Consider the following 121,896-nt stretch of genomic DNA (forward strand, 5'->3'; position numbering starts at 1 on the left):
AGTTGAATAGTTACTTTGATCTTTGTCCAACTTTTCACGTTCAAATGCAACTGGGCTTCCCTTCTGCAATAACACTGCTCCTACAAACAAAATTACTAGCATCCATTTCCAATACAAATGGTCCATTTAGATCCACTATTTGTAAATATTTATAAAATAGGAGCAGTAGCTATTGCTGCTTTCAATTTTTCAAAACTAGTTTGTTGCGATCATGAGTCCAACTAAATTGTTTTCCTTTTCCTTTAAGCTGGTTTGTCATTGGAACAACTAGCATCCATTTCCAATACAAATGGTCCATTTGGATCCACTATTTGTAAATATTTATAAAATAGGAGTAGTAGCTATTGCTACTTTCAATTTTTCAAAACTAGTTTGTTGTGATCATGAGTCCAACTAAATTGTTTTCCTTTTCCTTTAAGCTAGTTTGTCATTGGAACAACTATCTTAGCATAATTCCTTATAAACTTTCCATAGAACCCAGCAAGTCCTAAAAAGGTTTTTGGTTCAGCTATATTGGATGGGGCCTTCCATTTTAATATAGCTTCAACTTTTTCACAATCCATACAAATCCCTTCCCTGGACACTATGTGTCTAAGATATTGCACTTCTTTTAGTATGCACTGATTTTTCTTTAGGTTTATCATTACCATTCCCCCAGTAGGTTCTTGTCCTTGGGACTTAGGACATTCTTTTTATCATGTCCCGGCTAAAGACAAGAGAAATAAAGTTTTTCTTTAACTACTCTCCCAAAATCTTGCTTTTTAAAAACTTACAAGGATTGGATTTTTGCTTGGTTCTTCCTTTTTAAAGAAAAAACCCTTTCTTTTTTGAGAGCCAAAATTTCCTCCATGAGGCTTATATGAAAAATTCTTATCTTTTTCTTTACAATTACCATTATCCATGGTATCGTCAAATTTTTTTTGCAAATCCTATAGCCTCATCTAAGTTTTTTGGCTCTTTGGAGCGAAATTCCGTCTTGTACTCCCTTTTCAGGCCTCTAATGAAGCCTAATTACTTTTTGAAAATTGTCTGTGCCCTTACATTTTAAGACAATTTCTCTATAGCAAGCTGTATATTGAGTGAGATTTAAATTCTTTTGTTCCATTGAATATTTAAAGAACAATTATCCCACTCCTCCCAATTTCAATCTTCTTCATTTTTAGGAAGATATTCCTCTAAAAATAATTCCTTGAATGAATCCCAAGAATTGGGTACTTGCCTAGCTTCTGTAAACTCATCCACCACTTATAAGCTTTGCCTTTGTAAGGCTAGCTTCAAGAGGGACTAGTTTTGGAGCCCTCTTCAATTACGGTTTCATTAAACTCTTTTTCTAGAGTTTTTTCCCTTCCCTCACCAATGTTATTTTTGAATATTTATTTTACTCCCAATCCTTCCGGTCCCATTAAGAAGATCCATCATTTTCTCAAGTTTATTTTCTATATTAGAGTTTTTTTCTTTCGTTTCCTTCATTCCATACCTCATAATCATTAAGGTCTAAATTTTGTATATCTATTTCATTTGGTTTTGTAATATCCTCTTCCACGTGGAAAGAGGACAGTAGGTTTTCCCCCTTCTCACCATTTTCATCCTTCCCACCTTGAGAAGCCATTTACTCTAATACTAAGTAAAATGGAAAATTTCTTACAAAGCAAAAAAAAATGCAACACAATGACCTTACTTGGTTGGGTAATTATGAATTTTTCCCAATGATGTGAAGAACAATTTTGTTGATTCCTCCTTCAATGATCCTTCAAGGTTATCTTGTACTCCACTTGCTACATGTAGTAGAACTCTAAAGTATGCCCAATTTATTAGGCAAGAGATATGCCCAATTTATTAGACAAGAGGTATTTTGTATGAAGAAGATTTTGAGAAGTATAAGGATTAGCTTATGGAAATGAATAGAAAAGACATTAGAGTTAATAATGAGTAACTCAAGGGAAACATGGAAGAGAAAGAACTTGTCTCTAATACCAATGTAATGCTCCTTGCATTATATGCTTGAGGACTTGTAAGACTAGTACTTTGATTCTCCACCCAACCATATCCCAAATAGACACTAAACTCATGGTTATATTGGCATATGGTGCATGACCTTCTAACTTCAGCCCTTTGACCTTCTAACTTCAGCCCTTTGACCTTTTATTGGCTAAACATTGCCTTTTCATTCACCAATGTCTCTTCAACTACCCCTAGAAGGGGGCGCTCTCCTTTGTGTCCCTTGGGCTTCCATTGTGTACCATTTGCTTTCCTTTTTAATTTAACTTTAATGCCTATTAACCATTGCCTAGGTATTTCCTATTTGAAATCCCCTAAACCTTATTTATATACAAACCTTTTATATATAAATAATCTTTCCTCGTCTTACCTGGCATACATCACCCCCAAAGACTCAACTCTCTACTCTTTTTTAATCTTTCCTCGTCTTACATTTTATATATACAAACAGGGCATGCTTCCACTAAGCTCTTTTTTTTGGATCAATAATATTTATTTATATTAACTGTTCAAAATCTTGCATACATCACCCCCAAAGACTCAACTCTCTACACTTTTTTTAACCTCATTCAAGATTTTACAAAAAAATCCCATCTTTTATCCTCACACAAGAAACAAGAATGATCCCATGAGATCTGATACCCCAGCAATAAGTAAGCCTCCATCATGGCCTCAATAGTGTAGCCCCACAGGGGGACTGTTTTTCTAACATACCCCCATGCTTTGACCAAACATTGATAGTAGAAAAGGCCTCCAAGATTTGGTCCTAAAACTCGGAGATGGTACCGCAAGGAAAAACAGACAAATCACACATTTGTTGCCTTTATTGAGAACCCGGTTGGCACTAGACCTCCACTAAGCTCTTCTTTACATTTAAAAAAAGGGTTAAAAGGCATTGCATGTACTAATTTTTGGTTCATAAATAGAGCGGCTTTGGCAAACAGTTCGGAAACTACCTGACCTTTAATAAACAGAACATTAAAGAAGCCTTTTCTTAAGTAGAAAACCCGCAAAAAAGCTTTACCATGGAGGACCTGTTCATGTAACCATTCACCAACATCTGATTTCAACGGGGGCTTACCCAGGCAGAATAGAATAGCACTACAAAGCGAGAATAGACCAACTTGATGCTCCACCAAATCAGAGGAAACCTTTAGGCATACCTTGTTCCCCCTTGTTTGAGTTCTGTGAGGTTATCCACCAACTCTCTCGAGCCTAACCACCCAGGCGCTACCCTCTCTCTCTCTCTCTCTCTCTCTCTCTCTCTCTCTCTTCTTCCTGCTGGTCATGCACTCGCTTCATTTCTTTGGTATTTTCCTCCCCCCAGTCTCCCCATCCTCCTTCTTCTTGTTCTTGCAAATCTGTCGTCCAGGTCACCTCCATGCATGCAAACCGTCAGCATGTTGCCGTACTAAGGCATGCGCCTCACACGCATAAAGTGCACACGTTGAAACCCCTCTCGACTCAATGATAACTCGCTGCTGCCGCCACCTCCCCTCTCAGTAACGCTCTCTCAAACCCACCACCTTAACTAGCATCAACGCGGGATGACCAATTAAAAGAAAAATATTTGATTTAATCCATTAAGAAGTAAAGAATTCATACTATTATCCACGCCGCTGCCATATCGCCCTGATTTATATATGGGTTGTATGATCAAATAAAAGAAAAATAATTGATTTAATCCATTAAAAGTAAAGAATCCATGCTATCATAGACTGCCATGTGTGGCAACTTTATCCACACTAATACGTGATCACTAGGTGGGTTGTATGACCAAATAAAAGAAAAATAAATGATTCAATCCATTAAAAAGTAGAGAATCTATACTATTATCCACACTAATCTGGATTCCCATGTGACAACTCCTCAAGCTAGTCCATCCATCCATACTATTATCCACACTAATCTAGGACTACCACGTGGCCGATCACATGGCAGCTCCCCTACTCGTGCATACTATTATCCATACTAATATGAGACTGCCACATGGCCGAATGAAGGTTCAACCAAGTGGAAGCTCCCTGAGCTCCCTTGCTCAAGCATGATGAGGAGCGTGAGGGGAAATAGAGCACACAGAAGATCACCAAACTAGTTGTGCTTTAAGGAAACAACACAATTAAATTAGTAAAATCTTGATTACCCAATATTTTAAACACTTAAAGCTCCGTCATCCATGTGGCATCCTTCCATTGGTTCAACAAAATACATGTTACTATTTTTTTATCTTTTTATATGGGGTGCATTTTTTGCTACAATACCCGCGTAAGGATACACACCTATATTTAAGTAGGCAATCGCTTCTTAAATGTGTTCAAATTCTAATCACACAAGGCCTCTTATTAGAGAAGAGAAAATCTTCTCTCTCACCCGCTGTGTTGTCTTCTTTTTGAAAGGAGCTTGGTTGTCTCTGTATTAATGCCTCTCTACAAGGGGCATGCACATGCACGTTGCGGTCTCTCTCTCTCTCTCTCTCTCTCTCTCTCTCTCTCTCTCTCTCTCTCTCTCTCTCTCTCTCTCTCTCTCTCTCTCTCTCTCTCTCTGCTTTATTGGAGGGAAGGAAGGGAGGTTGCTTAAGCACCTTCCTAGTAGAAGGGAGGTTTAAAAGGTAAATTTCCCTTTCTTGAAGTTAGAACACTTTGTAAAAGAGGATTACTTCTTAGCTCCTAAATGCTATGCCTTGCAAGTTAAGGAGGGTGACATAGTCTGTCTCATAAAGGGCTAGCCAAGGCCTTGGTTGACCTTTAGTGGTTCCAAGATCAATATTGAATTATTGATCGTGTAGAAACCCACAATTTAATTGTCAACTTTCCACAATTCAAGCAAGTTGGAAGGATCTCAACATTTCCACAAAGAGATGATGTTAAATCTAGGTATTGATCCTTCTTCCAAAATAGAGGATGGGCTATGGGTGGATAATTTACACAAAAATAGTGAACCCATATTTGATGAGAATGGGCTATGGGTGGATAATTTATGCAAAAAGATTATGGAAGAGCCTTCGGGTCAGCCAACAGATGAGTCCTATCGTTTCTATGTATAAGTCTTAGGTCAAAAGGATTGGGCAGAGGTAGGAGCTCGACCGAGAGGAGTGACACTGGACAGAGCATTCAAGCTATGCAAAGGTCAACAACCTCTCCACCCACCCCACAGGCCCCAGCCCATGCTCATGTCACCATAGGAGGATCAGGGCCATCATTTTACACTATCTCACCAGGACTCCCTCATGCTATCTCAACTTTACCACTCTTTGTAGTGCCCCATGCAGGATATCTTAGGATGATATGTGAGCATATGCTCTTTTGTACATGAATTGGCTCTAGCATTTTAGCTTTGTCATTTTCTTTCATTTCATTCTAGTAACCATGCTGATGTATGATGTAATCCTTTTGATCTCATAGGTCATTTTGGCCTTTTGTAAATGTTAGTATAACTTTCTTGCTGTCTTATTTCGCCTTGCTTACTGGACCACAAGATGGGGGAGAAAGGGTGGAAAGCAGAAGTTGCCACCTCTTTCAAATCTAGCGCTAGCTCTCCTAAGTTATAGTACAAAGAGGGAGGAATGGGCATATCCAACACATTGCCATAAGTCTTGCCTAGTCCACCTCCATAAAGTAGTGGCTCACATAGCTACTAGTGACCCCACAAAGCTTGAGGCCCGAGCCGAAATAGCAAAACAAATAAGAAGCATAACATATATAAATAAAGTTGAGAGCTTGACGCACAATCCCAAAATGATGATAAGGAGTATGTTGCTCCTGGTCACCCCTGGTTGGGTTTTCCAACACAAAGTAAGTTTTTCCTAGCCCTGGGTCTTTTAGATTCAGGAGCTGATAAAAACCCTTTGTCCTATATGAAACATGGGAAAGAATGGGAAAACCTAAACTGAAGGAAACAAATCTTGTTCAAAGTTCATTTAATGGTTATGATTCCAAATTCCTTGGCATATTAACAACTTCCTACCATGTTACAAATGATCTTTTGGAAGGTAGTTTTTATGCTATGAACGTAGGTGAGATGTCGAAAGAGATCATGCTGAGAGCCGGAACTGGATGGCCAAGTTCAAATGATGCAACCCTAACTGGAAGGATCATACCATGAGCATGATGCTCCCCTCGGGAGTAAACACTATATATCTAACTAATGATATGCCAATAGTATGGTCCAGCTCAATAAGGAAACCTAAGCACTACATGTTAGATACAGAAGGGAAGATTATAATAAGTATAACAGAACCAGAGCCAGATATGATGGCATTGTTGCCATCATATTTGGCAACAATGCCATCATATCTGGCAACATTGTTAGATACAGAAGGGAAGATTATAATAAGTATAACAGAACCAGAGCTAGATATGATGGCATTGTTGCCCCTTGAAGCTGAAATGTTTCCAGAATCTGACCAAGTTCCCGCTTCTGAAGTCTCAATTCTTCTAAATGCAGACATGCCCAATGCAGTGGTAAATGGATATCGATGGGGGTGGTACAAAAACATTTAGTGAATCCAGCTTCGCCAAAGCATAAAACTTGCTTTTGGGTTCCCAAAAGGCAAGTACATTCACTTGTCATCATCAAAGTATAAATGGAGCCCTATAGCAGTGAAACCTCAAAGAAATCAAAAGAGGTAGCAAAGTAACTCTACTCATCGCTATACTAAAGTTATACATGTCACTAATAATAGCAAGAGCAATTGGGGAACAATGTTAAAGTGGATGCCCACTAGGAAATTAGCTGTAGTTACATGGAAACCCACAAATACATGTTAAAGTGGATGCCCACTAGGAAATTAGCTATAGTTACATGGAAACCCACAAATACAGACTTATATGCAATCAATAAAAGAGGAATCCAAAGTGATAAGGGAAGTGGCTGGTGAAAAGCAGGCTACACTTCAGTTGGGAGAAGACAACTTGATCTCATAAATGGAGATCCACTGGGAGGACGTGTGATCCTACATGGCTTTCACCTGACAAAGACAAAGCTATAGCCACAATTCAAAAAGACAAAGGAAAAGGCGTTGTGGATGCATAACTTTCTCTGGCAAATTTACAAGTCATTAAAGAGCTGATAAAAGCCTTACCCTCAAGCTCTAGACCAGCTTTTGGTATAACCAGCACTTCTTTGAGTCTAACAGGTGTAATACTAGAGGCCTCGGCACCACAAATGCAAGTCCAATGCTTAAAATCATAGAAATCATCAAAAATATACTTGCGGTTAACTAGATATACATACAAAAATGGCATTTTCCTAAATAGTTCTAACTTTTTCTAGAGAACCTAGTTTTGCAAACTAATTGTAGAAATGGAAAGCTTGTTTTTTGCAGATAACTTTTGACTATGAGAACACCCCAATCAGAGTTATGAGTCAAAAGTTATAATCTCGGCAAGTTAGGGCTATCCTGGCCAAGTTTTCTCACACAAATTGCAATTATGGCCAAACTAATGTCCATGCCTGGTAGTTTGAGCAACCAGATGAAGTCAGTATATCAGATGAGCATAAGTATGTGTTATCAATAGTATGTACTTCAATCATACCAAACCCCATGGTCAATGGACATTGGGAACCATATTTTCCAAGCACTCCAAAATCCTCATGTGACAAATGCTGCATACTGAGCTCTCCAAGCACAAATACATGGATAAATTTCCCTGAACATCAATAAATTCTGCAAGAATGCCAAGTTTTGTATCAATGGAAAGCTTGGAATCATTAGATAAATTTACACTACAAGAACACCCCGATTGGAGCTATACAATTGTGTAAAAAAACCGCTCGAGTGGACAAAATTACAAAGTGATCCAAATTAATAAAACCTTTGATGGCAATCACTTGTAATGACTCCGAACGCTTTGAAGAAAATCTAATGGGGCCCGTTGAAGCCATATGCCTAGTTAACCTCCATAAATGGAGTTAACATTGCACATTTAGTGCCTCTGTTGAGTACTTAAACACATTTTTTCCAACATCCAGTTGGAACAAGGATATGAGCTCTGGATTTTCTCTCATGATTCTTTCCTCCTCATCCTCTTCAATCCCTTCTAGCATGTTTAATCCTTCTACAGTGATTTGACAAAGGTATTCACTTTCCTCCTCATCCTCTTCAATCCCTTCTAGCATGTTTAATCCTTCTACAGTGATTTGACAAAGGTATTCACTTTCCTTTTGGGGTTTGTGGAGATCTTTACTTTCTTCTTCCCCTTTCTGATCTGATCCATGTGCTAGTCATGCTTGGTCTTTCCTTGTGTTAGCCAAGGTCTTCCTAGGAGCATTGGATATGATCCCTCGTATGGCATTCATAGAATTAGAAATATAATTGGGAATTCATGCCCAACAATCTGAATGTGTTCCCCCTCGACCAATCCTAGGGGTTGGACTCTATGGGATGACCCACCATCTTCACAGCAAATGGAGCTGGGTCATATTTTGTGAGGCCTAGTTCTATCATTGTAGATTCTAGTAATATATTGACTCCTGAGCCGCCATCCAGTATTGCTTCTTGGATCTGCTTCTCCTTTATCATCATTGTTATCTAGGGTACATCAACATCCATTACCGGTATTTCTATTGTCTCGTCTGACTTGCAATCAGCTTTCAACTCACTGTTGGAGATGAGATGTTGTCCTGTTTCTTGGGACCTAACAGATTGCTCAGCAACTTAATCCTATAACAGATTGCTCAGCAACTTAATCCTATAATTGGTCACTAAGGATAGGAGTTGATCAAGTGATACGTCTAGTTTTAAACCTTTTAGATCCTCCCATATGTTGTATTTTTCTACCTTTTCTTATGGCTTGTTGTTTAGTTGAGGAACATCTTTTGTCTTTTGCTGATGTCTCTTCTCCGCCGAGCATGAGGACTTCGCCTCATTGCTGCATCTTGTTTTGCTGATTCAACTCTTTTTGTGGATTTTTCCATCCACGCACCTTTTTGTTGCTTTTTGGCAAGCTGTACTTGCTTCTTGAGCACACTTTTTGCTGACTTCCTGGGCTCCTCTTGTCCTCGCACTTCGACAGCTGACTCCCCTTATACCTTGCAAGGCTTATCCTCTCACAGCTTTCCTTGTTCTGCCATCATGTGAGGATTATCTTCTCACGTCACTTCTTCATTTGACTCCTTGTGGCGAGGCTTACCTTCTCACATATTTTCTTCTTTTGCCTCCTCTGGGCTTTCCTCTATTCCCCCAAGATGAGGGGTTTTCTTGCCACTTCCCTTCTGTGCTTATTGTGCCCGGACCACCGCTGACATTATATCTGCAATTTGATGCCAGGTGTGTGAAGATTTGGTAGATGGCATGGGTCAGATGCATTTTGCATTCTTCTTTCAGATGTCCCTCGTTCTTGTAGATCGGGTAAAAAACACATGTTTTGTAGTTACAGATGAACTGGAGGTCTTTCTAGGGCCCACAATGAGCTTCTCTGCAACTTTCTTGTCTAGGACATCAACTTCATTTGTCTTGCCCTTGCATTTGTTCTTCTTGCTCGCCTGGTCTCCTTCTTGGCTTCTGGCTCAGATTCTTAGACTGTAACTCACTTCCAGAGTCACTGTCTGAAGAGTCGTACTTCTTGCTTCTCTTTTTCTTGAACTTCTTCTCCGAGCCCATATTCCCTTTTGCTCGCTTTACTGCTTCCATGAGCCTGTTAAATCCTTTGGTGTTGATGTTGGTGGCTGCTACCGTCGCTTCTGTTTCTTGTTTAGACCACCATGGAGGAACCAATCCGCAAACAAGAACTACTTTTGATAGTTTGTCTGCTAGAGATAGCCTTGCACGGAGAGTGTAGAACTTGGCTACATAGTCTTCGACTGACAGCGTCTTCTGTTTTAGACTTCTTAACTTATCTTACAGTTCACAGTTAGTTTTGACGGTCCGAAACCTTCTGAGAAATGCCTCTTCGGCACTTGGAAGATGAGGAATGGTATGGTTCATACTGGGACACCCATTAAGTTAGTACATCTCCGAATGTAGCCTAGAAATAATCCTTCTTTCTTTCATCCAGAACATTTGCATGAGTGTGATTCACCTTCCACACACCCTCAAACTTCGTGACGTATGTCAAAGTCTTTGGCCTTCTTACCCTTTGTTTTTTCCTCCTTGGTTAAGCGATTCGATTCTGATTGATGTTGGGGAGAGGGAAAGCGTTTGCCAAGCCAAGCAGGGCGTGCTACTGCAGTAGTTGATGTTACATTGAGTTGGCAAGAAGTTGCCTTGCTATAGCTTCTACAAAGAAGTGTCTCTCCCCTGTTGGAGTGCTATGCCAAAATGATGCCTTTGTGAGAAAATGGTGAGAGTGAACGCGACAGGATCGCCAAAGTGTTGGTGGTCAATCCAATAGACAAGACAATCATTTACTGATTGAAAATGAATCTATCAATGCATACGCCCAATGGGTTTGGAACTTACAGACTCATAGACTGAGATAAGATAACACACAGAAAACACAGACACACTCTCTCACTCGCTCACTCCAAAAATACACAATGAATAATATTCAAACACTATGTATTACTGTGCTTTTCAAACTTGTACAATTCTACTATGTATGTCCCCTTACTCCTATATGCTTCCTACTTTATGAAGTTAGAAGGACTCTCTTCCTTGTCCTATCGTTAGCCTTTCTGGTACAAGAATATTCTATTACTGTTACAAATACATATGATTACAATGTATGTGCATGTGCGCTCTCGTCTACTGTCAGCCTACGTACGATGGCTAGTTCTTTAGGTCCCACCAGTCCGTAGCTTCTATTGGATGGTCAACACCTACACTAAGACAACAACAACAAGCATATAAAGATCTCAAGTAGCTGATTTTGACTACATACAAAACCACATGGACCATGCAATGCACATAATGAGAAGAATGAGCATATAGATTACATAGAACCCATTCCAACCATACAAACCACACGGGGACAACGAGCATGTACAAAACCACATGTAGAGCACACCTTCAGAAGGCCAAGCATATAGAAATCACATATATGGATTACATGGACCATAAAAGCACACCGAGAAGAGCAGCTCTACATGGGCCATGTAGAGCACACCTTTAGAAGACCAAGCATATAGAAATCACATAGAGCCCATTTCGACCATGTGTGGATCATATATACCATAAAAGCACACCAAGAGAAGATTGAGAGTGTGGAGATCCCATACAATCCATTCCACACATGTATAGACCATTACACTGTGAGAAGATTGTGGAGAGCCCATACAACCCATTCCACACATGTATAGACCATTACACTGTGAGAAGATTGAGCATGTGGAGATCCCATACAATCCATTCCACACATGTATAGACCATTACACTGTGAGAAGATTGAGCATGTGGAGATCCCATACAATCCATTCCACACATGAATAGACCATTATGACCATCCAACCATGATTTATGACATCATAATGGCCATCATGTGTTTGATGTATGTATGTCCATGGTAGCATACATGTATGTATGTATGTCCATGATCTATGACATCATACATGGCCATCATGTGGATGACATATGTATGCACATGATAGCATGCATATTCATGATGCATATATGTCCATGCCATGTCACATGTTGACATGAACAGGTCAAGTGCCACATCATTACAATAGTCCACATAAGCAAAACCCAAGGAATAAAGCTCACCAAAATGAAAAAGCTCGCTGCAAGTTGGGGATGTTTCTGGATCAATTAGGTGTCTAGGACCAAACAGATGTTCATGCTGGTTCAAAAAGGGGTTTAGCAATGTCAGATGCAATCAAGGAGTAACATGTGGCAAGAACAATATCTAAGCTCGATGCATACCAAACCTTAGCTCATTTTGGATATGCTTGCTATATTTTTGAAGCACTCCAAAAGACCACCCGACAAAGATTTGGCATATTGGCATAGAGGGTAAAAACTTGTTTACACCCGGAGAAAAAGAGGACCAAATCATCTCATAATAATGAAACAAGGACTAGTATGGTAGTTTATCTCATCACAAAGCTTAGACATACCAAGTCTCATGATATTTAGACAACTGTAGCCAGGGGCTACCCTTGGTAGGCAGGGCTGACACATCAAAGTACACTGAAATTGTTCTATTTTGGCAGGGTTAACACAACAAAGTACACTGAAATTGTTCTATTTTGACAGTTTTCTATTTTTAGATGGTCCCATGCTCAGATGGAGTTAAGAATATCAGGGGCAAGATAAGCTCAAAACTAATCAAAATCTTGCATACAACCTTCAAATGTTGTGTACTAACCATGGTTCAAATAGTTTCTTGATTGGGTAATGATAGGTCACTTATCTACTCTACAGGCCAATTTTAGCCACTTCAAGGTAAAGGTCCAGTTTGCCAAAAATAGGTCATTTGATGCTCCAAATCTGATCACATATGGTACAATACCTTATCTCAATATAAATTTCAGGCACATAAATTTTCACAACTATTTGGTGCCTACATCATATAGCTACACTAATAGGCAAAAAGTTGTTCATACTTGGAAATTTGATGGGCATTAAGTATTCAATTTTTAGCTAGATTTGTAGAGTCCACAACCTAATCATAATTCATAGGCAGATAAAGTTTTAAACCATTCCAACTCAGGATTTCGACTCAGGTTAGCATGTCAACGGAGGCCAGGACAGCTTTTTGGGCATTGGCTGGACATCAGTAGCCACCAAGCCCCAATAGATGTCCACGCCTGATGAAATTCAGTCTTCCACTCCCCTATTTGATGCACAAGTTGGTAGCTGCCAAATATCTATTCTAGGTGCATACCACACCCTGCTCCAATCCACATAAATTTAGCATGTTTTTAGAGCAGCTGAAGTGAGCACAAGACACCTACCGACCTAAATCTGGAGAAGATGTCAACACCTGGTAAACATATGTCCTTCCCATCATCAGTTTCTACCCTGCTCATAAACATATGTTCATTTGTAGTGGAGCTACATGCATACCAAATTATGGCAGTTTTCGAGCAACCTAGGCAGTCAAGTGAAAATACATGTTCCGGGCAGCAGCATGTATGAAGGAACACCCAAGAGAAACTCTCTATCCATGCCTTGTGAAAAGAGGGGGCAGCTGGTCTTAGTTGGTTTCATGGCTTCACATGTGTGGAAACAAACTCCCAACCTAGGCACATGCCAAATCTTGAATTAATCTAAGCAAGTTATGTTCAAACAAATTGAGAAGCGAGATGCGTTCCCTTGTAAAATGTTATTCACACCTGGCAAAAAGAATGCCTTAACAATATCAGAATAAAATGCAAGTGAGTATGAATTTATATCAACTTGAACTAGCATTGTGCCAAAATATCAACTTCATTGGACACTTTGGAGTATGTGCTGTCCTAATAGGCCATACATTGATGACAGCCAAATCTTGCAGATTGAGTCTAAAATTAGTGAATATGTGGTTCTATTCCTGGTACATGTTAATTTCACACAAGATTTTAAAGTTATGTTCCCCAATGTATGGAGATGACACATATCAGTTTTTGGTCACCTTGGATATGCTTAGATGCTATTTTTGGCCAGTCATCAACAAATAAAAAGATTTTCCCACTGGCAGTTTGCTGCCCTTAATACTAATGAAATTGGGTAATATCTTACACAAGGAATCTACCAAGTATATAGAAGCCAGTAATCAAGGCTTGTCATTTTGATAGGTGTAAGATGTTAAAAATAGAAATATTATTTTTTGAGCCACTAAAAGGGTAGTTTTCCCAAAATTGGGCTATAGGAAGCATCCTGATGACTTGTATTGTTATAAACAACTAAACATCTCCTACAGCATGCATACTATGTGGATATCAAATCTTGTCCAATTTGGATAAGCCTATGTCTGTCAAATTTTCAAAGGCCTAAGCAGATGTCCACGCCTGGTCAAAAGAGGCCCTTCTGCACCTTAGATGCCCACAAGGTTTCATACATTGATTTAGAGTTGTCCAAACTTATAGTAGATCGAATCTATCAAACAAACAAGGGTAAGTATAATTTTTAGCATCTCAAAGTACCCCCTCAACAAAGATTAGAACATTGAGTCATCATAAACCAAAAGTTGTTTACTGCTATTTTTAGCATGATTGAAGCCATAATCAGATAAGGTTTTCCACAAGTTTGAATTACATCCTAAACTTGCATGATATTGAATCTTACTTAAATCTGATGCTTACAAATAGAGATATCAGCCAATGGTAGGTTTATGCGACAGTATTCAAGATTATGCACAAATTAGGCATCAAGGCCAGTGATCTGTCCATGCTTGGTGAAAAAGCAGTCTTTTGGATGCTGGAATCTTGCTAGAGCTTGTACACATATTGTTTGATGTCTAACCTACAAGCATTTCAAATCTAGAACAAATCTGGAATTGTTTGGATACTTTTCAGGCATACCCAATTCTGCCCATAATCGAGTTTTCACATACTGACTTCAAAGCCAAAAAGTTGTTTGTTTACACCCAGCCTGGAAACGGTCGTATGGTACTCAAATGATCAGGATTTTCTTCATAGGTCTCATACAGGTTGGAACCTACAAGCATATCAAATTTGAAGTCTTTCAGAGTGGTTTCAGCTTATCAACCACATCAGTTTTGCATTTTTTGCACTATGTGCATGCAAAAGGCCAAGCCCAGTCATCATGGCCAACTGTCTATCCACACCTAGTAAAAAATAGGCCTGCTGCATATCAATTTGCTATAGGCATCTAACTTGTTGATCTTCATATACCACCAGACTAGTCGCAGATTAGACCTTAGATTAAACAAACATATCTAGCATGTTTAAAAGGTATGTTGATATAGGCTATGGGCATAGATTGGCAAATTACATGTTACTATCTCATCAGATGTCCACGCTTGCTCATTTGAGGATACAGATGGAGTCAGTTTGGTATGTGGTCTAACAATAGTGTGTCAGACATCGTTTAGTTACACTGTGTCAAATCTTCAACTATTTTGACTAGCCGAGACTGCTATAAAAAGTAATTCAATGAAACCAAGTCTGCTTAGAGGATAACAAAGAAAACTGCCCCGAAAGCAAAAACCATGTTAACACTGAGTTGTTAATGGCTTAACATACACCAGATGACTGTAAAAATTTTGTTAACCCATGGCGGACATTGCGACGTACTATATTTTACGTCATTAATTTAAATATTCTGAGTCATGGGCCGGGCTTGTCGGCACCATATGTTAAGGATGAAGGGATTGGGTGATCGCCGATGAGAGGCGCACCTTGGATATCAGTAGGATAAGGGTTAGGGTCGGCCGGCCATGTATGGGCGCCCAAGTGTGAACGGCCAAGTCAACTATAAGAGTCAAATGTAACCCTAAAATCCTCATTCTCATGTGTTGTGAATACAAGAGTGCTCTTGCCTTATCTCTTTGGTTTCCTTCTCCTGCGTGTGTGTGTGTGTGTGAGAGAGAGAGAGAGTGATCGAGCACTGTGTAGTGGCACGGCGGCGGCGGAGAGGCGGTAGAGCGGCGACGGCGGCTCCTCCATCACGGCTGCGACACGGGAATCCTTCAAGGCGGCAGTTAAGCGGTGAGTGACACACCTTTTGCATTCTGTTTTGAGCTTGCCTTCCTGGTTGTATGCTTGCAGCCATTCGTGGCTCGCGTACGGTGTCCGGCAAGTCCCCAGCTACGACCTGTGCGGCAAAAGCGCACATTTTTGGCGTCGCTGCCGGGGAGTTGCCCTACACCAAGCTCCAGTTTGCAGCTCGGCTGCTGCGTGAAGTTTAATCTACACTGTAGGAAAGCGACTGTGTGTTTGTTGTTAAGGTGTTTCTGTGTTTTGCAATCTGTTTCTGTTATTTGTCTGCTGCATTTTCTGTTCCTTTTGTTATATTTTCGCTCCGCGTGTGGGCGTGCATTCTGTTATCTGGTTTCTGCGTGCGAGAGGGATTTCTGAATCCCCAGATCTGTGCTGTGTGTGCGAACTGCGCCGCGGCCAAGGCTGAACCCTAAGGAAACCGTAGAAAACTTATCTCACAAAAAAAAAACAGAAAATAAAAATTTTAAAAAAAATTCAAAGAATAAAAAACAAAAAAATTAAATTTTATTTTTAAAGAAAGAACCAAACGTGTGGAGAGGAAGAGAGGAAAGATTTTCTAATTGGAAAAAAAAAAATTTTGAAAAGAAAGAACCCCAATTGACCCACGGCCCCGGCCTCGGTCTCGGTCTCGGTCTTTTGATATATATATATAGGAGAGTGAGCCTCCATAGCTTTCTCTCAAGTGAGAGCTTATGGGAAGTCGTGCCCTATATGTAGCCCACTCCCTAAGGAGTAAAGTGAGCATGTGGGATAAAGCCCTCACCCTTTCCTCCACAAGCAAATAGGCTTTTGCCCCTTTCCCCCAAAGGAAACGGACTATTTTGAGGACTACAGGAGCTCTAGATAGGCGAACACGGTGCTGTAAAGCACACTAGGACCCTTTAAACGATACGCTCGTTTTGAGCTATCACACGCCCTAGTCCAAGTTCGACCGTAAGTAAGGGGGTCAAAAACGGGTTAAAAACAACACAAAAACAAGTAAAAACGGGGTGCGAAACACCTAAGAAACCACTTGTGTGAGTTTCAAGGGTAGTTATCAACGCACGTAGGGTATCCACGTCACATGTATCTACGTTCTGGTCGGGTGCTAGAGCCTGAACCACTAGAAAGCGTTTCAGTCTACGCAGGCTCACACCATCCCTCCACGTTGGCATCTTGGCCTTCGGCTGGAACCCAAGGGAGTGCAACCCAAGATCCACGAATAGTGGATAGTGACTCATCCTCCGACTCAGAAGCCATGGAAGGGCACCCTACCAAGAACCCTGAGGAGACAAGCCAAAACATGCCAGTGTGGGCCCCACAGCCTGGATCTAGCATGTTTAGTCGTTTAATAGAGACCTTTAGTAGAGCTACACGCTCTGAGCATGCGACAAGCGAAGTAAATGAGGAAGGAGGGGTAGTAGATTCGCCATTCACATCTTATGTGGACCCTACCCTCCCAAAGAGTGTCCATGTGGATATTCTACCCACTTCGTTTAATGAGGGCCCTACTGAGCTACCACATTCCGATGCTCTTCCTAAAGTAGAGGTCCCTAGAAGCCAATCCATAAGAAGTGACATTGCGTCCACTTCAAGAGAACCGTTTGGCACACCAAGTCTAGATGGGATATTTCTCAATGAAAATTGGGAATATGATCTACACACAGAGACTCTAACGGACCTATACACGGGTTACACATACCATGTAGGTTGGTTAGAAGTCCTACGATCTACATCTAGCGCCACTAATCTAGAGGAGCAACAACACATGATATGTGAGGTGATTCATAGAATTATCCAAATTGAGAGGCAAAATAGGGGAGTGGACCTAGTTTCCACTGGCCCTATGAGGTTTTTGGATACGGGCAAGGCCAAACAACCAACCCTATCACAATTGGAGACTCCCTTGGTGAGTCCCATAGGCCCTTCGTATGTTGTTTCGCCTGGAGTCTCAATGCAGGTTGAGCCCACGAGCAGTAACTTTAGTTTTCCAACCTTGGCTCAACTTTCCATTAAGGAATCCGCAATGCCTACCCCAATGATGAGCATAGCTGAAAGTGCACCTGTTACCGCTGTAGTTAGTACGACACCGCTACCTAGTGGAACAGTACCTACAACAGTGCGTGCCAGTGCCTATCGACCCTATGTACCTATCGCTACTCATGCTCAGGTAGCTCCTACGCCTCTTAGTATGCCAATGGCGTATGCTCCACGATCGCCTTATCATAACCATTATCCAAGGGGAGCTAGGCCTAGTCACATATCATATCCTACGTCATTTGCCAACTTACTCAGACCAACGCCAACTCCTATCAGCCAGGCCATTCCAGAAGTGCCTCCACCAACTATGCCTGCTCACTTAGGTGATCTCGCAGCATTTGCTCAGACGATCGGACGATCCATTGCAGAAAACATGCGGGGTATGCCTGAGAGAGAACCTAGAAGCAAGGCAGTACAAGTGGCTAAGCTCACTCAAAACTTCAGTGGTAACGAGGATGTTAGGAAGCACATTGAAGTCTTTGAACACGTGTGTGATTCCTTGGAAGAGCACAATGAGCTGCATAAGTGTAAAGCTTTAGGCTTAACCTTGAGTGGGAAGGCCGGAGATTGGTATCGAACCTTAAGGGTTGAAGAGCGCACTCACTACCCCACTCTCAAGAGATTGTTCTTGAAGGAATACATACGTGAGGGTGTGCTTTGGGGGGTAGCATCTCAACTCCAAAAAGCTGAACGCGAGGAAGGGGAGTCAGTGAGAGACTTTATAAGTCGATTGAAGCATCTAAATTCTCGCTGCACTCCCGATGAACGCTTCAATAACAACCAACTCCTCGATAGATTCATCCGAGAATTGCGCCACGAGGACATTTACAATGGCCTAGTCATTAGAGGTCTTACAACGTGGGAAGCAGTCACTGCCAATGCAATCCAGTTAGAAGACAACTTGATGATTGCAGGTAAAAAGGTGTCTTCAGAAACAAAATCCGTTAGTTCGCAAGTATCTGGGCACGAGCCAATGACGGTAAAACCAATTGCCAAGGAGCCCAAGATATCTGAAATGTCTGTGACCGACCTTACTAAGGCTCTCCAAGAATACTTTAGGGGTAATCGAGCTCCTCAGAATAGCCATATGTACCCAAGGAGAGAGCAACAATGGTGTTCGGTGTGCTTAGGACCACATAGCACGAGTGAATGTCCCACATTCAGAGTCAAATTCAATGGGAATTGCAATGCATGTGGTAAGTATGGCCATCAATCTAAAGATTGCCTAACACTTAAGCGAATGTTGGCAAACCAGGCACCACTAGCTTGGTCAAACACACCTCAAGTACCCGCGCTAATGCCTGCACAACCTATTGAGCAACTGTCACAGCACATAGTTCCAAGGAATCCGAATGTAGTCCAGTCTGTGCCATTACCACCGCCAGTGCTAGGACCACAACCTCCACATCCAAGGATTACCCCTGTAAACCAGATGGGTTGTGAGTCACATAGTGCATGTGGGGATTATGAAGAGGAGATAGACCCCACTGCTCCATACGGGATTGATACGTTTGAAATGATTCCCCAGTACTACATGGAGGATCGTTTCGGGCAAGTCAAGCCTGTATATCAAGCGGCTGCTCTTGCCACAAGAGGGCAAAACCTTAATACCATGGCATAGATCATTTGATCGCTCAATGTCCACATAATCCTAATGCACCCAAGATTACGCCATTGAATTTGGTTGAGGTCACCAACCAAGCACGAAGAACCACACCCGTTGTACCCGCGAATGTAGTTACACGGTCAATGCTTCAAAATCAAAACTACATTCTTGAAGAAAGGGATACTGCATCAATCGCTCAGGCAAAGAAAAAGAAAACACGGCGGAAGAGATCGCTTAATGCCACGAGCTCCAAGCCTAGTTCAAAGACTAACATAGGGACAGGAGACGACCCCGTGTATATGAATGATCCTGAAGATGATTCCGATTCAATAGAAACCATGGGGACCAAAGCCACTACCTTAAAGGAAGAACCCACTCGGGAGCTCAATGAAGGAGAATCAAGCGAGTACATAAATAAGGGAAAACAGAAGGAAACTTCCTCGGTCCCACAACCAAGTCAGTTAATGCCCTCTCGACCACCCAAACTGACTGAGACTCCCCAAGACAAGCCACGTGGGCCAAGAACCCTCAAGAAAAAGATTGGAACTTACCCAAACCCAGTTGAGGAGATTGAACAAGTGCAACACTTAAGGGGTTTGGTGGAAGAAACACAAAGAGAACTGGAGCCAAACCCGAGAAAAATCAAAATTCCAGACACAGTGTTTCCTACGCAAGTTCAGCCTCACCGGAACCATAAACCGTTAGCTATACCTAGTATCATTCGGGAAGAAAGTGAGGATAGGACATCCGGAAGTGGGCAAACACCCTTCTTGCTGGAAAGAATGTTTAGTGAGGGAATGCCTGACCCCATCGAAGAGGAAGTGATTCCATCTTCACCAGTCCCTAGTCAAGGGGCGATGTCTCGAAAAGTACCGTTGAATGTGTCTAAGCTAATGGATTTCATGTCCTCTGAGATCAGAACCACGATCATATCCAAATTATACGGAGATCCTGAGCTATTCTTAGCTCTTCGGGCATTTCTCAATGGAGAACTAAAGGCGGGGTTACCCCAATTTGCAAATATGGATAGACCCGACACGCTTCAAGATGAAGGGGAACATTGGGATCTACAACCCAACTTTGATGAAGATTCGGTCGTGGAAATACCTGTGAACAAGTTGGGACAGTACTTTGAAGGTGACGAATCTAATGCCACGCTCCCCATTACTACCAAGGGATTAACTCTAAAGGGAATCCTTGATGGTGGTGCTGGAGTGAGCATTGTGACTAAAAACTGTTGGGAATCCATGGGGAGACCTCACCTCGAAGTCACAAACATAGTGGTTAAGATGGCAAATGGAACTATTGCTAAACCTATTGGAATGTTAAGGGACCTTAAGATCAAGGTTCTGGGATACAAGGTACGACATACCTTCATTGTAATGGATTTCTCCAAGCATCCTATGTCATATCAAATGATCTTAGGACGTCCTTTCATGAGGGAAGCACAAATGGTGCATGACTGGTCGAAAAACCATGTCTATCTACAATTCCAGGACTCTGTCATTCGAGTTGATCTTGAGAATGGTCGTGCGCATCCCTTAGGAAGCAAGGTTATCATTGATAATCGATCGGATACCACTATTCACTCTGCTCCATTAAGGTATTGCTATACATGCAAAAAAGAGACTGATGATGGAAAAGATTCTCCTTATATGGATGTTCTACCGGGTATGACTGAGTCGGATAACGTGGATTGGGTACACCTAGCGGCAACCATAGACACATGGGGAAATAGAGGCACAAGTTGGGTAACACCTGAGGGGCAAGATATGCCACCGTTAGTGCCAATAAACATGATAGGTGTTATGCACTTGACTCCTGATGGCGAGAACGTGGCAAACTCCACCGACACTGAAAGTAGCGAAGACTCTGACCAATGCAACTCTGAGTATGAATCTCAAGAAGAAACTGACCCTGAGCCTGATGGGGAAAATGAATCAAATATTCACCCAAATGTGGAAGCAAGGTGCTCAAGGCCTAGGACAGTGGCCTCCTGCAGTTCATCCGAAAGTGAAGATCGACCAAGTGAGTCCGAATCGGATAGAAACAAAAATCAAAAACTTGGTAAGAAGAAAACGAGACATAAGCGCCAACGCTATCGAGCTAATGTACGAACTGCAATAAATAAGGAGAGATCCACTGCAGAATGGCTTAGTTATATAGGAGCCATTGACGCTCATCGGAAGATAGCGGATAATTGGGGACAATACCTCCAAAGTGTCATGTGGAGTATTCCGCAACCTCATGACGTCGCCCAATTAGAAATCGAAGAGAAGCCAAAACTAAGTCGTACTGCAAGAAGGCGGCAAAACCAAGAGTTGGCTCAACAACAAAAGGAGGCGGAATTAAAAGAAAAAAACCGGGCACAACAAGAACCAGTAGACTTACACCCCGCACCCGAGCATTTCAAATCATTCACCACAGCAGGGGAACGTAAAGTAGTCTACACAAAAGCCCAACGAACGCCTACCAATGGGAGTAGCGGTGTCTACGATGGCCCTGCAGTAGTTAAGGAGATAGACTTAGCAGATCCGGGTGAGGAGTCTAAACCAGTTTATATTGCTCAAGACCTCACCAAGGCGGAAGAAGCTGCACTTACGAAGCTTCTTAAAGAATTCAAGGACATATTTGCTTGGACATATCATGATATGAAGGGTGTTCCACCCTCGGTGGTGCAACACACAATTCCAATGATTAGCACTGCTAAACCAGTCCAGCAACGTCCCTACCCAATGAATCCTAAGTATGCAAAGATTGTACAAGAGGAAATTGAAAAGCTGGTAAAATGTGGATTCATATACCCAATTGAGCACTCCGAATGGGTTTCTCCGATAGTCATCATACCAAAGAAGAATGGGAAACTCAGAGTGTGCGTTGATCTCAAAAAGATTAATGCAGCCACCAGAAGGGATCATTACCCCTTGCCATATTCTGAACATGTGCTTGAAAGAGTGGCAGGCAAGGAGGCATATAGCTTTTTAGATGGGTACTCGGGTTACAATCAGATCACAATTGCAGTCGAGGACCAAGCTAAAACAGCATTTATCACGGAGTTTGGAGTGTTTGCCTTCCGCGTCATGGCTTTTGGTTTGACCAATGCACCTGCAACATTCCAACGATTGATAAACACGGCCTTTAAGGAATATCTAAGGGACTTCTGTGAAGCTTTCTTAGATGATCTTTGTGTTCATTCCTCTTGGGATGAGCACTTGATGTGTTTACGAAAAATATTTGAAAGGTGTAGATTATATCGCATCTCCTTGAATCCTTTCAAATGCCAATTCTGGGTTAAACACGGAGTTATCTTAGGGTATATAGTGTCCAAAAATGGGATTTCCACTGACGAGAGTAAAATCAAGGTCATTCTGGAATTACCCCCACCCACCAACTACAAGGGAGTCCAACGCTTTATGGGCCACGTTGGTTATTATCGAAGGTTTATTCTCTTCTTCGCCGAGATAGCTCGACCATTGTATAAGCTTCTCATCGAGTTTATTTGGACCGAAGAATGTGACCGTGCCTATGAGCTATTAAAGAAGGCCTTGGCGAGTGCTCCAATCTTGAGAATGCCTAACTGGGATTTACTCTTCCATGTGCATATTGATGCATCAAACTTTGCTATTGGGTGTGTGTTAACTCAACCTGGAGAACACAAGCTAGACTACCCCATTAGCTTTGCTAGTCGCCAGTTGAACGATGCTGAGATGAACTACACCACTACGGAGCGAGAAGGGTTGGCAATGATATATGCAGTAAGGAAATTTCGTTATTACCTCCTTGCCACCAAGTTTGTTTTCTATGTGGATCATCAAGCATTGTTGTATCTGGTAAACAAACCATGCTCCACAGGAAGAATCACACGATGGCTATTGATTCTTCTTGAGTTTGATTTCACGGTTGTTGTGAGACCTGGCAAGAAACATGTTATGGCTGATCATTTGTCTCGCATACCTAATGGTGAGGCTCCTACGGGGGTTGATGATGACTTACCTGACACTTCCCTGTTCATGGTGGAGACAATGCCTGAATGGAGTGAGAAAATTGTTAACTTTTTGGTTAATGGCTTTCCACCCAAGGAGCTTCGTAAAGATCTAGCTCGGAAGCTGATCAAAGAATGCGAACCCTATTGCCTGATAGCCGGGACTCTTTATAAAAGAGGAAAGGATGACGTTCTTAGGCGTTGTGCCCGAGAGGATGAGTATCTATACATTTTGCAAGAGGCACATATGGGCGTAGCCGGTGGTCACTTCTCTGGAGACTTAACTGCGCGAAAGATCTTACAATCAGGGTATTGGTGGCCCACTATGTTCCAAGATGCATCACTCTTTGTGAAGGGTTGCGATGAATGCCAACGATACAAGAAACCCCAGAGGAAAGACCAGATGCCCCTACATCCGATCAAAGTAAACCAACCATTTGAAAAGTGGGGTTTAGACTTTGTAGGTCCAATTAGTCCAGCGGCCCGAAACACACAATCTCGCTATATTATTGTGGCCACTGACTATATGACCAAATGGGCTGAAGCGAAAGCGACACGTAAGGCAGATGCAAGGACAACAGCCAAGTTCCTCTTTGAAAATATAATCACACGATTCGGTTGTCCTTTTGAACTTGTGAGCGACAATGGTACGCATTTTATAAATGAAGTGATTAAGGAGCTCACAACAAATTTCATGATATCCCATCATAAATCTACTCCTTACTATCCGCAAGCGAATGGCCAAGCCGAGAGTACCCAAGAAGACTTTAATCTCTGTTTTGACAAAAACAGTTGAAGCTCATCGCACGGATTGGGATCTAAAGCTTACGACAGCTTTATGGGCCTATCGTACTGCGTACAAAGTGGCTATTAATTGCACACCATTCAAAATGGTATATGGCCAAGAAGCAGTCATGCCGTGGGAATTTGTCATTCCTAGTCTTCGTGTCGCTACTCCAGAGGGTTGGGATGGTAATCCCTTAGCAGAGCGTCTGTATATCCTTGAGCGGCTAAACGAAGAAAGACAATTGGCTGTGTACAATGCCCTTGTGGAGAAGGATAGAAGGAAAAAATGGTTTGATCGCCACCTAAAGGATAAGGACATCAAGGTTGGGGATAAAGTCCTGATGTATGGAGTGCGTAACGAAAAGAAGAAGCTCAAATATGCTGGTAAGGGACCGTATAGAGTATGTGAAATTACCCCGCAAGGTACCATCAGAGTGGAGACTCTCGACGGAGTTGAAACCATTGGATTCCTTAATGGGAGTAAATTCAAAAGGTACTATGGCCCCCTGAGCCAAGAGGAGTTACATGCAATCCATCAAAAGAAGGCAGCTAAAGAACAGGCTGAGCTTAAAAAGATACAAGCGAGAGTCGAAGCCAAAGAACGTCAACAGCGTGCTAGGAGACAACGAGAAGCCAACTTGGGAATTACGCAAGTATTTTTCGAGGAAGCAGAGGAGGATGCACTGGAATCTGACCCACCTCTAAGATACCCAATTGAGTTACAGAGTCCTTACGGGGAGGTGCTGTATAATGCATTATTGGATACAGGAGCTCAACACAATTTGCTATCATATGGCGTGTGGTGTCAATTGGGAAAACCACCTTTATCCAAGAGTTCTATCCAAGTTCAAGGAATCAACAAGAAGAAAACCCCTGTCTCAGGAATTCTGCACACTCCGGTTGCTTATGACAAGGGAACCATAATTCAAAGCTTTTTGGTTATGCCTATCGGTACCATGGAAGGGACTGTAATCTTAGGGTGCAAATGGATGATGGCCACCAAATGCAATATCGATTGGGCAACTAGACAAGTCACAACGCAAGAACCAACACTAGGTCTGACCGCTCAAAATCCCGCACCTAAGTCATCCACTCACATATTAGATAACGAAAAATCACAAAGTCCAGTGGCAAAACCATCTTCGATTGTTGGCCACCCCTCTAACGCTTCAACGCCAAGAGTGGAAACATGCAAGGTGGTCCCTAAAGCTTCGCTTACTATGCCAAAGAGTACATACAAATGGGTCCCCAAAGCTTTGTTAACAGCTACTTCCCCTGCTCAATCTCGTTCAGCCACCAAGAAGCCTCGTAAAAGGAAAGCAGCTACCCACCCGAGAAAGGGCAATGTAACATCGCGATGGATCCCTAAAAAATTATTAGTAGCCCAAGGGTACTACGAGGGAAATGACCAGATTTGGGTCCCTAAACATAAGCTGAATCCCTCTACATCACCTGTAAAACCTTGCAAACCAATTGTTGCCACCCCAATGACAATTCAAGACCGTGGTAAGGGAAAGGTAATAGAGTGCTCCGCACCACTTCTTCCAGAGTTAGTTTGGATTCCCAAACGATATCGATCATTACCACCTAGCTCAGGAAGGGGGGAGCCACATGAAGCTTCTAGCTCCTCATGCCAAGCACACAATCATATAGAAGTTTCTACATGCTCTACACCTACTCTTGTCAACACCCAACAAAAAACCGATGAGTCTACGTCTCCCCTTGTAATAGTATCGTCGGAAACCATTTCCTCCATTCGTCAATGGGAGCGTACACTACCATCTCTACAATTGGATGTGGCCACAAGGGTCATAAAAAGCTATCTGCCCACATCACAACCTATGACCCGCTGGACAAATGGGTTCCAAGAGGCTGCAACATCATTGCAAATAATATGATGTACCCAAGGAAAGGGGGAGCATGTACTCACGCTCGACATTCTAATGCTTCCTCCTTAACCTTCTCCCCTGACCATGTAATTGCCAAATTCAAGGGGATGTATATATATAGCTTCATACATAAAACAAAACAAAGAAAAGAAAATAAAAAAATAGTAAAAAGAGCAAGAGCACGTTAAGAGCAGAGATATCCGTATACAATTAAGAACTAGATTGACCTGTCACAAACCTACTGATGCTATATCTGTGTTTGTAGATATGGCAGATGCAGGATCATCATACACTTCATCCACTCCTACCTTTGGTGAGAGGTATCATCTGTACCTTTCTCAGATATTCCACATGTGCTATCCTGTAATTGAAACTGAATGGGATCGTATAGATGTACTAGCCAATGAGGAAAATGTTGAGGAATTAGAATGGCTAATTTGCCTATTGACCATGACTGACCCCTACTCCGAGGACATATCCCCGATAGCCCAATGCTTTCCTTTTCCACAAGATGACTATCCTCGCATGGTTACATTCTTGATGAGTCTATGTGGATGGGAAAATGAAAAGGAAATATCTGACAATGATGAATGGACGGATGAAACTCATGGCACTACTGAGGTTGATTTTATTTATTTGGATGATGCGGATAGAGGCTTAGCCTTAGGGCTAGAGCCAGGACTCTACAACATCCTCTTACCGTATCCTCAGTAGTAGTGTGGTGACTGGTAGGTAGGTTAGTGTTTTTAAGTTTTTTCTAGTTTAGATTCTTTAAACGAGTCTTGAATTTTCACACTGATGTGCCTCTCGAGGTATAGTGCTTGTTAGTTGATTGTACAGGTTAAAAAGTTTGAGGTGGGTTCGCTTCCAAGTCCAGAGACTGCCGCAACGTTCATCAAAATATATCTACATCAAATTGCAAGCTGTCTCGTCAAATCAAGGAGATCTCCAATTACAGGTGTAATTCTTCCATACCCACTCTCTTTCGTTTTTACTGTTCAATCAATTGCATAAACTATAATGCATGACCACATGGAAATTATCAATGTACTACTTAGTTTTTGAAGTTGCTTGTATGCTAGTGTAAATCATTAATGAGCTTAACTTTATTGGAAATATTCCTAGGCAGCATGACGTCTTTAGTTAACCTTGGAATACGATTTTCTTAGGTCTAGGGTCAAACCATCTTAATGTTTGAACACCTGGCTGTGTGTGTGTTGACCTCTAGGACATAGATTTTACCCCTTGTCGAAAAGATGTAAGAACACATTTTAGTTCAGGAGCGAAGATCAAAACAAACTTTAAAAAAAAAAAAGCCTACAATAAATGGCAATACAAGTCTATGATGTGCTTTAATGTTGGCCTATCGCCTTATTGATACTTGGTAGGCGAGGAGTATTCTACTCCAGACCGATGCCTTGGTTGGTAGGGGGTAGCCTTGCCTAAAATGAGCTAATAGATTCCTGGATTATGCCTTGTGTTAAACATGGTACCAGGATCGATGTTAGTTTTGCCTTAGGAAGGTCGCCATTGTGTATAAAAATTGTCATGTGCAAAAAAAAAAAATAAAGGCAAAAGGCTCCTGTAACTCTGATGTTTCTTGTGTCCCTAGGCTCGTGGTAACTACTTGTTCTTAGAGTAGACATAGTATGGTCATCTGTTTATTTATTAAGCTTGGTTATTTTCCTTGACTTAGGCCAGTTATAAACCTTGATTAACCTTTGACACCTTGCTAACTCTTGAATTCCTTTCAATAATTTTAAACTCCTATTAATTTGCTACACTAGCTCACTTATGTGACCCTTAAACTAAGTTCTCATAGCAACATCCATTGTGGTCTCACATGCTTGAATTTATACACTTTATATCTTTTGAATTCCAGCATACCTTCACTCTATTCCCTGTTTTGCAGACGGTCTACCACAACAACCCTCTCGAGCTTACCATACCATAGCTTCCGAGGACGGAATCTACATCAGGAAGGGGGGCATGTTAACCCATGGCGGACATTGCGACGTACTATATTTTACGTCATTAATTTAAATATTCTGAGTCATGGGCCGGGCTTGTCGGCACCATATGTTAAGGATGAAGGGATTGGGTGATCGCCGATGAGAGGCGCACCTTGGATATCAGTAGGATAAGGGTTAGGGTCGGCCGGCCATGTATGGGCGCCCAAGTGTGAACGGCCAAGTCAACTATAAGAGTCAAATGTAACCCTAAAATCCTCATTCTCATGTGTTGTGAATACAAGAGTGCTCTTGCCTTATCTCTTTGGTTTCCTTCTCCTGCGTGTGTGTGTGTGAGAGAGAGAGAGAGAGAGAGAGAGAGTGATCGAGCACTGTGTAGCGGCACGGCGGCGGAGAGGCGGTAGAGCGGCGACGGCGGCTCCTCCATCACGGCTGCGACACGGGAATCCTTCAAGGCGGCAGTTAAGCGGTGAGTGACACACCTTTTGCATTCTATTTTGAGCTTGCCTTCCTGGTTGTATGCTTGCAGCCATTCGTGGCTCGCGTACGGTGTCCGGCAAGTCCCCAGCTACGACCTGTGCGGCAAAAGCGCACAAATTTGTATGAGGAGTATCCATACAACAACCTACAAATACACAAACTCTCACATGCCACTGGCTAAAATTAAGGCATTCTTGAAGCCGCTCAATTCCTGCCAGGACAAACTGGATATAATTTGCAAATCACAACTTGGCCATATTTACATGTGGTAAATTGAAGCTACTAATGGATTTAGATGGATACAAGATTTTGTACCACACAACAATTCAACATGACCAATGATTCTGCCAAATCTCATCAAATTCTAACCATTAGAGGTAGGACCCGCTTTATAAGGTTGTAAGTTTAATTTGGTATTTAATGGTCTCTTTTTTGGGATTAATGATGGTAATTAATGTTTTTCAAGCTTAATTTATGGCCTTCTTTCACTTCCCACTTTTTTTATTGATTTTGATGATTTTTGGGCTATTTTGACTATTTTTTCAGTAATTCTAGCTATTTTACTAAATTTTTTGGCCATAAAAAGCTATTTTTGCATGAGAGTTGAGTTATTATAAAAATTTACTCAATAAACAGCCATGATTTGATTGCTTCCCTTCATCTTACCTTATCATCCTTGCATACTTTTTACCTTCAAACACTTGAATTCTTCACTCTACTAAGCCCGGAATGCTTGTAGCCCTGTAGGCACAATATGCATGCCTGCATACTGTGATTTTTGAAGATTTTCAACCTTAAGCTTTTATAATGAAAATTTATTTTCTTATTCACTCTCCTCAGCCTCAAATTGCAAAACTACTTGCTAATTAGCATCATACTGCAGCTCAGTAAGCCGGTCAACTGGATTTTAGCTCTCTTTTGCATATTTTACTCATAAAATTAAAAATTTCACTTGATTTCAATCAAAGCTTTCGGTCTGAACCTAAAAATAAATTAATTATCAATTCTCAGCATATTTTTAGCCTTGCTTATGCTTTTTGATTTGCTATTGGCTTTGATTTTCTATTTTCTATAAATTTCTATGGAAAAAAAATATTTTTTTCGACCAAAAATTAAGTTGAATTGCATTAATTATTGCTTTTGATTTCCAATTCATGGCTGGTCATTAAAGAGTAATTCTATGCAATTCATATATCCTACTTTTACATATTTTAATTAAAATTACGATGTATAGCAAATATGGGAAGGTTCTGTCGAAATTTTTCAGATTTTGGCAAAGCCTATAAATTCACTGGAATTTCAAAATTTTTTGTGATGCATTATCGAAATGACTTAAGATTTGGAATGAAAATCCATAATCATGTTCCACACAGGAATGCAAAACCTCTTCCCATCTGAGACCATTCATTGACTATTTTTAGCATTTTAGACTAAATCATGCTATTTTGCATAAATTCAGAATTATCTGCATAACACAAACAATGATGATTGGTCACAAAGTGAAGTAATTTTTACGTAAGTCTTGATACCCTCCAAAGGCCTACCAAATCTCATACCCATTGCTGCTATACCCTACACTAGGTAGCCCCGGGACCCCAAACCACAATTTTTTGGGCCAATATTGGAAATTTGACTATTTTCTTCCAAACTAATTAGTTTTTGCTCCTACTCATGGGCAACTCTTGCATAATTTGGAATGTCATATCAAAAACCAATGAGCTCATGTTTGTGCCAACAAAAATTTTAACCATCTATTTTTAGATAGTACCATTTTTGAACCAAAATTACGTCTCAGACAAGTACCTTTTTGACTACTTCCTGCTCCGGAACTATCCTTGTTCCCATAAGAGTTTCTTTTCAAAACCCAACCTAGTAGGCAAACCTGTAATGACGTCCATAGATATCTCTTCCCAAGTATCATTATTAGGAATTGGTAGAGGAGTAAGAAATCCTTAGGTCTTGTCTTTATAGCTTTTAATTTTCTGACAAACAGAACATTCAGTCACAAATTTTGCTACATCTTGTTTAAGATGAGGCCAAAATAATTCTCTAGAGACTAATTGTAGAGTAGCTGAAACACCTTAATGACCCATATATGGTGGTTAATGCATTTCCTCCAGTACGAATTGTCTAAAAGGTTGTGTAATACACAATTTCTTTTGGAAGAAAAGATAACCATCATGGCATGAATAATCACCAAAAGAGTTCCAATTATTGTCCCTAAGCTTAGCCGAAACTTCAGAAAAATTTGGGTCCGTATCATAGGATTCTCTCTAGGACTCAATGGTTCACTTTTTATAATAGAAATGTTGTGAACGCTAGGACGTCTACTTAAAGCATCTGCTATAATATTTTATTTTCCTGGTTGATATTGAATCATGGGTTGAAAACTTTGAATAAATGAAGCCCATTTGATATGTCGAATAGAGATCAATGGTTGGGTTAACAAATGACGAATGCTTTTCTGGTCTGTCTTGACTAAGAATTCAGATCCCATTAAATAATGTTTCCAAAGTCTTAAATCATGAACAACCGTAGCTAATGCTTTGTCATATGTACTATAATTTCCTTCTGGCTAGTTTAAGCTTACGACTTTCATAAGCAATGGGATGTCCATCTTGCATAAGAACACCACCAAAGTCTTGCCCAGTTGCATTAGTAACTACAACAAAGAATGGTCGTTGAAAATTTGGTAGTGTAAGAACTGGTGCATGGGTCAATGCTTTCTTAAGTTCAACGAAGGAATGATCCTGTCTACTAGTCCAAGCAAAATGTCTAGTTTTCTTAAGAAGTTCAATCAAAGTATGTGCAATGTATGCAAAATTTCTAACGAACTTTCTATAGTAGCTACATAATCCAAGAAAAGATTGAAGTTCATGAATATCACGTGTTCTAGGCCAACTAGCAATGCTTTCGATCTTTTTGGTGTAACATACCCATTGTAAATAACAATGTACTTGCTTTTGAGTTGAAAAATATAACTTAGTTTGTCATTCTTACGATCAGAAAACTTCTATTTTTGGAAAATGAGCCATTTTTGCTTAGAAATTTGTAATTTTGAGTCCAAATTTGGAATCTACGCGTAATTTTACGCTTAAAATAGTTTTTTTTGAACTAAAAACGGGTACTTGGAATGGGTTTAATTAAGCTTTTAAGCCTTTAATCTGCGAACTTCCGACCTAAAATAGTAACTATCCAGGCATCTAATCAACGAACGGAATACGCCCCCATGGTCTCACAGGGCAAGGCCGGACATTTTCGTCAAAAAAAAATTTTAACCCCCCGGGACGACGGCGGCGGCGGGCGGCCGCGGCCGGCGTGGGCCCCACCACCACGGGCGCTGCCCGTGAAACGACCGACAATCCACTGGGACACCCAAGTGAGTACACGACCTAGACGCACCCTCCAACACACCCCTACACGTATCCCCTCCTCCCAGAACCCTCTATCCACAGGTGTCGCGCTCTCTCTCTTGGGGACACCTCCACCCCCATGTGTCACACTTTCTCTCTCTTCGAGACACCTCCACCCCTAGGTGTCTCACGCCCACACTCTCTCCCGAACACCTACACCACCCAGGTGTCGCCATCTCGCACCCGGACGTCCACCCTCCAGCACCTATAAAAGGACCCTCCCAGCCCCCTTCTCCGATAAGCCCCCAGCAAGGCCCTAGGCGCAAGCCCTCCCTCAAGCTTTAGGACATGTCCTACACTCTTCTCCCCCCCGTGTGAATCATGTAAGAACCCCTACCCGTAGGGCGGGGGAATCCTTTTGATAGGCGGTTAAGTCTCATGTTATTTTTCAATTTGACGACACCTCGATCTCGTAGAAATACGAGGTTACGAGCAAACGGAGGGACCTAACTCTATCTCGCAGGGGAAGCATAGTCATCCTAAAGGAAATTCTAATCCCCAGCACGGAATGTGCGCGGAGATGGAACAAGACCCACACTTGGTTCAAGGAAGCCAACGCCTTTTTCCCCCGTAATTCATGAGGCACGGCCGCTCGGTCCCCTAAAACAAATCTTGTTCGGGACTCTATTATTCCCTAAGTATCGTAAGTTACGACTAGTAGAAAGCTACCCGACTGATCGGGTCCACCCATCCTTAGAATGGTACCGTCAGGGCATCCATTCTCCCACTTTCCACACACTCACCCGTTCAATTGTTTTCTAATTACGTCCTACCACACTGTGAAACACTTAAAAACAAATTCCTTTGTTAATTAATTACACTTGATTCCTTAAAAGAAATCTTCCTTAGCACAACATTGAGATCAACAAACATACTTACAGTGAAAAATATTTACAAAGACCCTGGAACTGGGCCGATATTCCAATCCAAACTTCCATGTCCAAACCATAACCATAACCATAACCACAATCCAATCACAACCATAACCACAACCACACCGATGATCTAGAATTCGATCTTCCAGCCTCAACCAGCTGGGTAAACCTCACGGACCGTCTCCCCTCGTCGTCAGCCAGCCGATGAGGGCCACCCCCTCAGGTAAACTGCCGCTTGTACCAAACCCTCTCGCCCTTCGGAGGGGATGTCTCCTCATGAGGTGGGGGTTAAGTCACCGCACTAGCCTGGACCCACAGAACTAGGCAGCATATATACATCACCCTGGTGGTGAAATCCAATTCCCAGTGGCATAGGAGGGGAATTCCCTGGGCCGACTCCCGGCCTCGCTATATCCTCCGCCCGGCTACACAGGTAAGCACGGAGTTAGCTAAGGGGGGGGAGAAGCTGTACCTGCATGTTAGCAATAAAATAAAAAGAGACATAGCCTTTATTCAATGAATTCACACATTAACAAAAACCATCGTTTCGGAAAGACAATGATTCAAAAGCAAGATTATTTTCTTATAACTTTACTTAAGAGTAACCATAAGGTACTTTAGGCCATCTATACTAGGGGTTTAACCTTGGTTCCTTTCCTATTATTTCGAAATCTTTGCATTAAGCTTCATAAGAGAGAATTTTACTTAAACTTGTTAAATGACCAACCTGGTTATCGTTTTCGTGCCTATTCGCTTCAAGAGGGGCGAAGTCGATTGCAGGGACGCGATTCGCTTCATTCCCTCCTTGGGCAGCGCGTGGTTCTTCATTTCGGCGGCGTTTCGACACCATAGGAGCACTAGAGTTTTAAGAGGATAGAGATAGAACGGGGTGAATATAAGAGGTTGGGAACTTGGAGAGAAAAGAGAGAATTCTACTTGTTCAAACGGATTCGAAAACGGAGTCCGTTTGGGGTAGGAAAAGCTTGTTGGGCTTATGGGTAGGAAAGACCTCTTAGCCTAAGTTTAAGTCGCCGCATATGGGGGGGGAATTTGAGAGGTGTCCTTAACTTGGAGAGCTCTTGAGAAGAGTGTATGCCTAGGGAGGCCTAGGGAAGAGTGCACGGTTAGGGAGGCCTAGGGAAGAGACTTAAAGAATTACCCAGAGTTCGTGCCGAGATGCGGACATCTCGAGTTCTTTTAGTAGGGAAGGATGTAACATACCCATTGTAAATAACAATGTACTTGCTTCAGAGTTGAAAAATATAACTTAGTTTGTCATTTTTACGATCAGAAAACTTCTATTTTTGGAAAATGAGCCATTTTTGCTTAGAAATTTGTAATTTTGAATCCAAATTTGGAATCTACACGTAATTTTACGCTTAAAATAGTTTTTTTTGAACTAAAAACGGGTACCCGGAATGGGTTTAATTAAGCTTTTAAGCCTTTAATCTGTGAACTTCCGACCTAAAATAGTAACTATCCAGGCGTCTAATCAACGAACGGAACACGCCCCCATGGTCACGGAGCAAGGCCGGACATTTTTTTATCCGGCCTTGCCCCGTGACCATGGGGGCATGTTCCGTTCGTTGATTAGACGCCTGGATAGTTACTATTTTAGGTCGAAAGTTCGCAGATTAAAGGCTTAAAAGCTTACAAAAAAAATGTCCGGCCTTGCCCCGTGACCATGGGGGCGTGTTCCGTTCGTTGATTAGACGCCTGGATAGTTACTATTTTAGGTCGGAAGTTTGCAGATTAAAGGCTTAAAAGCTTAATTAAACCCATTCCGGGTACCCGTTTTTAGTTCAGAAAAAACTATTTTAAGCATAAAATTACGCGTAGATTCCAAATTTGGATTCAAAATTACAAATTTCTAAGCAAAAATGGCTCATTTTCCAAAAATAGAAGTTTTCTGATCGTAAAAATGACAAACTAAGTTATATTTTTCAACTCTGAAGCAAGTACATTGTTATTTACAATGGGTATGTTACATCCTTCCCTACTAAAAGAACTCGAGATGTCCGCATCTCGGCACGAACTCTGGGTAATTCTTTTGGAGGGTTGACTCTTCCTCCCAAGTGGCATCCTCCTCAGGGTAGTCTTTCCATTCCACTAAATGTTCCCTAAGGATTCTATTGCGAAGCACTCTTTCTCTAGAGTCGATGATTCTATTAGGTCTCATTTCAAGGACTCCCTGAGTTGGCATTACAACTTGTTCATCATCAAGAACATGATCAGGATGAGGCACATATGGCTTAAGTAAGCTTACATGGAATACATCATGGATTTTGAGGTGGGTCGGGAGGCGAAGTTTGTAGGTTATGTATTCCCAAAGATCTTGCACTGTTGAAGAAGATGATCTTGTATGAAGCTCATGATAGCCCCGTAGAGCAGGACACCCAGGTTATGCAAAAACCTTGAATGCCTTAAGGAGAAGTTACTTTTGGCCTGGAATGAAGAGAGATATCCTTCAATACATCAGACAATGCCTTTCATGTCAAAGGATTAAAGCTGAAAGAATCAAAATGCTCGGGAAACTCCAACCTCTGGACATTCCTCAGATGAAGTGGGAATGTATCAGTATGGATTTTGTCACAAGTCTTCCCACAACACAGGGAGGATATGATTCTATTTTAGTAGTTGTGGATATGCTTACCAAAGTGACCCATATTATCCCAGTAAAGAAGACATTTAAATCTTCTGATATTGCTCGCCTTTTCATCAAGGAAATCTTTAGGCTTCATGGACTGCCAAAAAGAATAGTCAGTGAGACCGGGACTCCGACTTCACTTCAAAGTTCTGGACATCATTATTCCAGGCTATTGGAACATAACTTTGTTTCAGTACAGCTTACCACCCAGAAACAGATGGTCAAACTGAGAGAGTTAATCAGGTTATAGAAGACATCCTGAGAGCCTATTGTGGGCGTGAACCAAAGAAGTGGATTCAGTATCTCCCTCTAGTGGAATTCTCTTACAATGCATCCTATCACCAAAGCATAGGGATGTCACCATTCAAAGCTCTTTATGGTCAGGAATGTTTGTCTCCCTTAAATTTCTCTGACCCCACACTAAAGGTTGAAGCCTCTAGGATGATGCTTGAAGAAATGGAAGAACAAACCAAAGCTATTCGTAATTAAGGATATTAAAGCCGCCCAGGATCGACAGAAGCATTATGCTGATACCAAAAGATCTGAAAGAATTTTCCAGCAAGGAGACAAAGTTTTTCTTCAAGTGCGGCCAAAGAGAAGTTCTTTATCTCTTGGAAAATTTAGGAAGCTGAGTCCAAGGTATTGTGGGCCTTATGAAGTCATCAAATGTTTGGGAAAACATGCCTACAAACTTCGCCTCCCGACCCACCTCAAAATCCATGATGTATTCCATGTAAGCTTACTTAAGCCATATGTGCCTCATCCTGATCATGTTCTTGATGATGAACAAGTTGTAATGCCAACTCAGGGAGTCCTTGAAATGAGACCTAATAGAATCATCGACTCTAGAGAAAGAGTGCTTCGCAATAGAATCCTTAGGGAACATTTAGTGGAATGGAAAGATTACCCTGAGGAGGATGCCACTTGGGAGGAAGAGTCAACCCTCCAAAAGAATTACCCAGAGTTCGTGCCGAGATGCGGACATCTCAAGTTCTTTTAGTAGGGAAGGATGTAACATACCCATTGTAAATAACAATGTACTTGCTTCAGAGTTGAAAAATATAACTTAGTTTGTCATTTTTACGATCAGAAAACTTCTATTTTTGGAAAATGAGCCATTTTTGCTTAGAAATTTATAATTTTGAATCCAAATTTGGAATCTACGCGTAATTTTACGCTTAAAATAGTTTTTTTTGAACTAAAAACGGGTACTCGGAATGGGTTTAATTAAGCTTTTAAGCCTTTAATCTGCGAACTTTCGACCTAAAATAGTAACTATCCAGGCGTCTAATCAATGAACGGAACACGCCCCCATGGTCACAGGGCAAGGCCGGACATTTTCGTTTTAAAATTTTTTTTTGACCCCCCTGGGACGACGGCGGGCGACCGGCGTGGGCCCCACCACGGGCGCCGCCCGTGAAACGACCGACAATCCACCCGGGACACCCAAGTGAGTACACGACCTAGACGCACCCAACAGCACACCCATACACGTACCCCCTCCTCCCAGAACCCTCTATCCACAGGTGTCGCGCTCTCTCTCTCTTGGGGACACCACCCCCATGTGTCACACTTTCTCTCTCTTCGAGACACCTCCACCCCTAGGTGTCTCACGCCCACACTCTCTCCCGGACACCTACACCACCCAGGTGTCGCCATCCCGCACCCGAACGTCCACCCTCCAGCACCTATAAAAGGACCCTCCCAGCCCCCTTCTCCGATAAGCCCCCAGCAAGGCCCTAGGCGCAAGCCCTCCCTCAAGATTTAGGACATGTCCTACACTGTTCTCCCCCCCCCCCCCCCCCCCCCCCCCCCCCCCCCGCGGTGTGAATAGACTTAAAGTCTCTTCCCTAGGCCTCCCTAACCGTGCACTCTTCCCTAGGCCAAGAGGTCTTTCCTACCCATAAGCCCAACAAGCTTTTCCTACCCCAAACGGACTCCGTTTTCGAATCCGTTTGAACCAGTAGAATTCTCTCTTTTCTCTCCAAGCTCCCAACCTCTTATATTCACCCCATTCTCTTTCTATCCTCTTAAAACTCTAGTGCTCCTATGGCGCCGAAACGCCGCCGAAATGAAGAACCACGCGCTGTGCCCAAGGAGGGAATGAAGCGAATCGCATCCCTGCAATCGACTTCGCCCCTCTTGAAGCGAATAGGCACGAAAACGATAACCAGGTTGGTCATTTAACAAGTTTAAGTAAAATTCTCTCTTATGAAGCTTAATGCAAAGATTTCGAAATAATAGGAAAGGAACCAAGGTTAAACCCCTAGTGTAGATGGCCTAAAGTACCTTATGGTTACTCTTAAGTAAAGTTATAAGAAAATAATCTTGCTTTTGAATCATTGTCTTTCCGAAAAGATGGTTTTTGTTAATGTGTGAATTCATTAAATAAAGGCTATGTATCTTTTTATTTTATTGCTAACATGCAGTCACAGCTTCTTCCCCCCCTTAGCTAACTTACCTGTGTAGCCGGGCGGAGGATATAGCGAGGCCGGGAGTCGGCCCAGGGCAATCCCCTCCTATGCCACTGGGAATTGGATTTCACCACCAGGGTGATGTATATATGCTGCCTAGTTCTGTGGGTCCAGGCTAGTGCGGTGACTTAACCCCCACCTCATGAGGAGACGTCCCCTCCGAAGGGCGAGAGGGTTTGGTACAAGCGGCAGTACACCTGAGGGGGTAACAGGACGGCTTGGCCCTCATCCGACTGGCTGACGACGAAGGGAGACGGTCCGTGAGGTTTACCCAGCTGGTTGAGGCTGGAAGATCGAATTCTAGATCATCGGTGTGGTTGTGGTTGTGGTTGTGGTTGTGGTTGTGGTTGTGGTTGTGATTGGATTGTGGTTATGGTTTGGACATGGAAGTTTGGATTGGAATATCGGCCCGGTTCCAGGGTCTTTGTAAATATTTTTCACTGTAATATGTTTGTTGATCTCAATGTTGTGCTAAGGAAGATTTCTTTTAAGGAATCAAGTGTAATTAATTAACAAAGGAATTTGTTTTTAAGTGTTTCACAGTGTGGTAGGACGTAATTAGAAAACAATTGAACGGGTGAGTGTGTGGAAAGTGGGAGAATGGATGCCCTGACGGTACCATTCTAAGGATGGGTGGACCCGATCAGTCGGGTAGCTTTCTACTAGTTGTAACTTACGATTCTTAGGGAATAGTAGAGTCCCGAACAAGACTTGTTTTAGGGGACCGAGCCAGCGGCTGTGCCTCATGAAATACGGGGGAAAAAGGCGTTGGCTTCCTTGAACCAAGTGTGGGTCTTGTTCCATCTCCACGCACATTCCGTGCTGGGGATTAGAATTTCCTTTAGGATGACTATGCTTCCCCTGCGAGATAGAGTTAGGTCCCTCCGTTTGCTCGTAACCTCGTATTTCTACGAGATCGAAGTGTCGTCAATCGAAAAATAACACGAGATTTAACCGCCTATCAAAAGGATTCCCCCGCCCTACGGGTAGGGGTCCTTACATTTGGGGTCTACTCGAATACCATCAGCAAACAATGTGTCCTAGATATTCAATTTCTTTCTTGAAAGAATTTGCTCTTTTCAGAATTTACATAGAGCTGATTCTCTTAAAGAGGTGAGAACACTTTTTTTAAATGTTGTTCGTGCTCTTGACGATTCTTACTAAAAACTAAGATATCATCAAAAACTACTACAATAAAATTTTGATATTTCAAGGATATTCTGTTCAGCATTATGTTGAAAGTAGCTGGAGCATTAGTCAAACCAAATGGCATAACTAAAAACTCATAATGACTAGTTTGGGTTCTAAAGGCAGTCTTGAAGATATCCTTAGTCCATTTGAATCTGATGATAACCATACTTTAGGTCAATCTTGCTAAAGACTTGGGCTCCCTTAAGCTTATCTAGCAAGTCATCCACTCGAGGTATCTAATATCGATTCTTGATAGTAATCTCTAGAATTATTGAATTCGTCTCGTGAAATGGTTGGCCTTGATTCCATCCTCTACTGAAAGCCGATAATTCTTTGATGCCAAAAATTTTATAGCAAGAGGCTTCTAATTCTTTGGAAAAAAAAGTTGGAATCTTTTTAGATTTATTTTTTTTTGCAATCTGAAAAAAGAATCTGAATTTTCTATTTGTGCAAACCTTTTTACTCTTTGAGGTCCTTGAAGGTTTTTTTTTTAAGATAAGATTTTATAAAATAAGTTTTTTTAAGCTTACATAAGCTTTTGTAAGCTTATAAAGCTTTAATGTTTAAGATTTAAAGCTTAAAGTTTAAGCTCCTTCAGTAAGAACCCATGGCTGTGCAACTATGAAGGTGGAGGGAAATAGCGTTGTCGCCCGCCGCCATGGGGAAAAAGAGAGAGAGAAAAATGAAAGCATGTGCTGCCACACTGCCATGCCGCCGCCGTGGAGGAGACTTGATGCAAAGATAATCCAAGAGTCCCCGAATTATTTAAGAGAGTAGAATAATATTTTTAAGAGGGATTAAAATATATTCCCTTAATACTAATACCACCAGTGAGATTGTCCTCAGGTCCTCGAGCACTTGGCATGTGTGGGTTGCCTCCACTTGGGTCCCAGAATTGTGTTACCAAGCCTAAGGGGGTAACTCATAGCATAAGAACCTACATGGACACAATTTTAAAAAACATAAACAGCATTGGCTTCATTCATTTCTCATCACATGAGAATACAATCAAGTAGGAAAATCAAACAAACAGCATTGGCTTCATTCATTTCTCATCACATGAGAATACAATCAAGTAGGAAAATCAAACAAACAATGTAAGTATGTTATATTTTGTACATTATACTCATGCAAGGTTCTAACAAGAATTTCCAACTTCATATATGTTGGAAAAGGGAAAGCACTAGACTCATCCGGCCCACACAACCATAGGCCACTATGTCAGCACAGGTAGCAACCACCACCACACTCTCCTTATTCTTGTTTTACTACATAATGCTTAGACTATGGGATTGATAGCCACGAAAGGAGCTTGACACTTTAGGGGGGTCACTTTGCCCTAGAGGACCTCTCACCAGTGAGCCCGATGCACCCCCAAGATGCTTACCCTAACCTTACCAAATCCAAGAGTGGGATTTGGTTAGATGCTAGACTCACTTCTTTTCACAATGACGAGTGCAAACTTCCTTGCTACCCTCGTCAAGCTCATCAGCTGACTCTAGTTCCATTCCTTATTGTTAGACCTAATAAAAGTTCTTTGAGATAAAAATTTTGGAAAGAAATCATTGTAATAATTTGAAACCATAGTAACCTTTTCAATATGAAAAATAAATTCTCATAATGCTTTGGTATATTTATTTTATTTCTCTTTAACTCACCCACTCAACTATTCCACTTTAAAAGAGAAGCCTCTATTATTGAAAAAAATCTTAACATCATAATTTATAGGTTATCTCTAATTAGAAATAACAAGACCTAAGTTTAATAGCAGACAAATCTTTTTTACTCATGCACACTGATCCTTTCACCCAGTAAAGAATAAAAGTGCTCTTTTAATCTTCTTCACTCTCACAAATCCCTTTCTTCTCTCATTATTAATACAATCATAGGGAAACTATAGCTTGCGCTATGCTCGTCTCGCGCGATATAAGGATAAGTTGACCTTGCTCTCTCAATTATAATTCAATTACAAAATTAAAAAACATCCTTTCTCTATTTAAAGAAAATTCAAAAACCCTAATCCTAATTGACGATACTATCTCACAAATTCAACATTATGCAGCAATAAATACTCTACTCTTTCTACAAAGGGGCAAATTGGATTAATCTCTAATCTTCCTACTAATAAAAACCATAAAATAGAAATTTAAAAAGATGTTTAAGATACTTAAGAATTAGGAAATTGTAAGAAAGGGGTAAATCTACGAGGGGGAGAATTCCACTAATAGCCTAGTATTAACAAAAAATAATAATTAGGCCATAGATTTTTTTGCACAATCCTGTTTCTCTTAATACCCTAATCATCATGCATGATTTTAATGTAGTTAGAATTAATTTCACTCGATTCATTTTATAAAAAAATAATCTCTCTAATTTGAAATTAAGAGAGAGAGAGAGAGAGAGAGAGAGAGAGAGAGAGAGAGAGAGAGAGAGAGAGAGAGAGAGAGAGAACAATGAGAAAACTTTAAGAATTAGCTTCCCTGAGAGTACTCTACAACACTAGCTTTTCTTGGGCACTCTACAATAGTCCATGACACATTAAAGGCATAATAAAAAATAAGCTCTCTAATTTTAAATTGAGAGCAAGAGAGAGAACACAATGAGAAAACTCTAAGAACTAGCTTCCTTGGGCACTCTACAAAACTCCACAACATATTAAAGACATAATTAAATCCTAGGGTGTCATGGCTCACCCTAACCCCCCTTGAAACATATCCAGTAAAGATTACCTAATGAACCGCAACTATTGTGAGAATCTTTCCAATGGACAAGCTCTTAATCCTTGAGGTCTCCAAGCTCTACAACTCCTTGAGAAGCAATTCCACCGCGTCTCCCGTGAGCGTTGTCACACCGCCACGTTGCACTACATGTACTCATCCCTCCTCTCACCTCACTTCCTCACACACACTCACTAGCATGCATTAGAGAGAGTGATTAGCAAGAGGATTAGCAATAGCAAGAGTCTATTGCACAATGGGAGAGTCCTTTGTATTATGAGAGATATTCACTTATATACATGGCCATAAGTGTTCACACTCACTTAAACTGTGGCTGCCCGAACACTTTAGGCTCATAAGAGGCCTGATGCTATTACAATGACTCATCTATATCCATGAATTACATCATGCGGGACTACATCCTAACTTACTACCGCACGCTCATTGCCTTTTGGTGTATCTGCCTTGACTCCTTGATATAAGATAATGGTAGTAGCTCTTGTTAACCCTTGGAATGAGTTAACATAGGGAAAGCATGACTAACTTAAAAATTAAGTAAAAAATAAAATTTTGACTTACAGTTGACAAAGCTTCACTTTGGGAGAGAAGGAAGTGGTCCTCTTGCTCCAATAACAAACTCCAAAAGCACCCAAGATTGGACCTGGGGGTTACAAGGAAATAAGCACTAAGAGAGATACTTGGTAATGATCAAAAGCTCATATCAAGAGGAGGGAAGTAGGTGCATTTTTCAGCCATGAGAAAAGAAACAGAAGTATACATACATGCCTAAACAGGCAAGGGAAAGGTGGGTCATGGCCTCCCATGGAATAAGGATGGCAAGAGGTAGGGGCTTCATCTCGATTGAGGTATGGGTTGATAATGGGTAATAAACATGTCCCTTTTTAATAAGGTCTACATGGCTAAGGTTACAAGAGGTGAGGGCTTCATTCTAGAATGAGGTATGGGACACACATGGTTGTGAATGGATAAGCAAGCCCCTTATTAATAAGGTTTGAACGGCTAAGGTTACAAGAGGTGAAGTGAGAGGCATCCTTCCCATTCTAGAATCACCTAGGTATCTAAATGGCCACCTACACTCGGCCAAAATTTCACCCTTCCCAAAAATCTCCAAGAGTAATTTCTTTCTTATTATTTTTCTCTAATAAATTCCTATTGCACCTTGCCCGGTTCAAAATCAAGATTTATCCCCATGACCCTCTAGACATAAATGCTATGCTTATGACTTTTGCTAGCTCATTATCCCCAATAAAAAGTTTCTTGTCTAATATTTAAACTACCATTGCATTGTAAAAATTAGAAACTAACTATTCTGAGTCTTGGAATCAAGAATTATTGTCATATCCCTTATAATGCTTAGCTTAAGAATTTTTCTAGCTTGCTTCCCACTCAAAAAATCTCAAGTCTAGTTTTTACAACATCTCTAAAAAGAAAATGACTAATATTATTTATTTATGAGAGAGAGGGACCTTACAGGCCATTTATCCATATAGACATGTACACCCATGATGTGATTGCATAAGTCTATGGTCATAGTCGGTGCCAATGTTCATGATGTATAGACTTGGTTCATATAGATGTGATAGAAGCCATAAAACATAAACACATTCCCACATGTATTTGGGATATCTTGGGCCCTGTTTAGGTCTCACAATGTGAGGACATGGTGTTAAAGAGTAAATTCTATTTCATTTGTGGACCTTGTGGAATACAATCGAGTGTAGCATCTAGCCTATTTAGCAGTGTATTAAATCTAATCCAAGTTGTCTCTAAACCATATGGCCTCCTTGCTCACCATCCCATGTGAATATGGGGATGTTAGATGCTCGAGCCTCTCAACCATGGCTACTCCTCATACTAGGGGGGCATATACATTGAGCTAGGCTATGGAATATGATATGAGGATGGAGCCTTGATATCCATATTTGTTTTCCTTATACTTTTCTACTTAAAGTGGAGACACTATCACTCACAAGCTCCACCATGATTTGAAACATATGATCCCACATATGTCTCATTTCTTATAATTCTTTAATAATTATCTTATCTTTTATCCATAATTTAATGTATTTTCTTCTCTCCCTCTTCCACATGTCTTTCTATTTGTCCTACATCTATCCTTTATAATATATATATATATATGTGTGTGTGTGTGTGTGTGTGTGTGTGTGCGCGTGCGTGCGTGCGTGCGTGTGTACGTGTGTGTGTGTGTGTGTGTATCTTTGTATTTTAGCATCTTTGGGCATTTATGATAATAGGAAGGAACTAGATGGACAATAAAAGACATTAAAAAATAACGAGTTTCGAATCTACGTCAATGTAAGCACAATGTTCCATATTATGCAACACTAAGAAAGAATATCCATACTAATATACGTTTTCAACATTGAAAGTGATTTTCTATACGAGGAAAGGATACGTTTCCTTACATTTATAAATTTCAAGATAAAATTGTGCCATCTCTCCACAAAACCTTGCATAGGTTAGTAATTTTTTTTAAAAATCACATACATGTATAAAAAAAAGTTGCCGTATTGATTAAGTACTAATATTGATTTTTTTTTTCAAAATCCCCCTTCCAAGGGATGTAGCCAAGCTAGAAGCTACACAACTGACACACAACCCTACAATGTCAAGGCTCGAATCTCGACCTCTTGGTTAAGGTGGGTCATGATAAGCTAAGCCACTCTAGCAAAAGTGGCGGCGGCGGTTGACTATTGATTAACATTTTCAAAGAGTCTTCCATATTCATTAATCGTGGCATTTACGTTGTTCCTTAGAATTAGTCTCAGAAATTAAAATTTTAATAGTATGCTTGTTTTTGTATTGATGAGTAATGGAAATCAATTTCGTTACTGTTGTTCCATTACATTGTCTATATTTTTATTTTGTATTTTGGGACCAATAATATTTATTTATATTAACTGTTCAAAAGATTGTCATACAACCAAAACCAGAATACCACTTACTACTCTTGTTCCACCTCATTCAAAATTTTTGCATAAAAACTCCCATCTTCCATCCTGTAGTAAGAAGCAAGATTGTTCCCAAGAGATGTGATACCCCAGTAGTAGGAAAGCCTTCATCATGGCATCTGTAGTGCAACCACAGGGGGACTGTTTTTCTAGCATTCCCCCTCTCTTTGACCAGACTTTGACCGTGGGTCTGGTACCAACTGGATTCTCAATAAAAGCAACAAATGTATGATTAGTTTGTTTTTGCAGTACCACCTCTGAGTTTTAGGTCCAAATTTAGGAGGCCTTTTCTTCTCAACCCAACATCTCACCTGCAGCAAACAATCCATCATTAGGGGGGATAACCTTAGTATGTTTGAAGCTTACCAAGATTCAAGGCAACATTCAGAGCATATTCCTTTGCAGATTCTGAATCAACAAATCCATCTCAGAGGACCTACACACATTTATGCAGTAGCTCTGACTCTTGCAATCCTATACATGTTGCCTTCAAGAATATAATTGTATTCCTGCTAGACCAGATTTCCCATAGAATGTAGGCTCTGATAATATTAAACACCAGCCTACTGTGTTGATCACTAATTGACCACTTACCAAAAATCCAGCCCCCCCAATATGTTTGCATGCCCAGACCCTTCTCTATCCATTTAGTCATTTTGCACCTGGTGCTTCTTATAGCTGGGCATTCCCAAAACACATGTTTGCCATCTTCAATTGAAGACCTGCACTTGGGGCAAATACCGCTAGCCATATTTCTCTTTTACAGTTTAGAACCAATATGTAATTCCCACATGCAAACCTTCCACATAAGCACTTGGAACTTCTTAGGAATCTGACAATCCCATATCAGATTCCATCTCTTTTTCTAGCTGGCAGAGCTCCATTTTACATTCTGTATTTTATTGCAATACAACAACACATTGGCATCCCCATTTCTCATTAATTCATAGATGTCCGTGGTTTTTTGTCCTCCTTAAGTTTGACACCATTGATCCAAGTCCAATCCTTGATCCAAACTGAGGTGTTAGTTGCTGTGGAGCATAATTCCCTATGAAGCACCTCCACCAACACATGAGCCATCAAGTCTCTTTCCCTCCTAGATAGCTGAAATTCCATAGATAATAGGTTCACATATTTCCACCCCAACCAGATCCCTATCCTACCAGTCAACCAGATACCTAATGCCTTTATTGTTAAGGTTCTTTGCCACAGATGTATAAGTAAAGCTAGAGGGGGATTAAACTTATTAGTCTAAGCATGTTACCCTTCCACCTCCATCCCAAACCATGAAGCCCAAGATGTCCTTAGCAGCAATTGCATAGCAGTTTTTGCAAAGATCTGAACATGCGATCTTAAGAGGGGCACATGAGAAAAGTTTATCCTTCCAGTTTAGGTTCCCCCATCTGCCTTTAACCAAAACATCAACAAACTCCACCAATTCCCTCATCATTAAAGCCCAGGTGATGTTTTGAGATAAAAACCTAGGAAGCATTAGAGTCCTTCTGGTAACACAATGAGTGGGCAAGTGAATAATACCAATGGCCCCTTCCTATTTAGGATCTGACAATTTATCCCAAGCAAGCCAAGCAAAGACTCTTTTTTTACCATTGTCATTTCTGTTGAAATATACAAGTGAATAGGGTGTGTGCGGGAACAAGCCCTTGGTTAGAGGCTGTAAAAGAGAATCTATAAATGTGAAAGAACCTGTGAAAAGGTGAGAAGAATCTACTGGGAGAGAATAAAGGGTAGCATGAGAAGATTAAGGAAGTGTGGAGATATTCTGGGAAAAGTGAAGAGGTGGAGAGAATCAAGCAAAAGAGGTGGAGATATTCTGGGAGAGGTGGAGTGAATAAAGGAGAAATCAGTGGGATTAGATGCTTAGATGTAAACTCTATAAATTGAGACATTGGCCTAATGAGAATTTGCTGGTTTTTGATTATCCATGCCTACATGAAGCTATTTGTTAATCACTAATCACGTCTTAATTATTTACTAAATCACTTTGTTAATGATGTTGATTCTAGTATTTGATCCACCATAGCTCATCACATTGCTCTAATTTCAACATGGTATCAGAGCCATGCCTAGAATCCATCAATTTTATGAGCCCATTATTTAATTAATTAGGATTAGTAGATAAATAAAAATTAATCAAATTTTTAGTTATTTTTCAACTCACCTCTGCACCCCCAGCTAGTGGAGGAGCTCCCTCTCCTTGCACACATCAAATTAGCCCAAACCCTTCTAGCATAACATAGCTATCTCATTCTCTTCAAGCTCATCAAATCAACGCAGCAAACCGCCGACGAGTTGAAATCGCGATTTTCTCAAGTGCCTTTTTCTGGGAGAAAATTTGAGATCTTCACTTCATCAAATCAAATCATCCTAATTCCTCTTAGCCCCGGGGGTTTTTCAAGCATGTTCCGAGTTAATTGGTAAAACCAGCAAACTATCAAGTAAAAGGGAAACTTGGTATAGGGTCCAGGTGTGCTAGGAGTATTCACTTGAGGGGAGGTGTTGAAATATACAAGTGAATAGGGTGTGTGCGGGAACAAGCCCTTGGTTAGAGGCTGTAAAAGAGAATCTGTAAATGTGAAAGAACCTGTGAAAAGGTGGGAAGAATCTACTGGGAGAGAATAAAGGGTAGCATGAGAAGATTTAGGAAGTGTGGAGATATTCTGGGAGATATTTTGGGAAAAGTGAAGAGGTGGAGAGAATTAAGCAAAAGACGTGGAGATATTCTGGGAGAGGTGGAGTGAATCAAGGAGAAATCAGTGGGATTAGATGCTTGGATGTAAACTCTATAAATTGAGGCATTGGCCTAATGAGAATTTGCTGGTTTTTGATTATCCATGCCTACATTAAGCTATTTGTTAATTACTCACTAATCATGTCTTAATTATTTACTAATCACTTTGTTAATGATGTTGATTCTAGTATTTGATCCACCATAGCTCATCACATTGCTCTAATTTCAATAATTTCTCCATAGAAAATCTCTAATAGGGCCAATGATTTTCTTCCAATGGCACTTTCCAAAATTTAGCACAGGGGGCATAAAAACATAATATAAGCATTCAGAACTGAATTGCGAATATCAACCCTATTATTATGGAAGGAGACTCTAAAGCCTTCCCACTTCTTCAATTTGTCCAAGAACCTATTAATTTCCCACATTACCAATTGTTTATTAGTAAGTCCAACACCAAAAGGAACACCAGGCAGTCTGTCAATTTGGCCCTTTTGCACCACCTCACAGCCCCACATTTGAAGATCAAAATCATTATCTTCAGTCAAGCTTATAATTCTAGATTTCAGAATGTTACATTTAGAGCCAGAGGCATTGGCAAACTCCTATACTAGCTCTAGGGCCCATCTCACATTATTGTTCTCAGCCCTTAGAAACAATAAAGAGTCAATCAGCAAAGCATTGTATGACTAACTGTTCACTGTGCTTGAGTTTTAACCCAGTAATCTTTCCTTCAATGTATGCTAATTCTAAAGACATTATTAAGGGGTGGGAAGCAATAGCAAAAAGCAGAGGGGCTAATGGGCAACCTTGTCTAACTGATTTGTTGATCTCAAATCCCCCTACAACTCTTCCATTCAACAACACCTTTGAAAATCCACCCAAAGAAAGAGTATAAATGCATGTAGCCATTTTAATTCCAAAGCCCAATTTTTCCATCACCCTAGCAATGAATGACCACTGAACCCTATCATCATAAGCTTTCTCTAAATCCATGATGCATTTCTACTGGGTTTTAATAGCCACATCCCTTCCCAGTAAAGCAGCAAAAATATTATCATAAATAGACCTGCCTCCTTTAATAAAGCCATGTTGTTTTTTTTAGATAACATTTTGCAGCACATGAGTGATTCTGAGGGCAATCACTTTAGCTAGAATTTTGTACATAATTGATAATATGATAGGCCTCCAATGCCCAAACCTATTACAAGCAATTTGTTTTGGGATGAGCTTTACGAGCCCTTCTTTAAAAGCCTTATCCCACATCCCTGAATTGAAGTCTTTCTTACAGATGTCACCCACCACCTCTTTCAAGGAAGGCCAAAAGGCTATAAAGAACTCAGTTGATAGGCGATCCCAACCTGGTGCTTTCTCCCTCCCCAACTTTAGCAAGGCATACTAGCACTCATCTACCTCAATATCTCTTTCTAGCCATTTAGCTTTATCAGGGTCCACCATTTGTCTTAGAAGACCTAGCAGTCTATCTTCAGTTTATCTTCAGTTTGAAATCTCCTCAAAGAGCAATCCTCTTTTAAACAAAGGGTTGAACCCAAAAATTTTACCCATTTCAAAGCTAGTAAATTAATATCATTCACGGAGTGCCATCCTCATCCAGAATATTTCCCACAATCTCATTACCACACTTTTTCCTTGGGAGTTTAAACAGCCTATAGTGGTTTTCTATTGTTACTGAAAAAATTCCTTCTAGCTCACTTCTCATGTTCTCTATAACATCTATCCTCCTCTTCTTTAATACTGGCCTGACACTTAAAGTACAACTTAGTGTCAGCAGCATCCAAACCTATAGTTTGTCTCTTTAACATAAGATCCAGCCCACTTTCTTCTCTCTCCTTTCCTTTCATCAGCCCTCAATTTACCCACAACTCTAATGATCCCTTGCATTTCATTAGCAAATTGCCTCCAAGAGCCTTCAGCCCCTTTCTCATTTTTAGTTTTTTAATTGCTTCTTCTGTATACTCCCCTCATAAGCAGTTCAATGTTTAGGCACAATCACAACCTTATTCCACATTGGAAATAATCCCTTGGAAGGGAAGCTTTATGTGATGCTTGTAAGAACTATACGTGAGGAAATTCTTCTTGGACAAGGATGGATGGGACACAACCGTTGTTGCAACATTAACTGGACGCAAGGACTGCCACCCTACAACTGGCCTCCGTGGGTGGTAGGTTCCTAATGACAGAAGAAGAACCTATGCCCTCCAATCACTCATTCCAAGATGATAACCCCCTCCTAACTTCCCCACTTTTATTTCGTCCTCTTACCAACACCGATCCATGCCGCTTAAAAAGAGGCATCCTCCCATTCTGAACACCCAATTGCCTCGCATATCCTCACCACCACCCAACTCTACAGAGTAGCCCAACCCAACATCCCCACCAATGCCACCACCACACCTACTACTGACCCCCCTTGCAAGACTAACCTCACTAACAATGCTAACAATACTAACCTTGCAAGACTAACCTCACTAACAACACTAACTATACTAACAAATCTAACCGATGCAAATAGAGAACCCACTCTTGCCAGTGATACCTAAGAAGCTTCTCACTCACGACTCAAGGGTATTATGAAGGTGCCACTACTCTTTGGATCACCCTCTGATCCACTTCCCACACTCATGTATCAACAAAACCAACTCCTCGTCCCTCTCGAAGGCAACCCATTCGACAACCCCAAGCCCATAGGGTACAAGACAATCACCGGCCCAAACGCTCCCCAATGCCAAACCATCCTCACCCACACCCTAAGCCTTGCCTAGCGAGGACAAATCACCAGTGGGTCCCTAAGCCTCTGCTTCAAGCTCAGAGCTGCTATCAAGGCAATCACCAAATTTAGGTCCCAAAATCACCAAGGTATCCCCTTCCTACCCTTGTCATCTTGCAGTTACCAACATTCCAATGGAAGTGGCCTTAGCCACTACTACTGCATTCCAATGGAAGTGGCCTTAGCCACTACTACTGCATGGGAAAAAAGGAAACAAAACCTTCACGAAGCACCCTTGCCCCTCCAACGACAACCCATGGTCCCTAATTATAATATACCCTCAACTTTGGCTACTCCCCCATCACTCATTATCCGGCTACCTCGGTGTACTCCCACTCAACCTATGACCTGTCCACCCTCAGTTGCTCTCTCCTTGGAAGCCCCTAATCTTCCAAAGGATATACCAACAATGCAAACACCAAATTGGAGCCGTCTTCTCACTTTGGCAAATTGGGCACAGTACAAAACCCATGATGGGGTGGTGCTAGCTACATAGCCGAGGGGTACAAAACCTGTTTGCAAGGTGCCAAAAAAAACTCATTCTCTCTATCAAAAGACATGGTCATACCCTTGTTAAGACACATCCATACCCTTGTTAAGACACGGTTGTACCCTTGTGAATCCACGACCGTACCCTTGTTAAGCCACGTCCGTACCAACCTGATATTAGCCCCCCACGACCATACCCTGGAGAAGACATGCTCGTACCAGCCCTCCGATCCACTTCCCACACTCACGTATCGGCAAAACCAACTCCTTGTCCCTCTCGAAGGTAACCCATTTAGCAACCCCAAGCCCATAGGGTATAAGACAATCTCGCCAGCCCAAACGCTCCCCAATGCCAAACCATCCTTGCCCCACACCCTAAGCCTTGCCCAACGACAAATCACCGGTGGGTCCCTAAACCTCTCTTTCAAGCTCAAAACTACTATCAAGGCAAGCCCACAGGGTACAAGACAATCGCTAGCCCAAACGCTCCCCAATGCCAAACCATCCTCACCCCACACCCAAAGCCTTGCCCAGCGACAAATCACTGGTGGGTCCCTAAACCACTATTTCAAGATCAAAACTACTATCAAGGTAATCGCCAAATTTGGGTCCCAAAATCACCAAGGTATCCCCTTCTTACCCTTGTCATCTCGCAGTTACCAACATTCCAATGGAAGCCCAAAGTCGGCTTAGCCACTACTACTGCATAGGAAAAAGGGAAACAAAAACTTCACGAAGCACCCTTGCCCCTCCAACCGCAGCCCATGGTCCCTAATTGTGATATACCCTCGACTTCAGCTACTCCCCCACCACTCATTATCCGGCTACCTCAGTGTACTCCCTCTCAACCCTTGACCTCTCCACCCTCAGTTTCTCCCTCCTTGGAAGCCTCCGATCTTCAAAAGGATATACCAACCATGCAACCACCAAATTGGAGCCGTCTTCTCACTTTGGCAAACTAGGCGACACAAAGTCAGTAGTACAAAACCCACAATGGGGTGGTGCTGGCTACATACCCCATGGGTACAAAACTTGTTTGCAAAGGTGCCAAAAAAAACTCGCTCTCTCTGTCGAAAGACACAATCGTACCCTTGTGAAGCCACAATCGTACCCTTGTTAAGCCATGTCCGGTACCAACCTAATATCAGCCCCCGGTCACACCCTGGAGAAGACACGCCCGTACCATTCTCACCACCTGAAGACACGCACATTCCATCCAGTGTGCCATGGCCGTACCAACTTCAAGCCATGCCCGTACCTTGCTAAAGACATGCCTATACCTTTCTGGTTACCATGCTAATACCATTCTCTCCACGCCCATGTCCTTCCTGCAAAACTATAAAAAGGGGCCCACCACTTCATTTTCCTCACACTTTTCTCTCTCCCTAGCCAAACCCTTGCCAATTTTTTTCTTGAGCGTGCACCTTCTTGCATCCTATCCTCCACACAATGGGCAGAGCATTCAAACTCCTCCCTCGAAGTCCTCACCCATACCCCATAGAAGAAGAAGTGTCTAGTTGGGGGCCGCTTTGAAGAATATGCCAAGCACTCCACACAGTTGTCCCATCTCGAGGAGACCTTGATGTGTTAGGTCAGTGGACACACCATCCACAGCCTTATGAAAAAAAATCATAAGGTGGAGCACAAGCTCCTATATTATACAAGGCCTTGTTATAGAGCTATCTCATGGACCCCGGCCATTGTCACCCGTCGGAGCAGATTGGACTCGACGATCTGCCCACACTGGAACCATGGGGCCCAGATTTGGTCAAGTGCCTCCTTTCTACCGAGACATATGACACCAATGCTACTGGACAAGTGCTAGATGCTTCAAGCCAAGCCCAAACTGTCCATCTCAGTCTCGATGTGGTCCGTGAAGCCCTACACCTCCTCCCAAGGATGGACTAGCGAATGCCACTAGTCTTGCTCGTAGCACTTACCAAGGCACCACCACCACCAAGGATGGGGTGGAGTGGTCCAACATCACCAAGGAGGAGCTCGTGATGCCGGCCCTATCCTTTCTTCTCACCACCAGATGGACAAACCATTTTAGTCAGTGCAGCAGCTTGTCTACTCTTGCCAGGGTCAACCAAGGCACACCTATCAAAATTGGGTGGAATACCTACACAAGGAGGTGCACTCCATATGTGCAAATCCACGAGGAAAGTTCGTGGCCGTATCCCTGGTCACAAGGGTGCTATACCATGTCGCAATGTGGGAAGAACCCCCCAGAGCCATCCACCCCAGCTAGAGGGTCCAAGTGCAGTGTTCCAACCTCTCTCCCTCCCCCTCACTCTCCTCTCCCACCTCTCCACACCCCAGACGCCATCACCCTGACCCTCAGCCACCAACGAGAGTTGGTTCCCCCCACTTTGGTCCTGGCCCAGACACCGAGGCATAAGCTGTTGAAGCCCACTACTACAGGGGGCTGCTGAGGAGGAGGCATAGCACAAAGCATTTTTTGACCAAAACTTGTATGAACCACTACCACCCCCGAGATCCTTTCCATTCCCTCTTCACTTCTTGGAAGCCAGCCCATCTTCCCCTGCCTCCTCCCAGCCCCCAACACATTAGAAACCCTCCATTGGGCACGAACATGGAGTTTTCACTCATATGATGCTTACTCAAAAGGCATCCGTTCATGGGGAAGTTCCAGACTTTGCTCAAGGCTTCTCACACTTGGCCAGAGAGCTTATTCGCCAGATGACGGATTGCATGTACAGGCAGTAGGAACTAGCATAGCAACAAATGTTGCTTGCAAAGGCCCAAGAGCAACAGAGTCAGGAAACTCTTTATGCCACCGTCACCAACATCAACCTCCACAATGAGCACAGGAGGAGCAAACCCTGGCCAATACCCTCTCCTCGTTCTTAGCACTTTAGCAACAGCTCTAGGCGGCACAAGAAGCAAAACAATGGGCATTGCATGCCCTTTCCCTTGCCCAGGCCGAAGCACACCAAAGCTAAAGAGACCCTCACAACCACCAACCTCACCTTCCAGAAATATCATGAAGTCGCAAGGGAAGCCCTACACCACAAAACCTCTCAACTCAAGGCCACGAAAGCTCAGGCCGCCCAACCCCCACCCACCCCCATTTGGCCATGTCCCCAGCACTCGCGCTCGAAAAAAAGGTTAACGCGCTGTGGACACTCACTGAGCTCCTTGTCCTTGCCATCCCTCCCTAGAACCCAAACTAACTCCTTGAACTTCACTTCTGAACCATTCGCATGAATTTACTATAGCATGATATTTTCATCTGACGAACCCCTCTCACAAGCCACCTTCTCCTATATCCTCACCAAACTACCCCTTCACAACATCTCCCTCTTGGTGGCAACCTTTTTCTTTTAGGGCCAACTTTCTTTCACACACCCCACCATCTTTTTTGAACTCCCTCCCATCCCCTCCAAGCCAATCTCATGAACTGGGCACATCTCCTCTGCTTTGGGCAATCAACTAAGCAAACCGATGTAATCGACCTTGCAGTCCCAGATGGGCAACGCCTTACCCATACTCCTCCTCCCAAATAGTTGACGCCCTCTGATACCTCCACCACACCAGATGGGATATTTTATATGCGGCATACAAATCCCTACACCGTTACGAGCTCTCACCATATACAGCTGAGGGTCTCCTCATCCTTTACTAGCGGTGCCATCTTCAAATGGAGGTCATACAAGCCAAGGGGATCATGCAATTCAATGAGTACCAAGTGGCCTTCCCCATGGAGTTCACCCCCCAAGAAGCCACCAAAGCCAAAAACTTCTTCCACTCCAAAATCCTCGAAAACACCTCCTCTGACAAAGATGACACAACGATAATAATGACAGTGGCGAAGGAGCCCCATGCACCCACACCCATCTCCCTCGCACATCAACATCTCCCTCCTGGCAACCTTTTTCTTTCATGTCCAGCTTTCTTTCACACACCCCACCATCTTTTTTGAACTCCCTTCCCATCCCCTCCAAGCCAATCTCATGAACTGGGCACATCTCCTCTGCTTTGGGCAATCAACTGAGCAAACCGATGTAATTGACCTTGCAGTTCCCAGATGGGAAACGCCCTTACCCATACTCCTCCCACCAAATAGTTGACGCCCTCTGATACCTCCACCACACCGGATGGGATATTTTATATGCGGCATACAAATCCCTACAATGTTATGAGCTCTCACCATATACAGCGGAGGGTCTCCTCATCCTTTACTAGCTGTGCCATCTTCAAATGGAAGTCATACAGGCCAAGGGGATCATGCAATTCAATGAGTGGCCTTCCTCATGGAGTTCACCCCCCCAAGAAGCCACCAAAGCCAAAACCTTCTTCCACTCCAAAATCCCCAAAAACACCTCCTCTGACAAAGATGACAACAACAATGATGATAGGGCGAAGGAGCCCCGGGCACCCACCCCCATCTCCCTCGCACATTAACATCTCCCTCCTGGAAACCTTTTTCTTTCAAGGCCAGCTTTCTTTCACACACCCCACCATCTTTTTTGAACTCCCTGACCATCCCCTCCAAGCCAATCTCATGAATTGGGTACATCTGCTCCGCTTTGGGCAACCAACCAAGCAAACCAACCCAATCAACCTCGCAATCTCAAATGGGCTATGCCCTTACCCATACTCCTCCCTCCGAACGAATAGCTGACACCCTCCTTCGATACCTCCACCGCACTCTCGGATGGGATATTTTATATGTGGCATACAAATCCCTACGTTGCTCTACGAGCTCCGGCCATATATAGTCGAGGGTCTCCTTATCCTTTACCAGCAGTGCCATCTTCAAATGAAGGTAATACAGGCCACTGGGATCATGTAGTTCAACGATTCCCATGTGGCCTTCCCCATGGAGTTCACCCCCCAAGAAGCTGCCAAGACAAAACCTTCTTCCACTCCAAAAGCCCCGACAACACCTCTGACAATGAAGACGAGAATGGCAATGACGATAGCGGGAAGAGGAGCCTCGGGCACCCACCACCCCATCACCATCTTGCACCCCCATCTCCCCCACATCATCAACCCCCTCCTCCCAACCCATCTCACCCTAGCACGAGCACCCAACCCCCCCACCACCACCCACCACCACCACACTTCCTCTCTTCCCTTCACAGTCCTTTACACCCCCTCAACTCCCCACTCCGCCTCCATCACCAACTCCTCCCTCACCTACCACTCTGAATCTCCACTTAGGTCTTCCCATACCCCTAAAAGACTTACCCTCTACATTGACAAGGCACACCCCCTTTATTTACTGCAACCCTCACCACCCTTGCCTTGTCATTGGCCACCCCTCCACCTTCATCACAACCGCCATTCGACATCACTTCCCCCACACCCTTGGAGGAAGGGGAAATCCCCCAACCCCCACCCCGAGAGGAGGAGGAGGTAGATCCACCACCGCTGAACCCCCTCAACTGGCGCGATCCATTAGATCACACAGAGTTTGAGCAGGCAATAAACATCTTGCTTGGTCGACAACTCTAGGAGGCCCCCATCGCGCCAGGGTGACTAATTGCATGGACATCCATGTCCTACAGCCATACCTCGACGCCAAACATCATATAGCTAGGACATGCAAGCACTCCCTTCGTCAACGGCGCGATAGCTACCATAGGCCCCTTGCCGTTGCTCGCCCCATCACGTTCAAACTCATGGATAAGCAACCAGCCTAGCAATGTCCTTTCCTCCTCAAGACATTCATTTGGGAATAGTACTACAAGGCACCACGCGAGCTCCGCACATTTGTCCAAAATATCTGTCCATCCACCACCCTGCTAGGCCTGGAACCTTTTTCATCAGTAGCAGGCAAAGAACCCAACGCTACTCTACAACTTCCCTTGGTTCTCTCCTTTGACTCCCCAAAACCCTTGCACTAAGGACACCATGGTCAAATGTATCCGATAGGTACAAGCAGGTGCCAAATCCCATAGTAGTGGCCACCATCAGGTCCTTTAACCTCATCATTACTCTCTTGGAGAGCTTCCCGAATTAGTGCCACTACCAGGAGGGGAGTCAAGGCTTGGCCTTCGACCTCAACAAAGGCCCCACTCTGAAGCAAGTTTTTGGCTACTATGAGCGCATCCAGTGGATGCCTCCCTAGTGAAGATATGATGGAGACCACCTTCTGGACAAGTTACAAAGTCTTCCATCATGCCCCCACATCCCACATCACAAGGAGACTTCATCTGCACTTACTCGATTTACTATCACTAGATCCCTTGCCATCTCCAATGACGGACCTAAATTAGGGAGAGGGGTATGTTAATCACACTTGTTAACATCATTTTTCAAGTGTGGTTACACTTGTTGTAATGTGTGACTGTGGCATGGGTTTCTTTTTTAATGGGGGCCTCCTGAGGGAGAGCCATGTGTTATAGGACATTAAGTTGTGATTATTAGCCCATGTATTGACAAGAGCCAGTTTTTGGGTGAAGCTTGTCGGGCTGGTCATTCCTAACCACAATGGAGCAGGTTTCACCTCCCAATGTTCTTCCTCAAGGTCTACTACTTCGGCCATGTTGACCACGATGTTTTTCCCTCAAAGTTTGTCTTGGCATTCTTTAGCCTCTCGTTGGGTGGTTTCTTTCTTCTCTTCATGCTGTATTTTTCATTGTTTTTTGTCATGGATGGCCCTTAGTGTGGACTCGCGGTGAGTGGGCCATAGTAGCGTTTTGGTTTGCTACCATTGAAATATCTTGCCATCTCAACGTCGTCGAGTGTTTCGATGCGCACTGCGCCTTGTGGGGTTATGTCAATGACTAGGAAAGGTCATAAGCCTCTCAGCTTGAGTTTCTTTTTGTGATTTTTTGTGCTAAAGAGGAGGATCATGTCTCCCTCGTTCATTTGTTTGTCCTGAAGTTGGTCATCAAACCACTGTTTACGCCTCAGTTTTTTGACAATCATACTATAGACAGGGAGGAGGCGTGTTTCATCAAGTGTTTTGAGCTCAAACAGGTGACAACCATCGAGGACATTGCTTGTGAGTTTTTTCTTTACTGCAATTTGCAAGTTGGGGACCAAGAACTCCATAGGCATGACCGCTTCAGTACCATAGGCTAAATTGAAGGTGTTGCATTGGTGGTAGCCCTATAGGATGTTTGATAGGCCCAGAGTGCCGAAGGCAATTTTTGTTCCCAATCATTTTGGCTAGCCTCAACTATTTTGGTTAAAATAGCACAAAGGACTTTATTTGTGCTTTCTGATTGGCAATTGGCTTGGGCATAGTAAGGGGAGGATTTTCTGTGAGTCACTAGGAATTCTTATAAGAGGAATTCTATTACCTCATTAATGAAGTGTGTGCCGTTGTTGTTCACAATCTCAAGAGGGCATCCGACGAGTGATCACTGACTCATATAGGAATTTGGCAGTGGATCGTGCATCAGCCTTGCGGTGGGTAGCCCTTGCCTCGACCCATTACGTGCAATAGTCCGTGGTGGTTGCAATGATGTATTGAGCTTGAGTTTATCAAGTTGCGGGACTAATGGGTCCTATGGAATCAATGCTTGTTGCAAGTCGGTTGTGGCACTTGCGTGTGTTGAGAGTGAGTGAGAGAGAGAGAGATCCAGTACATGAAAAGAACACATTGCATAGAGCTTACCTTGATTTATTGAGGCTTTTTAAACGTGTTTATCTATTTTTAAAAATTATATTTCTCTACTTAACTTTGTAAAACAACATGTGATTTTCTTTTCAAGATCTTGGTAAATGCGAAGCTCATCATTTAAGATCCAATGGTGAGAAGTTAGATAAATATGTTTAGAATGTGGCCATATGGTAAATTTATAATTTTAACGGTTGAATTTATTTTAATCTTATGTAGAAAATTCCCTTATGAAATTCAAAACCAAAAATTCGAAGCGTGAAACACAAGTTGTTCACGGCATGAAATACATTTCATGACGTAAAACACAGTCTGCCATTTCACGACGTGAAACCTTAGTCCGATAGAAATCTAAGAATAACAATTGGAGTAGTGAGTTAGCTAGTTGAATCGTATTCTCATGCACTTGAGATCAGGGTAACTTATTGGGGTGCTTGGTCTTTGTGGAGGAGTGGGTCTACTGGTAGGCCATTGGCGAGGAAGTGTGCAACCTCCTCTCCCCATTCTGAAATTAAGCACAACTGGAACAAGGCAGCATCTAGTAAATCGTCTCATCGACTCCCATTGGCGGCTCGCCATTGGGAATGCATGACATATGGTCCACCAAGACCTTTTACACTGTCATATAGTGAAGTCAAACTCAAGCAAGATTAGCAAACCATTGGGTGATCCTTCCGGGTGTGCAGGGTTTGTTTACCAAATAGAGAAGAGCTTGATGGTCTACAAAGAAGATAAATTTAGTTGCTAGAAGATAATGGTAAAACTTCTTGACCGTGTAAACCATTGCTAATCCCTACCTCTTAGTGGTGGTATAATTTTGTTCTACCTCGTTGAGTTGGTGACGATTGGCAAAGCTAATAGGGAAATCCATCTTATGTTCATTGGGTTGAGCCAGCACACACCCAACTGCAAAGGCGGAGGCGTCAATGTGGACATGAAATATGATGTCCCAGTTGGGAGACCTCAAAACTGGAGCACTTTTGCCAAGGCTTTCTTTAGGGTGTTATATGCCTCTTGGCATTCCTTTTTCCACACGAAGAGGATTAGGAGTCCGTAAAGGGGGCAAGCTATATCGGCATACATGAATGAAACGCCGATAGTACCCATCGTGTCCCATGCGTTGAACTCCCTTAAAGTTGGTTGGTGGTGGTAGCTCAAGGATGAACTGCACCTTGTCATCAGTGGAGATTCCTTGTTTGGAGACAATATGTCCCAAGATGACTCCATGCCAAACCCATAATTGGCATTTGAGAGGTTTTAGGGAAATACGGTAGAGCCGACATATTTCTAGCACCTTCCGTAAACATTCGAGGTGTTCTTTCCACGTGGAATTGACACAGAGGTCATCCTTGAAGACTTCAAGGAATTTTCGAAGATACTCCTTGTAGGCTATGCACATTAGATGCTAGTAGGTGCCGGGGAGAATTGGTTAGCCCAAAGGACATGACACGGTATGCATAAGTTCCCCATTCGGTAGCAAAGGCTATTTTGTGTCGATCTTTTGGATCGATCAATACCTGATTGTATACAGAGAATCCATCTAAGAAGCTATAGGCTTTCTTTCCTACAACGCTTTTTTCAAGCACATGATCTATGAAGAAGGGTAAGGGATAGTGATCCCATAGAGTGGTGGCATTTAACCTTTTTGAGGTCCACGCACACTCACACCTATCCATTCTTCTTGGGCACTATCATTATGGGTGAGAACCATTCCGTGTGCTCAATTTCAACTGAGCCATTCTCTGGAGTGTTCTTCTTATGAGCCACTAGAGGACACTCAGAGGTTTGCAATATTTTTTCATGGACAATTGGACAGATGAAGAGAGCTCAAGCAAGTGGAAATTAGTCATCCGTAGGTTTCTCTTCTACAGGTCTTCCTGCTACCCACCGCAGGTGTGGTGGCAAGGACGGAATGTGAGCCTTTGCAGTAGAAGCGGACAGAAAGTGGTCTAGCAGTATTCAGGATCTTGGGTATCTTTTCTTGGATCTTTTTCTTTTATGGAAGGGCACTTTATATGGACACCGTGCAAGTGAAGACAACTGCAGTGTAAGTAGGGGCAAGTAGGGGAGAATGTGACACACCAACAAGTATGTAGGGCAGAGCCAAACATTAGATAGCAGCCAACGGGCAAGATCAGACATCACAGGTGTGACATGTGGCACTGCCATGTGGTAGTAATGATGTGGCGATGTGGCATTGATGGTGTGGTAGTCGGGTACAACTAGCCCAGCCGACAACATTACTACTAGTCGATTGGGAGCATTGGTGATTATTTATACATGGGTAGCCAAATCGTCATATTCATCTACTTTCCTCAATGTTGGACTTCACAGAGAGTGTTTCTCTATAGGTGAAGTGCTAAAGCCAGGAGTATACTATAGGTCACAAGGTTGTGATTTGACATCTTCATTCTCAGCCACATCTTGTACTTGGATTTTAGTTGTATTACTTCTTTCTTGTACATAATACAAAGCAATATTTTAGGACTCGCTTGCAGTGGAATGCTATCATGCATTAGTGTGGACAAGCATGCATAGCTAGCTCCACAGAGATGTGATTATTGAAGTTTGCTACTTTTTCTAAAGGCAACCTGCATGATTGGATTTAGGATCACCACGTTACACACTTTTAGCTGTGCCATGGAGCTCTCCTCTGCAAGGGGGAAGTACTATTGGTTGGATGCTTTAATGCGTGTACACCCAAGAGTGCTATGATATTTTCTATGGAGTTCCAAGGGATTATCATAGGAGTTCTATAGTACTATTGGGTTCAAACAAAGCCTTGCTCTCATCCACGCTCTTTGGACTCTACACTGATTGATGACTTGTACACTTGTAGATACCTTGAGAGGGGAAGGGTTTTACTCTAGAAGAGACTCATCTCAAACATATTCTATGGAAATGATTTTGTACACAACATAGGGCTTACAAACATATTGTAAATGACTTGTACACTTGTAGATACCATGAGAGGCGAAGGGGTGTACTCTAAAAGAGACTCATCTCAAACATAGTCTATGCAAATGATGTTGTACACACAACATAGAGCTTACAAAGACCCTTGGATGCATTATGGAAATTTTGCTTAGACAAAGACCTTTACTGTGATGAACCAACACAAGTCATGGGGGGCTACAGAGTCTTTAGAGATTGTGAAGTCAAGTAATTACCTTCACATTTTACATGGCCTTTAGAGATGGGGAAATCTTGTACTTACCTTGGTATGGTCCTTTTAGGATGAAAATTCCATTGCAATTGAATTCTTAGCTTGCATAGGCAAAGGATATGTGTCACTAGCATGCTTAGAGCAACAATTCTTTTAGACAAATGCAGAAGAAGACCCTTCTCTTTGACTCACTTGTTAGGTATGCTAGATTGCCTTTTTGGGCAGAGTTGAGCAAGGTGGAGAGAGTCCAAATTATTATGCTTTTTTGTCTCGTCTTTAGCATACACTCAGTGCCTCCTCAAACTATTTTAGTTGAATTTGGAGCTCAACCTCTCCATAAGATGCTTCATTTCATCTGATCACATATTTAGATGGAGTGCAAACATGGGAGATACTATTGAAGGTAGATAGAAGCTACCATGGTTGCCCTTATTCTCCTCTCCATAGCTTGCTTATCAAGGAATGGAAGGGTGCTGATATGCACATGTTGCACTATGAATGACATCGCATTTTTCTCCTTAGACACTCTAGAATCTACCACCTTTTCAATACGTAGTAGAGGTGACCACACAAGATTGAAACAAAGTAATTACTGTTGATTCTTGGCATCTTTATACTATGGGTCCAACAATTAATCTCCCATTCACAATGAGCTTATACAAAGACCACTCTATGACATTTATAGAGCTTTTATAAAGATGCCCAAATACCCCTCGTCAGAGTTGATACATGAGCATAGGGAGCTTCAAAAATTAATAATATGGATACACAGATAGTGGAGTGTGTTGTGCTAGATGTCTCTAGCATACCATGAGAATATATAAAGTTTTGGCTCCTTGTGCAAGGTCTTTGGGGATGATGACCATAAATATGTGGCCCTTTTCTAATGCGAGATTTGCAAAACATAGAGAGATTATTGCATACACACACTAGCCAAGTGGGTAGACACCAAACTCACATTTTTCTTTGAGAGATCAATTAGGAGAGGGCATGCAAACCATGCAACACTCACTCTTATGATCATTATATTGAAGGTAGATTAGCACCACAGGGGACCTATATCGAGATATCTTGGAGGCTTGTAGCAACAAGGAGACCAAGAAGCATTGCTCTACACCCATTAATCTATGTCAAGATGAGAATCTCCCCTAAATTTTCCAACGAGGTCTAAAATCTGTGTCTAGTATGATGGGCTCTCTCTATGCTTGTTGTCACACTTTAGGTGATCTAGTAGAGGAGTGTAGGGGATCAAATCCTCTTAACTCCACAAACATATTTTGAACTTGGATACATTACTTTTTTTTCATTTGACTCTTATTTTATTGGCAAGATATTATGTTGATGTTGTAGGCATCAATTACTTTATGCAACATGTAATATGTGATGCATTTGGTTTGATGGACTATTCTTTGCTCTTTCTAGACTTTCATACATCTCTCTCTCTCTCTCTCTCTCTCTCTCTCTCTCTCTCTCTCTCCACTATCTTGTGTCAACTATGTGAAAACCTAGAGCATCATAATCTTCTTTTTTCCAAAAAAAGAGCATCATTTGTTTGAATTATATTGGCTTCCCAAAACTTTTTTTCCTGCTTTGATTTCATTATTTTTTCTATCATGAGCTTCACTTTCTTTTGATGCTTTTAATTTGAAGAACGTGAACCCCACATACAAGCTCACTAAAAAGTTAGTTCCACTAGCCATGGATCAACTTAAACAAAAAATATGAAAATCTAAAAAACATTGTGGTTTGGTAAAGGTAGTGGAAGATGATAAGAAGATAGAGAAAGAGGTTAATCATGCTAAAATGACAATTATATGGCAAGACATTTACAATTCCAAGTCCAATCCTATGCGTCCTCTAGTGATTTCTTGTTCTTGTGGGGATCCCATAAACTGCAAACTAAGGGTTTAGTTTCAAGGATTCCTACACTCATGGTTTAGAAACTATTGACACCACCAATGGTGGCAGTTACGAGCGAGATAGTCGATTATCGCATCATGTTTTTGCATAAAACACTCCCAACGCTGCTAATCTCTACAAGACTACCTTGCGGGACAATCACCCTAGTAAAAGTCATGGAGTGGTGACTAATGTGCTCTTCCCACCACAAGCAAGCAACACCCAGCAAAGCCGTTCTCATCAAATGGAGCTGAAAAATATCTAAACCACCTACTGCTGCCAATGTGGCAACCATCTCGCGAGTCTAATTGATGACGACTTCTTTGTCCATCTTCCCATTAAACACGGGAGGCTTCAGAAGTTGCAATAATTGAGCTCATGCCTCACACAAGGCATGGAATAAGAACTCGACAAACCCGTAGTCCCCCAACGTTGAGTCAATGAAGACGAGCGAGAATGATCTAAAGAATCTGATGGGGAGAGACTACGCGAAGGAGATCATCGGTGATACGAACATCTCTCTTGCCGACTACAAATAGGTGTAGAATGATGACTAACAGGGAGAAAAACTCATACAATACATTATTGCCTGCATCAAAAGGAGTGAAAACCCCTCTCCCAAAAAGTTTGGTGATTTAATTCTCGAAATCGTCCAACACTTGCTCCAAATCCGATGGGGAGAGACTTCATGAAGGAGATCGTCAGTGATCCGAACATCTCTCTTGCCGACTACAAATAGGTGTAGAATGATGACTAACAAGGAGAAAAGCTCATACAATACATTATTGCATGCATCAAAAGGAGTGAAAAACCCTCTCCCAAAATGTTTGGTGATTTCGTTCTCGAAATCGTCCAACAGTTGCTCCAAAGCATGGCCTCTTATAGATCCAAATCCGAAACACTAGGTGCTCGAGGTGCCAACTCCATTTTGTCAAGACGGACATATATATTCATTTTACTTGCATGCATGTCCATGGACGCCTTAATGTTAGGAGCAAATCGATGAGTTCTGAATCCATGACAAATACTAAGTGGTCAAGGACCAGGCCGGGGATTTCCACCTTGCACAATGAGGTAAGGCTTTTGTGGGGCAAGGAATCACAATATACCCGACTTAACCTAGGTGCAATGAATATAACCCAAGTATTCTCTTCTCCCAAACCCAAACTTGTGCACTCCTAGAATCTAGTTGCTCTACCCTATCCAAGCAATCAATGCACAAGTGCCAAGAAAGAAAAGAAATATGCACATTCCCTAGGCTTTGATACCAACTATAGAACGAAAAGAAATCTAAGCGCTTCCTTGGCTTTGATACCAAGTATAGAACACTTGCGCCTATGTGCTAGGATTTTCCAAAGATAGAAAGAAGAGTGTGATGGAAACACATAGAACACAAAAAACAGTCGTAAACTACTACTCTATCTTATGTACAAGAAAAAAATAATACAATTGAAATTCAAGTACAAGATGTCGACATCAAATCACAACCCTATGACCTATTGTACACTCTTGGCTAGCACTTCACCTACAAAGAAACACCCTATGAAATCCCAACATTGAGGAAAGCAAATGAATATGACGATTTGGCTACCCATGTATATATATGCACCAATGCTCCTAGTCGGTTAACAATAATGTTGTCGGCTAACTGTACCTGACTGCTATGCCATCAATGCCACATCATCAATGCTGCATCACCACCATGTCATGTGGCAATGCCACATCTCACCTGCGTTGTTTGACCCTGCCCATCGGCTGCTATCTGATGTTTGGCTTTGCCTTGCATACTTGTAGGTGTGCCACACTCCTTTAGGTTCAGAGTGTGGCTTCTTTTTTCATAGGATTGCCTTGGCATCTCTAAATTTCACCATGACGGCAACATGCCAAGCCTATTCAACATATAGGTTCTAAATCCCTTTGTGTACTGGATCACCTTATTGGTTTGGGGGGAGAGAGAGAGAGAGAGAGAGAGAGAGAGAGAGAGCATTGACAGCTGCAATCTTTAGCATGATTTGCAAACAGATTCCTGTTTTACCCCGTTCAGTGTCTTGAGTCAGAAAATGGATTAACACACGGGGTGAAAATTCTGCTGAAAGCAACAAAACACCTCATGTAACAAGAAGTAAAATAGCGATAACAGACATCGCACACACCAAACAAGAACCACTTCCTTGATTGCCTTTATTGCATATGGCATATATCAAATCAAAGAATATGCTCTTGATTTGGTGGGAGTTCCATGCACCCTACCGCAATGCTCTAGCTTTCAGAAGAACAATTCTTGGCTTCCATTCTCAAAGCTCTGCTCTACTGGAAACAGCAGAACACCACCTGAATGAGAAGCTAAATAGTACAATTTACAATGCAAACCATACAATGTTCACAGCTTGCTTGACCAAGTCTCTCTACAGAAAAGATGGCAGCTCTCATCATGCCAAGATAAAATCACAAAACCGTACTCTCAACTTTTTACAAGCCGGAACTTGCCATAGACAAGTAAGGGTCTTTTCTAGCCAAATGGCATAGGGACAAGGGAGCAATTTTATGTGGGTGTACAACCTCTAGTACCTTTGTTATATACCATGGCAAACTATCCATGCTTCTTTGCAAGTTCCAGCAAAGCAGCACACTTAACGGGTCAAAACTTGCTAGCATTTACCTAGAAGGGTCAACCCATCGGGGAGACCGACACATCAAACTTTTGAAAAAGGCTTGTATAAAAATATACGATACAGTATGAGGTGGCAATCAACCATCAAGTTGTACATCTAAAGCACACAGTTGATATGCAGAGCTTTCAGAAGAGAGGTCGCCATCTGCTTCACTAAGACTTGGCCACCCGAATGTTCACCATCTCGCCGCTCCTCAATGAGCCTTTGAAGTTTCTGTTGTAGATCATATTCGACAATTAACTGCTTTGGCCGTGGATGGTGCTCATAAACAGCCTGGACAAACAATTCCATACCAGTCAAGCCTTTCCTTGACAGCAACTATCACTCTCAGAAGTAACATTTCCAAGATTGTGAAGGGCACCCAAAATTTGGTAAGAAATAGGCTGTAGCCAGTTAAACCTACCTTGATCAATTTCAAAAGATTGAGGCGGGCAATGGCATCTTGATGGTCCAGTCTTGCTACCAGCAATGGAATGAGGCCAGATGTGGCCAAGCTGACATTGATTCGTGACGATTTTCTGCAAGAAATTGCAAAAACAAGTGAGAAGCACAAGCAACACAAGCTTACATTAGCCTACAAACACGTGCACAAGAGACAAAAGCTTACGTGATGATCTTGAGGAATGGCTCCAAAATGTGCACAAAGGATTGCTCGCTACAAGACTGGAAGAAAGCCACCAGCTTATGAATTGCTTCAGCCTTGAGCAATGCCTGTTCAACCTTCCGCTGTTCATTATCAAAAGCCAAGCACACTGCTAAAGAGTCCAGAGCTGTGACAGCCCAGTACTCATCATCAAGCAAACTGAGGTAAAGCTCGATTCCTTTGTTTGCTCTCAGCTGCTCCCTCGTGTAGCGAGATGCATGTGCCATATCACAGAGTAGAGGAAGAGCAAATCGCTTTAACGGAGAGTTAATTTTGATGAAGTGCATCAAGTGTGGAATAATTCCACTCTCTGCTGCTCGCTCCTGTCTCCTCTTGTTGATCTTACAAAGATTGTAGAGTGCATTTAACACCTTCAAGAAAAACAGTAGAGATCTTGTCAAACCCTGACAAAGAAAAACTTAAGTAAAACCCACCCATATGGCAACTTTAATGTCAGCTATGCTGAAGTAAGAGAGGTCTACTGATATATAGCCATATGGTCACCTCATGCTCAACTGATGCCCTTTCATCATGGGCACACAGACACATACATGCCCAAACACACACGCACCAACCAACCAACCAAACAGGAAAAGCAATGCTTGAGATAAGCAAAGAGCAAAAACTGGTGCAAATGCTTCCTGTCAGAACACAAAAAAAGACTTACTTCATTGTGTACTTGGGACACCATAGGACCTTCACGCCACTCAAGGAAAGGCACTAGATGCTTCATTGCGTCTGCCCTTTGAAGGTGTTCTAGAGTGTATGGATCTGATGAAAGCTCCTTAATGCACTTCAATGTCTGTCATTGAGGAATGTCAACCAGGTAGTGATTATGGAAACATTGTCCAATAAGTAAACATTGCTAAACTAAAATCTTTCAAACATACTAGGTGAGTGTACCTTAAGGAGAATGGGGGGTTCCAGTTTATTGAGCATCTGGAAAAGCCGAATCAGTAAACTGAGACCACACATGTGGGACTTCACCAGAGTGTCCCCACGGGAGAATTCCAGTAAAAGATCAGCAACCTTCTCCAGATATTCTCTTGCAACATCAGCATTAAGGGTTGAAACCATTCGGGACAGCAAACCTGAGGAGGTCGCACTTCCTGACCGTCCATTCAGCACTCCAGAAACTGACAGAAAACCCGAAGCTGATTGTGAGACTAATCCAGAAGTAGAAGCTGCAGTGTCACATAAACTAGGATATCCTCCAGGTGCCTGTCCAACACTCCTCAAGGATGAGTTTGTTGACAGCTTGAAGCCTAGATTTGATTGGGTGAGCTCAATCACATTACTATCCTTTCCATTCTCTGCAGAACACACCCAACAAAAAGGCAATCAGACATCTACCCAAGTACCTCAATACGCTTCTATAGCCAGGACAACTTCACGTAGCATAAGAGAGCAAGGCCTACCCTCAAATGCAGACATGAGGAGGTCAAGTTCACCATTATTTTTTCGAATTGCTGATGCATGATGAAGTAAGGGCAAGATGCTCTCATGCCTCTCAAGGCCTCCTTGCAGATGCCTGATGTACTCCAGTTGCCCAGATACAGGCCTTGAAGAAGGGTCCTTTTCAAGAAGGCTTATCAGTGGCTGGACTTGTTCTTGCTGTTGTTGAGCTGATTCCAATTGACCATTCGCACGGTGTTGGGCAACATCAAAAGAATGCCATGATTGATCCAGAGGCTGTCTGGAGTTATCACCAATGCCCAAAAGTGGTCGGGTTTGCTCTCCATCTAAAGGACACGAGTCAGGCGGACCAAGATCAAAGTTATCCCTATCTACTCTGAATAAGAGAGGCTGCTCTTGTTGACCTGCTGACGACCAGCCATTGTCGGTAGCAACCTGCTCAAATAAATTAGGGAACGGAATGCTTGCTTCTACTGGCCCCAGAGGTTGCCTCGTCTCCATCTGACCCAAATTGCTCTTCAAAGAGGTACCAGATTGGGGCCGTACAGAGTCCCCATTTGAAGCTGCAAAATGACCTGCACGTACACGAACCACATCCAGCTGCCCGGATCGAGGGTAAAACGGTTCAATCTGTCCAGATAAGGTACGAGATGGTTCTAGAGGCCCTGACCGTGAACCAAAGGCGGCCCTTTCTGTTGCAGAAACTGAGTTTGTTCCTATTGTAGAAGCAAGACGGGTGGCTTCATTCAAACTGTGTAGCGTGTTAACAAGCCTGATAAGCACACCATTTTTGGAGAAAATACGGCAGAAATCATTTCGCGGTGTTGGACTTTGAAGATTAAAAACTTGCCACATGCCATCAATTGCTGTGTGTACCATTTCCCTGCAAGTAAGTATATATTATAACTATTACTCTTCCTTCATGCTCCTTGTTTGAACATAATTTGTACTCTAAAATACTGGATTTTTTCTCGTGCTTTGCAAAAGGAGGCTAGATGGATTTGGTGAAGGTAAACCTGTATTTGGCATAGTCAGGCTCCAAAAAATTCACCAATACTGGTAACCCACGACAAGCTATGAACATTTGCAAAGTTGAAGTACTGCAATGAAAGACGAGAGCAAATAGATAGTCATTTTACAAATCCCTATCATTTAGGAACGACTGGCATTGTCCACTGCATCTACTTTAAAAAAGCAAAGACATCTTTTGGAATTTGAACAGCTAATATGCACTTTTGACCCTCTCCCCCTCCCCCCCCCTTTCCAAAAAAGCTTCTTGTTGAGAATACCAAAACATATATTTCAGATTCCCAAGAGGGGAGAAAACAAAATCGTATTAAAACACATAAACTAGAAAGCCAAACATTACCATATCCAAAAACCAAGGCCTCTACAGCTAAGAAAAAAACTATCCTTAAAATTCTTTATTATCTGATCAATAGGTTGGGTTGGTGGATCTTTACAACAGGTATGCCTCCTATGTCTAGGTCTAATATCCTTGCCTCTCCAGCACTCTTTCACAAACTTGGACCCCTATCCCTATATCCCCCCCCCCAACCCCAACAAAAAAAAACCTCCTGCAAGAAAAACAAGATATATTGTTCAAGTACCAATTAGCTTACTTTGCAGACGAATTTAGACATCTGAGGAATCCATTAAATGTATTGAGACAAAACATTTCAAGTTCTCCCGAATGCTATAGCACATCCTATATGTGCTAAAGTACTGAGCTAGAACTCAACAGATGTGCCTTCATACTAGCCAATAAACATATATACATGAGAAAAGCAAAAGCCTGTACAATTTCACCTTGTTTGACATAGCTGCTGCACAAAATAAGCTGCTTGCATTCGCATCTCTTTTGAACGATCAGAACCAGTAAAACTCATAATAACTGGAATCTGAAAGATGAGATCGCAACAGAAAAGACAGCTGGGATGAACACGACTCATAATACTCGGAATAAAAAGACAAAATAACATAATTTTACAAAAAAAATACCAGGCCAACAAGGCAAGCATTTTCCTGGAAGCTAGAGTTATCCTTAGCCATTTGATTTATAACCTGCAGAACTGCATGAAGAACCTGCATACATACTCAGAACTGTTAAGATGACATTAACTATGCTACAAGCTTTTCCATTAACACATACAGGATATTCATGTGATAATATTGAGGTATGCATGGCCCAAAGAACTTACTCGGTTGTTCTTCGTTTCAAGCATGTCCATGAATGTCATAACACCATGCTGTGATATCAATTGCGCCTTTTGCTCAGGATGCTCCCTGAAAATGGAAACTAACCTCTGGCATGCCTTTATTATAGAGTCCTCCGACTCCTCCGGCTTCAAAAGGCCAATCAATCTCGTAATCTCTACAGACTGAGTCCGGACAGTCACCTGTGAACAGAACTCCTAAGTAGGTATATGTGAGAGGGCTCTGGTACAAAAGAACTTCTGTAAGCACATACCATGCTTGGTACATACACAAACATAATGAAGGAGAGTCTTACCAAGTCTGGAATACCAGCATCAATTTCCTCTCCACCACCTGCTATAGATGAAAACATGTCTTCATTTCTCTTTGCTGTGGCAGGAACCTCCCCTACTTCCCTTCTGTGTGCAATTTTGGCCTTGAGTGTTGCAGCCAAGCTAGTATTTCCATTCTTGACTGAAAAGAAGTGGCCTGGACGAAAGGTGGAATCTGTTGTAAGATCAGGTGCTGCAGCTTGCTCAATTGCTGGGGTTGTAATTTTGCCAAATGAGTTGTCAAAGAGATCATCAAGCATGCCATCAGCTGGAGTGTCACTGAATCTACTAAGCTCCCCTGCTGAAGCTACTGCCGAAAACTTTCTAGACTGCATACAGGGGCAAAAAAAATGGAACATGAGCTTTCCTTACTAGTAGAATACTGAAATTTCAAAAGACGGGAGAAAATAGAAGGTAATTGAAAACTAGATTAGAGGGGATTGGTTAGATGCTTTCAAAAAAAGCATTACCTCCTGATCAGACAAATGTGCCAACTTTAAATTTGGTGTCTTGTCAATGCTATGCCCATATAGATCTTCAGAAGAGGCGCCATTTCCTGTTAGACCCGAAGATGTGGAAGGTGCCCTTGAAGTGGCCAGTTCCTGTTCAAGGATTTGTTGAAGTGCAGATGATGCACTCGCAGCTTCATTTGTCATAGCTAGCTTTTCAGAAGTAGCCCTCACTTCCTCAGGGCCAGTTCCAGCATGTCCATCCTTGCCATTGGCCAACTGCTCTGCCAGTCGACGTGAGATTCGGATGGGGGTGTCCCAGCCAAGGGTGAGAGTTTGATTGGAACTGCCATCACTTGCCTCGCCTGCGCTTTTTAAGGGAGAATGAGGCTTTACATCCTCATCCTGAAAAACGAGAAGCATCAAATCGAGAGTCAAAATTCAAAACACAACTTGACAGACATGCATTCAGTTACCACTAAATAGAAGAATGGCCTAACCCAGCTTCAGTACAAGCATCAAATGCATGCCTCCATACAATTTGAATGCTGTGTTGAAATGGAAACACACTCTTGATCCAGCACAATATCAACTAATCTTAAGATCCTTCTATTAGTAAAACGAGAACATTTGCTCATGAATGGATTAGAACGTGTTGCATTCCCTCAATACCATACAAAACTTCACAGACATTTCGTATGAATTTTTTTCACCTCCATATTTTACAAGACTAATTGGGTCCCCATTTTTTGTAAGGTTGATTAAGGGCCCTTATGCATATATTGAATTGTCTTGGCTCTTCACTTGGTTAATAATGATTGAAGTTTGAAGTTTGAATGAATAATGAAGCTTCAATCATGAATTTGTTTCTTCAATCCTGGGCTCTAGACTCTCATGAAATTGTATCTTCAATCTATTTAAAGTTTGCATGAAGTTTGGGCTCTAGACTCTCTATTTGTAACTCTATTCAAATCTACAATTAGAATCAAAAATCACAAAATCAAGTTTCACCATTAGTGTTTGATTTTCATGATAGAAAATTGTAAAGATCCATCTGAACCATAGTGCCCTTACGGAAGGCCCTGTAGACACAATAATAGGCCTTCTCAAAGTCCAGCAAAAGGAACGCCAAATGCTCTTCACAGGTCTGATCCACTATTGTCATCTGTTAAAAGGTGAAGATATTACCCAAGATGCTACTATTTTGGATAAAGCTTGTCTGGGGCCAACAAACAAGCGGGGGAGGTATGACTCATGGGTTGGGTAAGGAATTTATAGGCAATGGCGAGTACAGTGAAGGGATCATCTCATTGAAGGCCACCCACATGCCAGCTTTCAAGAGATCCCAATGGCACTAGAAGAAGAAAACCGGCAACTTGCAAGCCATCCTCTCCCGAACACTTCTTGCATAGGATAGAGTTGCACCTCCTAACTGTGTCAGCCTAAGGGGTCCATTCAACATTGGGAAGAAGAGGGGGGGGGGGGCGCTCATGCAATGCCACCTTGCCGGGTAGACCACACTCATGCGGGGCTGTTTTTCTGTGGCTGCTGCAGCCGCCTTCTACTAGCACTGCACTGGAGACTGGATCGCGCAACATGGACCATTTCAACATACGATGCACTGGCCAAAAACCCCCCAAAAACTCTATCCTTTGAACGAAGTGAGAACCATTCAGGTGAGGAATTGAGAGGTGCTGCAAGAAGTTCTCCGGTAACGGAAAAATCGGTCAAATGTATGGGATGTCTGCAGCATGTGGCCCACGAAAACTGTCACTGTCTGGGGGGGCTCAAATCAATTGTCCCAGTGTCCCACAAATGTAATTGTCCGGGGGTCAACTCTCAGACACCAAATGAAAGTCAAATGTAAGCAGACAGGAGGCCCAGAAAGGAAGAAGGTTGTAAGGAGGAATGGAAATGGGAAGACTAGAGGATGAAGGCAAGATTGAAAAGATTTTAAGATTTTTGCTTTGCAAATAGGGACAGCGGAACAAAGGGGGTCGAAGTGGAAAAAAGGGGAGCAGCAGCAGTAGAGAGGAGAAGACGGTGGGGAAGGGGCAAGGAAGAAGGCAGGCAGAAGGGTGAGGCGGGCAGGGGGGTTCGCACAGAGTAAAGGGAAGGGGAAAGGCAGCAAGGAGAAGTAGAGAGGTAAGAGGGCTGCCCTGCGAGCAGAGTAAGCGGAGCAAAGAGGAAGGGAGTGACATGCAGTAAGCATGCAGGCGGGGAGGAGGCAGGGCAGTGAGCGCAGGAGGGAAGGAGGGAGGCAGAATTGACCAGAAGGGGGGGGGGGAGAGAGAGAGAGAGAGAGAGAGAGAGAGAGAGGGGCAATAACTGTTATGCTGGAGTTCCAGCTCTTGGATGGCAGCACACTTAAAGCTTGCTGGGACTAATCATATTCATCTTTAGAGCATAACTGACTGCAAGTGCAGACCAAAAAAAAAGGCTCTTTACAGACATCTCCCCACCGAATCAGGCAAAAAGCAGGGCTTGGAAAGGGAAGATCCCCTGCACGTGGACAGGTAGGTGAGATCTCCCCTTTTTACAGGCAGGGGATCATGTCTGTGAAGCCTCTAAAACTGTAGCAATTAAAAAAACAGTGTTGAAGACTTACAGAACCACTCTTGGTTGTGAGTTCATCTGCAGCTGCTCTCAATGCACCCTTTTCATCATCTTCAACTGTTTTCTCCACATTTCCTAGAATGCCTTCCGCTGGATTTCTGCATCCAAGTAAAGATCAAGACAAGAAGAATAAGTGAATGACTGCAACGTGCTACTTTTTAGACTACAAGGTTAATAGCGCACATCTAACGACCAATCTAATGCTTTGGCACTGGCAAAGAAGAAGTAGCAGATGTTTCCCTCAAACACCCACAGCAAACAATGTGTGCATATTGCATGATGGCAGGCAAGCTATTGATCTGCTGATCCTTCAACAGGGGACAAAAAATCAAACACATGACAGGTAGACACACCAAATCAAATTGACAATTGTCTGAATATGATAAAAAGTAGGGCAAACTAATAACCAGTCAGGAATCCTACACTTGGTAATGATAAGTTGACCCAGAGGGTCTATGAGATCAAAAGGTAGTAATAAATACTGAACCATGGAAAAGAAAAACTCTACAAAACCAGCTACATAAGCTAAAGTATCTATGTGATGCTACATGAGAGAAAGAGGGAGGAAAGGGGACAGGGGGCCCAGGGGGGCTAAAGAGATCAAAAACTTAATAACATCTGCAACTGACAAAATAGGTTTGCACACGTGCATAACCCATCTTCTTTACAGTAGCCAAAACCATCTACCTTTAAGCTTGCATTGTAAAAAGAAGAAAATCAACTGAGATAACAAACAGCACTTTTGATCATACTTAAGTTTGTCATCAGACTGTGGTATTGATGAGTATGGAGCACGCCTAGAGTTCTGAATCCAGGGATGCTGGAGTAAAGTTTTGGCGTCAGGCCTTAGCTTAGCATCCTAAAAGAACACAAAAACAATACAACCAGAAAGTTAAGGTGGGAGTGATGCCTTTTCCAAGAGAAAAAAAAATGTAAATTCTACAAAGCATTACACAACTGTGTGAAGTGCTTACCTTGCGAAAACATTGGTGTAAAAAGTCAGTAATTAAAGGAGAAAGATGCTCTGGTATGGGTGGATGCTCCTCCTACACAGAAAAAAAAACCCTTCGCTTGATTGCTGATAGTAACAGGTTTATCCTACAAATAAAACTATTTGCCACTCAATCATGTAGAACCCTCCACAAATTTGGTCACACCACTACACATGGATAACTCTCATCAAGCAAAGGTATGGGATTCACACCTCCAAATATAGATGGCTCATCAAGAGAGAGAGAGAACGCTAAATTCATGTGGGTCTATGTCTCATGAATGCCTATCTCTGCATTACAGTTCATTATTTCCTTCCAATAGATTCCCATATTCCCGACAGAACTGGTGGTCATCCCATCAAGAACATAATAAAGATTGACAGCTCTCTCACAAGGTATCTGGGCATGTATGCCTCTTCTATTCTATGATTTATTAGTCATCATGTCATGTCATCATGCATGAGAGAGTACTGGCATATTGTATGAGTCCATACAAGTACTTAAGAGGCCTTTTGAACCCTTACATGAGCTCATATGAGGTAATAAGGGATCATACGAGGTCATAGAGAGCTCAAAAGAGTAAATTTGAGCTCATAAGAGCCCTTATAAATCCTTAGGCCTTTTAAGCCCTTATGATTTCATACAGGCATAAGCGGTCATTATGGCTCATATGAGGTAATATGGGCTCAAATAAGCTCGCATAAACTCTATGGGCTTAAATGTACTCTTATGGGCTTGCATGAGCTCATAAGGGCACAGAGTGGTCATACGAGCTCATATGTGCCCTTCTCAGCTTATATGAGCCCTTAGGAACTCAGACGAGACACTATGAGTATAAGCTCGAGCAATGTTAGTCAACAATGTTGACTAGTAGACAGACCTAATGACCTTTTGGAAAGTCACATTATGCTTGCAAGATAATCAACCCACCACCATAAGTTATAAAGTTGGAAGCTGAAGTTACAGCTTATAGTTTACGCGTTTTCTCAATTCTAAAATAACTAGTGATGCCAAACATATTGACTCAAAGTAAAAGTGGCAAAAGCTCATACCTCAACAATACGGTAAAGGGCAGTCATTGGTTGCAAGTCATAATATGGAGGTACACATGTAAGCAGCTCTATCACTGTGCATCCCATGCTCCAGATGTCTGAAGCAGCACTCACCCCCGACATTACGATCACCTGCAAACAGAAGAGGCATTATTCTGTGCACCTTATATTTATGCTGTGCATGTTTATGATTAACAATTGCACACCTCCAAGCAGTCTCTTTACTATTTTTGAGGATGAAAATCAAGAAATACCATGTGCATGTGCACGTGTGCATGGGGAATTAAAGACCATAAAATCCTGCTTAAAGATGAATAGTACCTCAGGAGCCATCCAGTAAGGAGTTCCCACAACTGAATCAGTATTATTATCTGCTTCAGTGAGCTTGGTTGCCACTCCAAAATCTGCAAGCTTTACTAGACCCTGCAAGCATCATGAAACTGGATGACATAAACTTCTTTATCACTGGGTTGGCACAAAAGCTTAAAAAACAACAGACCAGAAAATAATTTATGGGATGCATAATTTAAACACAATTGTGGAGAACAGCAATCCGCACCCACACAGAGGGTGACCCTCATTCAGAGGCATATTATCAAGGTTAGATGTGGTACATCATAGGCAGCATTTGCAGGGGCATGCCCAGTGCCCAAAAAAGATCGACGTGCCAGGAAAAAGGGAAGCCCAAATAAAATGGACACCAGGCAGGACTCTGCCAGTAATTTCTTGGAGTGCAATTTTGGAGGAACCCAAACTTTCAAAAGGTTGCCAAACAGCTCTTGCACATGATGAAAGAAGCTGTCACCAACAACCATCTCCAGTCCCCTCTCCAATGCAGCAGCCTCTTCACCCAGCTCTTAGCGCACCCTTTCAGCAGTTGCCAATAATTAGAGCATTGAATCTCGTAACCCCTGCACCTCTTGCCCCATTTCAGCAGCCCCATTTCAGCAAGTTCAGCAGGCTATATTTGCCAAGTTTGAGACCAAGCTAAGTATGTCTTCCAAATATCATCCAGAGATAGATGGTAAACTTAACGGACAAATCAAACCTTGGAAGGTATGCTAAGGGCTTATGTTTCAAAACAGCAGTCAAAGTGGGAAAGGTATCTTCCACAGCTCGAGTTCGCATACAATAGCAATAAGCGTTTGGCAGCCGGCTACAGGATTCAGCCCATTCATACGGTTTTCAACCCAAGTCTCATCTATTTTTACCTAGACACAATTTTACAAGGCTGTACATGTCGGAATGCACAGAGGAAAAATAAGCCAAGTGCTGTAGAGAACAAAACGCAGGAGTGTAGAGAGAGAGAAGCTGTATAAACTCTGCTATATACACATGAAACCGATACACTACTAGGTGTGGGGGCAAGGGTGGTATTTATACCACCCCCAAGTGCTGGTCGGCCAGGTCAAAACAGCCAACAGGATGCTCATCATGTCCACGACTGTGTAAAAGACAGGAGGCCAGCATATCCGTGGTCGGCCAGTTCTGAGAGAGTCAGCCAAGCAACAGAGAGAGTCGGCCAACACAGGACAGCCTCCCACGACCCAAAAACAGGAAAAAAAAACATGGAGAAAATGGGGAAATTTGAGAAAACTCATGGGCAAAATGGGGAAAAATGAGAAAACTCATGGGCAGGCACACCCACAATAAAGGGCCTCACTGAGTAATATGTACAAACAGGAGATGACTGCTAACACCCCCTCTCAGCTCCTGGATGTGGAACCAACCCCAGTGAGCTGGAGTGCTACGGGAGCATGGCCTGAGGTAGAGACTTCGTGAAGAGGTCTGCCGCATTGTCCTCCGGCGAACAATAAACAACCAAGATGTCACCAGCCAAAATCTTCTCACGAACAAAGTGATATTGCATCTCTATGTGCTTGGTCCGGGCATGGAAGATTGGGTTCCGAGCAATAGCTATACAGCTCTAGTTATCACACTGGATGACCGTGGGTTCCTTCTGTGGAAACCCAATCTCGCCAAGCAACCTCCCCAGCCACACAACCTCACAAGCAGCACTACAAGCAGCCCGGTACTCTGCCTTTGTAGACAACAAGACAATAGTTGGCTACCTCTTGCTGCTCCATGAAATAGCTCTTGAGCCAAGGGTAAATCCATAGCCTGATGTAGATCTCCTCGTGTCTAGATCACCTCTCCAATCTGAGTCACTCCAACCTTGGGGTCGGACTCCATCCGTTGTTCCCCCTCTAGTGTCATAGAAAAGTCCAAGATCCTTCGTACCCTGCAAATACCGCAAGATCCGCAATCCTGCGTCCCAATGAGTCTTCAAAGGCGTCTACATGAATGAGCTCAACAACCCCACAAGAAAGCTCAAGTCCAATCTGCTATTCAACAACCAAATCAATGAACCAACAAGCTTCCGATATAGCGAGGCATCAACTTGCTCACAAGGATCATTCACTATGTAAGTTTGGTGTTTGGCTCCATCACTGAAGTAATAAGCTTGCAGTTCTCCATCCCAAAGGTCCCCAGCAACTCATGAACATACCGCTACTGAGAAACAAGGAACCCCCTCTGGGTTTGCCAAATCTCCAATCCTAAGAAGAAATGAAGTTAAGCCTAAGTCGGTCATCTCAAACTCCTTTGACAAGGCAGCCTTCGTCACTAATATATGCTCCACAAGGCTACCAGTGAGAATGAGATCATCCACATAAAGGATAATCAATGTGACCAAACCGCGTTCCCGAAAGAGATATAAGTTAGGATCTGCAATTGATCTCTGAAATCCTGTCCATAGAAAGAAAGAATCAATCTTCTGATTCCAAGCCCTGGGAGCCTACTTAAGACCATACAAGGCCTTCTACAACCTGTAAACCATCCCCTTTGATCTCGGAACCTCAAAGCCTAGAGGCTACTCAACATACACCTCCTCCTGTAAGTCACCATTAAGGAACGCAGATTTTACATCCATCTGATATACGGGCCACCGCTAAGAAGAGGCAAAGACAAGAACTGCCCGAATCGTGGTCATCCTCACTGTCGGTGCAAAGGTATCCTCATAGTCGATGCCAGGCCGCTGAGCATAGCCCTTAGCCACAAGCATGGCTTTCCTCGAAGTCTCTTGAGAAAGAGCTTCCTTCACGGAAGTAGGCTCTTTGTGCGGAACGATTCGAGACATCAACGCATAGTTCACCTGTAACAGCTCCTCTGAATGACTTCTGTCACGAACTCTGTGTGATCTTCAAGGTCCATCCTCTATGGTCCACTCGGAGGGAGGCTCCATAACACCCGACTCCCGAATGGTGTCTATCAACCACTTTGGTACTCGAACAGAATGTGGAGCCTCCTGCTCTGCTACTGGGGCTCATCTCCAGCCTTGGGCTCAACCACTACAATTGACTGAGGCTGTCTAGCTTGAACGATAGATCCTTAGACTCATCTGGTTCTCCAAGAAGTGGCGGCTCATCAACACTGGAAGCTAGAACATGCTCATCAAAGACATCTATGCTGACAACAACCTCGTTCCACTCTGGGTCTATAATCTGCAGCCTTTGGAAAGAGAGTTATATCCGACAAATACAAGCTTTTGGGACTTCGAGTCAAGCTTTCCCCTCTGGTTCTTTGGAATGTGAACACAAGCATCACTCCCAAACACATGGAAATGGGAGACATCTGGTTTCCTACCAAAATAAGCCTCAAATGGAGTCATCTTTGGTACTGAAGTCGTCGGATATCGGTTGAGGATATGAACAACCGTAGCCACAGCCTCTCCCCAAAGTGGACGAGGAAGATCACGATGCTCCAGCATCGTCCTCGCCATCTCCACCACAGTTTTGTTCTTACGCTCAACTACTCCATTCTCTGAAGGCGAACCTATATTGGCCAGCTCCCGCTTGATGCCATGTTCCGCACAAAACCGCACAAAAGCATTAGATGAGAACTCTCCTCCTTTGTCAACCCGAAGAGTCTTCACCTGCAATCCAAACTTTTTCTCCACCATAACATGCCACTCCTTGAACCGAGCAAAGGCTTGGTCCTTCTGGGAAAGGAAATAAACCCATGTAAATCTGCTACAATCATCAACAAGTAGCATAAAGTACAAAGAACCTCCCAAGGATGGGGTCTACACAGGTCCACACAAGTCACTGTGTACCAACTCCAAAGGTTTCGAAGCTCGCCTAGTAACCTGCTTCGAAAAAGATTCCATGTACTGCTTACCACGAATGCAGGAACTACAGTGTCCCTGCTTGCTGCCAACATCTGGCAAGCCAACCACCACCTAGTCCCGGAAGGCCCGCTGCAACGCATCCACATTCAAGTGGTCAAAACAGAAATGCCACAATTCACCGATCTGAGTGCATGTTAGAGAAGAGAGTGCTGAGAGTTTGTAGATTCTCCACTCCGCCTTCCCATACAACCTGGCCTGTTTCTTTGTCCCGTAGAGCAACAAAATGCTCATCAAACTCCACCCAAAAGCCAATCTTGCAAACCTCATGTACTAACAAAAGATGAAAACCAAGTGCTAGAACGTAAAGAACACGAGAGGAATGCTTCTCCCCTTTGCCATCAGGAATAATCTCCATCCTGCCCTCACTGTGAATCGGGATAGTGGAATTGTCGCCAATGAAAATGGGACCTAACTGTCGTTTAAGATCCTATAATAACTCTCGGGAAGGAGTCATGTGCCTGGAAGCACCACTATTGAGAATCCACTCCCGAGTATCCCGAGCAGTGAAACCAACTGCCTCCCTGCTCAAAGAAGACGAAGCATCTCTGTCCATAATCTCCAAGTGCACAAAAGTTGGAGTCTTGGCAGCTGCAGCTGAAGAATCAGCACCTTCTCAGTACTCCGCTTAGGACATTTCCGCCAATAGTGGCCTTTCTTGCCACAATTGTCACAGGTCCGCTCGACCTTCAAAGCATCACGCTCTGAATCGGGCTTCTTCTCAGAAGACTTCTCTGATGAAGACTTCCCTCTGCCCTTATTGTTGTTGTTGTTACCGCCTTTCGACCGCCACTGGCCAGTCACGGCCTCAGAACCTCTGCCTTGTGGAGGGTTCATAAAACGCTTTTCCTGGTTCAAGACCATAGGCACAAGCTCCTCCCATGTGACGGTGTTGAGCCTCCCACAAGTGATTAAAGAGGAGTAAAAAGTTGAATATTGAGAGGTCAGATGAGACAGCAAAGTGATGGCCATGTCCTCTGAAGATATCTCCTTCCCAGCCTAAAGAACCTCCTACTGAAGAGCCTGCAACTTGTTGATGTGCTCCTGCATCGTCGAAGACTTTACAGGATTCATCACCCGCATCTGCACTTCCAAGGAAATCCGCTTCATGGGTGATACCCTGTTATACAAAGAAGCCAAATGCTACCAAATCCCTCTGGCCAGTGTCATATGTTTGATATGATTAATCACCTATGGTGTGCAATCAAGGAAGATGAAAGAACGCACACAGGCATTGACACGATCCCACAACTATGCCTAAGCCTCCCGTTCTTTCCGAGTAGAGGGTAAAAGCTCCCCGTCCTCCAACTCCGGCCACAATGAAATTAGCGAAGTCATAAGACTCCAAGACAAACTCCATCATTACCTTCCAGATGCCGTAGTTGGCCCCATCCAACTATCGATCCACCGGGAATGTGGAGAGAGTAGGGATCTTCACATGCTTCTCAGCCATCTCAAGCAAATCTGCCATCTCAAGGGTTCACAAGGTGTTGTGAAGGGAGGGTGGGTGGAAAAAAATGAAGAAGAGGCTGCAAATAACATGCAAGGCAAATAACATGCAAGGTTGCTGTCTAACTGTGATGGCCGCCTTCTACCCCGATCTCCAAGTCCCAAACAATCCAAGAAATCTCCAATCAACACCACAAATTAGCAAACCCTCAAGCTCCCGCTATGATGCTATCTCCAAGCTTCAAGCCACTTGGGGCTCTGATACCATGTCGGAATGCACAGCGGAAAAATAAGACAAGTGCCGTAGAGAACAAAACACAGAAGTGTAGAGAGAGAGAAGCTATATAAACTTTGCTATATACACATGAAACCGATACAATACTAGGTGTGGGGGCAAGGGCGGTATTTATACCACCCCTAAGTGCTGGTCGGCCACGTCAAAACAACCAACAGGATGCTCATCATGTCCACAACTGTGTAAAAGACAGTCAGCCAACATATACATGGTCGGCTAGCAGAGGACATCAGTCGACCAGTCCCGACTCCTGAGAGAGTTGGCCAGCAATAGAGATAGTTGGCCAGCACAGGACAACCTCCCACGAACTAAAAATGGGGAGAAAAAACTGGAAAAAATGGGAAAAAGTGAGAAAACTCATGGGCAGGCACACCCACAACAAAGGCCCTCACTGAGTAATATGTATAGACAGGAAATGACTACTAGCAATACACACATAAAAAGAGGGTGTGGTCATGCTTTTTTGGTGGATTTGTGCTGTTTTGGCCTCTTCTCAACAATTTTCAACCTATTTTTGACATGTTTTTGCATCTTTTGCAACCCAAGAGCATCTGCTGAAACCGAACCCTAGCCACTCGGGCAATAGACAGACAGCACAGATCCAGAAACAAACTTTGAGACATAGCGGAAGATCCATAAACAATCACCAAAAGAACACAGCACTAAGCCGGAACGGCCGGCCCCCCGTAGGAACTTCTTTATTCAATGAATAAACTGTTACAATAGACCAAGGTGCGGGTGCAAACTTGCACCGGTTTCTCCACAAATCTGCTGAAACCGAACCCTAGCCACTTGGGCAATAGACAGACAGCACAGATCCAGAAACAAACTTTGAGACATAGCGGAAGAACCAAAAACAATCACCAAAAGAACACAGCACTAAGCAGGAACTTCTTTATTCAATGAATACACTGTTACAATAGACCAAGGTGCGGGTGCAAACTTGCACCGGTTTCTACACAAAGCTTCAGCAAACACTTGCTCCGAGTTCTAGGTACAAACAGCACCAAGAACCAGTACAAAACAATCTTGGAACAGCCCCAAAATCAGCGACCAGCTCCGGATGACGAGAGAGAGAGCTGTGCTGTACGGTCATCGTCGTAGGGGGGGGAGAGAGAGAGAGAGAGAGAGAGCACGGTGCTGCCTTGCTGTACAGCTCAGAAGTAAGAGAGCATGCTGCTGCCCTGCTGTACGGCCAGCGCTCGGGAGAAGAGTGGGAACATGCTGCTCTTGTATGACCAGCACACAGAAAGGGAGAAGAATCAGAAAAACTGCTGCAGCCTGTGTACGACCAACACACAGAGGAGATAGAACCAGTAGGCCTGTTGCTCTCCTGCTGTACGGCCAGCGCTCAGGAGAAAGCAAGCAAACTACTGTCCTGCTGCACGACCAGCACTGTAGGAGAGAGAACGCTACACGGCTACTGTTGTACGGCCAGCACTCAGGAGAAAGTGAGCATGCTGTACAGCCAGCGCTTAGGAGAGGAGAGGACTGCTCCCACTAGGAGATGAGGGCGCCTGAAGATCCTCTATGCTTTTATAAAGTCGACCAGTCCCAAAAATAGCTATGCTTTTCCCTATTTTGCCAAAAGTGGCTGAATATGCCCAAAATATCAACTTTTGTGCTTTTCCAGCTGGTTGGCCAAGTTTTTGCTAGGCGCACCCCCCCCCCCCCCCCCCCGTCCAGGGACCGAGGCCCAAAATAATAATAAATCCGGCCACACTTTAACGATGTGTGAACCTATTGACTTATAAACCTTATAAGCCACCTTAATGAATAAAATCCCATGCTGTTCACATTCTGTAGCCATCTTTCTGGCCAAACTTTGCCAATAAATGCTTCAGCTTTCTTCTGTGGAAAATCCCCGTTCACACCTTGGCTCCATTCAGTGTGTGAAACACCGATCAAGAATGGTGAAGGGACCAAATGGTGATATCTGCACACCTGCAACAAGTACCTGCTATACTTATGTACATTCCGTACGATTCTGTGCAGAGTCCTTGCAGCCCTTAACAGTTGTTGTGCGCCCCATTTCTGTCCCGTACCAACTGAATTTCTGATTCTACCAATGTTGTTTTTACCAGCTGAATTGCTTGGATTCAGATGTGGGTTGTACCTGTGAGATTTTTTATCATATTCATATACAAAAATTTGCGGGTATTATTGATTCAATTGCGTGCTATGCGTGCTGGGAAAGATCAATACTCGCACAGGTATTGGTATTTTTATATCAATGATTGATGCTTTCGGGCATATATTAGAAGCCCGGATGTTGTTGTCACAGGTGTTGGTTTTATTGATTCAATTGCATGCTATGCTATCTGAGAAAGATCAATACCCCCACAGGTGTTTGTATTTCTATATCAGAGATTGATGCTTTCGGGCATTATATTAGAAGCCCATATGTTGTTGTCACATTCATTATTGTATTTTGGATAATTTGGCCTTTTCCCAAGGAAAAGAGGAGGCCCCCAAGCTTGTACATATGAACTCCTTAGCAATAAAATGTAGTGTCACCTCCTCATCTCTTTCTTTTACAGTTTGTGGTTCAAGTTTTTTATTGTGAATGTGGTTGTGGCCATCCATAAGTGTTTAATTTGCATTGATGGTTAAGTGTGAGAGCCCCCTCTTCGAGTTACATTGTTATCGGAGCCTCGACTTCATTCCACATCGAGGAAGAAGAAGCCCTACTCTTTGGGGAAAACACTACCTACTATTGTAGTTAAGCATGGCAAGTCCATTAACTGGTTTGGAACATACATTCATCAAGAGCATGTGCAAAAAAAGACCTAAGGGAAACAGCTATGGATAAGTTTGTTATTTTGGAGTACCACAATTCGTGATTACTCAAGAACATTTATATGGTGTACCGTATGTCCTAGAGTGCTATGTGGGAATTCTCCTATATCTAGGAGAGAGAACACATTTTCTGATGGCCAAGAGCATGTTGTGAGCCCCAGTCCAAGAGACAAGTTTGAGTCTTGACGTGCCCGTGGCACAAGTCATAATTAACCCTCTTTGCAAGATGTAATCGTTGTGCAGGCTAGACCAGGGACACTTATTAGGCCCATGGTCAAGTGTCTATAAAGGCCAAGTCTAGTGTCATGTCTTTGTCCGAGTTCCAGGCAAACGTGTAATGCCATGTGTGAGCCACATTGTTCTGTGGTGTCAATAACAATGGATACTTTTGGGGCTCAACCAACCAATGTAACCAATGCGGTACAATGCCAACCACTACTAATGCATGTACATGCACAAATCCCGTCGATGTAGTGTCAACACCACTTGTATATTCACCTGCTCAATGTAAAAACATTTTGGAAACCATTCTCAAACCATGTACAAGTCCACATCTCAATCCCGTCAATTTAGTGTCAACACCACTTGTACATTCACTTGCTCAATGTAAAAACATTCCACAAACCATGTACATGCCCACATTTACACTATGCGGACTCCTCTGTATGCCAGACTGTACAGATAGACCTGTCAACCCTATACGAGCAGTATGCAGCCCACACTTCATGCACCCACGCGCATAAATAGGGTTTGTGTAGGCCACTCTATGGACTATACATAGGTGTCACTCATTCCTTGGTATGTGCCTTGTAGGCCTAGATATTATCAATTAGGACCTATGGTACAGTTAGTACTAGTTCCAATTGGGACACCTAGTACATGTATGACACCCAGTTAGGGGTTCATCATATTAGGTGTATCTTTTGTACTCTTCATTACTTCAGCAATAGATCTTCTGCAGCACGCTTTGCTTCTTGCCTCCTTCTCCTGTTGCTTCCGTTGTCCACTCCACCCAACAGTGGTATCGGAGCAGGCTTTGCCCTTGAGTTCTCGCCAGTTTCAGCCTTCCCGAGCCTCCCCCTTGCTCATTGGAGCTGATTTCTTGCTGGTCGACTGGTTTCTACTGCTCGAATCCACACGTGTGAGCTCCTACAACTGTTCAGAGGCATTCCATCGCGGAGAACTCCATCTTCTTGCTGTTTCCAGCTGGGCGACTCACTAGACGACCGTCTCCAGCCATTTCGAAGCAGATTTGTGTCATTTCGTAGCCTCCAGTCAGATCCAGCCACGTGGCACCTCAAACGGCAGCAAGGATACCTCAAAATCAGTCGCTTCTTGATTTCTTAGCTAGGCGACCAGTTTGAGGACACATTTCCAGAAAGGAATAGCTCAAATCCCTATTTCGAAGCATCTAAAAGCATTTTTGACAGTTTTTTGACTGTCCAACCCTAGAAATTTGGGGTTTTGCTGAATTTACAGTTGTACTGCTGCTCTGGAGCATTTGGAAGTTGGCAAATCAAAGGGCTTTTGAGGGCATTTGCTGTCCTTCACTTCCTCTTGCTGTTAGAAGCTCCCTCAAGCATTTTCAACAGTTCGGGAAGCTCTTTTATTGAGGTATTTCATTTCTGCAAATTTTTTTCTTTCATTTGCAGCTTCTTCGCCTTGGTAAGGCCCCGTGCTGCCTTGGGAAGGTCCCGTGCTGCGTTGGGATTTTTTATTGCAGGTCTATACTTTGTGACAGTTGCACATTTGCAGTCATTTTGTGGACAACAAGCATCATATTTGCAGTTGAACGCCTTGAGGCTCATTTGGTCACTTTATTTGCAGTTGAGAGCTTGAGGCTCCTAATCTTGCCTTTGTCACATTTGGATTTGTGCATTTGTCTGCATAATGGCCAGTGGCAAGGATGATCTTTTTGGGGCTTTCGGTGCTGACGACAAGCTTGATGGGGTGAATTATCCTATGTGATCATTTATGATGAAGCATGTCTTGGTGGCCAAGAATTTGTGGAGTATTGTGAATGGCAATGAGCCTAGGCCTATCAGGCAAGCTACATCTTCCACTAGTGATGTCACATCCAGTGGTTCTTCCCGTGCTGCCTTTGTACCTCCTACTCAGGAGATGATTCAATGGGATGGCCGTGATGCTAAGGCACAGGCATTGATTGCTCTTTCTGTTAAGAAGAGTATTGTACCTCATATCAGATCATGCGTTATTGCTAGGGAGTCTTGGGATAAGCTTGCCTCTTTGTATCAGGTACGCAACGAGGCCCATGTTGCCTATCTCCGCAAGCAATTAAAGGATCAACATATGAATGAGGGTGATAGCATGGATGCCTATTTGACAACTATCAAAGATTTGAAAGAGCAATTGGCCAACATTGATGAGGATATTCCTGGTTCTCAGTTTGTATCCGGAACATTGGATGGATTGCCTGACTATTACCAAGGTTTTGCTACTACCTTGAGGTTGGTTGCCATGGGCAATGCCAACTACTATTCCTTTGATCAGGTGGTTACACTTTTATTGCAGGAGGAGCAGAGTCGCTCTAACAGAAATGCTAGTATGCGTTCTGATCAAGCATTTGCAGCCAATGATAGCAATAAAGGAAAATTTCAGAAATCTGCCCCTAAAAATACAGCAAATCGGTCTTCTTCTTCATCATCCCAGGGTGATCAAAAGAAAAGAAGAGGTGTAATTACTGCAGGGTTGCCGGCCATGATATAGCTGAATGCAGGAAAAGGATTGCTTCTGAGAAGAAGAAGAAAGAAAAGGGACTTGCGGTCTCCACTGCCTCTAGCAGTGATGCCACTCCTAATGAGCATGCTCATTTTGCCACGGAACAGTCTTGGAGTTTCATAGTCCAATGCCATTATGATCCTGCTGTACATGATGCAGGTGATGCTTGCATGTCAGTTTCAGCTTCCACGCGGTTCTTTGATAGTGGTGCTTCTAAGCACATCACTTCCTACAGGACATTGTTCACTTCCCTTGCTGATGCCCCAAAGGGGGGTTCTGTGACGTGTGCCAACAATGCATCCTATATGGTTAAGGGTGTTGGGCAAGTTGCAGTCACTTCAGTTGCAGGCAATGTTGTCACTCTAGAGAATGTTTTGTATGTGCCAGGCATACGCAAAAATCTTATTTCCAATTTAGCTTTTGCTACTTGCGGACATAAGATTGTTTTTGATGGGCATAGGTGTGCAATCTATGACTTGAGTCATGCCGATGCTATTGTTTTGACTGGTACTCTTCAGGGGGGCTTGTATAGCCTCGATGCATATGATAGATGCAGTGACAGTTCAGCCCATGATGCCCATGCTGCGGATGCAGATGTACTCCCTGACACATATTTATGGCATGAGAGGTTTGGTCATCTCAATCTTAATGCCTTGGTACGGTTGCCACAAATGGTTGAAGATATGCCACAAATGCGCATGCCTACTAAGAAACATATCTGTGAAGCTTGCCTACTTGGCAAGATGCACCGCTTTGCTCTCCCCAAAGATGGCAGAGTTGGGGCATCTCGCAAGTTATTTCTTGTTCACAGTGATGTGTGTGGTCCCATGAAGACCGCATCTATTGGTGGCTTCTACTACTTTGTCACCTTCATTGATGACTTTACCAGGTACACTTGGATATTTGCATTGAAGTCCAAGTCAAAGGTGTTCACATGCTTCAAGCACTTCATTGCCTTGGCTGAAAATGATGCAAGCTTGAAGATTGCCAATATGAAATCTGATAGAGGGGGGGAATACATGTCTAAAGAATTCAATGATTACTTGGCAGCCCATGGTATTCATCATGAGTGCACAGTGCCTTACACTCCTCAACAGAATGGAGTGGCTGAGCGAAAAAACAGGACCATTATGGAGATGGCTAGGTGTATGCTTAAGGGCAAGAATTTGCCTAATACGTTTTGGTTGGATGCAATGATGTGTGGAAATTATGTCCTGAACAGATGCCCAACTAAAGCATTGAGAACAGTCACACCCTATGAGGCTTGGAAAGGTCACAAGCCATCCATTTCCCATATGCGTACTTTCGGGTGTTTGGCCTATGCACATGTGCCTTCACAGAGACGGACAAAGTTGGATGATAAGGCTATCAAATGCATATTTTTGGGATACAGTGTAGAGAGCAGACGTTATAGACTTTATGAGCCCTCATCACGTAGGGTGGTGGTCAGTAGAGATGTTATCTTTGATGAGACATCCTCTATGCCTTTGCCGGATTGCAAAACGCAGTCCACACTTGGTGTCTCGGACATTTTTGACAGTCTTGTGCCATTGCTTGGTTCCGATGCCTCCGATGATGCACCATAGGGATACACTCCTCCACATACTGCTCATTTACAGCCTATCACGCAGTCCGGACAGCCACCTGTTTTGACACAGATGCCACATGCTCTTGAGGATGTTGTGGAAGAGGCAGTAGAGCACGAATTGGCTGACATAAGACAGCCTAAAAGAGCTCCTCATTGGTTCTTTGAAACTTTGAAGGACAACAAGTTAGATGCTCCTTTGCCAGCCCGTACGAGAGCTGCAGCCAAAAGAGATTTGGCAAACTCGGTTGCTCATGCTTTGATTGCTACAGCATGTGATGAGGATCCTATTTGTCACAGAGATGCCTTTTCAAATAAGTTGTGGATGCAAGCCATGCAAGATGAATTGAACTCCATTCATGCCAATCAAACATGGGAGTTATGTGACTTGCCTGCAGGTAAACATGCAGTGGGGACAAAGTGGGTTTACAAAGTGAAGAGGAAAGCTGATGGTTCAGTTGACAGGTACAAAGCCCGTCTTGTGGCCAAAGGCTATGCTCAAAAAGAGGGCATTGATTATGAAGAGACCTTTGCTCCCACTTCACCACCATTAGATGTGTTATTGCCGTGGCTGCCCACAATAATTGGCAAGTGCATCAGTTGGATATCAAGACAGCATTTCTCAATGGTCTATTGGCAGAGGAAGTCTATGTTGCACAACCTCCTGGCTTTGAGGTTGTAGGTTCTGAAAATAAGGTATGCCAGCTTAAGAAAGCCTTGTATGCATTGAAGCAGGCACCTCGGGCTTGGTATGACAGGATTCACACTCGTTTGCTCAGCCTTGGTTTTCAGAATAGTCCCACAGAGGTGACTTTATATATCCGCAAGAGGGGGGTAGATTTGCTGATTTTGATCCTCTATGTGGATGACATGATTCTCACTGGGCCACATCCCAAGAAAATTGCAGATTTTAAACGGGAATTACAGCAATCATTTGCTCTTACTGATCTTGGCTAGTTGCAGTACTATTTGGGCATATAATTTGCTCGGACTGAGGGGGGGATTATTATGTCACAATCCAAGTACATTGGGCAGCTCTTACAGAGATTTCAGTTTGAGGACTGCAAACCCATCTCCACCCCATTAGAGACTGATTTTCGTTTCTCTGCTGAAGATACCAGTGGACCTTGTGATGCTACCTCTTATCAGCAGGCAGTTGGTTGTTTACTTTACTTGTGTCCTACTCGGCCGGACTTGTAGTACGTGGTCTCCCAGTTGAGCAAGTTTATGCACAGTCCCACTCATCACCATTGGCATGCAGTGAAATGTGTCTTGTAGTACGTGGTCTCCCAGTTGAGCAGGTTTATGCACAGTCCCACTCATCACCATTGGCATGCAGTGAAACGTGTCTTCAGATATATCAAAGGCACACAACACTTGGGCCTTTTTTACAAGGCTGATTCTTCACTTATCATGCATGGGTTCACTAATAGTGATTGGGTTTCGTTCCATCCAATCCCTAAGGTCATTCTGTTGAGGAAATCATAGTCAAAGAGTGTATTTGTGAGTCTTTGTGTGGTTGCTATGATACACACTGATCCCATAGTGGCAATTGTTTCATGCTTGGCTCTTCATGCATCTCTTGGTTCAGTAAGAAGCAAGCGACAGTTGCCACATCTAGTTGTGAGGCTGAGTACAGGGCAGCTTTCACAGCTACAGTAGAGTGTGTTTGGCTACGAAAACTACTTGCAGATCTTCTAGTTGGTCAGACTACTCCTACAGTCATTCATACTGACAGTCAAAGTGCTTTGGCTATTGCACGAAATCCTGTGTTTCATGCTCGCACGAAACACATTGAGGTTCATTACCACTATGTCAGAGAGCGATGGTCAGATGGTGACATTCAGTTGTCTTACATTCCCACTGAAGACAACTTGGCAGATCTCTTCACGAAGGCTCTCCCGCGACCAAAGTTTGAGGCTTTTCGACAAGCTTTACACTTGATACCATTTGTTACGTGATCTGCTACTCTGTACAATCATAGGTTGCTATATCCATATTGGACGAATTTGTGCAACCATAACCTTTAGTCTTCAGGTATCTTGAGACGTTTCCAGGATACTTCAGCCCATACCGTCGAGGGGGGTTTGTAGGCCACTCTATGGACTATCCATAGGTGTCACTCATTCCTTGGTATGTGCCTTGTAGGCCTAGATATTATCAGTTAGGACCTATGGTACAGTTAGTACTAGTTCCAATTGGGACACCTAGTACATGTATGACACCCAGTTAGGGGTTCATCATATTAGGTGTATCTTTTGTACTCTTCATTACTTCAGCAATAGATCTTCTGCAGCACGCTTTGCTTCTTGCCTCCTTCTCCTGTTGCTTCCGTTGTCCACTCCACCCAACAGTTTGCAGTGCGCAAATTTATGGTTTCTCTTGGAAACATCAAAAACAAGAAGGGCATCACATGGGCAAGTCTAGGTGGCCTAGAAATCACACAAATCCTTCTCTCTCTTAGTCCTTTCCTCTTTCCCCTATGAACCCATGCAACTTCCTTCAAAATTCACGTAGCGCACAAATACACTTGTTCAAACGGAACAACAGACCAACCATGTTTCCTTCCTTCTCAGAGAATTACGAACCCCTCCATCAAACGCATGCAAAAAGCAAAGCGAACAAAAAACATATCTTCAAAAATTAGTATGCATCAAACCCTGGTAACAGTCATAAAGATTTACCTAGTTGTTTCGAAACCCTAAAAAGCACAATTCAATTTGCTTACAAAAACCTTTGCCCATGCATCATCGTTCTCCTATCACAGTTTAGCCAAGCCCTAATACTGACTTTTGCACCCATAGATCTCCTAAACATAGGACAAGTATGACTGGACAAGTATGATTAATTTCCAAATCACAGGTCGTGCATGTTCATTGTTAACTCACCACCCAACCATAGGTCCACTTCAACGACCACCCCCAAGCACAAGGGCTAAGGCTTGGAATGGATCTTGTCACCACTTGGTCCATCTCCATTTCTAGAGCCACTTCTATGGGATTGTCACTCCATAGAGCGGCCAGATTTGTGCCAAGGGCCACTCTTTTGGTGTCGCGGCCAGATTTGTGCCATGTTCACATGGGGCCAGGCCAGTGTCCCCTGTGAAAGGGCCAGTCTTTTGGTGTCACATGGATGGGAGCCAGATTCGTGCCACCCGTGTGAGACCAGTACTGCGTCACATGGACGGGAACAAGTTTTGTGCCACCCGTGTGTAACCTGCTTCATGCTCAATGAAGCAGTACTGCGTCACATGGATGAGAACAAGTTTTGTGCCACCCGTGTGTGACCTGCTTCATGCTCAATGGACGGGAGCCTGTTGGTGCCACCCGTGTATGGCCAAGATTGGCGTCTTACCTATGGGATTGTCACTCCATAGGAAGACCAAGACATATATTCATATTTCTGTGGCGCCAATTTTGTGCCCGACAGGAACTTTTTGTACAAGTTTCATGAAAGGGAGATTTCGTCCATTACATGTGCACATGCATTTATGACTGCATGCATAAACTTGTTTTCGCATGATTTGTTTGCGTGTGTTTGCCTGTTTTGCCGTGCCAGTATACTGGACGAGGATGCCCCCAGTGTACCATGGGAGTGCTGCTTGCTGACACATTGGTGTGGCGTGTGAACAGGTGGTAAGTATTACCATTTTGGCCCTTTTAAAATGTAAAATCCATAAGCTATGGTTAACTTTAATGTTTATTAGTAAATGTGTTCACACATTTAAAATTTGGACTGGACATTTATTTTCTAGTGTGGGTGCCCATAAACTAACCTTTGATTAAAGTTGAATAATACTTAAAGCAACTATTGCATGAAAACATTAGTATTTTTCCCCACGTGGGCGGTGGACAACTACCCTCTCTCCATCGCCTACTATCCATGTGCTGTGTTCTGCTTTGTGCCTGCCTCCAACTTATACCCGTGTGCTATACCTGTTGAACCCGCCTCCAGCTGCTGCCCGTGTGCTGTACATGCACTCGTGTGTTGTACCTGCCTGTACAAGCTTGCAGCTGCTGTACCTATTGGTGTACCTACCCTGTACTTGCTTGCAAACTGAACTTGTACCTGTTGTACCCAACTATACCAAGCTGTACTTGTCGTACCAACCTGTACCAAATTGTACCCTACTGTACCTGAACTGTACCAAGCCTATACTTGATGTACCAAGACCTGTACTTACAATACCAGGCCTGAATTTGCTGTACCAGGTGGACTTGACTGCATGGTGATAGGAATACATCTCCATTCACTCCTGCTACAAGCTATACCAAGTGCCTTGTATTCCTTATTTGTGTAAAACTAAAATTTCCTAAATTAAGTTCAAAGATTTCTTTAAGTTTTGTGCAGAGCAAGAACAAAGCATGTTTATGCTAACCATACTCAGGAAGCTTTCCTAGTTTGGTTAGTTTTTTCCTCAGTGGTAGTGCTAACCGCGCCCTCAGAATTTCTGAAAACCAGTGAAGGTTAGAAACACTAGGGAATCCGGGAGCAAAGCTTATCTGGGAGAACCAGGCAATGTTCCCTCCGCGGTGTACCCCTTTGCATGTGCTAGTATGGGTGTGCCTGTTGGTGCACGGTCTCGAAAGACCAGTGAAAGGCAGGTGTGCACCCAGTGAAGGTGGGAGTGTGCCTGTGATTTGGGACTTCTTCGACTATCCAGACTTCATCGACAAGTACCCAATTGTTTGAGTTGTATTCACTCCCTGTGAAGAGAAATCTGGCCTATTGGCCGTGACACTTATATATATATATACTCCAAGAAATACAAATGTATTAAGGGAGGGGCTCGCCCTTTCCGGCCCCAGTGTTGGTGTCAAGTGTTATTGGTCATTTTCAGTTTTAATGTTGCTAATAATGTCCATTGTTGGTATTAGTTAAGTGCTCTAAAAATGTGTATTTTGTCTTCTGATTTGTAGGCCTTCTGTAGGGAGCGGTTACATTGGTATCAAAGCCCGGTCGTCTCTCTTTCTCAAGAGAAGACATGGTGTTTTGAGATTGGAAGCATACACAGACACTTGACTCAATGGACAGCCAAGGCAACCCTTTGGAAGTGCCAAATTCAAGAGGCCAGTCTAGTGCTTCTCGTGATTCTGATACATTGCTTGGAAGGCACAAACCTCTTGAGAGAGGTCATAGACAGTGCATTCATGGGACAGCCATCCCGTGGAAAAGAGCCCATGCATGAGGATGAGCCCAATGCATTGAGGGTTAAATTGGAGCACATGAAGAAGCTTTTGTAGGCAAAGGAGGAAGAGCTGAAATTTCTGTATGAAGATCCCCATGTACAAAGTGTCATTGAAGTAAGGAAAGCTGATGCTATGGTGGATATGACCTTTAAGTCCATGGCTCGTGAAGTGGGCAAGAAGCCAAGGGAGTTGGCACTCTCCTATCTCATCCGCAATGGTGATCTCAAGGAAAGAGAGGATGGAGAGTTAGTATTCAAGAATCCACCTCATTTAAAGCAGGGAGACCCAGCATCTCAACGGTTGAGGTCTTTTATACAAGGAAGAGGTATCAATCACTTCTCACCATGCATCTACTCCTCATGGGACAAGAGGCAACATGTATGTGTATATTGGAGCTAGTGGGCGACATGATGGCCTTATGCATGGAGAGAGTGGTCGGCATGCAAGCCGAAAGACTTTGCCCATTGAGTTGCCTCGTGGTGAGACATTGCATCATTTGGGAAGGTCACATGCATCGGGGCCACAGATTCATAATGCACATGCCACCGTGCCTCTTGAAACATCTTTGATTGCCTTGAAGCCCATGCAGAGAGGGCTGCCCTGTTGGATAAGGGAAAGAGAAAAAGAGAAGAACATGTACCACATCCCAAGAAGCTCAAGGAGTTCAAGGCACGGGACAAGTCCGTGAAATTTGATGCCTTTCATGGAGAGTATGATGCCTCTAAGGTGCTAGCTTTTGTGGCACACTTTGACATTGCTTTTAGTGATGAGAACTTCACCAATTTTTGCCTCTTAATGCGGAGCAAACTCTCACCCGAACCTCATCAAGTTCCTCAACTTCCGACTAAGCCTCATCTAATACATCCTCAGGCACATCCCCACGGAAAGGTCTAAGGAGACTCACATGAAATGCATTGTGAATCCTCCAATGATCTGGTAGCATCAAGTGATAGGCCACCTCACCAATCTTTTCCAATACCTGAAAAGGTCCATAATAGTGCATGCTCAACTTAGGGAATAAGCGCTCTTTACCCTTCATCTTTTTGAGCCTAGCTTTCTCAAATCGCAAAAGAACCCAATCACCCAATGCAAACTCTAATGCATGCATGTGACAGTCTGCTGCTTTCTTTTGCTTTTGCTGAGTTTTCTGGAGTGCCAACTTAACTCTCCGATAAGCTTCATCCATGTTCTCCACGTACTGGTCAGCCTCAAAGATCTTATCCTTTGTGTGCAAAATAGATGGTACCTTCTTCCCTCCTTCCACAATCTCAAAAGGCGCCTTGCCCGTCGAGGTATGGACGGTGTTGTTATAAGCAAACTCCACCAAAGGAAGATACTTTTCCCATTGTTGCTTGTGCTCTGACACATAACACTTAAGAAGATCTAACACTGTAGAATTAGCCTCTTCCGATTGACCATCTGTTTGTGGATGAAACGATGATGAAAACTTGAGAGTTATACCCATGTTGTCAAACAACCCTCTCCAAAATAAACTCGTCATCCGTGGATCACGGTCACTAATGATAGACGAAGGCAAGCCATGATACTTGAAGATGTTCGCCATGAACAACTTCACCATATGATCAACTTTGATCGTCTTTCGCACAGGAATGAAATGAGCCTGCTTACTGAACCTGCATATGATAGTCCAAATGGCATCATTCCCCGTTTGTGTCCTCGGAAGATCAAATATAAAATCCATGGCAATGTTCTCCCATGGTCTATCTGGAATAGGTAAAGGCTGAAGTAGCCCTGGTGTCTTTTGACGGTCAAACTTCACCTTCTCACATACGATGCATTGCCTAACAAAAGCATCAACATCTCTTCTCAAGGTAACTGCCTGATAACACAGAGTCTACCATGCATCGACAAAAAGCCATCCCTGAGAGTATAATGATCATGCCGCTGACCCTCAAACATCTGATCATAGAGCCTTCCAAAATTCTCATCTTGGGCATACTGCTCTTTCATCTCATCAAGCTCATGATGATAAGCAAGTGAAACTGCTGAGACCTGTGGCTTGCGTGACAATGCATTTGCCACAACATTCTTTTTGCCTTCCACGTGTACAATCTGAAAGTGGAACATAGACAAAAAGTTGGCCCATCTCATATGCTTCTCAGAAAGTTTAGTTTGCGTGAGGAAATAACGCAAAGTCTGATGATCTGACTGCACAGTGAAATCAGTCCTGTCTTTATCTAACATAGACAAATTAGATTTAGACTCATCATCTTTTGCATCCTTTACAAAAACCAAGTACGCGGAAAGGTGCTTTTTCATTACTGATGAAATTGCCGAAGCTGATACAATAGGAATAGATTCCCCTTTAAGCTTTACATCCAAAATATTTTTTTTCCCTCTATGAGTCAAAGTAATCTTCCTGTTATACGTATCCACCACCGCATGTACTCTATGGCACCATGGCATACCCAACAAAACATCACACCCATCAAGTGGCATGATAAAGAACTCCTCACTGTCCACATAACCCTGCACATGAAGCCTGAGCTTCCCAATAATAGGGATAACGGGTTCTGCATACCCAAGACAAGCCATATTAGCCTCATACAAAGGCCCCATCTCCTCTGCGCAGATCCCCAATCGGCCAGTCAAATCCGGTGAGATAAAGTTGGCTCTAGCACCTGTGTCAAAGAAAATCAAGGCATTTTGATCTCACTTTGCCCCCATGCCCTGCACAACTCAGTCTCTTCACCACCTAGCTGTTTCCCAACAAGATCACGAACTAATCTTGCAGAAGGCTTTGGTTTCTTAGACTTAGACTCCCCTTTAGTGTCAGAGTCCTTTTGGGACTTACGCTTGGGACAATTAAAAGACATATGTCTCTCCTCTGTACAGAAAAAGCACTTCCTAGCATCCATCAAAGCCTGTCTCTCCTCAGGAGTTCTTTTGGGCATTGGTAACTTCTTATACCGCTTCTCTGTAGACCCTTTTGCATCACGCGAAGCATGCCCTGACTTTTCGGATTTCTTGCTTGAGCTTTTACTTCCTTTAAATCCAGATGAGACTCCAGTGAGTAACGCATTTCCCGCATAGCATTCTCTATCATCTGCGACATATTTGTTACTCGAGTCTTTATGCAATAGTCACGCACTTCCTTGGGCAGCCCACAACAATACTTCTCCACCTGCTCAGACAAAGGCACTGCACGATAAGAAGTAACTGGGAGTAAAGCTTCCCAAAACTTCTTATTATAATCCTCAAGATTTTCACACTTCGATGCATCCAACTTGTGCCACCTCAAAAGTAGATGTGAGCCATACGGAAGAGAACACCTGTTTAAACTGTATCCAAGTAGATGGTGCTATGCCCTGCAAAAGAAGAGTGGACCACCACTACAATGCATTGCCCTTGAGAAAAGTCGCAGCTTTTCTCACCTTAGAGGATTCTGTGTAATTTCCACCAGAAAAAGCAGCATCAAGCTGTTGTAAAAAGGTAAGTGCCTTTAGCTTGTCTTTGGCCCCGCCGAACGTGTCAAATTTCATTGCAGCTCCCCCTTCCTTATATACCTTCGCCTTACCCATAGACGTTACATTATCGTAAGGAAGTGGCTTCACAAGATTGCTACCCCCAGCATTCATGCCCATCATAGGGTCAACATTGCCAGTTCCCACACCTCGCATACCATTCAGTAGCCCCCACTCCATAATTATCCTAGTGGCCCTCCCTTAAAGTTTTTAAAACTAAGGGCCACCCAAGGTTTATAAACCTTATAAAATTTAATACCTTGGTCCCCCTTCACACTTGGGATTGTCCACACATGTTACCTTTTTGTCCAAACACCCAAGTATGAATCTTTAAAAATTTATCTTGCACATCGACCACCATGCCCACACTTGTACTGTTCCAATTTCACAGGGTCATGACAGGAATGATGCTATTTGGACCATTGTGGACAGGTTTAGCAAGCAAGCTCACTTCTTGCCTGTCAAGAAACCATTAAAGTTGATCATATGGTGAAGCTTTTTCTTGCTCACATCTTCAAGCATCATGGTATGCCTAAGTCCATTGTTGGGGATAGAGATCCAAGGACTACGAGCCTCTTTTGGAGGGCTTTATTTGATAACATGGACACTAAGCTTGAGTTTTCATCTGCTTATCACTCCCAAACAGATGGTCAAAGTGAGGCTGCAAATTCTGCTGTATTGGATTTATTTAAGTGTTATGTGGCAGATCAAACGAGTACTTGGGAGAAGTATCTTCCACTTGTAGAGTTTGCTTACAATAACACAGTACATGCCTCCACGGGAAAGGCCCCGTTTGAGATTATTTATGGCAGAGTGGTATTGCCACCCATCCTTTGTACAAAGGATGAGATTTTTGCAGCCGATGAGTATCTGCGTGACTTGGATGTAGCCTTTGCTCAGGTGCAAACAGGCATTGCAAGGTCACAAGACAAGCATAAGAGGGCTGCTAACAAGCATAGAAGGGACACGCAAGTCAAGGAAGGTGATTGGGTATTGCTGAAATTTGAGAAAGCTAGGCTTCAGAAGAGACCAGGACGAGAGGGATTATATCCAAAGCTTTCTATCCAATATTATGGACCCTTCAAAGTGGTTGACAAGATCAATGAAGTGTCCTACAAGCTCGCTTTACCCAATCATTGGAAGATTCACAATGCTTTTCACGTGAGTCTTTTGCGGAAATATGTGGGGCCAGATCCAGAAGAGCGTCGCCCAAGATTGATGAGCTTGAGGAGATCCTCCAGCCAGAGCAAAGATTGTATTTCACAAGGAGAGAAAGTTACCACATGGGCAGCTTTCCGGGAGAGACCTTGTGAAATTTAAAAATTATTTGCCAATTGTTGCAAAGGAGGTAGACGAGGATTATTTTGCTGACTACCTTCAGCTTTTGCAAGCATGTCTTGAGGCTTTTCAATTGAGGACAACTGTTTAGCAACCCAGGGGGATGTCACCATTTGGTCCATCTCCATTTCTGGAGCCACTTCTATGGGATTGTCACTCCATAGAGCAGCCAGATTTGTGCCATGTTCACATGGAGCCAGGCCGGTGTCCCATGTGAAAGGGCCAATCTTTTGGTGTCACATGGATGGGAGCCAAATTCGTACCACCCATGTGTGACTAGTACTGCATCACATGGACGGGAACCAGTTTTGTGCCACCCGTGTGTGACCTGCTTCGTGTTGTATGGACGGGAGCTTGTTGGTGCCACCTGTGTATGGCCAAGATGGCGTCTTACCTATGGGATTGTCACTCCATAGGAAGACCAAGACATATATTCATACTTCTGTCACGCCAGTTTTGTGCCCGACAGGAACTTTTTGTACACGTTTCATGAAAGGGAGATTTCGTCCATTACATGTGCACATGCATTTATGACTGCATGCATAAACTTGTTTTCGCATAATTTGTTTGCGTGTGTTTGCCTATTTTACTGTGCCAGTACACTGGACAGGGACACCTAGAATCACGATAGAATACAATAGTCCACTCAATACGCTCACTCCACTTATATAGCTACTAAGACCTATAAACAGCTATAACTTATAATTAACACCCTAGCCCATGTAATCAACCTATTGTACTAATCTTCACGGTCTCCTAACACAAGATTAGGCCGGCTAACCTTGCAGTTATCATTAGGTACGTAACAAACCTTGAGTCCATGTTTGAGGAGCTCTCTGCCAAACTGACCCCAAAAGTCTCTTATTATATAGGCCTCCTATGTTTGAGGAGCTCTTTACCAAACTGACTCCAAAAGTCTCTTATTATATAGGCCTCCTATAAACCAAGAGATATATTTAACCCGTGTCTCTAAAATACTACTAACGTCCTCATAAAATGCCTAATCTCCAATCTCTCTAGTTAACCTAACCCGAGGTTAGACCTGCTAACCCTACTAGAGACTTGGGACGTAACATTCTCCCCTTCCTTAAGAACTATTGAAGTTCTTGACAATGAATCCGGGGAGGCGACTCTTTAGACTAAGCACTAACTCCCACCCTTGGACCATCCTTTCCACCTTGATCAAGTACTCATAATAGGTGGTATTTCGACACCGTCTAGTACGTTGATCTACAAACGACTCAGGTTCCATTGGAAATTACCGGGTCATGTCCTCAAGGTTTGAGATCTTGTCCACTAGCACAATCTCATCACCTTCCCCCAAACATTCTTTCAAACAACTAATGTGAAACACAAGGTGAATCTTGATTCCAGAAGGCACTACCAACTAGTAAGCTACAACACTTATCGTCTTTAAGGACCACAACACCGAGAAGACAACTTGTAATGTATACCAATCCTTGTTGTCTTTGAGTCCTTTGAGATTTAAGGTACACCCACATGCTCTTCTGTAAGACTCTCGGAGTCCTTCAATGGTTAACATAAAATACTAAGTGACTCTTATGCTTTCCTTTGCAATTTTCAACATGTCTTGCATGTCATCCAAGAAGTCCACAACTGATTGCAACTTGACTCCCCTTAGTCCAACTCCTATGGGTAGCTTTGGCTTATAACTATACATAAGCATAAATGGACTGAAACCCATATGCATGCTTACAATTATCATAAGTGAACTCAACCCGTGGGAGATATCGTTCCCACTCAAACTCTTCTCTTGGAGACATATGCCCTGAGAGGATATCTGGTTCATCCTCTCCGTTTCACCATCAACTCGGGATGATCTGAAGATGACATCCTGCATATTTCCAACTTAGAAAACATTGATTGCCAAAATTGTGTAGTGAATTTGGAATCATGGTCACTGACAATCTCCTCAAGCAACCCGCAGAGCTTGTCTAGTTCCTCCATAAAGAGCTGATCCAATTCATGGCTGTTTACCGTCAACTTAGTAAGAATAAATCTAGCCATCTTTGTCAATCGATCCCCAATCACTCAAGTTGAATCATGGACCCTACTAGTCCAAGGTAATTTGACTACAAATGCCATTTATTCTCGAGAATTTGCAACAGACATAACATACCCCCAGCTTTAAGCCTCCCCGCTTTATTGAGCTGACACTACGCACACTTCCGCACATAATCCTCTATAAAAACCTTCATATACAGCCAGTAGAAATGTCGGCCAATCAAGGCCAAGGTTCTTTGTATGCCCAAGTGCCCAGCACTAAGTGCATAATGGCAATCATACAACTTCTTAGTTTGAACAGCCATATCACTAGACACATAAACCTTACCATCCTTAAACAATAATCCACCTCCAATGAAATACTACACCTTTGATACATAGGAGTCAGTCAATATATCTCCATAAAAGAGGTAGCATTGACCTCGAGGATCCCACTAAAGGTATCTGCAACCTAATTGGTTGCGCATTTTCGGTAATCGAGCTCCTGCATGAGTTCAGCCCATCTGACATTCCAAACCCTCAAGTCTAGCCACAAACATACTTTAGCGAATGATGATCTGTCCATACTAAAAATCAAGCACCACACAAACAGTGCCTCCATATCTTTAGTGCATGGACATTGGACACGGCCAGAAGCTCCTTTTCCAAGGCAAGATCTCTCTCTCCAAAAGTTTCTTGTTCTCAAAGGCTATGGGTCTTCCATCTTCGAGCAAGGTTGCACCTATTGCAAAATCGCTAGCATCCATCCCAAGCACAGAAGGTTTATTTGGATTCACAATAAGCAACATAGGCGCTGATATGACTAGCTCCTTTGGTGCTCAAAGACACCAATCCAACTTATCACTCAAACCACCAAAGGACTTATCGATCTCTCTTGCTTCTCACTCCCTTAAAAAGATGAGTCAGCAGGACTGCGATCTTGGCATAGGCCTCAATGAACTTCCAAAAAGCTAGTGAAACCCAAAAATGATTTCACATGCCTAATCGTTCGAGGAGTAGGCCATTCCAGGGCCTTCCAAATCTTATCCAGATCAATATGTACACCATCAACCGAGATGAAGTGACCCAGATACAAAGGTTCTTGTTTTAGAAGACAGCCTATGAAGGGTTTCCCAGTCCCTGAAGCAAAGGGTCTAGGACCTGATTTGAGCTTGATAGGCAGTACTAAAACAACCTTGGCAAGGCACCCAATGCCCTGTCATGGGCTGGGCAAATAACACTGAGAAACCCATTATTTGAGGGCCGCTAAGCAGGCCAAACAGCTGGTTGGGGGCAGGAAGAAAAAAAAAGGAGTGTGGCGGAGGGCGGATTTGAAAGTAAATGTATTGTGTCCACATCTTTGAGACTACCAATCATAGTCTACTAAAGAGAGATACGATACCTATTCAAATCAGTCCCCCACCCCCTCTTCACATCATAATGAAATCTATTTATGCAAACTAGCACAACATAGTCTACTAAAGAGAGAAAAGATACCTATCCAAGTCAGTCCCCCCCCCCCTCTTGACAGCTGTGCACGTGACAGTCCCCCACCCCCTCTTCGCATCATGCAATCTATTTATGCAAGCTAGCACAGAGCTAACTACAGAGTAACAAAGTATGAATGTTTATCGGTAACCTCTTTGGTTGTAAGAATGTTGGCACCCTTGATATCTCGATGAATGACTCCTTGCTCATGCAAGTAGACCAGTCCTTCCAATACCTGAAACATGTGGCAACAAGATGCCCTGTTAGACACATAGATAGTTACCAGATTAAAAGAACCTCACTGACGAAAACCCGTATGTTTTCCAGCACACAAGACCCCTTGATATCCCGATGAATGACTCCTTGCTCAAGAAAGTAGACCAGTCCTTAACATGTCGCAGAGCGAGATGCTCCATTAGATACAGAGATAGTTAGCAGATTAAGAAAACCCGACTGGTCAAAACTCGTGTGTCTTCCAGCACACAAAGACCCGTCCATCTACGTATCTGCGCAGCGCTCCCCATGAACAATAATCAAATGGCAACCAGCAATTAACCTGGGCAATGTAGACTGCCACCAAAGACTCTGGGAAGGCTCCAAATTTGTTTGGCTTGATAATACTTGCAAGAGATCCATTTTCAACATACCTAGAGAAAAGCAAATGAGCAGCTCAGAAATAAGACCTGACAGAGGGCAGCTCACTATAATTAGAATGCCACATATATCTTGTGATAGTTTCTCCTTTTCACAAGATGGCTTGCTTACTCTAGAATAATGTATAGATGGGACTTGGTCTTGAAAGAGCCCAGGTATTTCACTATGTTCTTATGGTTCAGATTCTGCACATGAGATACGGAGTCAGTTCACCTTTGCCTCAAATGGGAGAGACACAGTAGACCACTATAAAGCTTCACCCAACAAGAGAGGACTATACCTTGAGAAGATCTATCTCTTGCTGCAGTAAAATGGCCAAATCCCACACATTTCATGTAGTTAGTTGCATGTATGGAGGTGGGAGCTTTACAAAAGAAATATTATAAGAAAACTCAAACCTACATGCAGAACTCAACTCTGCATGCAGTGCTTAGCTCAAGTCAAATGTATCAGAGGTTACAACGATACAGCTAGCAAGTTTTGCATATACATAACAAAACGGCATACCATGATACTCGCAAGATCCTCTGGGAATATGTTTTCCAAGGATACTTGTTTGATTGCCACAAAGTCTCCATTTTCCAAATCCAGGCCCTTGTACACCCTCCCATATGCTCCCTTTCCAATCTCATCACCTAGCAACTGGACAAGGTATAAATGTCTTCATTTACTTGACAGCAACACGCAAACATTGACTTCATGCGGAAGTCTGGTAGTTGCCACAGGCTTAAACCCCTTACATAAGACTTTGCTCTGGCTCAAAAGACAACATTTTTTTCATGTTCTCCCCATTGCCTACATTACCATATATGGAAATGAGCATTGCTGTTAACTTCTTAATTCTACATGATATGCAAGCCATGATACTTACATATTTGTCATTCAGTGTCTTGGACTTTTGATGAAATTGTGCTGCTGAAGCCGGCCTCAACATGGTCTTGGGCAGCAATGCTCTTGAATTGTCTTATGGAAAGGGGCACCAGTTGCCCTCATGTCTGTGCTCATGAAGTTCTGAAACCCTTGTTGGGAGGCATTTTAAGCAAACTCAACTGGGCTTCAGCACTTCGGAAGCCATCTGGTTTATGTCAAAAGCTACCTGGTTTATGTGCAGCGGGATACCTGACCTTTGATGGGGGCTCTAAGAGGTTCAAAGGAGCGCCTCTGCTGCAGTGATGAAACTCTCCACAATGCGGGCCAAAACAATCGAGAATTCAAAAAACGCTGTGTAAATCCAGCACTGAACAGGTCAAAGAATCGCAATCACAGCTTAAGGGTGATCTTTGAAGCCCGTATAGAGTGAAAGTCTTGTTGTGTGGTAGAATTTGGGGCAAGCAAGAAAGCCTAAGAGCAATCAAAGCCTGAGAGAGTACATATACAAAATTAGGATTTCGAAATCCGACCTGCAGCATCTGTGAATTGAGAGTAAAACCGTTCATCACCATAGCCAAGAAGCTTGCTCTCGAGTCCTAATTCCGAGCTCTGTGTTCAGTGGTCTGCACCGAAAAGCTCGTTAGTCTGTTCAGATGTCAAGGGAAAAAGATTATTTTCCGTAGCCATGTTCAAATCGGCTAGCCTGTCCATCTGCAGAGCCATACGCTGACAAGGTCACTCCGCCATCACCATAGCCAGGAAGCTCCATATCCATATGAACCTGCGAGCCTCGGCCTGCTCTCTGACACTAATCACGAACAAAGAAACCATCGCCGTTAGCTCCAAAGATCGCCAGGCACAGATGGCAGAGAGAAGCTCCTCTCTCTCTGAGGCCAGACCTCGTTTTACTCTGTCCGTGTGAATAGGACCCATCTGAGCTGGCGGATTTGACCCGCCATTGCCACCCTGTAGCCGGTACAGGACAGGGCCTTTTTGATCCGTCGATGTTGCATCGGACGGCCATGCGATATCCGCTCCCGCCAGCTCGTCTGATGTGACCACGTTGATCCTGACCGTCGAATGTGTGCTTTCATCGGACAAAGCAGACGCGAACCGGCAAACTGAAGCCTTATTGGCTACTAGCTGGCACCCACGCTTCGAAGTTCGTACCCACCCATCACGCTTTTGATCTGCCTTGCCATACCATCCTTGGACAGCTTAGGGGAGTTCAGATTTGGGCGGTGGAAATGTTGAAGGGTTGTAATGGACCAATTGGAAAGCTGGCACAGTAGGCCACCCTTCACACCCGTGGTGTTGGAGCTGAACTCGCATGCCAGCTCATGGCACAAAATCATCTCAAGATTTTTTCAGGCTCCCACCTACAAATGCAACGAACATCTACATCTACATCTCCATCTCCCAGCCAATCAACTAGGATTGGCCAAACACGGTCCAACCAACTTTCCCAGACTTTGGCATGTGCTTTACCTGTACCTCAATGTGAATACGAGTGTCGCGGATAAAATTTGTGTGCCCTCCTTTTCGGCTCGGTCAAGTACCCTGACATCTCCACTTTACCACTTGACCCGGCCTTACTGCATATTTTTAGCATTTGGCCCTTGAGAGCAGTAGTGAGTCCCTTATCTATGGCCAAAATAATGAGCAAAAGATGCCAACTTCCTTCTACAAGGTGTAAATCCATGCAACATACCACTGATGGTTTGCATCCACGTAAGACGTAAGGCATTTCGTCTTCTTATGGAGAATATGTTGGCATGGGCCAAGAAGGAGGAGAGGAGAAAAGGCACTCAAAGCAATGCGGGCTTTGTAATGAGATTCACACTCTTGGTTGAGCAATGTGGGCTTTGTCAAGAGTATTTCACACTCTTGGTTGAGCAATGCAGCCTCTCCCGCAAACTCACATGCACCTACAAAGTCAATTGAGAGAGGGCGCCATCTCTCCTCTGATAGAACCATACTCTCTCTCTCTCTCTCTCTCTCTCTCTCTATTATTTTGACATCATTGTGATGTGTGTGTGCGCATGCATCAATTTATTGTACAGTGTGCGTGCGAGCACTCGTTGATTTATTTTGTAATGTGCATATGTGCACAAGTTAGATTATTGTATTAGAAAATTATGCAAACCTTAGAAGGCTTGAGGACAAAGGCTAATTTAATGGCAAAGTCCAAATATGGATGTGTACTCTATTTTTGGCTCAAGGCCTACTTTTGGAATATATCACAAATACCCAGGCGAGAAGAAGCCACTCACGTTGGGGGGAGAGATTGCACCCAGCCTTGTGTCGATGGTGGTGATGTTTTTCTTTCTTTTGCCTTATGTTTTGTTATGTGCTTTAATTTTCAATTTAATTCAAGTAGTTGTTTTAATATTTGATATAATTTATGAGTTTTTGATTATTCTCTTCAAGAAGATTAAAGGGTCCCGTGATAGTGGTATCAGAGCTTTGGTGTAATTTAATTTTCTTGAAGGCGATCAAAAGAGGTGAAATAGACAAAAACAACGGTGATTTTGGTAAATTTTTTGAAGATTTTGGTAATTTTCTTGAATTTAAATTAAAGAAGAAGACAATTAGGGATTTTTGTTTATGTATGGATGAAATAAAGCTTGTTTTTAACCATTGGGTAATCTATCTCCATCAATCTATTGCCCAAAGGCTAAAACTAGGTGAAAAACCATTAGCCCATTTCCCAAAACCACAAAACCACCTTCCTTTTCACTAATCCTCTTCCTAATCTGTCTGTAGGGATTGAAAGAGCAAGGACATGAGCATTGAGAGCCATAATCAGAATTACTAAACCTTCCCTTTGCTCAGTTTCTATAATGGAGGGATGAGAATTATTCAAGAGTTGTTTTCAAAAATTACTTTTGGTTTTTATTTACTTTTTCCTGGCACAAATGGGCAAGCTTAAAGTTATATACATATATATATATATACATATATATATATATACATATATATATATACATATATATATATATACATATATATATATACATATATATATATATACATATATATATATACATATATATATATATACATATATATATATACATATATATATATACATATATATATATATATATATAATCCTTCTCCTTCTCCCTCAAATCTTGGCCGGCTGCGCGAAATCCAGGAGGTGCTGAATTTTTTCTTTTCTCCCTTCTTCTCCTTACGCGCTGAGCGCTGCGGGAAGTACTCAAGAGGAGGGGTTTGATAGCTTAAACTTATAAAGGCCTTGATAAAGCTTCATATTATTATTATTATTTTGCATTTCCCTTCTCTATTCATGCCTTGAGCGCACCCTAGTAGAAGCAAAATTATTTTATTATATATATATATACATATAAAGGCTCTTGCTCTATCTTCCGTCCGGTGATTGTTTCTCCACACCATTAGTGAAGTTGCTTTAATTTTGCACAAGTGATTGAAGCTTTAATTATTAAAGGGTACATGGATTATTTCTTGAAAAATTATGCATTTGTGTATTGAGCTAACTTGGCAGGACTCACATCTAACTCGACATTCCATATAAGATAAGAAACCTTATCTTTTCTCTTGTTTTAATTTTTTCTATTCCTTTTAATTGTTAGGAAATGGGTGAATATCCGCACCGTCCTACTATTCAAGAACAGCTTGATTCTCTCCATATTATTTTGAATCAAGAACGAGAACATCGTGACAACTTTCAAAGAAAGATTGAACGATGTCTGTTTAGAATGAACAAATATATTAAGAAGAAAGTTAAAACTGTGGAAGTATCTGACATGCATAGCCCGACCAATGACATCATATCCAAGCTGTCTATTGTCAAGTGTTTCAGGTGTAAGATGATGGGACATTATGCTAAATCTTGCCTGACTAAAAAAGAAGAACCAAATTGCATCAAAGGACAAGCTTGACACCAAAGAGGTTAACGCACTCGACACATTAACCAAAGGTGGAGGTATGTGTTAAAAATTATTTATTGTATACAATTTCTTGTTTGCTTTTGTATCTGTCTTCTGAATATTCCCTCCTTCTAGACCTAGTTATAAATTTTAGAAAACTTTAGCTCCCGAAAAGAATTTTAGACACCCTGACCTAACTAGAAAGATCGAGACAAGATTAGCAAAAGTTATCTTCAAGATCTAGTTGCCCAAATTCAAGTAAAAATGTCTGCTAGACATTTCATAGAAGATTAAGACCAATTTAAAGATTCACGATCCAAGTAAGTTTCTCCAGTCTTTGATTCAACTTATCAATTGCTTAACCATTGACTACTGTGATGAGAAAAGTAAAGAATAGCTCTCAAGTGACTAGAAACCAAGCTTAAGTTGTATGCCAATCACAATTACGAAGTTTATACCAATTCAAGTAAGGTTTTGTCTAAATTTTCAAGTGTTCTAGTTTAAGATCTATCCGAGTACAAGATTCTTTCTAGACCAAGAATTGCTCTAAGTCAAAAATATATTCAACCACAAGATTTAAACTCCTCAAGAATAAGATTTATTCAAGAATTGCAATTATGATTTAACTAAAGACTAATCTCTCAATTTTCGTCCATTCAAGTATTCTAATCCAAGCCAAGATTCATTACTAGTATATCAAGTTCTTGCTATCAACTAGGGTGCAAGATGTCTATCTTTCTTCAAGTTCTTCTGATTTCAAGTTTAAGATTAAGCTTAAGATCAAGATCCCCTTTAGATTTCATTGTTTACAAGTAAGATTCACAAATTCAAGAATTATAAACCTATTCAAAGATTATAATTTTTGAGTTTAGTTAGACAATTACAAGATTAAGATAAAAAATGAATCCCGAGAATTCATCAAGTTATTCACAGTAATGTAAGTGATTATTTTTCAATCTTAAGTTGATAAGAATTTCCATTTCGACCTAATTCATTTTTGGAATAAGACTTGTAGTCTAAATTTGAGGATAGAGAAAAGTTGTGTCGGAATGAAAGTTTCAGAGAGACTTAGCTACTCCGTCTCAAACTTCTGTTCTTAAGGTAGTGTCGTGTGGAATTAATCTATGGTATGGGACATTAGTTTGGTTTCACATGGCTACACTAGATGCATCTATGTCTTCTATCTTTCACCAGTTGATGTTTGTATGTGGAAGGTACCTCTGTGGAATGGGACACTTAGATCCATTTCACATGCGTTCACTTGTTTGGTTTTATTTTCAGAAATTGTTTGATGTGATGATATTGTCCTCCACTTGTGCCATGAAGTCATCCACTCATTGATTGGGCAACTGAGGACAGTTGCTTCCCAACAGGGGGGACTGTTATGATCCATGTTATTTGACGGATGATGCCCGAGTATTTTTACTTGTCATCAGTAAGGATGGATTTCCATGTGTGGGTGGACTCCCACGTGTATTGGGTGACATTTTAGTATTTGATTTATATATAATTTATGATGATGCCTAGTTCTCATGAATGTGTTAGGATTGATTAATTATGCGATGTCAATTGATTGTTACTGACGTGGTTTATGTTTATGAGTTTAGGTGATGAGGTGTGCAAGGGTACCGACTTAGGTATTGCACAGTGCAAGGGTACCGATTTAGGTGTCGCACGGATGGTGGATTGAGTCGTTGCGTATGGACATATCTCATTATTATATTCACAATATTTTGTGGCTGTATGATGGCGTTTGACATCATTGTGATGTGTGTGCGCACGCATCAATTTATTGGATAGTGTGCGTGCGAGCATTAGTTGATTTATTTTGTAATGTGCATATGTGCACAAGTTAGATTATTGTATTAGAAAATTATGCAAACCTTAGAAGGCTTGAGGACAAAGGCTAATTTAATGGCAAAGTCCAAATATGGATGTGTACTCTATTTTTGGCTCAAGGCCTACTTTTGGAATATATCACAAATACCCACGCGAGAAGAAGCCACTCACGTTGGGGGGGGAGATTGCACCCAGCCTTGTGTTGATGGTGGTGATGTTTTTCTTTCTCTTGCCTTATGTTTTGTTATGTGCTTTAATTTTCAATTTAATTCAAGTAGTTGTTTTAATATTTGATATAATTTATGAGTTTTTGATTATTCTCTTCAAGAAGATTAAAGGGTCCCGTGACAGTGGTATCAGAGCTTTGGTGTAATTTAATTTTCTTGAAGGCGGTCAAAAGAGGTGAAATAGACAAAAACAGAGGTGATTTTGGTAATTTTTTTGAAGATTTTGGTAATTTTCTTGAATTTAAACTAAAGAAGAACACAATTAGGGATTTTTGTTTATGTATGGATGAAATAAAGCTTGTTTTTTACCATTGGGTAATCAATCTCCATCAATCTATTGCCCAAAGGGTAAAACTAGGTGGAAAACCATTAGCGGATTTCCCAAAACCACAAAAACACCTTCCTCTTCACTAATCCTCTTCCTAATCTGTCTGTACGGATTGAAAGAGCAAGGAAATGAGCATTGAGAGCCATAATGAGAATTGCTAAACCTTCCCTTTGCTCAGTTTCTATAATGGAGGGATGAGAATTGTTCAAGAGTTGTTTTCAAAAATTACTTTTGGTTTTTATTTCCTTTTTCCTCCTCAGTTGATGCGCTGGGCACAAATGGGCAAGCTTAAAGTAATATATATATATATATATATATATATATATATATAATCCTTCTCCTTCTCCCTCAAATCTTGGCTAGTTGCGCGAGCCAAGCACTGCGGGTAGTACTCAAGAGGAGGGGTTTGATAGCTTAAACTCATAAAGGCCTTGATAAAGCTTTATAAAACCAGCATAATATATGTATATATTTTTTTTGCTATAATTTTTTTTTTAAAAATCTCCCTCCTTCATCATGAGCGCTACATGTTCAGAGAAGAAGAAGGCGGCTGTGATTATTTCTCTTTCTTCAACAGCACGGCTGGGCTACGCAAAATTCTCCAACTTAAGAGGGCTTATTATTACAAAGCTTATTAAAGCTTTGTGAAAAAAAAAAGCTTTTTAAAGCGCTGCGTAGATGAATAAAGCTTTATAGAGATAAAGATTTATAAAAAAAGCTTTATAGAGATAAAGCTTTATTAAAAAAAAGCTTCATATTATTATTATTATTTTGCATTTCCCTTCTCGATTCAAGCGCTGAGCGCACCCTAGTAGAAGCAAAATTATTTTATTATATATATATACATATAAAGGCTCTTGCTCTATCTGCCGTCCGTTGATTGTTTCTCCACACCAGTAGTGAAGTTGGTTTAATTTTGCACAAGTGATTGAAGCTTTAATTATTAAAGCGTACATGGATTATTTCTTGAAAAATTATGCATTTGTGTATTGATCTAACTTGGCAGGACTCACATCTAACTCGACATTCCATATGAGATAAGAAACCTTATCTTTTCTCTTGTTTTAAAATTTTCTATTCCTTTTAATTGTTAGGAAATGGGTGAATATCCGCACCGTCCTACTATTCAAGAATAGCTTGATTCTCTCCATGTTATTTTGAATTAAGAACGAGAGCATCGTGACAACTTTCAAAGAAAGATTGAACAACGTCTGTCTAGAATGAACAAATATATTAAGAAGAAAGTTAAAACTGTGGAAGTATCTGACATGCATAGCCCAACCAATGACATCGTATCCAAGCTGTCTTTTGTCAAGTGTTTCAGGTGTAAGATGATGGGACATTATGCTAAATCTTACCCGACTAAAAAGAAGAACCAAATTGCACCAAAGGATAAGCTTGACACCAAAGAGGTTAACTTACTCAACACATTAACCAAAGGTGGAGGTATGTGTTAAAAATTATTTATTGTATACAATTTTTTGTTTGCTTTTGTATCTGTCTTCTGAATATTCTTTCCTTCTAGAGCTAGTTATAAAATTTTAGAAAACTTTAGCTCCCGAAAAGAATTTTAGACACCCTGACCTAACTAGAAAGATCGAGACAAGATTAGCAAAAGTTATCTTCAAGATCTAGTTGCCCAAATTCAAGTAAAAATGTCTGCTAGACATTTCATAGAAGATTAAGACCAATTTAAAGATTCACGATCCAAGTAAGTTTCTCCAGTCTTTGATTCAACTTATCAATTGCTTAGTGTGAGAAAAGTAAAGAAATAGCTCTCAAGTGACTAGAAATCAAGCTTAAGTTGTATGCCAATCACCATTACGAAGTTTATACCAATTCAAGTAAAGTTTTGTCTAAATTTTCAAGTGTTCTAGTTCAAGATCTATCCGAGTACAAGATTCTTTCTAAACCAAGAATTGCTCTAAGTCAAATATATTCAACCACAAGATTTAAACCCCTTAAGAACAAGATTTATTCAAGAATTACAATTATGATTTAACTAAAGACTAATCTCTCAATTTTTATCCATTCAAGTATTCTAATCCAAGATTAGCAAGATCAGCACCACTAAAACCAGGCGTTCTCATGGCAATAACCTCAAGAGAGACATCAGAGTCAAATTTCTTGTTCCCCGCATGCACTTTCAGAATTTCAGTTCATTCCCTCACGTCAGGAACATTCACAGTCACCTGAGTAATAATCAAGGTTAAAACTGTACACAGTTATATATACCTAGATGAATCCAGGAACAAGCCCAAATTCACCTTATAAGAAAGTGCAATTCATAACCTCATGGTAGTCATCCACAAGACAATAAATCATCAACTCCATCATGCATAGTATGGACTAGATACTACGACATCCCCACTAACTGTACGCAGTTATTCAGAAACATATACCACAAAAGGGAGTGTGCTGCTCTTACCTGCCGATCAAATCGACCTGGCCTAAGCAATGCAGCATCAAGGATATCCGCTCTGTTCGTAGGTGCAATGACAATAATACCAGTATTACCCTCAAAACCATCCATTTCCGTGAGCAGCTGGTTCAAAGTCTGCTCTCTTTCATCATTCCCGCCACCAATTCCTGTACCCCTCTCAAGATTCATTACTAGTATATCAAGTTCTTGCTATCAACTAGGGTGCAAGATTCATTACTAGTATATCAAGTTCTTGCTATCAACTAAGGTGCAAGATTCATTACTAGTATATCAAGTTCTTGCTATCAACTAAGGTGCAAGATGTCCATCTTTCTTCAAGTTCTTTTGATTTCAAGTTTAAGATTAAGCTTAAGATCAAGATCCCCTTTAGATTTCATTGTTTACAAGTAAGATTCACAAATTCAAGAATTATAAAACTATTTAAAGATTATAATTTTTGAATTTAGTTAGACAATTACAAGATTAAGATAAAAAACAAATCCTGAGAATTCATTAAGTTATTCACAGTAATGTAAGTGATTATTTTTCAATCTTAAGTTGATAAGAATTTTCATTTCGACCTAATTCATTTTTGGAATAAGACTTGTAGTCTAAATTTGAGGATAGAGAAAAGTTGTGTCGGAATGAAAGTTTCAGAGGGACTTAGCTACTCAGTCTCAAACTTCTGTTCTTAAGGTAGTGTTGTGTGGAATTAATCTATGGTATGGGACATTAGTTTGGTTTCACATGGCTACACTAGACGCATCTATGTCTTATATCTTTCACCAACCGGTGTTTGTATGTGGGAGGTACCTCTGTGGAATGGGACACTTAGATCCATTTCACATGCATTCACTTGTTTGGTTTTATTTTCAGAAATTGTTTGATGTGATGATCTTGTCCTCCACTTGTGCCATGAAGCCATCCACTCATTGATTGCGCAACTGAGGATAGTTGCTTTCCAACAGGGGGGCTGTTATGATCCATGCTATTTGACGGATGATAGTCATGGTCATTTATTATTTTACGGGGACGCCTGAGTATTTTTACTAGCCAGTAAAATGGATGGATTTCTATGTGTGGGTGAACTCCCACGTGTATTTGGTGACATTTTGGTATTTGATTTATATATATTTTATGATGATGCCTATTTATCATGATGCCTATTTATCATGATGTTTATTTATATATATATATATTTTATGATGATGCCTATTTCTCATGAACGCGTTAGGATTGATTGATGCGATGTCAATTGATTGTTTACTGACATGGTTTATGTTTATGAGTTTAGGTGATGAGGTGTGCAAGGGTACCGACTTAGGTGTTGCACAGTGCGAGGGTACCGATTTAGGTGTCGCACGGATGGTGGATTGAGTCATGGCATGTGGACAGATCTCATTATTATATTCACAATATTTTATGGTTGTATGATGGCGTTTGATATTATTTTGACATCATTGTGATGTGTGTGTGCGCACGCATCAATTTATTGTACAGTGTGCATGCGAGCACTAGTTGATTTATTTTGTAACGTGCATATGTGCACAAGTTAGATTATTGTATTAGAAAATTGTGCAAACCTTAGAAGGCTTGAGGACAAAGGCTAATTTAATGGCAAAGTCCAAATATGGATGTGTACTCTATTTTTGGCTCAAGGCCTACTTTTGGAATATATCACAAATACCCACGCGAGAAGAAGCCACTCACGTTGGGGGGGGAGAATGCACCCAGCCTTGTGTTGATGGTGATGTTTTTCTTTCTCTTGCCTTATGTTTTGTTATGTGCTTTAATTTTTAATTTAATTCAAGTAGTTGTTTTAATATTTGATATAATTTATGAGTTTTTGATTATTCTCTTCAAGAAGATTAAAGGGTCCCGTGACAGTGGTATCAGAGCTTTGGTGTAATTTAATTTTCTTGAAGGCGGTCAAAAGAGGTGAAATAGATAAAAACAAAGGTGATTTTGGTAAATTTTTTGAAGATTTTGGTAATTTTCTTGCATTTAAACTAAAGAAGAACACAATTAGGGATTTTTGTTTATGTATGGATGAAATAAAACTTGTTTTTAACCATTGGGTAATCAATCTCCATCAATCTATTGCCCAAAGGGTAAAATTAAGTGGAAAATCATTAGCAGATTTTCCAAAACCACAAAACCACCTTCCTCTTCACTAATCCTCTTCCTAATCTGTCTCTGTACGGATTGAAAGAGCAAGGAAATGATCATTGAGAACCATAATGAGAATTGCTAAACCTTCCCTTTGCTCAGTTTCTATAATGGAGGGATGAGAATTGTTCAAGAGTTGTTTTCAAAAATTACTTTTGGTTTTTATTTACTTTTTCCTCCTCAGTTGATGCGCTGGGCACAAATGGGCAAGCTTAAAGAAATATATATATAAAATCCTTCTCCTTCTCCCTCAAATCTTGGCAGGCTGCGTGAAATCCAGGAGGCACTGAATTTTTTCTTTTCTCCCTTCTTCTTCTTCTCCTTACGCGCTGAGCGCTGCGAGAAGTACTCAAGAGGAGGGGTTTGATAGCTTAAACTTATAAAGGCCTTGATAAAGCTTCATATTATTATTATTATTTTGCATTTCCCTTCTCTATTCATGCGTTGAGTGCACCCTAGTAGAAGCAAAATTATTTTATTATTATTATATATATATATACATATAAAGGCTCTTGTTCTATCTGCCGTCCGTTGATTTTTCTCCACACCATTTAGTGAAGTTGCTTTAATTTTGCACAAGTGATTGAAGCTTTAACTGACATGCATAGCCCGACCAATGACATCGTATCCAAGCTGTCGATTGTCAAGTGTTTCGGGTATAACATGATGGGACATTATGCTAAATCTTGCCCAACTAAAAAGAAGAACCAAATTGCACCAAAACAAGCTTGACACCAAAGAGGTTAACGCACTCAACACATTAACCAAAGGTGGAGGTATGTGTTAAAAATTATTTATTGTATATAATTTCTTGTTTGCTTTTGTATCTGTCTTCTGAATATTCCCTCCTTCTAGACCTAGTTGTAAAATTTTAGAAAACTTTAGCTCCCGAAAAGAATTTTAGACACCCTGACCTAACTAGAAAGATCGAGACAAGATTAGCAAAAGTTATCTTCAAGATCTAGCTGCCCAAATTCAAGTAAAAATGTCAGCTAGACATTTCATAGAAGATTAAGACCAATTTAAAGATTCACAATCCAAGTAAGTTTCTCCAGTCTTTGATTCAACTTATCAATTGCTTAACCATTGACTACTGTGATGAGAAAAGTAAAGAAATGGCTCTCAAGTGACTAGAAACCAAGCTTAAGTTGTATGCCAATCACAATTACGAAGTTTATACCAATTCAAGTAAAGTTTTGTCTAAATTTTCAAGTGTTCTAGTTTAAGATCTATCCGAGTACAAGATTCTTTCTAGACCAAGAATTGCTCTAAGTCAAAGATATATTCAACCACAAGATTTAAACCCCTTAAGGACAAGATTTATTCAAGAATTACAATTATGATTTAACTAAAGACTAATCTCTCAATTTTCGTCCATTCTAGTATTCTAATCCAAGCCAAGATTCATTACTAGTATATCAAGTTCTTACTATCAACTAGGGCTCAAGATGTCCATCTTTCTTCAAGTCTGATTTCAAGTTTAAGATTAAGCTTAAGATCAAGATCCCCTTTAGATTTCATTGTTTACAAGTAAGATTCACAAATTCAAGAATTATAAACCTATTCAAAGATTATAATTTTTGAATTTAGTTAGACAATTACAAGATTAAGATAAAAAATAAATCTCGAGAATTCATCGAGTTATTCACAGTAATGTAAGTGATTATTTTTCAATCTTAAGTTGATAAGAATTTCCATTTCGACCTAATTCATTTTTGGAATAAGACTTGTAGTCTAAATTTGAGGATAGAGAAAAGTTGTGTCGGAATGAAAGTTTCAGAGGGACTTAGCTACTCCGTCTCAAACTTCTGTTCTTAAGGTAGTGTCGTGTGGAATTAATCTATGGTATGGGACATTAATTTGGTTTCACATGGCTACACTAGACGCATCTATGTCTTCTATCTTTCACTAGCCGATGTTTGTATGTGGAAGGTACCTTTGTGGAATGGGACACTTAGATCCATTTCACATGCGTTCACTTGTTTGGTTTTATTTTTAGAAATTGTTTGATGTGATGATCTTGTCCTCCACTTGTGCCATGAAGTCATCCACTCATTGATTGGGCAACTGAGGACAGTTGCTTCCCAACGAGGGGGATTGTTATGATCCATGTTATTTGACGGATGATAGTCATGGTCATTTATTATTTGACGGGGACGCCTAAGTATTTTTACTTATCATCAGTAATGGATGGATTTCCATGTGTGGGTGGACTCCCACGTGTATTTGGTGACATTTTGGTATTTGATTTATATATATTTTATAATGATGCCTATTTCTCATGAACGCGTTAGGATTGATTAATGCGATGTCAATTGATTGTTACTGACGTGGTTTATGTTTATGAGTTTAGGTGATGAGGTGTGCAAGGGTACCGACTTAGGTGTTGCACAGTGCGAGGGTACCGATTTAGGTGTCGCACGGATGGTAGATTGAGTCGTGGCGTGTGGACAAATAGGTTTAATGTACTAGGCTTCGAGACCAGAGTACACATTGGCGATCTTGCTCATTCGTGTGACTAGGGTCCTAACCATTGGAGCAATGTTCTTGGGACTGGGTGTTTGATAAGTATGGCTGTGAGTTTTATGATTGAGGGTTGTTTTTGTAATTGTTGGGTGAATGTCTAGGCATTACCCTCGTTGTCTGTCTCACCCGTATGTCACTAGGTTAAGAAGGCATGCTGGGGCTTTAGGTTTGTCTGATCCAGGGTTAGGTTCTTCACAAGGAGATGGTGAGTGGGCAGAAGATGTTTTTCAGGATCGGTTTAGTGTGGAGCGCATCGGCATCAAAGGGTCATTCATGAAGGCGTAGATCAAGAAATTTAAAACCGGGATGTTTCAAGCATGGCACCAGCTATAGATCCGGCAGTCCCAGAAGAACCATCTCCATAAGAGGTAAATCGTGTTTAAGTTCAAAGATGGTTAGGCGGGGCTGCATTAACCATCTTGGGATAGGTTCCAAGAAGGCAATTAATTTTTAATCCACTTCCATTAAGGCCTAATCCACTTCCATTAAGGCCTAATCCACTTCCATTAAGGCCTAATCCGAGAAATCCAAGGGGTAGAATACCACCTCAACTAGTTATGGCACAACCTGTACCTCCATCGAGCCTCCAAATTTTTGGGAAATTGCAAAGAAGACCCCGATTGTTGCCACGTAGCCCAATTTGAGACATGATGGCAAGCGAGTGGCTTTGATGCCTTGTATGGGGATGAGGTGAAGAAATAACAGTTTGCTGCTACTTTGGAAGGAGGGGCGATGAATTGGTTTAGCTAATATGGGTTAGCCCATTTCAACACTTATGATGTGTTGAAAACAGCTTTTTTGGGAAGGTTCAGGAAGGAGAAAATTGCGAATGATATCCTTAGGAAATTGAAAAAGGTGGAGTAGAAAAGTATGTTGGTGGAAGATTATGCTCAAAAGTTTAGGAGCTTGTTTAGGGGCAGCAAATCATGTCATGCCTGATCATCAGGGCATAAATTTTGATCGACCATCTTGGAGGTTCCAAAACAAACCTAATTGGCCGAGACCATAAGGACAATAAGAGGGTCCATTGGGGTGCAAATGTGTGATCATTGTGGTCTTAGAGGTCACAGGGTTGGGCCATCATGTGAGCTGTGGGCTAACACTAAATAACCCTCGAAAATATTAAATTCTTGAGAAAAAAAAATTATCATGATTTTTTCCTAATTTTTCTAGGACCTCAAAATTTACTAATTTTGAATTCCACCAAATTCCATCTTATGGCACTCCAAATCTAAATTTTATCGATAAAATTTACCAAAATATAATTGATATTTCAAAATTACTAATTTTTAAGATTTTTAAAATATTTTCTAGATATTTTCTAATTTTTGGTAATTATAAGACAAAATTACCTCGAGAATCCCATCAATCATGAAATTATTCAATTCCATCCGACAATTCTCAAATCCAATCAAAATTTATAATTTTAATGGATTTACTAATTTTTTGGATAAAAAATAGATTTTTAAGAAATTTGAATTATTACACGTGCCCGAACGGACACACCACATGCCGATCACCAAACCCAGATATTTGAAAATTTTGAAATAATCTTTTTCTATTTTTTCATGAATTTTTTTGAATTTTTTAAAAATTTTAATGCACCCCAAACGCATTAGAATAAGAACGATCAAAAAATTCAGAACCCGAAAGGTCATCACGGAATACGGAAAGCCAAGGGTTTTTGGAAAATGAAAAGACAAAAAATACCGGAATTTGAAAGGTTAAAAAAAAAAATTGGACCCCAAAGACCAAAGGGCTCAACATGAAATTGTTTTTAAAAAAATCATGAAAATGAAGTTTCCCTTTTCTTTTTTTAAAGCTTTGAATGATGAAAATTAAAGATTAAAAAAAAGATTTAATCAAAAAAGCTTAACAAAGCTTATTCAAAATCTTTACACAAAGCTTTTTGAAAAAAACTTTCAAGAATGCCGTCGCAATGGAGAAAACCACCCCCGCCCCGTGGCTTTGTGCGAGTAGAAAAAGAAGCAACATCTTCTTTAAAAAAAAAAGCTTTAAATCAAAATATTTTTAAAGCTTTTATGAATTTTATTTCTTGATGATTCAGGGGGCAGGGAGGGGGGGCGCAGGCTGCCACCGCCCTGAGAAAAAAACCCCCCTCCCCTTGCTATGCGCGACACCCTATTGGAGAAGGAGAAGCCTTAAAGATTCTCTTCTCTCTTCACTTCTCCTCCCCAACAATCATTTCTCTCATCTCTCTTCACTTCTCCTCCCCAACAATCATTTCTCTCATCTCTCATCTCTTCTTCTCATTTCCTATGTTAATCATGGTGGTTAAGCATAATCTTGATTATACACTAATCATGTACTTCAGCTATGCTACTCAAATAATCGATGGAGACGTGAAATTTAGATTCCATGTTACCCCCACAAATCTCGTTGAGTATGATGTCATCCTTGGTAGAACTTGGATACGTGACTCGTTGTATTCACTTGATGAATCCATACAAACAGTCGCCTTGAACACTCCCGCAGGCATTGTGCAATTGCTATTTACGGGAGGAAGACACCTTTGTGAGGAGCTGGAACTTCCAACATATCTTACTGAGAATATCCCAAGAATTATGGTTGGATTATATCTTTCTAATAAAATCACCACAACACAACTTTATCCAACACAAGAACACAATCTCATGACCCTCAAGTTATGGAATTTATTAGGTCAACCAACACTCACGGCTCATCCTGAGAGAATTTCATTCACACAAGACTTGAACATGCCATGTTTGGGGTACTTTGAACATATAATGTATATTGAAACTAACCCCCTTACTTGCAAGTTTTTTTGTGGTTGAGTATGTGTTGGAAGCAGATTTGATCTTGGGGCATAAATGGATTGTTGTTGCTGCCCAAGCACCGCTGTGCTTTGCCAGCGAACGATAGGATCATCATGATGGTCAACGACACAAAGTTGACAATACAATACTGCAAGGAAGAGGAGCCAACCCTAATGAATTTCTATGATGCTGAATGCAAAAAGTTACAAGCCTCTTCCTTGGAAGCCCCTCTACACAAAGACCTGTCATCTGCATCAATGACCAACTCGGACAAAGCATCTACCCCTTCCACTCCATCCTCACCAACAAAATCCAATGCTAAAAGTTTGCAACCAATAACTGTTCCACCATCCATCTCTAAAACAGAACTCAAAGGAAAAGCCCTGGAGCCTATTCATTGACAAACCTCACCAAAGAATATGGCTACATACTCAAAAGCATTATTATTGACAGCCACTCCACAAGAGACTCTAGCCTCATCATCATGTCAACAATGCACATGAGTTCCAAACCTGTAACCTCAGCACCGCCAACCAATATCAAGGAAGGCCCCAAACCTTCCACATCAACCAAAAAGAAAACTCCACCAAGACAACCAAAATCAAGGTATCTTAATGGTATCAAGATGTGGGTGGAGAAGTAGCTACTTGTAGCTAAAGGCTACTATGAAGGTGCCAATCAAATTTGGGTGCCTCATTAAAGCCTCTTCCTCGATGCAGCACACTCAAAGGCCAAGGAAAAAGAAAAGTACTCCACAACACCATCCACAAAATCCTATGCGAGTTCCTCAGCGAACTCCAACATCTCAGCAAGTGTGGGTACCCAAAAGATTACTGCAAGCATAAGGGTACTACTAAGGAAATACCAACGGCTTGGAATTCCAAGCGCATCACAAATTCCCCTAAGCTTGCACAAATAAGGAAGCCTCAACACCAAAAGCATCAACCACCAATTTATAATGTTCATCAAAGATGGGTGCCTATGTATGTGCTTTAACAACAAGGATACTATGATGGTAAAGTCCCATCATATGGTTGACAAAATCGAACAAAGTGAAGATAGTCTCACCATTGACTTTAACCCCAACAACTTCACCTAAAGTTTGACAAGAATGGAAACCCAAGCAACACCAAGCAACCCTCTCAACCACTCTCGTGCATTTAGCACCTACACAAGAGCTTGTGTGTTCAATCAATCCCATTGGTAACCAACCAGAAGCCTTACCTACCACCTCGACACAATTGCACCATAAATTCAAGATTCAATTCCCACGTCTGCAAAATGGAGACTTATGAGCATATTAAAGACAAACTCACAATGCTGTTTTCACCCCTTTGGATGTGAAGCATAAGTGGAAAGACTATGCGACGGACATAAGAACCTATTCTCTCAAAAAGGAGAGTAGCCACCAAGAACCTGTTGCTCAAAAGGTGAAAAAAAAAACAGACCCATAAAACAAGGGCGTCACACATATGGCCTACCAAAAAATGGTAGAATATCACAAGTAACTCAGATCTTCAATAGCCAATACATTTTTGTTAAGCTTATAATTTAATTTTCTTTTGGTTAAGTTAATGTAGCAGTTGCTCCATGAGTACATATCCATACTCATGCATTGGAGGACATTTACACCAAAGACTCACCATCGACAACTTCCAAGTACATATCTAGATGGGAGGGCCATGGTGGGCGAAAGCTTGGTCAATGGTACAACCCATTGCCTGGAATTTTTCTTCAAATTGCAAACCTCTCCAAACCAAGCTAGAATCTTCAAAAAAAAATGATCTTGTTATATGCACATTATGTGTGCATATACTAGGAGGCTAACCCACATTAGGCTTGTGAGCATGGGAGCATGGGAACAAGTTCTAGTGGAGCATGGGTTAGGACTAACCTTAAGGGTTAAGGTTAGGGTCAGGCATCCAAGGGTCACACATGGGAAATGGAGAGT

General features: G+C 42.1%; 1 protein-coding gene across 3 annotated transcripts; it reads right to left on the minus strand.

Annotated features, from left to right (window-relative positions):
- Positions 1-65,537: 65,537 nt before the first annotated feature.
- On the minus strand, positions 65,538-104,826 carry LOC147631502 (MAP3K epsilon protein kinase 1-like). 3 transcript variants are annotated; one of them, XM_086809898.1, is made up of 24 exons: positions 104,292-104,644; positions 103,724-104,210; positions 103,360-103,494; positions 103,133-103,153; positions 102,964-103,037; positions 102,755-102,845; positions 102,350-102,433; positions 75,963-76,064; positions 75,642-75,773; positions 74,572-74,643; positions 74,350-74,456; positions 73,590-73,695; positions 71,003-71,386; positions 70,517-70,861; positions 70,206-70,403; positions 70,006-70,089; positions 69,814-69,905; positions 69,021-69,104; positions 68,007-68,887; positions 67,492-67,901; positions 67,256-67,390; positions 66,553-66,959; positions 66,349-66,463; positions 65,538-66,218 (listed from the first exon to the last, which is right to left on the minus strand). In XM_086809898.1, exons 2-24 carry the CDS (start codon positions 103,784-103,786, stop codon positions 66,042-66,044), a joined length of 4,299 nt encoding a protein of 1,432 aa, XP_086666024.1. In that variant the 5' UTR covers positions 103,787-104,210; positions 104,292-104,644; the 3' UTR covers positions 65,538-66,041. The 3 variants fall into 3 exon arrangements, with proteins under 3 accessions (XP_086666024.1, XP_086666025.1, XP_086666023.1); XM_086809899.1 differs by having other exon boundaries at positions 103,360-103,647; positions 104,292-104,551; XM_086809897.1 differs by having other exon boundaries at positions 103,724-104,826.
- Positions 104,827-121,896: the final 17,070 nt, after the last annotated feature.

The sequence above is a fragment of the Cibotium barometz genome, chromosome 15 (genome assembly GCF_041138505.1).
Source record: "Cibotium barometz isolate CiBa-2024 chromosome 15, ASM4113850v1, whole genome shotgun sequence".
Lineage (NCBI taxonomy): Eukaryota > Viridiplantae > Streptophyta > Polypodiopsida > Cyatheales > Cibotiaceae > Cibotium > Cibotium barometz.

What these genes read in the sequence shown, in the direction of transcription:
- LOC147631502 (XM_086809897.1), bottom strand. Translation starts at nt 103,786, where the DNA reads ATGTTGAGGCCGGCTTCAGCAGCACAATTTCATCAAAAGTCCAAGACA. An exon ending in TTGAAACGAAGAACAACCGA is followed by an intron (nt 70,090 to 70,205) that starts GTAAGTTCTTTG and finishes GTATGTATGCAG; the next exon opens with GTTCTTCATGCAGTTCTGCA. An exon ending in ATCTTTTGAAATTGATCAAG is followed by an intron (nt 66,219 to 66,348) that starts GTAGGTTTAACT and finishes TTGTTTGTCCAG; the next exon opens with GCTGTTTATGAGCACCATCC.